Consider the following 144,179-nt stretch of genomic DNA (forward strand, 5'->3'; position numbering starts at 1 on the left):
GTGCCTCTCCTCTCCTCGCCGGCTGCTTCTCTTTAATCCGTGGTGGTTCAGGGCTGCCTTGACAGTGTCTGTGACCACGTGAGCATGTGAGCGTAACACCACCCCTCTGAGAATCCTTGTCCCTTTTCTGGAGGCTGAGGACAGGGTGGAGCTCGGGCCTGTTTGGTAGGGCTCCTACTCTTAGCCCTGTAATCCCATTGTGTGACTATGGGGGTCCTTGTGTGCTGGCCAGTAAAAGCCTTCCAGACAAATCTCACTCTGTCCCAGGCACACACTCAGCACTAGTTCCTGAATCTATGTCCCACTGGCTCCGTCCTCTGCCCTCCGTCCTCTGCCCAGCCAGATGCCGCTCCTGGAGCTCAGCTTCCAGGCCTTTAGCTTTGGGAATAGTCACCTGCATATAGAGGCTACAAGAAGGACCCTAACGTGTGGATTTGCTTTAGGGATCACAAGTCATTGCCTTCCGATATTTCCATCTGTGGGTCTTGTAGGTCCCCCCCCCTGCTTTCCCTAGGAGCCCTCCCAGCCTGGCCTTCTGAGCATCCGGCAGACCTCGCCTTCTAACTCACACAGGCCATGCCTTGTAGAGGGATGCTCATCGGTGCACCGGGAAGCCTAGGTGTGTTTGCATCCAGCAGCATGTTCTTGCTGGCTCTGAGAAGTTGCTGGTTCCCCATCTGGGTTGTGGTTCCAGCATCTTCGTGGCCCTCCCAACAGCTAGCAGTTTTTATATCTGTGATTCATAAATGTACAAATGTCTTCTACTTTCCATGTTTCCCTATGTCTATTTCTTTCTCTTAGCTGGGTCCTTGACATGCTGCTTTCTGCTGCCTCCTCTCACCCCCTTGGACCTCACCATGCCATTGGCCATAGCCCTTCAGCTAGGTCCTTGCTTTAATGCATCTAAACTGGGCAGTGCATCCATGCTGTCTTAGTTAGGGGCTCTATTGCTGTGAACAGACACCATGACCAAAGCAACTCATACAAAGGATAACATCATTCATTAAGCTAATTCTTAAGGGCACTTCCTGTTGATCTCTCCTGTTCAGTCCAGTGCTAGCCACATGCTTCTCCTGGACTCATCTGGTTTCTCTCACACACATGAAGACCCTTCCCTAGTGTCCCTTGCTGGTCCCTCCTTCTGCCCTCTCGGAACCAGTTCCATCAAAAGCCTTCTCCCCGTGGACTGTACTTGTTCTGTCCCAAATACTTGCTACTACCTGTTCCTCAGAGAGCAGAGAAAGGACCCTGGATCACGGAGGAGCCTGCAGTTTGCAAGCCACAGACAGCCCAGTGGAAACCAGCTTAGAGAGAGGAGTCATAACCAGTGTGGAAATGGGGCTGCAAGCTCTACTGGTCACTGAGGGAATGAGTCACACAGACTCACAGCTCAGCCCAACCCACTTTCAGCTGCATCTATTGTAGATCTACCTAATGACTCCCACAGAAATGGGGGAAGAGGAGGAGGAGGAGGTGAAGGATTTAGGTGAGGGGCACTCAATGACAAGATTCTGAATTTTACAGCTGAAGTTCATTCTGATGTGAACCAAGCTGGCTCCCTAGGGCCCAGTGCATCCACGCTAACTGTCTTAGTTAGGGCTGCACTGCTGTGAACAGACACCATGACCAAGTCAACTCTTATAAAGGATGACATTTAATTGGGTTTGATGATTGCTTGTGGATCTTCTCTTTTTTTTGTTGTTGTTGTTTTGTTTTTGTTTTGTTTTGTTTTTTGGTTTTTTGGATTTGGTTTTTTCGAGACAGGGTTTCTCTGCATAGCCCTGGCTGTCCTGGAACTCACTCTGTAGACCAGGCTGGCCTCAAATTCAGAAATCCGCCTGCCTCTGCCTCCCAGAGTGCTGGGATTACAGACGTGCGCCACCACCACCCGGCTGTAGGTAAATTACTTTGTCATTACAGCAGTGAATAACTATGGATGGTTGTGAGCCACCATGTGATTGCTGGGACTTGAACTCAGAACGTTCAGAAGAACAGTCAGTGCTCTTAACCACTGAGCCATCTCTCCAGCCCAGGATCTTCTGACTCTTGAATCTATTCTTCCTATCCCCTTGGTACCTTAGAGACATTTCCACGGGCTCCTGCTGGCCGGTGAGTTAGTAATAGCCTTGTAAGAGCCTGAGGCAGTATCCTGCATATTGCTGTTTGTTGGAATAAATGGGATTCCATGCTAGACCCACACTGCTTCTACAAGACCTCTCTTTGGGTCATAAACCAAGGGAGTGGATAGAAAGTCAGCTCTGGAACAGCTACAGACTCCCCACCTCCCCCCACCCATAGGCTCTGCTTGGCAAATGTAGCTGCCTATTTGGGGGAAGTTAAAAGTGGCTAAGAGCCTCCAGATTTTGGTACAGTCCAAATGTGATTTGTGTCATCTATATTGATTGGGTCCTTGTAACCGACCCAGTAGCAAGTGACTTCTTCCCTCTTCTGGTGTGAAGAACAAGATCCTGAACATGCTTAGCACACAGTAAGAGCGTACTATGTGCAATAAGAAATGGACCCCACTTTCCTTTTCCTGGGAGGATCCCGAGTCTCAAGCTGGGCCCTGGTCCAGCCATTCCAGATCTATAAAGGCAAGCATCCAGCCCTGCTCAGCTCCAAGTGCTGAGACCAATGCACGACCCCAGGGTCTATGTTTTCCTTCCTTTTTAAGAGGTCAAATCATATGAACCATTACTTGATTCAGCCACAAAATTTTAAGGAGCTGCTTTTAGGGCTGTTGAGATGACTTGGACAGGCAAAAGGTCTCGCTGCCAAGCCTGGCGACCTGAGAAATAAGTTCCAGTCCCACACAGCAGGAGAACCCACCCCGCAGTTGTGACCACCACATGTAGGACTGGCACGTGCTCTACCTCAAATTAAGTGTTATTTATTTTTTAATAAAAAAGAATTAGTTGTTATAATCTGGCTTTAGAACACAATTCCAAATGCCTATCTGCAGCACGTATGGTCTGAAGGAGTGGCGTGTGACAGCGTGTGACAGCGGCTGATGGTGGGGCTGCCACAGCGCCTGCCTCAGCAAGGGTGGGGGGCTGTGGTGACTGAGGTCAGGCCTGGTCCGAGGGAACAACAGTACTCCTGACTTGGCAGGGGCTGGGGACTGTCAGAGGGAATTAGACTCAAGGGAATTCATCAAGACAGGATGAAGGCCACAAATTCACGTTCATAAAAGCATGTCTGAAAGGCAGATCTGGCCACCGGTCTTGAGATGACCCAAGGATCCACAGGAGAGCTGATTGCAGTGTTTCGAAAACTGAGTCACACATTATGACTTTAGCCAGCCAAATTCTCACTGCATAATATTTTTCTAAACTATTAGAAAAACAATTCATCCCCACCACATAGGGAGGCAAGTATTTTGATAACCATGCCAAAGATTACTCTTCCCATGTGTTATTTTTGTTTCTTCTAAGTCAAACTCAAGATTCACTTAAGGGTCAGGCACATAGCTCAGGGGGTAAAGGACTTGCCCGGCACACAAGGAGCCCTGGGATTGATCCTCAGCACTGCATAAACTGGGTGTGGTGGCTGCTGCCCACAATCTCAGCTCTCAGGCAGCAGAGACAGAACGGTAAAAAGTTCAAGGTCATCTTTATCTACTTAGTCTGAGGCCAGTCTGAGTCCATGGACCCTGACTGTTTGTCTGTATGTCTGTCTGTCTGTCTTTTATACACACACACACACACACACACACACACACATACACACACACACTTTTATGGTATGAGTTAAGAGGTAAAGTACCTACTTGCAAGCATGAGGACCTGAGTTCAGAGCCCAAGCATTTTTGTAACCTTAGGGCTTCAGAAGAGGAGACTGACCAATCCCAGGAGCTTGCCAGCCAGAGATCTTTTGTACAAAATAAGGTAGGGAGAGAAAGAGAAAAGCAGTATGGAACCTCTGGCTTCCACATGTACACACACGTATATGCATACACACATGGACACACACACACATACACACACACACATACACACACACGTGCACATATACAAACATGCAAATGTATGTTTTCAAATGTATTCATCTTTTTCTGCTATCTGGCTCTGACATGCTCAATTTATACCAAACAATCTATTAATTCACAATATTTCTTTGGAATTATCTCACATATTCCATGTTTATATACTAGTTAACAGACTAAAAAATATAAGTCTAAATTAAAACTAGAAATGTGTTTCTTGCTCTTTTAAGACCGTGAGTAGTGCCAGGCAGTGGTGGCACATGCCTTTAATCCCAGCACTTGGGAGGCAGAGGCAGGAGGATTTCTAAGTTTGAGGTCAGTCTGGTCTACAGAGAGAGTTCTAGGACACCCAGGGCTACACGGAGAAACCCTGTCTCGAAACAAACAAACAAACAAAAGACAGTGAGTAGCTTCAGTTGAGGGTAAGGGTGAAGGACTATGTTCCACGCATTCATTCAGGGCCCCAGGTTAACGAGACTAACCATCCTTCAGCTGGCTTGACTGGAGGGTAAGGACATCAAGGGCTGTCCATGGGAAGGTCCTGTGAACCACACCTGGGAATGACAAGTCAGTGCTTCTTCTCCACTGATATTCACAGTGGTGGCTCTGGGCCCATGGTCGGCAAAGACACTCTTACAGGAAACGAGGGAACCAACTGGTGGGCCCCAGTCATCGGCAACCGTGAAGCCTTGAAGGGTAGGCTTTGAAAAGAGCTCTCTGTCCTGGCAGCAGGGATATGCTCCGTCTGTTACCTATTGACACTGTAACATGACATTGTCATCTACAAAGTTCATGCCAGAGAATGATATAATTGAGATTAAAAATAACACACACACACACACACACACACACACACACGCACACACACAGTTTTATAGTTTTAAGTAAGTTTACAATATTGGGTTGGGCCAATTCATAGCAGTCCTTTGGTCCCAGGTTAAACATGTCTGACAGGCTGGTTCTTCTCTATGGAAAGACATTGCTGGCACTTTGTTTTCTCAAGTTCCAGGACTCTATCACTGGAGTTTTCTTGCCCAGGTTCTCCAGATGTAGAATGGTATTTAGGAGAACATGCTTCTTGGGACCTAAACAGCTGTTCAGACAGACCTTAACACACTCCCAGCTCCCGCAGAGTGCAGAGGCCTGAGGGTTGCTGAAAGGTTTTGCTGTGACAACATTTAAGTCTGGACTGCCCTGTCTTCCTTGATAATGAAACTCCCTGGAAGAACTAGCAGGCATCTCCTTCATCCCGTTACAGTCAACTCACTGGGTCAGCAAGGGTCTTCTACACACGTCCAGTTTTCATTTCGATTCTTCCTCTTCCCTCCCATCAGGAGAACAGGGACCATCTGAAGAACATCATCTGAAGCAGTGGTTCTCAGCCTTCCTAATGGCCTGACACTTGAACACAGTTCCTCGTGTTGTGGTGGCCCAGAACCATAAAATTATTTAGTTACTACTTCATAATCATAATTTTGCTACTGTTATGAATCATAATGTAAAGGTCTGATATGCAGGGTATCTGATATACAACCCGTGAGGATCTTGAGAATCGCTACCCACAGGTTGAGAACCACTGATCTAAAACAAAGACACATCAGGAATCAAGCCCTTCATCTGAATCTGGCCTTTGCTGAAGGGAGAAATGAACTTGGCCCTCATGACACTGGGTAATACTTTAGTATTTACTGCCCTCAGGGTGGTACCCAGAAACAATGGACTGGTCCAACACTGGGCAGCCTCAAGGTTTTGTACCATTTATTATTCCCTCTTCTTTCACCTTACAAAACAACATATCCTGCTCAATCAGAAGACCCTGGCAGAATATCAAGCCCTGAAACAGGAGGTGTAACATAGTGGTCTACTTTCTAACAATGAGGGACCTCTCAGTGGTACATGCTTTCAAAGCGAGTGGTACACGATTTCAAAGCACCCGGTTGACCGTCTCCATCACCACAGACCAGAGATCTACTGAACAGTTTGCCACTTTGTAGCACGGATCTCAGGCCCCCAACAGCTGCACCACCCCTGATGGCCACCCACTAGCAGTACAACATAAGAGTGTTTGTCAGAAGCCATGGACTTCGGGATTCTCATTTCCTGCCTAGCTACCCAGGCAAAAGAGTCTAAAATGCTCTGTGGCAATCCATGCTTGCTTCTAGGACTGTGCTTCCTGATTCAGGACAGCAGGGAAGAGCATTCTGCTTTGGTCATTCTGTCACCCAGGATGGCAAGGGCCTCACCTCCATGGTCGCTAGATCTTTTATTTGCAGATGGGTGGAAACCCAGAGGATCATTGCAAATGATTTTCTTCTGGGCCAGTTTGGCAGAATTCAAATCCTTCAGTGCTCACTTACCTGTGGAAACCCAAGTCTCAAAGTGACACCTCCAAGGCAGGCACAAGGAAGGAGAAAACAATGGGACTGAAGACAACCATCATGTCCCAGTTTGTACTGGGCGCTCCAGTGTTTAGAACTGAGTGGTTCTGGGAAGACCCCAGCCTACCAGTGTGGGCTGTTTGACACGACACGTTGCCACAGCAGTCCTGTGTCTTGAGAGACACTGGGCACTTATGAAGCAATGGAGACCATTTTCATTGAAATATGTGTTGTCCCTGGAAACTCAGAGAATTCGTGACACAATTTTATAGCACACATATCCACAATCACAATCTCAGTCCCTGGGTTGGCAAGAGAAGGTGGGGGTGGGAGGATCCTATCAAGAGACATGGCTTCTCATTTAGCAATAACTTTTTTCTTTTTGAGAAATATCTTACATAGCACAGATGACCTTGAACTCAAGATCTTGCTTCAGCTGGAACTACAGGCGTTTATCTCCACAGCCATTAACTAGAGCTCTTAAAGACGTCTGTCTGAGTATTATGGACAAGAAGTACATACCGAAAGGAGCCTGTTATGGTTGTCTCTGGAGGGTCCCTGCCAGAGCCTTACACATACAGAAGCAGATGCTAGCAGCCAACCATTGGACTGGGCGTGGGATCCCCAATGGAGAGGTTGGAGGGCGGACTGGAGGAGCTGAAGGGGCTTACAGCCCCATGGGAAGAACAGTGATTTCGGCCACCCAGACACCCCAGCACTCCCAGGGACTAAACCATCAACCAAGGGGTACACATGGTTCCAGTCAAAAATGTGGCAGAGGAATGCCTTGTGGGGCATCAGTGGGAGGAGAGGTCCTTGGTCCTGTGAAAGCTCAATAGAGGCCCCAACAAAGGGAAATCTAGGGGGGAGGTAGGTGGGAGTGGGTCGGGTGGAGGGGCATATACTTGGAGGCAGGGGGTGGGAGGAGGGGTTGGAGATAATCAGGGAGGGGGGAAACTGGGAAATTTATTGGATATAATCTTTATTTACATTTCAAATGTTTTAGCATTTGAAATGTAAATAAAGATTATATCCAATAAAAAAAAGACGTCTGTCTACCCATCATCCCCCTTCACCCATGGGTTCATATATATATATATATATATATATATATATGCAGAAATGGCTACTATAGCCTCTTTGGCTGGTTGAAGACACTCATTGACATTCTCTGAAGAAACTAATACAGCGTTACAGGCCCTATGCTCAGTATCCACTGGAAAGGCTCTTCTAAGCTGAAGTTTCAGCAGGCTAAGGGTCTTGAAAGCTCGCACCCAGTGCTTTCATGAATGGGAAGCTGGGTCTGTGGAGTTCCTGTCCCCTCCAAAGATCAAGTAGCCGGTTTCCACAGCACTCAGGCACGATCAGCTATTGTCTTTCTCCCCCACACCAGAGCAGGAGCCTCACCATGCAATCTGCTCCCCAGTTCTGTTGGTACGCAGCTAGCTCTCCATTTTCAGTCTCTTTCATCTGGGAGGAAATTTCATTTTCTGCTCGTTTCTGATCCTACTGCTGTTCTTACTGTCCGAATGGATGGGAAATGGACATCTAAAGGCCAGCACCACACAAGACTTCATCTTGTGTTTCACACAGCCTGAGGGACAGTAGTGCCTGCATTGAAACTCATTTTCATTTCTAATGATGGTTATAATGAACTTGAATATGTTTCTTGAGTAAATATAAACCTGATTTCTGGCATGCTGTATTCATCACAATTATTTTTAAAGTATGCAAAAACCCCAAAAGCACAGCTCCTGAATTCTGAACATTGTTAATTTGAAACAGAAAGCAGGCATTCATTGGAATCACGTGATCCCTTCACCTCCCAGACTCTGTGCGGAGGGTCTGTCCTGCTGGTGATGTCACAAACACCCAGTGCTCACACCACATCTCCTTCCGCTTTAGAAGTCACTCCTGCTCCACGGCAGGTGAAGTGTGACTCCATCAACCCTATAGTGACCCACGGGCCAAGGAGGCCTACTTAGGTTTGGAAGCCAGCCGTAAGATGTGCTTAAAAATCAACGTAGGGTAAGATGTGCTTAAAAATCAACGTAGGTATGTTTAAATAGCAGTCAGTAAAACTGTTCTGAATTTACAAAGGAGAGGCTATAAAAACACTGTCTTTTGATTTTAATAATTCATTCCTATTTCACAAATCAAGACACTTCAATCTCGTGGGACTTTCGTATTAGTTGAAATAAGTAATGTCTATTTAATGAAACAAGGATGGAGACTCCAAATTTTCCACAATTACTAGGAAAATGTAAGAGATGAATGGGCCACGCTCTAGCTTTCTTAATTACCATCTAAGTACCCCTTCAGGTCGGTCCAGCAGCTCCGAGCTTGCCAGAGACATTGTCAAACCCTTGCTTTCCCTTCCCACCCAATAAACTCCGCCCACGGGCCAGCCACTCTCCAGTCAGCCCTGTCCCCTGCCCCACCTCCCCCAGCTCTGCATTAGAGAACAGAGGGACCCAGGACTTAGGTAAGCCTCAGAGGATACACAGGGCGAACACAGCTCCCATTGGGTCCGAGTTGTTGCTGAGGTCCTGGGGCTGATTACAAAGCTAAGCCCATTCTGTCACCCCCCTGCTTCCTCCTCCTTATGCCCCACTGTGTTTAGACATCACGCAGAAGGGAGTGAAGTCCCAAGTCCTTCTCAGCTCAAGCCCAATACATTCTTTTCAACTCCAGAAGAGTGTCTAAAATCACAACTACTCTCCCAGGGGCCACCATAAGAAGGATGACCTGTCCATGGCCAACAAGACTGTCAATGTGGAAACGAAACTGTCACTTCTTCCTTTGATCTGAACACTCATTCCCTCATTGAGAACCAGGCTCATTCCCTCAGCTCAGCAACTACACATCAATGAGCTCCACAAAAAACCTTCAAATTTTAAATAGGGGAAGTGAAGATACTCTCTATCTCTCTCAGTCCAGAGGGAGGGATGAGGTGACTTAGTCACAAGAGAGCTTCTACCCCCCTCCCCCAAGCAAAGCAATGTCTCCTCTCCCTTCTGGAGTCAAACCACTGGTGTCCACTCCCTGAGACTACACTAGGCAAACAGCTGCTGCCTTCATGAGGAGCAGCTGTGGAAATGACGAGAGTGTATTAACGGCGTCATGTGGAAACACGTGTGTATCAACATTTGATATGCTTTATTGAAAGGTGACAAGTAGAACAGGTAAATACAGTGGGGACTGTGTGGGGAGCATGCACAGAATGACTATACAGGTGAGGTGCAGAAACCCCTACTGGGAAATCCACTTCCTTAACAACTGACCACCCGGTAGTCACCAGCTCAACTGACATCGCTAGCTCAACAGGGAGTTTACTTTGCAAGACTCAGCAGCTAGATTCCGGATTACACAAAGTGACTAACTGTGCCAAATTCTTAAAATTTCTTCAGGTGTGGTTTTTTTTTTTGTCACGAAGCAGTTTTTAAAGTAGATCTTTCTAGGAAGGACAATCCACACCTTTTCAGACAGCCAATAGAACATCTAAATTTCAATCTGTACAACCTAAACAGTAGTTACGGACCTCTATTGTACAAGTTCTTCGTTACACTACATACACAAATATACAACAAGCAAAACAACCTTCATAATAAGATAGCCTAGGTCCCGGCCACTTGTCACCGTCGTGTCGCTAAGAGTTTGGTGTCTTCTGATGTTTCAGAAAAGAGGGACAGTACTATCGTGTTTTATAAGCTTTGGTGACAGTTGTCGGTTTTGTATAAGGACTGCATCCCCCTGTTGCAGTCTTGTTTCTGGCCTCTCAAGTTCTTTGAGGGGAAGGAGAGAGCAGCCCACCTTCCGAGCCCCATGCAGGCGAGCCCCAGAGCTCTTGGAAGCAGGGTGGGCGGCTGGGGAGGGTTGAAAAGGCACAGGCTCCTCAGCGCCAATTAAACCATTCCTCAGACATCTGCCACGTTGCACAGGGTACATCCATGCTCACTCTGATTAACCTTTAATTCACTCAACTAGTACATTTCTTCAAGCCAAAAGCATACGAGTGCTTAATACTGGGAGGGGAAAGCGAGAACAGCGTGAGTCTCACGGCTCTTTCGTAGACAGCAATGAAATGGGCGACTGTGTGGAGGCGGCTTCTCGCTAGCACATCTCTTCGGTCTGTTCAGTTCAGACAGCAGCAGCCAGTTCTTCTGTTGGGGCAGAGCAGGCTATGCGGTTGATCCTGAGCCCTGGGATGCTGGCTGTGCAGGGGGCTGTGTGGTCCCCTGTGGCTGCGTGGTGGCCGGAGGGGAGCCAGTCTGCAGCTGGGCCTGAAACTGGGCGAGCTGCTCCGGGCTGGCCAGTGTCTTCAACAGATTGTTCTCCTGCTCCAGCTGGGAGTTTTTCTCTATTAGTTCTTTGATCTGCTCCTTCAGAACCTCCACTTCCTCTCTAACTGCATACATCAAATGGCTTTTCACCAGATCCTGCAAACAAGAGGGAAAGAACGGCTTTAGCTTACTAGGTCCTGGTCTCTGGCTTTTCTGACCGCCTTTCTGAGCTCTCCCTAACCCATTATGCATTCTACCTCGAAAGAGCCTTAAAGCACACGCGTGGAAATCTGCGCACAATCACAACCGCGAAATACTTCAGCTTAATGTATACGCGATCAAGCTTTTCAAAGGTCTCCAGACTTTTTCTGCAGACATGAACCAACGACGTACACAGTCCAGTTTCCAATTCAAGACGTTAAACTGCAGCGGGGCTCCGTTCAGGCCCTGGGTTCTCATCCAGGCCCGAGGCCCAGGGGCCGACTCCCCGCCCCTAGGCCCTCCCAGCACAGGGAGCACCTCCTCCCTCCCGCGCTTGCTCAGCTCGCTCCCTCCCTCCCTCCCTCGGCACCGGCTGGAGCCAGTTCCTACAGAGCGTGTTGCCGCATTTTCTTCCCTCCACCTCTACTCCCCCCCACTCCCCCCCCCCATTAAGCTGACATCACAGAAACCTGGGCAGACGTCGTAGCCAATGGGAGCCCGAGTTATTTATAGCTCTGAATTAAAGGTTCAGAGTTTGCCTAGCAACAGTGGGCAGAGAATCCCGTGAGAAGAGCCACAGGCGCTGCTCCAATAACAAAGGACGACCAAGGCGGAAATAAAAAATAGGAGCGATCCAGGCGCAGGCCGAGAAAGACAAAACTTTTCTCCCATTCCCCTCCTTTGTGCAGCCGCTGCAGCACGGGAGAGGTGCCGGTGAGGTCTAGGGACCCCTTCCCCAGCTGCCCTCGCTGGGGACACCCTCCCTCCCAGCTCCCCAGTGAAACCTCAGGGTTCCCAGGAAAGCCACACTGCTGAAGGGGCTCCCAAGACGGGCATCGGGGAAGCTGGCCCACTGCCTTCCTATCCTGACTGTGAGTGAATGGGTTCAGGGCAGGGCCGGCTCCGAACCTGGGGCCCTTCTTCTCCTGCCGAGGCAGTGCGGGGGTAAGCGGGTTCTCTCCAGGCTAGCAGGAGAGAGGGAGCTAGCGCTGGCATCTCTGACTGTGTGAAGCGCAACCAGAACCGTCTGGATTTAGCTAAGGGATGCACTAGTCCCTTCCAAGACATCTCGGGCTTTTTGTGCTGTGCCCACACTGAGTACAAGTAATTTTAAATCAGTACATACCATAGCTTGCTCTATTTTGTTGTCGATAGCTACCACACTTGCACCAGAGCTGGAAGAGAGAATAAAAAAGAGAGGGATCATCAATAAACGGAAATGATTTTTAACATCCAGGATAAGGACTGATCTCTGAATTCGAATGACGTTACTAGCATCATATTTTGAATATTCTTTAACGCTACAAAATGCATCATACTCCAGAAAATACCAGCCACACACGATTTATCCAGGCATTTCCCCGTTTTAGGAATCCACAAAGGACTAAATTACATAATGGAAGAAAGCCTGCTCTCCAGCCAGATCTACGAAAATAAGGATCTTCTGGCCATGTAAAAAAGCAACATCTATGTCACAGTAACCCTAGGCATGGACAAAGGAATTCGCACGGCTATCTTGTTCCTGCATTACCGCAAGTCAATTTACTCCGAGTCAATTTAAACCAACTATCCCAGCTGACATTTACCTATTGTCAAGTCTCACGGAAGCGTTTTCAGTTCCCAGCAAAGACGACAAGAAAGAAATTGAAAAATGTCTCAGTTGGTAAACTCCTAGATCCATCGCCACTGGTCTACACCATTGGGATTTCATGCAATTGCAGCCAAAAAAAAAAAAAAAAAAAAGACAAGCCTCGTGGAAAAGAGAGGGAGGGAACTCCAGCAGCCTGGTTGAAACTAGATAAAGCCTGCTAGCTGTCTGCAGCTCGGGGCGTGAGAACGGCTGGGCTGGCTCGAGTGACCCGGCGTCTGCAGCAGCTCAGTCTGTCCCTGGCTGCCGGCTCCGCTCTAAAGAAGGCCGCCCGGCCCCGGCGCCACTTATAGGCGGGGAGGCGCCGCACCGATTGGCCGCGCCATAGGCCCGCCCCGCGCCCCCGCGCTCCGCGCTCCCGGCTGCGGTCCCTCCCGGTGCCCGAGGCGGCAGGGAGGGGAGGGCAGGGGAGAGGGGGGGAGGGGGTTGGGCGCCACCTCCTCCGAGGCTCGCGTCAGGATCCCTGAAAGCACCCGGTGCCCCGCACGCTTACATCTAAGGGAGTCAGACCCCGTCTCCAGAGCGGCCAGTCCCTGCGGCGGCGCTGAACCCTGCAAGCTTGCTCTTTGCAACCAGACCCTGCCGAGCTACTGGGCATGCCCAGTCCCACCACTAAGACTCGGGAACGCCAGCGTCTCGATTTCAATTATTGGGTTCTTAAAAGAAGCACTAACAGGAGGCTAGAGGCTGTGTTCTGTGCAAGGATTATAATCCTGCTGTAGGAATTCCTTTTTCATGCTAATGATATTCATAGGAATATTACTTTTGCTTTTTTGGTGGGAGATAGCTCCACATATCAGTTATATGTGGATAAATGGAGACAGCTCAGTTTATCGGTTATATGCAGAAAACAATTTTCTGTTTACAGAAATACAAAGAAAAATGTATTTTTCTTTGCTAGGCAAATAAAAGAGTTGAAGGAATCTACAAGATGAAACACAGGAAGCCTTCCCCAAATGGCCCCAGAGGTGTAAGCCTTAAAATCTCATTACCCTAACTGCACCAGTAATTATGTCTTCTTCCATTTATAGCTAGAAAAGTCAATCTACAGGTCTAATCCCAAACAGATCTATTTTCAGCTAGTTCCTAAGGCCAAGGGTTCTTGGTTCACAATTCCACCAAGATGCAATTCTTGGGTCTTCTTAAATCGGAGAGATTGAAATACTGACAAGGACGTTTTCCAAAAAACATACAATTCCTTCTATGTAGACTTTGCCCATTTGCAGTGTGGCCAGAACCACTAAAAAATGTGGAGAGAATCTGATGGTGGTTAAAACAAAACAAAACAGTTCACTGCAGTCAAGAGATGCTGCAGATCTAGAACTAGCTAGCCGCTACTTCACCTAACAGTCACAGGCAGCAGATTAATGCCATCAAATCATGGCCCTTAGTTAAGGATGTTAAAATAGCTTAACCGGGGGCAAAATTACCTCTAATAGCTTAAATATCTGTGAAGATGCCATCAATGAAGATTATACTTTAACATACTATAAAACTAAGGCCAGAAGTTTGATTATTACAGGTTATAAACAGCCTGCAGTATGGATGAGGAAAATTTAACCTCTACAATACCGCCCTCTAGTGGCAAAAGACTACAATAACAAAAGGAATACCACAGCTTGGGACCTCTCCATAAGCAAGCTGTACTCAAATAATTCCAAAATAAAATTTGACTATGATACATAAATCTGCACTCTACTACCCTCACATGAAGAGTGGTGCGACCCTTCTCTCTCAGCACGAGGCTTCTCCCTCAAGGAACATCCTTTCCTTTTTTGTTTTTTTCGAGACAGGGTTTCTCTTGTGTTTCTCTTGTGGCTGTTCTGGAGCTCACTCTGTAGACCAGGCTGGCCTCGAACTCAGAAATCCGCCTGCTTCTGCCTCCCAAGTGCTGGGATTAAAGGCGTGTGCCTTTAAAGGGGAACATCCTTTCCTAAACTGCCATCAGAGTGTCTCAGACAATCTTTGAAGGTGAAGGCTGGGGGGGGAGCATTTGGCTTCAGAAACTGTATTAATTCAGTTAAACACCAAATATATTGAATACAGCACTAGAAGAGGAGAGTAATTCTTCTCTTCTGTGTTAAAAATGGGTATTGCTACAAAACAACTCTTTTTATTGTGTTTGGTGTTAGGCTCTGCTTCTGAATACAAACGTTAGTATATTTGTACTTCATGAGGTGTGTCATTTGGAGGCGCCACTTTCAGTAATGGTAAACAGTAAGATTGAACAATCCAAATAACTCATCACACAGGATGGAGTTCCTATGTCCAAGAGTGCCAAGTGGAATTATTATTAGTTTTTGTAATTTTAGAGTTAAAATGATAACTATCTGTGTCTTTTTAAATATTTTAACTGAACAGCAATCCCAGGGGAAAGAATTTACAGAAAAGCACAGCGTAAATGTAAAAGAGCTAAACAGAAGCAAAACCCGCTGAGGCCACATGAAAAAGGACGTTAAGCTTCTGAGCTATGATTTAAAAGGATCACATGCTTTTAGTTATTCATGTTGTTCTTGAACATAAATAAAAGGGCTCAGTCGGTTCTGTTTTCTATCATTTTTAATTGAACTTCTATCCTTTTTTAATTGAACGACTACCTGCTTTATCAGCAACAGAAGCAAATACGAACAACCACCTGTCTGTCCAATCCACATCCCTCCTGGAGAACTGGCTGGGCCAAAGAACACAGGACAAAATGGAGGCTTTACATCTCTTTTACAAATGTGCTGGATTCCCTTAAAAACTGGCTTTTTATATGAAAGGAATAAATAATCTAAAACAAAGACAATGGAAAGAGGAAATCTTGAGCTATACCCATTGGGTCAGAACGTCTGAGCTTTTCCCTTAAAGGTTCTTCTGTTTACCAGACAAGTATCTGAGTATCTAGTGCCATGGCCGAGACCACAAGAGAGGTCAGCTGAGGCTGTAAAGAAATACCACAGCCCTTCCCGAGAGGCTCCCAATGGCGTGGGCCACACACGGTGGCTTCATCGGGCCTGAGCATACGAGAAAAGGCACAGACATTTGAAATCTGCTATTGTCGTCTGCATGAGTTTTTGAATGGATTCTACTTCAACCACCTCTGGCTCTTGGTATCAAATGTGGGGGAATGAAGAGGAGAAGAACAGGAAAGGTCTGTGAGGGACTACGGTGACTAGGGCCCAGGCAGGGGCTGTGAGGGACTACGGTGACTGGGGCCCAGGCAGGGGCTGTGAGGGACTACGGTGACTGGGGCCCAGGCAGGGGCTGTGAGGGTCCGCCTGAGGCAGAGACCCACATACCTAGAACAACCTTTTTCCCAGGCTAGACTCCTTGTGAACCTATAGAGACTGCCCAGGAAGCAGGTGAGGGATGCATCTTGTAAAACTGTCATGTCTAGGTCCCTCCCCCACTGCTGCCGCCCCAATCACCTCACCCTCCCACAGGTTCCTAAGAAACACAAGTAGAATACAAAGTTTTTATGGCCACAGATTCTATGGCCAAAGACAATGTGGTAAGCAGAGTCAGAACTGGAGATGGGACCAGAGACTAAAACACCACTGAAACATACAATCTTACATGGCTACAGCATGGATGGAGCCAGAGTCCAGAGAGGCAAAGACAAACCCCACATGGTCTCACTCTAAAGAAGTTGATCTCACTGAGGCAGAGGGCAGAACAGTGGTTACCAAGGTAACCGAGGGTGATGGATGAAGAAGGGGAGAATGAAGGGACGCCGCTCAAAGGGTATACAATCCCAGACAGGAAGTAAGTCAAGAGGCCGGCTGACTAGTGTAGCAGTCTCTGGGAGTGAGGATTACACCGCACCCTTTAAAGAGTGGATGCCGAGCGCTCTTCTGCCAACTCAGAGCGTGGCAAGCCCGGCATCTGTCAGCAAGCCGTATTAAACTAGCCCACAAGCCCACATACATTTCTGTGGACACGGGAATAAACAAAAGCAGTTCAAAATCACCATGGACGGTTTGACCTGTCAATTTAAAGCTGTATTTCAATATGTAGAAATATGTTAAAAATTCACAGATAAACAATGAATAATGGTTTAGTGCTATGATAGTTCCTTTGCACACCATCAGAAAAAGAAATTAATGCCATCCAGATGAACAAGCTGCCAATGCAGCCTCTGGGTAGAAGATAAAGTTAAAAAATCTTCCCACATGTAGAACAAAAGGAAGGGGGAGTGAGAAGAAAACAGACAGGAGAAAACAACTAGAAAGCCAAACAGGATTTGAAGGTGTAAACAAGATGCAACCCAAAGACAACAGCAGCGAGAAGGACGTTACCAGACAATCACCTAGAGCAGAGGTCTCCAGGCAAAACGAGGTGACTGAAGGCCTACAGCTGCAAAACCAACCTCAGTCATCAAAGCTCGTCATCACAAAATATTAGGTCTGCAAGAACACAGCGATGGAGCAGCATCTCCAAAGCGCACAGGTAGGAAAGGCAAGTTACAAACAGAACAGTAACAGCAGAGAAAACAGTTTGTCTACCGCTACCAGAAGACCACAGAGACAAAGTCTTTCAGGTCTGAGAGGAAAGGGCTGCACTGACTGGAGTTCTCACTTGGCCAAATACTCTCTTTAGTGCAAAGTTAGAGTAATAACATTTTAAAATATTTTGTACAACATGCTGGAGGCCGAAATCAAGAATAACAGTGGGCAGGGGACACCACAGCCAGAGCCAGAGGTCAGACCCTGGGGAAGAGGGCTGCACAGAAGACTGCGACCTCATCGGGCAGCAGCTGCTTGGTGCCTGGGTAGGGAGACTCCAGGAGCAAGAGAGCAGGGAGGATAAGGAGGCTTGCAGGGCCTGGGCAGCCGCTGGTATGGAGGTCTCAACAGTCCTCCAGGAATCAGTCTACGAACTCAAAGGCAGCACACACCTCCCCAATCTACATGGTCATCATTTTAGAGATGAAGAAACTAAAACCAAAACCATGAAATTTACTGAGAAGGTGGTAGGAAGAATATTTGCAGTGTGTGACAGCTTAAAGGAGTTAAAGCATCTATACTGTTTGCAACTTAATCACAATACTCAAATGTGAAAAAATTTAAAAAAAGGAAAAGAAAAAATTGTCAGAGAAAAACAAGAAAATAAACATTAAGAGTAGCTGTCCTTGAGAATCAGATAAGAGGTAGAAGGGGGGATGCTAATTGTTTTGCGTATGTATATGAAATGCCTGTATTTAAAATAAATCTTTAAGTAAAAGGGAAGAATGCAAACTCAGGTTCACCAAAGACCACCCACCAACAAGCTTCCATAAAAGACCAGGCCTGGAGGCAGCCATGGCCAAAGAGCAGACCAGCAGTCAGAAGTCAGAGAGGGTCTTGGCTGGTGAGGGCTACGGAGGCCGAGAGAAGAAAATCTAAGTCTGGAGCGGCAAATGCTCAGGACACTATGGCTACACAACTACAGGTGTGTGTGTGTGTGTGTGTGCGTGTGTGTGTGTACGCGTGTATGTATGCCTGCACGCGCATGCGTGCACGCGCGCCAAGGGGAGGCCGCTCCTGCATGAGTGAGTCTCTGTATATGTGTCTGTGTGCATGTGTGTGTAAATCAGGTCTCGTGTGTGCACATGTGTGTGCTTTGTTCCTGTGGAAGGCCATCTAAAAGCAAGCCTTGAAAAACTAACAAGTTACTTGCGGCAACGGTTAAAAAGAAGCAGATACACAAACAGGAAGACAGGACTCACAAGAAAAATCAATGAAAATGACCTGCATGTGACAAAGGCAATAGAACCCATCTTTTCATGAAGACAGCAGCGCCAACAGTTGGAGTGTGGGGACAACAGACCACTCATGCGATGGCAGTGGCCACGTACAACGGCACAACTGCTTCTGAATAGTTAGACACACACCTCGCATCAGGGTCAGTAATCCCTGCTCGAATTATGGATTCAAGCCTGTATCTGCATGTTCACAGAGGCTTTGCCATAAGCACCATCGTGTCACCCAACTGGCCGACAGCCAGCCACATCCCAGCAGCTAATCTAGTGGGGTCGACCACTCAGCAGTAAGGAGAAATGAACTACTAACAGCAAGAATGACTCTCAAGTCTAACGCAGCGAGGGCAGGAAGTCATCACATGCAAAAGGCTGCGGAACACACAGTCCCCCACGTCAGATATCCTAGGAAAAGCAAAACCGCAGGGATAGAGGCCAGCGCCACAGCTGCCTGAGCTCTGAGGAAGGAAGGAAGGTGGGAGAGGACCCTACTCAGGGACCCCTGCTGCGGGTGGGGGGGTTGTGGGGGTTGTGTGTCCCTTCAAAGCCGCCCGGCTATAGGATTCACGTGGTTAACTTTTTTTTTTTTTTTTTTTTTACATTTCCAAGAGAATAATCATTCTGAAGCCAAATTTCTTCATAAATACCACTTCTGCTAAATGGTGGTAGATTATGAAAATCAGGAGCCATAGACGAAAATGGCACCCCAGATTTAGAAGCTAAATGACATTCTGTAAGAAACATCTGAAGTGAAAAGTTGTGCTGATTACGGTTCTATTTCAAGGGCTCCACACACATCTCCTATCAAAAATGAACAGTATTTCTTCTTTACTTTTATGCAGCCATGGAAATAGATGATTTGAGCTCCTTACACCTTAAAAACAGTGACTTCAACCTAACATTTTATGAAAAATTCCTGAGGTAGCAGCGGGAAGCAGCAGAGATAAGGCGGGGGGGATCAGATCCGCCCATTTTTTTATGTACATAGAATCAGCAGGGGCCATGACCGTCAGTCAGTCTCTTCGTGACCTTAAAGTGGACAAACTTAGCTGAACAGCCTTATTTACGAAGGGGAGGATAAACTGGAGGGTGGTCTACAGCCACTGAGCGCGGCGGACTCAGGTGAGAGCACGCTCTGCAAAGGTAAGGCTGTGTGCCACCTGCGCATGCTCAGAGAGCTCTTCTGCTCTGACTCACCTCTCTGGTGAGTCTGTTTGCCTCTCTGGACAGGAGTTGTGGAGCTCCGCCCAGGGATTTCCTCTAACAACAAATTAGTCAGAATTTTAGAGAGGAAATAAGCTTTGGGGACCATTTTGTTTTGGTAGCCTTAAGATAAGATGTGTCCAGGATTTACCTACACAATTGGAAGACGGTCACAGACACAGCTTGTCAGTATATTATGTATTAGAGGTACAGAAAGAAATCCGAGCCGTGTACAGAGCTCTGAGGCAATGGATAGGAGACCTGGGATGGTGGGGGGAGGGGGGGAGAGAAGGGAGGAGGAGGTGCGGCTCAGCAGAACCTTGTTTTTTGTTTTGTTTGTTTGGTTGGTTTTTTGGTTTTTCCGAGACAGGGTTTCTCTGTGTAGCCCTGGCTGTCCTGGAACTCAATCTGTAGACCAGGCTGGCCTCGAACTCAGAAATCTGCCTGCCTCTGCCTCCCAAAGTGCTGAGATTACAGGTGTGCGCCACCACTGCCCGGCTCAGCAGAACCTTCCTAACCATGTAAACCCACCTGCTTTACAAGTGGAGAAAGACCTAGGAGACTGGAAAGCCACACCACAACCCAAAAGTGGCACAGCGCCTACGGTCTGGTGCAGGGTGTCGAGGTCTAGTCTGGAGCGGAGACTGACACCCCCCTCCCCGGCCCTCTGCTCAGATACAGGACAGACTGATGGGAGGTGTGAGTCGGTCTCTGGGGCAGCAGGCTCCGCAGTCTGTGCAGGTGCCCGCCCTTCAGGCTCTGGGGCAGCCTGGCCACTCAGGCTCCAGGATGGCAGGTTACAGTGCAGACATGGCCAAGATGTTCAAATGGTGACATCCTGGGCCTTCCTCCGGGAGCCCCCAGGAGCTGTGAGAGAGGCCCAGAGGGGAAGATACTTTGTAAACGTGGAAGGCGTGTGGTCAGGAAGGAACAAGGGAGGTGGTAGCAGCGTGTCCCTGTGACAAGCCTGTGGAATCCCAGGACTCCTGTGGACCCTGCCACGTGGCAGCAGCCCCTCTAATCGCCTTACACACCGTCGATATGTGAGTCTAACCTTGTTGTAGTCTCACTAGTGACAATTCAATAAGAGAAAGGGGACAAGAGGGGGGAAAATAATAATGGAGTGGGCCCTGGCCAATGGAGAGAGAGATGTGGGTCACTTTCAACACTTAGACTTGCTGCCAGTGCGGCAAGGTGACTTGCAGTAAAGGCACGTGCCACCACACCAGGCCAGCCCTGTCCATGTGAACGTTAAAGGAGAACAGAGTCCACATAGTTGTCTGACTTTCACACATGCACCCTCACTCACACACACACACACAAGATAATCTTAAAAATAAAAATTGCTGAACATTCTTTAAGGACTAATAGAATACATTTTGACCAGAAGGATACAAACTAAAATCTTTAAAAATTCTCTTTGGGCACTCACTCTTCCGTTCATTTATGCATCTTTATTCAACAAGAGCCGTGAAAGGCCAGGAACTAAAGTTACGAAGACAAATGAGCCAGGGTCCCTGCTTTCAGTGACTGGGGTGGGGGTGGGGTGGGGTGGGAGAAGGTATGCTATCTGATATAACAGGATACACGGGGTTCAGAGAAGACGCTAAAGCCCCTCTCTGGACCTCGAGAAACAAGGCATTTGCATGGTGCAAGGGGGGAGAGCATCTGTGAGAGGTTAAGGACCAAACGCCTGGGTTTGGCAGCCCTGCCAAGGCTCGATGTCATCCGGGAGCTGACTGGCGGCACGGTCTGAAGGTGGAGGTTGTGGAGGGTTGCAGAGGCGTAGCAAAGGGGGAATGGGTTGAAACAGGCTGGGGTCTGGCAGGCTACGGGGAGACTGGGGTTCCTGGGAGCTGGGGATCAAATGGGGTGTGTGTTTTATTTCGGGAGGTCAGTGATGATGTACAAGCTTCCAGGAGAGAAAGTAGGAATGACGAGGGAGACCATGCCGGAGGGAAATAGAGGTGATGGCCGGGGGCAAGGGCGGTGGGTAGGGCGACGCTCAGCTGCCCAGGTCTTGGCAATGTGTGGAAGGTGAAGTCCCACACAATTGGATGCTGCAGCTGGTAAGAGACCGTTGGTTTTGGGAAAGGATGGTGACTGGTCAGACCTTGCAGCCAGGGGGAAACATGGCCTGGAACACAGGAGAGTATGGGCCTAAGAAACATGTTTGATGAGACAGCAAAACTATCCACATGGATGGGTGAAATCACCTCAGGGCTGTGCATGGGAAAGAGACAGTGGAGAGGAGGCACAGGTTATCCAGGGCAGCCGCTAGGCAGACACCCGAGCTTTCTGTGGGGCTGGTGGATACAATGGAAGGTAGTGTGCTGTAAGCCATGTTTTCAAGATCCTAGCATAGGACATGCTTGAATGTGGAAACCAAAATGACAGAGATGACCTCACAGTGGAGGGCAAAGAAGAAAGAGAGAACTCAAATTAACAATGCCAAGTGTTCTTCAGGAAATCACCAAACGTGCAAGTAAATGTTAGCCCGTCAGCATCAGCAGGGCAGACACACAATGGCTGCAGAGCCTCTGGCCTCTGTTCTTGCCTCCTGCGGGGCGGGTAGGTGGGCGGGTGAGCTGGCACAACCTGCTGAGAAGACAAGGGAAGTGCTAGAGCCAAACAAAGCCCGGCTCAGGGGGCTCCAGATGGTTCTCCTCTGTGGGAAGAGTGGGTGAGACTCACTCTCAACTCAATAGGAACAAAACGGGTAGAACTCTGTGCTGACAGGACGCCCATTACACGGGGATGAAAAGTAGGCCTGGACCACAGATACAAATGTGTGTGTATGTGAGTGTATGTGTGCCAGTGTAAGCACAGAGGCAACAGCATGGAGCTGAGGTGAACAAGGTCAGAGAGAGAGGACACATGTTTAAGGAGCTGTTAAAAACTGCTGACCAAGTGAGGCAGACTGAACACATACATCTGTTTCCACCTACACACTACTAAAGACAAAAAGAAGGCAGTTTTAGCTACATAAAGACAGAAGAAATATGGTAAAGCTATCAATTCTGTTAATTTTCAAAGGTGTGTGTGTGTGTGTGTATGGGGGGGGGGTGTCATCAAATCAAAGACTAAACAAGCCATAAGGTGAACTGGATGACAGCTGAAAGCCATCGATGACCCCAATGTTTAGAACCCCTGTACTCTGAGAAGTTCAAGGAACAGGTGAGATGAGTCTGGAGCACAGCCGCCCACGAGCCTCCAGTATACTCGGTGGTCACTGACGGGACCCCAGGAAAAACAAGTACAGTGTGGGACGCTCACAAGGCTTCACGTCTCAAAAGTCTGCAGATTCAACATGGCGGGACAAGAGCGGTCAGCATGGAGGAGCTGGCCTTCAAAGTGACACGGTGAACACTGACAGAACTAAAGAGAAACCGAGGACACGTCTCAGACTAGAACAGAACGAGGGAAGGAGGAAGACCACGAGAGAGCAGCTACTTAGACGAGCTGACATTGTCATAGAGGCACCAGAGGAAGAGAGAACTGGGCAAAGGTTAAGTATCGTAAAATCATCTCTGCAAGTTTCTACAGCTACAGATGCAGACTCTGGCCATTGATACAGCATGGACAATGGAGGTTTCTCATCTGGTGTGGGTTTCAGTCTCAAGAAACCCAACAGTGCCAGCGGCACCAAGCCACCAGGAACTACCTCCATCCACAGCTGTGTCTCACAAGGACAGACATTTCACGATTCTCCAAGTCTTAGTGCTTCTATAGCACAAAAGTATGATTCAACGTCCTAAGGCTGGCTAGTCTCCCTGCTTTAGTATCATACCGTGATGCAAAGGAAAAAAGTATTGAGAAGCCAAGGTGAGATCAGACATCTCCCTTGGAAGAGGACCCATGCCTTGCCTTGTGTATCACCAGGGGTCTATACCCCCACCCCACCCCCCATGTGTGCACTAGCCTAAAACATAAGCGCTCTCTCTCTCTCTCTCTCTCTCTCTCTCTCTCTCACACACACACACACACACACACACACACACACACACACGGGGGAGAGGGAGACAGAGGGAAAGGGAGAGGGAGGGAGGAAGAGAAAGAGTCCGTTGTGAGCTGGTGCTGCAGCATCATTAGCGACAATGACTGAGAGACAGAGGCGCTGGAAAGGCCATTAAAGTGATTGACATGCGGATAGCAGTGACTAAGAAATCAATCAGGAATCGCCTCTTCCATAATCAGAGAAATAATTTTCTACATAAAGACCAGAAATTGCCAGATCACCATTCCTTTCATGCTAATGGTAGCTGAATAGTTTCAGACATCTCCAGTTTCCAAAGCCTTCCTTTAGCTACAGGTAAAACAGGTAAGAAAACAGCCAGAGAATTTGCCAGTGAAACTGAAGTTACCCGAAGACGGCAGCCACATGCTCCGCCAGGCCTTCAGTCTTAATGAAACAGACACCTAATGAAAATCCCATCTATCTTACCCAGACCCAAGAAACAAGCCTGTTGGCGCTTTTAGACTATTATATTACTGGACAGACTTTGAAAACTAACTTTCAATGTCTATTTATAGCAAACTAGAAAAAAATTCTAGGGTTTGTTTTTATTTCCCAAGCAAACCCGTGAAGTGTTCGGTTCCTTCTGAGTCACTGTACCCATCAAATCTGATCCTCTTGTTTCTCACTGGAAGGATGACAGAAGCTGTTACTCATGTTCTCCTCACAGCACAATTCTACAAAGTACTGTGTCTGAACTGTGACTTTGTTATTTTGGACCTTCAAGTCCAGATGAGATTACTGGTAGATTCTGTCTCTCTCTCTCTGTGTGTGTGCATGCACACTCACGCTTGTGTGTATCTCAAACGTTAAACATGTATGGAGGTCAAAGAACAATGTGTAAGCATGGGTCCTGCCTTCCATCCTATGGGCGCTCTCCATCAAGCTCCAGATGTGGCAACAAACCCTCTTCTTGCTGAGCCCACCTGCCTGGCTGGACAATACTGACTGCGTTTAAAACTGTCCAACAGCCTATGTACAGTTAGATTTGGGGGTCTGGAATTAGACCTTGATTGAAATTTCCCCAAATCATTTCTTCTTGTGTAAAACAGGAACATCCTATTTTATAATTTTGCTCTGACAATGAAAAGCAAGGACATAAGAATCTGGAGGTCCTATAGGAATTCCAGCTATGATCTTGGGCTCTACTTAGGAGACTACACAGTTCTCTACATAGTTTTGAAAGTAGAAAGTCTCTTGAGAGTGCTCAAAACAGATCTCTTGGCTTCTGTCAAGGCTACCGGACTCCATGCCCTCTCCTGAAGGGAGATGTCCTTCCAGGTTCTCCTCTAGTAATGTGAGTGGATGTTCTCTGGAAGGATAATAGGTTGTCTGCCCAGAATAAAAGATGGGGAGTCTGTCTTCTCTGTGCACTATTTATGTGCAAATATCTACACAAATACTAATTCCACAAACATTTGTGACTGGCACAGCATTAATCCCTGGTGCCTTTGAAGACTGAAATAGACTTAGCCTGAAAAGCTTTCAACCAGAAATCTTTAGTAGAAATTCAAAAAACGTTTTCACCTGTGTAACTGCAGAAGAACCATAGCGTCACATGGCGGATCTACGAGTACACCTGGAACATTCGTCTAGCTGCTTGTAAATACTTGCTATAGGTTCTATTTGCACATCAAAATGAGCACAGAAGAGGACCCTCAAAGAACATGCCGCAGGCAAGCAGGCAGGCAGACACACATACATACATACACACACACACACACACACACCATAAACACAACCCCAAAGACAGGAAAACAAGGGGGAAGAGACAATGGCAGTTGGTGAATATTCTTAGAAATTAAAAACACCTGTTTGTCGGAGAAAAGTAAAATGTTGCGCGTTAATGCATAATTTTAATCTACATTTTAGATGCACTTCATAAGAACATTTAAAAATTGCTATCAGAGATCACTTAGCCTGACACGGTGGTATGTGTCTTTTTCTCAGTACTCAGGAAGCCTGCTAACAGGAGGACTGACGCCAAGAGCTGAAGCCAGCCTGAGCTACACAGTGAGACGTGTGTGTGTGTGTGTGTGTGTGTGTGTGTGTGTGTGATGACGAGCACCACTTGGTTATGTTTTATTCCTCTTTCATCTAAGTTAATCTGAACTCTTAACTGTAAAACCTCCAGTTGAACATTTACTCTGCCACCAAAGCAGGTCTGCGGAAGAGCAGCCCAGCTGAGCTGCAGGTCTGTGGTTGGCTGTACCAGGCTCCGAGCTGGACGTGAATGAGGCCTTATAAGTGGAAGGGGCCGAGCTGTCCACTGAAGCCCGTCCACACTTGGTCAGTGTAAACCAACCAACTGCTGAATCCCATCCCCGGGAAATTGTCTCCTCTGCAGACGGCATCTAACAGCCATTCTGATGTGTGGCTTCTGATTCGAGGATTTCAGATATTTTATATGACTATACACCTAAGGCCACATAAACCTCTCTCCAGGGTCGGGGCTGAAGTTTTCGAAGCCCTGACACAGGCTTTCCCTCCCAGCCCAAGTCAGAGCAGTGAGCAGCAGTCACGTTTTCGTATTCAACCAAACTAAGCCGAGCTAGCCACCAGGAGTCCCTGCCAGGTTTCACGGCCACCTACTCAACCTCCCCTCAGCCTACTGGCCTGGAGCCCCGCTTCTCTCTGGACTACGTCAGGAGCACCTGCCACCTCTGCCCACAATGCCCCCCCAGCCCCCCCACCCCCGCCTGTCATCGTGCTTTTAGTGCAGTATTTATATTGATCACTGGAGCTTGCAGCCGAAGTGAGCTGGTACCAGCTTGTATCTGCCCAGTGCTCCGGTTATAAGGCAGCTCTGTCAGCAGTTGGTCTCTGTGCCATTTTGTGCCTCTGTTGCCTTATTTGTACAGTGTGAAAAGTACCCTGTAAAGACCTTCCCTCAAGGTGAGAACGGCACACGCAACAGACTACAGCAGGAAGACAGGGAAGGAGGGAGCATCTGAGCCAGGCAGGGTGACGCAATCTTACTCCTCACCTTAAAGCCTTGGTCATCAGCTTTCTCCTGACCCATGCAGAAGATCTTGGCATATTAGTCACTTAACAGAGACACAATCTCTGCCTAATAAAAGGCTATGGCAGGGATAAGCCGGAGTGATGGTTCCCCACCGTGGCTGAACTTTACAATCAAGCAGGAAGCATTTATAAAACACAAATACTCCAACCTGACCCTCAGATTCCAATTTCCTGGCATGGGGTTGGCTTCCCAGGTGATTTCCGGGTGTGAAGCCACGCTAAACGGCTAAACAGGCTTCTGCTGGAGCTCAGTGGCTGGGGATGGGAGGGAAGCTTTATCCGAGGTAAGCCAGCCAGTCCTAGTGAGGAGACAGCAGTCCTACCCACAGGGTGACACCAAGGCTCTGAAAAGCAGAAAGGCGGTATGGCCACAGCTCTCCAAAACCTCCCCTCCTGCGCAGGCGCTGATGAGACGGTATCTTCTCTGTCTGGCAAGTCAGCAGAGGATGGAACCCCACTCTGCCTTCTGTGATCAGAGGACTCTGGCAGGGCCCATCTTGAGAGGCAACATACAGAGACCCTCCCTGGTGCCCAAGAATAAGAACAGTCACAAGCCAGGGACCCTGAATTCCAGTTCCACAGTCCCAGCGGGGAGACAGGCAGGAGGCAGCTGTGGCAGGGAAGGCCTGGCAGTGCCATCCCACAGGCAGAGGCTGGGCACAGGCAGTGAAATGTCCAGGGAGAGGTAGCCTACCATTGTTGGGTAAGGGCAGATTTTATCAACTGGCCACAGCTCTGGAGCTGAACAGTCTTGGGCCTGAGGTTGTTGTCAAGAAGATCAAAGCTCTGAAGGCACCCATCTGCGTCCGGGCTCCCTGCTGGATGGCCTGAGAACTCCAGTGGAATACCTGACCGCCCCGCCCCGCCCCGCCCCGCCAGGTGATGAGGGTTAAACCCGCTTTGACTTTCAAGGCTTACAAAGGCAGGTCCATCTGTGTCCAGATCTCACTGCTACACTCGTCTCTCCTGCTCCCTTCAAGTTTGGGAGACACCTCAAAGCTACAACTTGCTCCAACAGCGGGTTAGACCCGGGGGGTGGGGTCCCACCTGGGGTCCCACCCAGTCCACATACAACACAGCTAAGGAGGACTAGCAGAAGCCCCTCACAGGCAAAGAAGGAACGCTTCAGAAGGGGAGACAGTTCTGGTGGCTATCACGCACCCACCACTGGCTCTGCACCAGCATGATTCAGGGGAAGAAAAAATCCTCTCGTTCACCTGAGCCTCTGCCCCACGGCATGCGCTGAGGACTCCGATTCCCAGCACCCCAGTCTCCACCGCACCCTGATCTTCGTCACGCTACCCAGTGCTCACTTTACTGATCTGGTACAACATCTTTACTGTCTGACTTTTTACCCCTTTGGGTGTTTACTTTTGCTTCTGCACTGTCTCACTATTAGGAAACCTTTTTGTAACCGTTTGTCTCGCCCCCTTCCCAGTATCCTCCTCTGCTCTCCTGTCTTTTGTAGAACTCACTTCTCTCCTTCCCAGTCTCTCTGTTGTCTTTCTTACTCAGCGCCATCACCTCTACACTCACCCTGTGGAATTTCTACCTCCACAGTCCCATCTACGTTGACTTTGTGATTCTGTTTCACAGTCACTGGTAATGATTCACGGCTTGAAATCAATCCTCGCTGGGTGGTACTGACGATTTACCCTCAAGAGTGAACTGATCCTAAAAAGAGCCCCAAATAGCACCGAGAGCTATCCTCACCAACAGATGTGCAAGCCCCACCTCAGGGTAAGCAGAGGAATGTGACGTCTCCAGCAGACCCAGCCACTGACCGCAAAGCTATGGGACTGGGTAAAACCGAGGGTGAAGACTTCAACACTATTTGTAAAAAATGTGAGAGGACACCCCCCTCCCACAGCAGACAAATGAAAGTAATAAATCATTTCAGGACCTGAAGAAGAAAGCCAGAAACACAGATAAGAAAGTGGCTAAGTGAATGAGGAAAACAGCAACTTAAGAACCGGAAACCAAAATCAGCATCATGTAACACAAATTCAGCCAAGAAACAAAAATTTTGAAGGATAAAAAAAGAAATGGGGGAACGAAAAAGTCAATGAATCAAATAAAAAGCCAACAGATGAACCAACAGACAAAGGTTACCAGTAAATACTTCATTCATACATCAATGAAGAGGAGGGGTACAGTCATGAGTTCCAAGAACTCCGATAAGATCAAGAGAACTCGTCTAGGAACTCATGGGATAGAAGAAGAAGCTGGGAGAAAAGCTAAAGGTACAGAAATCCACCCAATAAAATTCCAGGCATTTTTGAAATCTGCAAAAATGAACAGGAATCTAAGCCACAGAGGAATTCAAAATCCTAAACAGACATGACCAAAAATGAGGCCCCCATCACTCCCCAGCGAAGATGCCAAAAGCACAAAACTAAGAAACGGTATGGAAAACCAACAAATCAACTGACCAGATCATCTCACTTGGGAAATTAACAAACTTTTATCCTGCCTAACAAAGGGAAAGAAAAGACCGAAACTAACAGCAGGGATAAAAATTCTAAGAAATTCAAATGGAATGCAAATGAGCATTAGTATTTTGAAAATTAAAACAAACAAACCAGTCAAAAATCTATAGGAAAGAAATTGAGATCCTTAAGTATGGAGAGCCTTCCAGAAATCAAATCAAGACGACATCAACAAGTTAAACATGGTTCTGAGATAGTGATAGACAGTCCAGGGTTGGGTGTTCTCACTTGCTTTTACCAATTTTAATAAATTGGGAGCCAGCTGTGGGCCCTCACACGGTTCCATCACCAGGTGGAAGTCACTTGACTACATTACAAGGCAACACTACCAAGCTGGTTCTGAGAAGCCACTACTATTTTGCTACCAAAACCAGATAAGGATGAGGACACACAAGCTCTCATAAATACACACACACACACACACACACACACACACACCACAGTAGTCACACCACACACACTACTCATACACACACCAATAATCCAGATGAACAATGGTACACAAAAACATTTAGTAAAGTACCTGTAAACCAATTTCTAGAAAACAGTAAGACCATATATACCACAACCACAAAGGTTTCATTTTAGGGAATGCAGACATCAACATATGCAAATCAACGAAGGAACTAACCACTTCCTCCACGGAAAGGACAACACTTTGTCCTTTCTGGAGTAGATACTCTGGTTATGGGATTTGCCTTTCCTGCATGTAATGCTTCTGCCAAAACTACCATCCCAGGACTCACGGCATCCCTTCCCTATCCACCATCATGGTATGCTACACAGTATTGCTTCTGACCAAGGGACTCACTTCACAGCCAGAGAAGTGCCGCAGTGGGCTCACAGGTCTCCCCATGTTCCCACCACCCTGAAGCAGCTGGCCTGACAGAAAGATGGGATGGACTTTGGAAGACACAGTTACAGTGCCAATTAGGTGACAGCAGCTACAACCAACTAGTCTCGGCAAAGCCGGCAGAAGCACATACTGGAGAAAACGCAAAGGCTTTTAATAGAAGATTTTGGAAGAATTAGGATATCCACATGAAAAAGAATTAAATCAATCCCTAACTCCAGCCCTGTTCTCCCCACCGCTTCTTGTACACACATGTACACACACACACACACACACACACACACACACACACACCAATTCAGAAGTGGTAGATGACTTCAGTTGTATGACTTGAAACTCTGATTCTGTTACACAAAGCCACAGGGAACATAGCTGTAGATACGAGAATAGACAGGCAAGGACTTTCTGAAGAGAATTCAATTAGCGCAGAAAGCAATCCAGTTTGCTCAGTACATGTATGAAATTAAAAAATTTCTACACACTGAAGGATACAACCACAAAATTGGCTTTTGCTTAAAAAAGCCCCCCCCCCCCCCCCCCCCCCCCGGCAAATAACAACAAATTCTAGTTAACATTCTTTTTCTTAACCTCCCCTGGCAAGCCCTGTCACCACCCTGATGCATCCTTATACAGCAAGGCTTCTATATCAACATTATCCCGTGCTCACCAGGGGACGCAGGGGAGTGCCTGTGTATTCTTGCAGCCTGGTTTGCTATAGGCCCAACAGCAACTGTGGACAGCCTACAGGACAACACTGCAGCCTGAAGCCAGTGACACACAGTCTGCACCCAGCTCAACTTCCTTTTCAGACATTCAACAACAATTCATCCTAACAAAATCCACTCATAAAAACAAGAGGTAAGTGGATTTTAAGCTATATTTAAGATAACAAAAATTACTTAAGGTGTAGGCTAATTCATTGAGCCCTTAAAATAAGATACTAGGAAATTTAGAAGTAAATATTCAGATTCCCTACAATCTCAGATGAGCTACCTTGTTGGATAACATGTTCTAAACATAGCTATGCTCCCGGATCTGATTCCTTCTGGTTAGTTTCAGAGTGTAAAGTTAGTTATACAAAGCTCTGCCCTAAAGGCCCCAAGATTTTAGGCTAAGTCTAAAGTTAGTCTATGGATATATAGGGTTAGGGTTAGGGGTTAGGGTTAGGGTTAGGAACCCTAACCCCTAACCCCTAACCCTAACCCTAACCCTAACCCTAGAATATATATATATTCTACTATATCAGGAAAACTATATATAATCTACTAAGGCATTGGGCCAATTACTCAAAAGCACATAATACCTAGCTAAAAGGAAAATGTTTACATTTTATAGCTATGAGATAAAGCTATCCAGATATTTTAAGCACCTAAAATATTTACACACCTGCCCACCACAAGGTTAAGAGTCCTGCTACTGGGGAGAGCAGAGAAGAGAGACTCAAGCGTCCATGGTCAGGTGAAAGGTAGCTCACGCAAATGGCTGGTGGCTTCTCTACACAGTGTGTATGAAAAGTGCCTGTCACCCAAGGAGGGGACAGGGCAGCTAGGGGGAGACTCTTCCTGACTTGATAACTACTATAGCCACGTGTAAAAGTCATAGCAGAGCCAGTGTTGGGACATTACAGAGACCCAGAAAAGCACAGGATTGCCTTCAGTCAGTACCTTAGCCACTGATTATTTGGCACTATCCACAGATGAAACCATAGATAGGATCTTAAACTTGGGCCAGTCAATTCTATGCATTACATTTTTTTCTTTTAGAATTACTTATTTACTTTATTTATATGAGTACACTGTCTTCAGACACACCAGAAGAGGGCATTGGGTCCCATTACAGATGGTTGTGAGCCACCATGTGGTTGCTGGGAATTGAACTCAGGACCTCTGGAAGAGCAGTCAGCACTCTTAACTGCTGAGCCATCTCTCCAGCCCCTATATATTACATTTTTAAAAGACTGGAAAAACATGCAAACACCTGACGGAGGAAACAAAGTCAGTAGACAACATGGCTACCACAGACTCACAAAACCACCACAGACCCGGAAGCACATAAGAGAAAAGCCTTGGTGAACACTAATGTTCTGGTCCAGGTGATGGACGGCTTACCCAGTGCTGCATCACCAGAACCACAGCTGATGGCTGGACAGGCAGTCAATACGAGCCACACGCCTGTACTCAGTGTCATCTCCTCCACACCAATTGACTACAGAGGCTCAGGAACTGCAGGGAAAATCCCTGAACATGCTTCAGATTAGACCTTAAATCTCCAGGATGATTCTCCATGTACCGTGGTGTGCCACTTTGTCACAGTGGCCTGTGATAAATAAAACCCAAGTCTTCATAGTGCCTTCACCCCCTCAACCAAAGTTACAAAATTCCTGAGAGAAAGCAGGGATGGCCTGCCACTGTGTGCTATTTAATTTTGCAGAAAGCAGCCATGTTCTACCACAAGAGAGACCAGTACTTGGCATTATTCAGTTCATCATTAACAGGAAAACAAATGCAAATTAAAAATAAAAATTAAAAAAGCAAGGTGGTGTCAGGCAGCGTTTACACGCCCAGGTCCACGCCCTTACCAGGGCCTCCCCTCTATCCCTTCCCTCCCCTCTATCCCTTACTGACCCATGTTAGTCTGTAGTCTGTGCAGTCACTGCTATCTAGAAGGTTCCCTGATAACAACCAGGCTACATTTTACTGTTTAAGACACCAGGATGGCCTGGGATGAGGCTTAGAGAACACTCCATCATAAAAGTTAAAATGTAAAGCTCTGGTATATAAAATGTTTAACATTTAACCATATAGAAAAACTTAGATTTCTGCATAACCAAGAGCTTGCTCTGCACTGGGCCAAAGGAACCGACAAACATACAAGCCTGCCACCTTGTGGAACACATTCAGAATTGCAACCTCTGAGCTAAATGCACTAAACTATGCTAAATACATATAAAATATACTAAAAAACAGTAATCAGGATAACATATCTAACCCTTTGATGATGAGGGTTAGAGGAGGATCTTGTGAGAACGTGGGTTGTCAGGTTACAGAAACGCAGGAAGCCAACACATCAGACCTCGCTTCCGATGCTCTGGGCCAGGTCCTTTCCTGGTTCCCTAGAGCAGCCTGTGTGTCCGCCTTGGGGAGGAAGCAATCCTACGTCCTAATGGACTGACAAACTCTTAGGATAGTGCTAATGTACTTCCTGCTTCCAAGGACTTAAGTTATCAAACCTGGACAGGATGGACAAAAGCTACAGAGACAAAAATGGAGAATCTGTTAAAAAGGTTCTTGAAAAGCTCCTTCTTTTGGCAAATATTTTTTCCCTTTTCTGCTGATCATAATTTTCAAGTGTTTTTCTTTGCTCTGTTTTGTTCTTCACAAACAAACAACTTGTAAGGAGAGAAGCAAAAGAGATTAGTTTTTTTTTTCTGCTCTATAATACCATCTAAAGGAAGCTCAAACATTGGCTGTCTCCTTAGAGAGAAGCAAACAGAGATCATTACATCTTCTTCTGCTTTAGAATACCATCTGGAGGAAGCTCCTTTATCCCTCGTCTGAGAAAAGCTTTGCTTTCTGCTTGTGAGTCCAGCATTTCTCACCCTGAGCCAGCATTTCTCATGAGTCAGCATTTCTCACGATGAGTCAGCATTTCTCGAAATGAGTCAGTTATTTCTCACCCTGACTCAGCATCTCTCCCCACCTTCATGTCCAGACCCTCAGCACCTCAGTACCAATAGCATACAATGGTATCTCTGGTGTCTCTTTCCCATGCACACATGCAAACATCTAAGCACTAGGTCTCAAGCATGAAAACATAAGGAGCCACAGTTACCCTCCAAACTGGCTTTGCATGGAGCCAGGGGAGACTCTTGGTAATCTGAACAGGGCTGGAGAGATGGTTCAGTGGTTAAGACCACTGACTGCTCTTCCAAAGGTCGTGAGTTCAAATCCCAGCAACCACATGGTCACCCAGTCATCTGTGACAAGATCTGATGCCCTACTCCGGGGTGTCTGAAGACAGCTACAGTATGCTTACATATAATAAAGAAATAAATCTTTAAAAAAAAAAAAAGAACTTCAGAACAAGTTTGATCCACACTGAATCAGAGGCAGGAAACTGTTTTGAGCCTTGCACTTTTTGTCTCCTTATACCATTCCAAATCATTTCCCAAATAAGTTACATATTTAATTATACAACTTTGTGAAGAGTTTGTGTTTACAGTTCAAAGCCTGCAACTACAGAGAGAGTGCCTTCAAAAGTTAAAAAAGCAGGCCAGGTAGTGATGGCTCACGCCTGTAATCCCAGCACGCCTGTAATCCGAGCACGTCTGTAATCCCAGCACTTGGGAGGCAGAACAGGCCTGGTCTACAGAGTGAATTCCAGGACAGCCAGGGCTACACAGAGAAACACCAAAACAATTAAAAAAAAATGTTCAGAAAATTAAAAGATAAAAAAAGCACAGGACAAAATTTTATCAGGGATGGTGATTATGCATATGACTCCTTCTGGTGCTCCCTTTCTTTAAAGTAAACTGACCAGATTACCTAGCCAACAGGAGAACTCTGGATACAGTAAGCACAGCTATGTATAAAAACTGAAAGCAGAGAACTTCCTCAGCCAGCCGTGAGCGGCAGACCTCTAGCCCCACTGTGCCAACTGGGCGTCATGATTTAAACCCTCCCATCACCATCTAAAATGTCTGACCCAGCCTTCCAACTTTGATTAAAATAGGAGACCAAAAAAAAAAAACAAAGCACTGCTTTTCTTGAGTTTCCCCGCCTCTGAAACAAGATAGCACATTCTTCTGTAAACAATTTTACTCAGCAGTGCTCTGAGACTTAAAGTGTCCAAAGAAGAAAAGATTTCAGTTTAAAACTTAGACGTGTTCATCAACCATGACACCCCAGACCTTGGATGTATTGCTATAAAATGACATGAATTATATATACTATAATTGTCATTTTTTTATCCTTCATCCAATGTCTTGGGTAGACATTTACTACAGACTTAAATTTTCTTCTATATGCCAAATGTCCCATTAAATAAATTCTCATTAAATCTTTAATAAATGTTACTTCAAAAGGTTTGTTCTAGCCGGGCAGTGGTGGCGCACGCCTGTAATCCCAGCACTCTGGGAGGCAGAGGCAGGTGGATCTCTGAGTTCGAGGCCAGCCTGGTCTACAGAGTGAGTTCCAGGACAGCCAGGGCTATGCAGAGAAACCCTGTCTCAAAAAAACAAAAAACAAAACAACAACAACAAAAAAGAAGGTTTATTCTAGTTAATTCAGTAAATAGTTATTGATCATGCTTTATTTACGCTACAAAGCACAAAACGTTCACATTCTGTAATGAGAAACTAGGAACCTGTCTACGTAGCCCCCGTAAGCAAGTTTCTTGACTTCTATTTCTTCACTTCAAAATAAAGATAAAAATATTTGTCTTCTCTGCCTCATGAGTTATGAATGGCTCAGATGAGAAAACACTTGTAAAATGACTAGTACAATATTAATTTTCAATATCAATTGTCAGAGGTGTCATATTATAAAACAGGGAAGCACAAAGGCTAGTTAGAATGGAGATATTTGTGAATCATAAGCTCTAGTAGTGTCATTTTAGTATCACAGAGAGAGGGCTCAGTGGGTAAGGGCACTCGCCACCAGCCCTTATAACCTGAGTCCAAGTCCCCAAACCAACATGGTGGGAAGAGAGCCTTCCTTCATTCCCTAAGTTACCCTCTGACTTCCATATGTGAGCTATGCTCCTCCCCCTGCCCAGTAAGTAAACGGTAAAAACTGACTAGTTTTTTGTAAGTCTAAAATCCTAGCTGTATATTAAAAGTGACAACTAAAATGTAAATTAATGATATTTAACAAAACAGCCTTTTCATCTGTCTCCACAGCACCAAGCAGCAATTCTGGCATTGGCAACTCCAGACATAATGTAATAGGTATCGATATTCAATTTAATATGAATATCGATTTTGATCGATAATATGAATAATCTTTTACTCAAACTGATGCTATTCTGTGGCTGTTGTTTTTAAGACAATGCCTCATATAGTTCAGGCTTGAAATCCATATACAGCTGATCTTTCCTGAGCCTCCTGCTTCAACTTCCTGACAGCTGAGATGGCAGCTACCAGGCCTATCCTGAGGAGTTCTTAATCTGAAGGATTAAGATAAACTACTTTGGAGTGTTTTTAAACTTATTTAGAAGTATAGAGTTACGTATGTATGCCTACTGACATTAAACCCATGTAAGTGACTAGCACAGTACACTGTTTATTACCAGCCTTTGCCATCTTCGGGGGACTGGTTCAAGGATACGCCACTCTCTAGCAGATACCAAAAATCAGAGTACTCTAGCCCTTTAGATACATGCTCTGTGCATAACCTTCCGTACACTTTAACCAATTGTAGATTATATGAACATGAAACACATTGAAAATGATACATGAATAGCTGTGAACTATTTAGGGGACAGTGACAAGGAAAGAGTCTGGGCCTGCTTCCTTCAGTGACATTTTTGAGGGGAGATTGGATGAATCCAAAGAAGCCACAGACACAGAAGCTTAATCTACATAATCCTTAAGTTACTAATAAAGTCAGCTGCCTCTAAACAGCATCACAGAAAGCTTGAACATTCCCAAATAACTTTACAAGCATACTGAAGCATCTATTCCTAAACATTCCTAGCAAGAATGGCTAATATCATTTTCTAAATATGGATGTTAAGCTAATATTTTCTGACCAAAAAAAAAAAAAAAAAAACCAGGCTCAGTATAAGCCTCTTATGTAAATACAGTACTTGTGCATGAAATTCTCAAAAAATGTTAATAAAAGAAAAAACAAATGCTAAATCATTTATAGTATTAATGATTCAAAATGGTTTCGGCTCTGGTATCAAAGTTAAGAGCTAATCGTGTTATCTTACTCAGTTTCCCCCCTTATTTTATATATATTTTTTAAAGCTAGGGTCTCATTCTGGGTGTGGTGGCACACGCCTTTTAGTCAAAGTGCTAGGGATTTAGAGGCAGGTGGGTCTCTGTTAATCTGAGGCCAAGCTGGTTTACATAGCAGGGGGAGCTAGCCGGTAAGAGACCCTGTCTTTAACAAAACAAAACAAAACAAAATTTAAAAAAAAAAGGGATGGAAGGAGGGGAAGGAAGGAGGGAGGGTCTCACTGCAGGGCGCTTGCTGGTTGGGAACTCTGTAGAAAAAGCTGTCCACCACTCCCTATCCTTCCGCCCCTGCCTCCAAGCTGTTGGGCTCACTAGTACCATCAAGCTAGGCTTTAGAAAGAATCTCATAGAATTTATCTGTCAACTGAAGCAAAAGACTCCTCTTGTCACCATCGCCACCCAGTGCTCCAAGTATTTTTCCAGTTAGCTCTCAAGATTTCCTAAGAAAAAGAAAACAAAATGGCTGAACAGGACTTAATGCCAACCTCCAAGAGGGCAGAAGCCAACTGCCTTTCCAGGGAAAAATTAGTGTGTGTGTGTGTGTGGGGGGGGGGAGACAGTTCATCCCTTATTAGAGCCACAGCTGGTACTCACAGCGCTCTGATCTCTAGATCACAGTACAGGTTTCATGTGTAGACACAGTGGTGGCCGTCCTCCAAGCCTGCCTCTGCCCCCGCTCCCCCCACCAGGTCCAACTGACACTCCTGGGGGGACCAACAAGTGCTTCAGATGGAAGTTCTCAAGTTCCATCTGACCCTCGAGGCAGTTTCTACTTAAAGGGGAAGTGACCTAATTTGTGTATGATGGCACACTATTACAGAAAGAGCACAAAATGCTGGGATTCATGGTTAGAGGCATTTGGCCCATTTCACAGGGTAAAGGGGCACAGGAGATTGGCACGGGGCTTTCTGAAGTTAACAACCATTATGACCTCTGTGAACCATATCTACCCAACCCAAGACCTTGGAGAGATTCAGTGGGAGTTTCCGCAGGCTTTGAAACGTGATTGTATGGTGAGAGGAAAACTAGCAGTAAACAACAAAAGGATTTGGGGATGAAAAAAATATAACAGGGAAGGAGGGAGGAGAAAAGATGAGGAGGGAAGGAAGATGGGAAGGAAGGAAGAAGTGAAGAGGGAGGAGGATAGGAGGGAAGGAAGGGAGGGAGGATGGAGGATGGAGGAAGGAGGACAGAGGAGGGAGAAGGGGAGGAAGGAGGAGAGAGGGGAGGTGAGAAGGGGGTAAAGAAGGAAGGAGGGAAAAGGAGGGAAGAATGGAGACGGAAAGGAGGAAAGAGCTGACAGGAAGACGTAAAGGAGAAGTTGAGGGGAGGAGGGAGGGGAGGACGGAAGGGAGGCAGAAGAGGAAAGAATGGAGGAGAGAAGGAGAGAGGAGGGAAAAGGACCCAGTGTCCCGAATTAGCAGATGATGACAACTGCCACCAGAACACAGATCATACAGCCACTGGAAATTAATATTCTAATAAAACTTGAGGGCACAACAGATTTAGAGTTTTCAAAACTCAACCACAATGTGATCACTGGTGTAACTGGAAACAAGGCATCAAGGTCTACCCAGCTTCCCACTTCAGCACCTAGAGAAGCTATATGCAAACTGTGAAGCCACGGGTGCAACTTCTTTCCAAGAACCCAAGGACAAAAGCATCAGAATCGTGTCAGGAAATAGAAGTGTTAGTTCTGTGTCGACAAAGTATAAAATATAGTATACCTAGGTAACTACTAAAGTTGACTTTCTTTTGTTGATTACCTAAAAATTAGCAATACGCCAAAGGAATGATGGTGTGCCCTAGTTTTTTACTTTTATATTTTAATTGTGTGTTTGGTGTGTGTGTTTGTGGTATGTGTGTGCACAGTATAAGTGTGTGTGAGCACAGTATGTGGGGGGGCATATGTGTATGCGGTGTGCTCCCTGTGTGTGTCGTGGGGAGGACAGACATCGCCACTACCTGTTTTCCCACCACTCTCCGCCTTATTTTTTGAGACAGGGTCACTGAGCCTGGGGCTCCCTGTTTTGGATCTGGTCATCTCCACCCTCCCGTTCCCCCAGCTGAGCTCTGCCCCACTCATCTGCCCCCCCTTCACGTGGGTGCTGGGAAGCTCAACTCAGGTTCTAGTGTCTGTGTAACAAGCTCTGTGCTATCTCCTTGCTACTTATTACAAGAGTATCCATAACTTCATGACCTGACACATCGATTATTATGAATAAATGCTTTTGGTGGTACTGCATACCTATAGAACCAAACACTTGGGAGATTGGGATGGGGGGACCATAAGTTCTAGGCCGCCTAGGCTACAGTGAGACCCACTAAAGAAAACACACACATGAAAAAAAAGACGCCTACTCGGAGATAATCCTTCATTTTAAAAACACAGCCAATGAGAAAATATAATCATTTAATAGTTAATAATTAAGGCTAGCATAAAAATCAACATTTTTACATTTTCCTAAATGTATCTTACTAAGAAATTAATCGTCATTGGCTGATCAACGTTAAAAAGTTAAGATCATTCTATGTATTTTCCCTAGGTGGAGGATAAAAATATCGCTGCAAAATGTAAAAATCTATTGTTTTATTCTTAAAATACTAGACAGTCCCTCATGTATACTAATGGCTTCTGTGCACTTCTGGACAGCAAACATAACTGTGCTTGCAACCCGTGCCGTGCCTTGCTGACTTTTTCTAGTCAGCTGTTCAGCTCATGTTGGAATCACAACTGAGGTGTGTGGCTGAAGGGAGCCTTTCAGGGACGGGCTAGCCGAGTCTCCCTGCCAGAAGCCCCTATAGCCCCAAATGCCACTCCCAGTAAAACGGACCCTCCCGTCGAATCATGTCATGAGTCCTTCCTCTTCCCGACATCCCCCATACTTTACAAATGCTCCACAGGGAACGAGTGTGAGACTGTTTCACTTTGCACTTCCACTTCAAATGCTTTCTAAAGAAAAGAAGACACGTGACATATGAACACAACTGACCTTGTTTCAAACATCACCAAAGTACCTAACACATACGGTGTTTACGTCACAGACTAGGATCGTAAAGTTCAAAAGCACAAAGGAATAATTTTTGAGCCAGGCTTCAAAGCTGTTTTTTTTTTCCTGGCATTTTTAGCACATGCCAGTTCTTCATATAAGGAAAAGATTTAGATGCCCAGGGACAGACAGAAGCAGGGAAAGTACGGACATCACAGGAGGAGACCTTGGGAAGGAAGAGTCCAGGAAAGGCTGTCAAAGGAATATGAAGGAGGCCAGATGACTGAAGAAGCAATGGACATACACACAGACAGACAGACACACACAGGCACACAAATACATAGACATACAAACACAGACACACACAGGCACACAGACATACAAACACAGACATACACAGAGACACACACACAAAGACACACAAACACATAGACATACACAGACACACAGACACACACACAGATACATAAACACAGACATAGAAACAGATACACACACACACACACACACACACACACGGACACCCACACACAGACGCACACACAAAGACACACAAACACTGAGATACACACCACACAAACACACAGATACATGCACACACATACACATACACAGAAACACATGCATAGACACATACACACAAAAACAGAGATATACATACAGAGACACACAGACACAGAGACACACATACAAAGACACACACATAAACACACACAGACACATAGATACATACATATAAACATACAGACACACACACAGACACAAACATACACACACATACACACCCCTACTCACCCGATAAGGAGCCTGTGACAGACAAAAGTATGGAGACCATTAAAATCAAAGTTGGCGAGCCAATGAGTCTTACTGGGGTTATTAACAGGAATATGGGTGAGGGGTTACTTACTGGAGGAGAAATGACCCAGACACAGCACAAGAGACGAAGGCAGGCAAGAGGTGATACATTCTTAGTAAGTAAAGCCCCAGAGAGCACGAGGGAATTACCTGCTTATAACTCCACATACAAGCTCAGCTATTCAGTATGGCTGTGATCTGCTCCTTTGTTTGCTTTTCTGTCCATCCATCCAAACAGCCAAAGGCATCTACTCTGCCCAGGGACCACCCTGGGGCCCATCTTTTACTCTCCCACTCCCTGGCTCTTCCTCTCACAATGGAGACTGGAAACATTCACACCCTCAGTCTATGAGGCCTGCGAAAAATGTGTGTCTAATAATCTATGAGTAGGTTTATATTGTTTATATCCTCCTAGAAGGCCCAATGGGCTACACTATCAAAAATGTGCTAACTGTGGGAGTGGGGCACACAGTGTAAGAAGCAAGCTTTCCTGGACCCTCTCTAGACACTCTGGTACTAGTTACTTAGTGATCACATATGTGTGCTACTAGAGCTATCCAAACTGAAAAAGGAACAACCCTGTGCTGTTTAAACCCTGTATCTCATGCACACCCCGTGTCCATGTGAAACTTCTTTATACCTGTATCAAACTCTGGTCATCCCTCAAACATAAAATGAGGCTTAAAATCTCATGCTAATATAACCAACGAATAAAAACAAAATCACAGAAACATGTTAGAACATTTAAAGAATGCAATTAAAAGACAGACTGTTTCTACTGTTGGTAGATTTTCTCCTTAAAACGGCTCACAAAGTCAGGCTTCAGAGACCTGCAGTTCACTATTAGACAGAGCCCAGACAGATGTTCAGCCAGGATTCTCTACTCTGTCAAACCGTCTTTGAAAGGATGTGAAAAACCAGACGGCAAACATTCTGCATGTTTATAATCTTAAGGTGCACACTTTAGGACAAGCATTCTAGGTCTCACTGTAAGAGAGGGATCAGCGACTGTGATTAGGATAGATTTACTGAGATGTTGAGTTCAGTTTGGCATGAAAGAACTAATACAAACATAAATGATGACAGTAAGTTATAGCAGCTAACATCTATGGTGTGCCTAGAGAAACACCACACAGGCTGTGTACCGTAGCACAAGCCTACAATCCCAGGACTTGGGAGATGGAGGTAGGAGGAACAGGAGTTCAAGGCTTCCCTCTATCATGTAGCAAGTTTGTGGCCAGTCCTGAGACCCTATCTAAAACCACAAAAATGTGAAGTGCCAGACATTCAGCTAAATACTTTCGATACATTTTATTTATACTTCATAATGATCATAATAAACAGGTAATGTGAGAATGGATACAATATTAATAATGACAATAAACTACAGCAATTATTATTGCTGGTTTCCTTTTTTATTTCCCATTGAAAAACCAAGGCCCAGAGAAATGAAGGCACTTAAGTCTCAAGACCACAAACGGAACATTTGGGAAAGCCACAGTCTCTACTTGGCAGGGGGAGCTGACTCAGTGGGTCAAGACACACAGCCACACAAGCCTGAAGATCTGAACATTACCTGGAAGCCATGATGGAGAGGAAGAACAGACTCCCACAACCTAATAACTCCACACACCATGATAGTAAATAAAATCAAGAAACGCAGGGGTCCAACTTATTCTCTTACTTAATGTATGAAAATATTTTTATATATCCTTTATATTAAGAAATTAAATTCTGCTGGGCTGGAGAGATGGCTCAGTGATTAAGAGCACTGACTGCTCTTCCAAAGGTCCTGAGTTCAAGTCCCAAAGACCACATAGTAGCCACAACCATCTGTAATGAGATCCGATGCCCTCCTCTGGTATATCTGAGAACAGCAACAGTGTACGCACATAAAATAAAAAAGAAATTAAATTCCCAAACAATAAAATAGCAACTAAAATTTTAGATACAGCTTCCCCCATAATCCCTGTGCACTCAATACTGGGCAACCTGTATACCCAGTTAACAAACAACACAGAAACACACTCATAATGTTTTCATATAGGGTAAAATTACAAAACATGTTAAGAAACACAAGAAACAAAATGTAGCAAACCTTGAGGTTTAAAAAGGCTAGAACAGGCTAACAAAACTTTACATAAATCATACATTAATGTACTGAGGTTTGGTTAGCCTGAGAATTTGAGATTATTTCTCTAAACCAAAGTATATGGAAGGACCCAGAAATGGTTAATGAGAAGTAGGAAAGGACAGCAAATTAACTCAAGAAACTTAAAAATAACCTCGCTCAGCCCGTTTTAATCCAGCAGTCTTTGTCACAATGACTGATTAGTGTGTCTTAAACCAAGAATGCTATGTGAAAAGGTAGCATGATCTGTTAGTTAGAAAGCTATCAAGAATGTTCCTCTGACAACTCTGAAGCCAGACTTCAAACTCTGGCTAATCTGGAACAGACACTGTTGTTAGAGCAGCAGAACACCCAGATTCCACAGAGCAGAGCCTATGTGAAAATCCCCACAGCAATGCCCCAGCTTAGGGACAAGGCTTCAGAAAAAACCCAGATGTACAGCAAGAAGAAATGATGCCTACAGGACAGCAGATGGCGCCAACACCATGTCCTATTAGAATGGCTCCCACCTTCTACAACATATTTCTAGATGTAGAACCCAGGCTACCTAATGACTTTATTTATGTAATATTTCATAATTTTTATAACATCATTTTTATTACTCTAAATATACATTTTATACACTCACTGAAGCTATTTTTAAGATGCACTGCTTTAATATAAAATTAGGGAATGTCAAATCTAAGAACTAAGCTGCCACAAAGCTTGCTGTTTAAAAACGAAACGCCTAGAGTAGAAAGCCTTCACCTATGCGTGAAAAGGCCGTGAGACCACACTTTGTTCGCCTAAAATTTAGATTTGAAATACATAGAGTAAACTAGAATGAAAGAGAAGAGAGACTATAAGCAGGTTAAAGAAAATAAAAGCCTAAAGTATATGAATGCACTGAAGTTTGCTTAGCCTCGAAGTCTGAGGATATCCCCAGTCAATTACAGAAATGCTAAAATCTTCTAAACTCCAGTGCCTGCGGTAAGAATGTCATTTCTCTATGGGACTATGAGGAATACGATCATTTTCAAGGGGCAAAGTACCACACAGTCCTTTGTCGCCCCCCTCCCAACCCATCCTGAGGGTTTCCAACTTGGAAGCCAACAATGTCTCTGATGTAGAAGTGGTCAGAACTTTAATTGGTCTGTGGCAAGAAACTGGCAGGGCGGTGGTGGCACACACCTTCAATCCTAGCACTTGGGAGGCAGAGGCAGGTGGATTTCTGAGTTCAAGGCCAGCCTGGTCTACAGAGTGAGTTCCAGGACAGCCAGGGCTATACAGAGAAACCCTGTCTCAAAAAAACAGAGAGAGAGAGAGAGAGAGAGAGAGAGAGAGAGAGAGAGAGAGAGAGAAGAGAAATGTGCCTAAGTATTTATTTCTTGTTTTTCTAGGACGGAAAGGCAGCTAATGGCTAAGTCTGTAATAATCATAGCAGGCAGAATGGAATGTTAATAGCATAAGGTAACTACACACTATTCTAAAAGTTAATCCAATTGTAGGCTGTCGCTACACTACACTGACAGGACTGGGGCAGGGGCTGCCTGACCTGGAACAGTATGTCAACAGAGCTCTGCTCACCATGGGGTACCTGACTTGAAATTACAGAAAACACACGGAGCCCCACGAACATGGATGTCCGTGGCTTCCCAAGACGACAGACAGAAAATAAAATTTAAAAGAATGGGAGCTCTGCCTGTTTGCCATCAAGAAAAAGTAATATGGTATATGTTTGTTGAAAAAAAAAGTGGTAACATGAACAAAATACTAAACAAAAGTTAACCTGTCCCCCACACCCTCCCCCATCCCCATTCTTGCTTAAACTTTTAGTTCTCAATATTCTCATTTTCTTAGAAGCCATCTGAAACCCCACTAGTGGATAATTTGATTTAAAATATAATCTTTTCCAGGAAGTACCCTACATTAGTAATTGCTGCACCCAGAAGGACATGAGTTGCTGAATGAAATGTCAGTGCTAGGCAGGCATTTCCTCCCGGAGAGTTACTGACAGGTTTCAGAGGCACCCAAAGCAGCACAGGCCCCTGTCGCTGCTCCTAGCTACCCGCCACAGCTCTGCAGCGACAGCCTGATGCGGAAACTCCACAGCTCACAGGGAATCAATCTGGAACTGCCCGGGAAAGTCCCAGCTTTCACAGAGCTGAATGGGCGAGGCCGGCAGTGATGAAGACATCAGTGCCCTAAATTCAGTGCTGGACCCTCACTTGCTACAGTAGAGCTTGTCAGGGAAGATGGATCCGCTGGTGGAGTAGCAGCAAGACTGTACAAGGATACATGGAAGAGAGGGCGGAAAGGATGTAAGAACAGATCGCGCGGCAGTGTCAGGTCACAACATGGCTGCAGCACACTTGAACACCAGGAAGCACTGGTTACCAGCACAAGATCAAGCCAGTTCCGAAGGCCTGTGCGAGGTGGGAGGAGCTTCAGAGGCCCCGCCCCTAGGGGAGGAGCTACCGACAGGGATGGCTGCTGAGGGAGAGCCACTTTCTCTAGGAGGAGCCCACACCCATGCACACATGGATGGCGCTAGTTGGACTCGATGATTTTCAAAAACACATGTTAAATTATGAAAGGAAGGAAGGAATCAGAGAAGCGATGGAGGGATCCTGGGGAGACGAGGCGGGAGGCGGTGTGGGTGGACGTGATCTAGAGCCCTGGACACGACCTGGATACACTGACATACACATACTTGTAAGAAAGTTTCAAACAAAGCTCCATATGTAACAGGAGCGCCAGTCCTTAGGTTTGCAGACACTCTGTCCTGATAGGACAGCCACCACCCATGTGCATATGGAAAGTTTGGGTTATTTTGGTCTTTCATAGTGCAGCGATTCTGCCAGTAACCTACAAATGCCCCAGAGACTACAGAGTGGTCTTCTCAGTTAAAAAAACAAACAAAACCTCAAAGCTGTATGTAGTAAATATTAGATTTCTGATTAGTTTTCCAAGGAGACATTTCAAAACCATGCTGCTGGTTCAGAGAGACCAGCTAATGAGGGTAACTTTCAAAGTCAGTGTGTGTGGGGGTGGGGTGGGGTGGGGGAGATGAATATTTCAAGAGCTGGAGTGAAACAGAGAGGCACAAAATGAAATCTTCCTGCCATTTGTTGCTTCGGAAACATCTAAAACATCTCATTTAGAAAAGTAAGCAAACCCAATTAGAAAGCTATGAAACAGAAGGCACAGTTGACAAGTTGTTGGTATAAAGGAAAATCCAAATGCTTCGTGGGTAATGTCAGAGTTGTGGAATGACTAAATACAAATTTAAAATTACAGGAGGATAGTTCATGTACATTGTGAGGAGTGGAATAGATAGTAACTAGGGTTAATATCTAAGGGATTTGGTCTTGTTTTTCTTTGAAAGTTGGCCTGAGGATAATTTCAGATTTTTAAAGTTGATAATAAAAATGGCATGAATGAAAAGACCATCAATATAACACAGAACACCAAGCTAGTGAGGGGGTAAAACAGAACAGGTGAAAAAGCAAAAAACAAAACAGCAGAATCCTGAATCTACAACAAAAAAGAATTTGGAGGCGGCAATAACACAGAGTGGGACAAAGGGAGGCGGGCAGGTGGAAGTCACGGTGGGAAGTCACCAGGGAAGGGCCTTAAGCTACCAGTGCCTGCTACGCCCCTGCCCAGCATGTCTGGGGACAAAACAAACTCGGAAGTGGGGAACAGGATTAACCTGGAAAGATTATATGCTTTGCAGAGACAAAACAGACCCCAGAAAGGGGCTTTCCTGGGGAGAGACATGACCCAACAGTCTCAGCGCACTTGAGACCCCTGAACCTGCAGGCACTGGGCCTATATAATGTAGGAAGCAGAGAAGGAATGTGTTATACTGGTTCCACTATCGCTGTTAAGTCACTCGGGCCATATTGATTGTAATATTGAAGACTGAAGATAGCAACTTGAAGTTTGAGTATTAAATGTCAACCTCAAAATTTAAAGAATGCACACCCTTCATAAGCACCTGAAAACATCTGCATAAAGGCTTCCTGGGGTAAACCATAAAAGCTAAGCAAACTTCAAAGAATGAGTTAAAAAAAAAATTAAAATTGAGGGCTGGAGAGATGGTGCAGGCCTTAAAAGCATTTGCTGCTCTTGCAGAGGACCCGGGTTCGGTTCCCAGCACCTCCACGGCAACTCATGACTGCTCATAACTTCAGTCTGGGAAGATCCCAGCCTTCCCCGGGCACCAGCACATACATACAAACAAACAGGCGAAACGTGTATGCACACAAAATATAAACAAATATTAAAAAAAATAAAAGAAATACTTCAAAAAAATCAAGTTTGCAGCCGAGAGTGGTAGTACACGCCTTTAATCCCAGCTTTAGGGAGGCAGAGGCGGGTAGGTCTCTGTGACTTTAAGGTCAGTCTACATAGCAAGTTCCAGGCCAGCCAGGATTATGTCTCAAAAGAAAAATTTGTAGACTAACATAGTTAATGTCTAATTCATTAACAAAATGAGAGACATATTGAGAAAAGTACACATTTCTAATAAATACTTCTAAATATTTGTGGGTAAAACCAATTATGAATACACAAATTTAAAAGATTAAAAATAGACTTATATATCATCTTATTTGATGACTTTAAAAAAAAAAATCTATAGCCCTTAAACAGATCCTAGGAAAGAAAACTTCAAGCCTAATGGGCTAAATTTTCAACTTAATCCACTAGAAAAGGAACTCAGTGTGCACCTACCTGTGCCGAAGCATCATCTGGTACCACACAGACGTGTATAATTCTATGTGGCAATTTAAAATTTAGAGACTAGTAAAGAAAGAAAGGTAGATTTCCTGAAACATTTAAGAAACAAGCATAAATACCAGGGGAAACATTTCTATGGAAAGCAAAATACAGATGATTATTACTTCCAGGGCCTTCCGTCGGGAGGTTACATGCCCAGCCCTGTTAAACTGTCAAAGAAAAATGGCACTGTTTTTAAAATCTCACAGAGATTTTACACACAGATAAAAACTTGTTTTCACCTAAAATTTAAGAAGCTAGTAAAACCTTGAAAAAATACCCCCCCCCCAAAAAAAAGCAGAGTTTAAGAAAACCGTAAACTGGTTGGTTCCCTTTTATGAACAGTGTCAAAATCCCCTAAAAACCAAAACGAAACAATTTGGGTAGAGACTTGCCTCATGCCTCGGCTTTGATCCGCAGAACCCACATAAAGGTGAAAGGGGACCTGATTCCTGTATGTTGCCCTCTGACCTCCGAGTGATCACCAAGGCATGAGACCTGAGTCCCTAACCCTCACACACAAAGAGTCACGAGGAGGTTGGATTTATAGCAACATCACTAAGGCGGTTCTACATTATGAAACTCTATACATTTTTATCAGATCAACAAAAGAAACAGACATCAAGAGTAAATCATTTCAAGAAATAAAAACATAAGGCTGAGCATATGGTGCAGGCTTGTAATCCCAGAACTCAGGAAGCTGAGGAAGGATTACTGGGATTTTACACCACCTAGTGAGAAACCGTCTCAAGAAACCAAACCCAGGCTGGTGAGAAGGCTGGACGGGTAGAGGCACTTCCCACCGAGGCTGATGGCCTCCCTGAGTTTGATCCCGGGGACCCACATGATAGAAGGAGAGAGAGCTGACTTCCACCAGTTGTTTTCTGACCTCCATATGTGCCCCGTGGAAAACAGCGGCAAATAATAAATAATTTCAACTCCCCCAAAATAAATAATAATAATATTCAATATAATCTTATTGTCCTATTTTTGACATGTCTTTTTACTGGCGTGTTACACAGTTCAGGTTCACAGAGCAGAAAAAGAACCAAAAGAAAGAGTGCTGCCCAGGAGACAAAGCTTCCTCACAGACCTCTGACTGCACGCACCCAAAACAAAATGGTAAGCAACTATTTACTGTGATCAATGAGAAGGCGGCTGCCTGACCTGGCGATCCACCTGTGCTTAAACCTCATTGGTGGTGGGGAATCCAACTTAAACTCAAGCGAGGCACCACTGGATCACCCACCAACCAGCTAAGAGCACAACTACGATCTCGATCTACAGGGGTTAAGCTTTAATGACGACTGAAATATAGAGTCACCAGGCACCTACACACACCTAGTAGATGGAAACAGGCACAGCTACTTTAAAACCCAGCAATATCTAGCAAAGATGAACACACAAGGAACAACATAAACGACTTATTGAGAAAACAACAACAAAATCATAAAATATAAAGCATTCATACAACACAGTATATAGCTATGAAAATGAGCAAACTTCTGTAACGGGATCTAATTCACAAACACAGTATTCAGCAGGGAAAAGAGTGAGAAGGAGTCGCTACATAGTAGATAATTTCAAGTATGGTTTAAAGCAGACATCTGTAAGAAAGAAGAAGGAATTCCACAGAAGAAACTCAAAGGGTTTGTATGCATCCATAAGTCAGCGCTTGACCACAAAACCACAAAGGCCTAACGCCTACATGATCTACGCTGACAAAGTTGGACAGCTGGACAATGCCAAACGTTGGCAAAAGCAGCAGTCAGTGGGGCTGTTTAATGTGCTACTGGCGAGTGGCAAAGCGGGGTACTCCCTGGCAACCATCATCGGGCAAAGCTGAGAGTGCCTCTCCCCCATCATCCACTACTCCACCCCACTGCACACACCGCACACAGCCTCACGTCAGGGTGTTCACACGAGTACATCCAGGAAAGAGAAACACCTGGAAGTAAGTCCCTCTAAAAGGTCAGCAAGAGAAAAATGGACACCTGCATAATCACGCGTCTAAGTCTTTACATTCATAGATGGCCTCGGGCCCACAAAGATATGAGCGGAAAAACTGCACAAGACCCTGGACAGAATCCTGCACCCGGGAAGCTCAAACTCGGCCAATGTAAGCAGCACACTGTCCAGGGACAGGCACAGGGTGAGTTAGGCTGCTCTGGGGTCTCCTTTGCTATGAAACAGAGAGTAAGCTCCCCCCATCCAAACAAAATAGCATTTAGCAGATACTCCAGAGGGAAGGCTGTGTTACAGGAGTTGGTGAAGACACTATGCTGTTCTGGCTTTCTTATGCCAGGTCGTACATTTTTTCAGCAGTTTTCTTTGTATACAACTCAAGTATTATTTAGCATAAATCTCATAACAAATTAACAAAGCCTCTTTAAGACTGTATCTATACAAGGGCTCACACTTCCCCCTGGAAACTGCTCAGGTTTCAGGCTGTCCTGGTCGTCAAGTCCTGGGTGACTCAGCTGCCCATGCCACGCTTAATCTCGCCAATAAATTATTTCTAAGGGAGAAAGAGTCCTCTGAGGGAACAGCAGAGAAGGACGTACAATGCCTCTCTCACCAAAGAAATTGTTAGAGAAAAAAATAGCAAAAATTACATCATATGCACACACACACACACACACACACACACACACACACACACGGGGCTGGGTATCCCTCAAATAATGCCACCATTGGCATAAATCTTCCAAGTGAAGGAGAAGATGAGACATTCCCACAAAGTCGACAGCACACTCCTGCTCGAAGCCATGGGACTTTCTTCAGGGGTGATGAAAGTAGTTAAGCATGGTTAACAGTGGTAATCACAGTGCTATAATGTACCGAGGTGCCAGACTCTACAGGTTGAAACAGTTGATTTTTGTGTTGTTTAAGCTGAATTTACCTCAGTCAAAAAAAAAAAAAAACATAAAAATGAATTTATGGCCCGAATTTAAAAAACAAAACCAAAACCAAATTATCTTCAGGGTTTCCTGTTTTGTTTTGTTGTTTTGTTCTTTCCTCTACCGCTGTTCACAGCCTATCTGACGAGAAGCCAAGGTTGGTGTCATCTCTACTTAGACTGAGATTCCCCGTCGTTTCCTGTGGTTGCCCCACCGCCACCAGCCATAGGCGAACCACAACTTATAACTTAATAATTGGAAGTTTCCCCAGGAGTCTAACTACGAGGATACCACCATGTCCCACAGTTAACGCCTTTCCCAGGTTGCCGGCACATCCAGCCTTCTAAAGCATTAAGTCAAAACCTTCATGCTCCTGGTGTCTCAAGATACAAGGAAACCCTTTCTATTGGCACAGGAAGGTCTTTCCCTGCCCCAGCCCCTCCCTTCTTACGCCGCTAGCTGTACCTTTCTTCCTTCCCATCCCTCCACGACACACAGGATGCATTTACACCATCACACACAGGATGCATTTACACCACAACACACAGGATGCATTTACACCATCACACACAGGATGCATTTACACCATCACACACAGGATGCATTTACACCATCACACACAGGATGCATTTACACCATCACACACAGGATGCATTTACACCATCACACACAGGATGCATTTACACCATCACACACAGGATGCATTTACACCACTACACACAGGATGCATTTACACCACTACACACAGGATGCATTTACACCATTACACACAGGATGCATTTACACCATTACACACAGGATGCATTTACACCATTACACACAGGATGCATTTACACCATTACACACAGGATGCATTTATACCATTACACACAGGATGCATTTACACCATTACACACAGGATGCATTTACACCACTACACACAGGATGTATTTACACCACTACACACAGGATGCATTTACACCACTACACACAGGATGCATTTACACCATTACACACAGGATGCATTTACACCATTACACACAGGATGTATTTACACCACTACACACAGGATGCATTTACACCATTACACACAGGATGTATTTACACCACTACACACAGGATGCATTTACACCATTACACACAGGATGTATTTACACCATTACACACAGGATGTATTTATACCATTACACACAGGATGTATTTACACCACGACACACAGGATGCATTTACACCATTACACACAGGATGCATTTACACCATTACACACAGGATGCACTTACACCATTACACACAGGATGCATTTACACCATTACACACAGGATGCACTTACACCACTACACACAGGATGCATTTACACCATTACACACAGGATGTATTTACACCATTACACACAGGATGCATTTACACCACTACACACTGGATGTATTTACACCATTACACACAGGATGTATTTACACCACTACACACAGGATGTATTTACACCATTACACACAGGATGCATTTACACCATTACACACAGGATGTATTTACACGACGACACACAGGATGCATTTACACCATTACACACAGGATGCATTTACACCATTACACACAGGATGTATTTACACCATTTCAAAGACCTATGTACTGCTTCTTCCTAGGAGAGCCTTCTCGTAACACTTCCTAAATATTCACTGACATGCCTCATCGTTCACAATGGGTTATGCCTTAGCCTCAACTTATCTCTGTATTGCTTTAGACAGGGTCGTGTAGCCCAGGCTGACCTTGAACTCATTTCCCACCTCAGGATGACCCTGAACTTCTGATCCTCAGACCTTTCCCCGCCAAGGGCAGGGCCTACAGGTGGGCACCAAATGCCTGGCAGGTGCAGCACCGGGATCAAACCCAGAACTTCAAGCAGCTTCATCAATTCTGAGAACAGGAGACAGGACTGCCTGTTCACCCACTCAGCCACTCACTCGGTGAGCCTGGCAAAATCACCCAGAGACCTGTTTGCTCATCTTTGCTACCTAGCCAGTAGGCACACACGCCTGGTCCACGCCTGGGAGAATCATCAACAACTTGTTTATGAGAAGTTTCTTCCTAGGATCTGCCCTCAGATTAATTAAAACAAGAGCTTCGGACCTGACTGATCACTTCAGTTCATGAAGGAATAATTTCTAATCCTTCTTGTTAAACACAAAGGCTGTTCCAGGCCAGCAGAGGAAAGCATACAAACTATCTTACTGATTAAGGCTACAGTCAATAGACTTTAAGGGGAAAAGTCTAAATTTTAAAAATGTAGCATTTCTCTCACAGTAGATACACAATTCAACTTTCATTTTTAGATGCACAGAACACCCCGTCCCCCCTCCCCCCCAGGCCCAGATGAGGATGCTAACGTGACACACTCATGAACTCACTGAGGCCGTGGTTGCACTCACGGGACCTGCACAAGACTGGACCCCTCAATGCGTCCCCATGAATGAGGGACAGACCCACGGGGCCCCACCCCTCCTTGAAGAACTACAGGCCATCAGGGGTTGGAGGAGGGTGTGTCATTTTCTTCAGTGGCACACTGTCGAAGATGCTCTTGCTCCACAAACTCAACTCCCACACAGGCTCGAGCCAAAAACACTAATTAAACTCAGTGGGCCCCATGCACGAAGAAGCCACGAGAGTAGACGGGGCTTTGCTGGAAGAGAGAGTTTTAGCAGCAGTGAGACAGAGACGGCAGGGTAGGGAGGGGTGGCTACAATTTATTATAGAAACGTATGAAACTGCCAAACGGTGAGCAGAGAGACTGTAACCAAGGCAGACCAGCGAGGCAGATCCATGGGATGAACTGTGGGAAAGGGGGTCCTGAACCCAGGACGGGAGAGCCCACTGCAACACACATAAACACTGCAGTTAGCACACTACCTCACTATGGAGTAAGTCTATCAGAGACAGACACAAATGCCGTGCTAAAGCTGTGTGTGGGGGGATAGTAAGAAAAGGAGCGCCAGCGTGTGTGGCGTGGATGGTCCTCCAGGGAAATGCTCTTCCCCAAAGCACCACAGGAGGGGGCGTCTCCCCTCGACTTGCCTCTACCTGCCATGAAAGATCTGTGGGCTCACAGGCCTTTCCAGTGTCACGTTTAAGCTCTAGCTAGCGTCTCTTATTTAGAGGACGTTTCTGAAACCTCCCTTCCCCTACCCGCCCATCCTTGATAAAGCCCTTCGTGACTGGGAGGACTCTGATGCTGGCTACGTGCTATTGCCCGGCATGCTTCCTCAAGAGTGACCTTACACATGTTCGATGTCTTTCTGACTCTTGACGGGCCTGAGTGACAGGTTTTCCTAGCCCCGTTTAGCCCCGGGCGATGCATCCTTAACTGACACTAGAGATGGAAAACACTTCCCAGCAGTCTTCATCCTACAGCTCCTAGAGGAAGATGCCCTTTCCCCTGAACCAAATTCTCTTCTTTTTGTCAGAGTCCAGTAACAGTTTAAATGGTTAGCCCCGTACCTTCAATATGTTAACTTATTTACCTCTTACCTAAGGCTCGTCATCAGACCACAGCATGCATAAGACTCAGAGGTGGTTTTCCCACCTCTCAAGGACGGTCCTTAAGTACTGCCCTTCTAGAACAATGGGACAAAGGTCAACTCATTCACAGTGACGCCATCAAACTTCTCAAGAAAGCCCAACAAAAGAATCACAATCCAGCACTCAGGCTGAATCCTTCCCATTTGACAGCCGAGAAGACAGAGGCTGGAATCAAGTTACCTGACCAAGCTTACATTGCTAGCACACCATGGAACTGATATGCAGACTCAGCCCAACTCTAGAACCCCTGCTACTACAGCCAGGCCACTCTGCTACTAGGAACCCTTCCTCCATATGGGGATTTTTCTGGCCTATACCTTACAATCTGCCCCTTTCAAATTTTTATAAGTTAATTTCAGTAATTGGCAGTAAAAAACAAAACAAAATAAAACCCACCAGACATGTAAAATAAAGACCACAGAAAAACTTCCCCCGGATCCTTTAGTAAGCCCCGGCAATGCGCTTACTAAGGGTATTCAGGATTTGCCTGACTGATCATCGCAACTAACAGCAGTTATAAGACAGCGAGATGCAGAGGAAAGCGAGACCAGGCAGGCAGCACGGCTCACACAGCACGAGCACGCTTTGGAGGAAGTCAGCCTTGGGGGAAGTCAGTCAGCCGCGGGACCCGCTAGCGGGTTAGCTCAGTGAGCACTCTGGAACCTGAAGACGGAGCTCTGGACAGGCCTACAATGCAAATATGCATAACCAGTGCTTTTCAAGTTTTCTGACCAGAGGGTGAAGGTTGCTAGCTCTGCAGGATTACTTCTAATGCTCCCCGGGCAGGAAGTCCCAAGATACAGATTAAAGTAGAGGACATAAAGATGAAGCCCCTAGAAACCTGCTGGGAAGCCTCCATTTTGAGAAAAGAAGGGGTGAAGATATATAATCTACAACATAAAACAAACAAACAAAACTTTCAATATTTCTAACTCTAACGCAGAGAAAACCCAAGCGTTTGCTGTAGAGACATCTTAACTCCGAGACAAAGGCAGCACAGACAGATGAGACAGAGGAGAAGCTGTCCACTAATAAAGGGGTCGTAAGTATCCCACCGCGGTCACACGATCCTCCCTCTCTCCACTCCAACTCAGCTCTGCTCAAACCCAACCTCAGACTCCTGGATGTATCTGCCTTTTATTTCAATTAGAAACACTTGAGACACTTCACCATTAAAGATACGTTAATACCGTCCTGACAAAACAGAGCTTGTATTCGTATAAAGAGAGTGTTTCAAGTCAGCAAGTCCAGCGTGCCAGTTAACAGGCCAGAGCGTCCTGTAGCAATCCCAGCGAGGTAAAACAGAGCCCCCTGCTGGTGGTTCCTACCAGTGCTTCCAAACACACGGAAACCCTCCAGCCCGGGAGAGGGCATAGTCGCAACCTGATGTTGTCTAAGGGAATGAAACCCGCTCCCGACATTCAATCATACTTTTGCTTACTGGTGAAAATTCTTCTCCAGGAGAAACCAGCATTTTTTTTTTACCCGTTAGGTACTTTTAGAGCTTCCAGAAGTCCCCACTGACAGTCTTCAGTGAACCAACGAAAACTAATCTAAAATGAAATGGGGTATCATCTACCCCAATGATAAGGCTATCTATCGTTCCTTCAAGAGCATAGAAAATAAAACTGATACCCAAACTGACATCACGAGTTTAAACTGTCAGAGGCTGACCGTCAAGGCTGGCGGCAAACCTCCCTGAACACCCCTTCCTGAGCACCCTAGATGAAGTGGCTAGCTAAATGCATGTGCATGGGACGGAGCTGAGAGCCACTTACACACTGTGACCGGGCAGCTGCGCTCTGCACACATGCACACACAAGGCTGTCTCCGACACGGAGGCAGCTAAACGGTTGAGATGACATTCTCCAAGTATTAAAACTGTGTGTTGTTTTGGCATCCAAGGGCTCCACAGTTATCATCATCTTTGTATGGTTTCAGTTAAAATGTGTATTTTTGTTAAAACGACATTAGGCTTCTTTTATCCAAACCATATAATTAAACAAGGAAACCATATGCTCTTTGTTAAATTATCCCAGAAAACTTCAGTGACTTCACTTTGACTAATGAAATGGCTGTGTGCTGGCTTAAATGACCCCGTATTTCAAAATACCCTTCGTGGCTGTTATTGGATAACTAGACTTTTTGATAAACTTCAACTTGGTTCAAAAGGTACTACCATGCTACATTCTGTGGGACTAGTCACAGAACGATCAAGACATGCCCCGGCCTAGAGGTACTTCAGGGTGGATTTTTAATTTTAACATGTATTAATGGAGCTAGGAAGATATTTCAGTCAGTATAATGTGCCAGCAGGAAAGGACCTGAGTTCAGATCTCCTGCACCCACTAAAAAAACTGAGCACAGGGACAGATCCTTTGACCTTCAGCACCCAGGAAAACAGCCTGGGGTGGGGGTAGGTATCTGTGGTCCCCATGATGGAAAGCACAGACCTACCAGCAAGCCCCACATCTAGTGGGAGAGGCCATTAACACACTGAGTGGGGAGCTACTAAAAGAAGGCATATATGATTGCACACAGATGTGCAAGTGCATTTACCTAAACACACACATCTGCACATCAACACGTGGGCAGTAACAACAGCGACCACTTCCCTACCACTGCGTGGTGTCTTAAGTCTTTTAAACATATATTAGCTTACCTAGTCCTCACAATAGCCCAGAGATGAGTATTATTACTGCCCCCAACTTATAGACGAGGAAAGCAAAGTCCAGAGAGATCCGGAGAAGCAGCTGAAGGCCAGCGAGGGCAGGAAATGCGGAGAGGGTGGTAGGTGGGAACCTGTTAAAAGCACAACAAAACACACACAGGCTGCGGTGCTTTCAAAGGAAAATGACATCTATCTCACTGGATAGAACCTGTGAGATGGTCCCTAAATGGGGAAGAGCAAACAGGGTTCCTAAGAAGGAGCTGTGGGGAGGCGCTCTGTTAGATACGAGCAAGAGGGCCCCCTAGCGGCCACTAATGCTATCTACACTGCGTGCCTGAGGGCCGGACAGAGTTCTAGTAAGAAGAATGCCGCAGCTGGGAAGGAGGAAGGCGGGCTTGGAGCCTGGCTGATCTCCAGTCTCTCTCGCTAATAATCAAGTGTCTTAAGTGTCTGTGCTAAACAGGGGCAACGGGGAAGGAGCTGAGAAGACAAAAGCAAATCCACCAAAAGGCAGTTATGGAACCGCGGGGACTGTGCGCTGCCCACTGACTGTGTCCCAGTGCTGCCGGGCAGGAACAAGCAGGCTGGAGGTTAGAGGTGACCGAGTCTGAGGTGACCAGGCTGTTGAGCATAGGTGACTGGAAGACCAGGGCAAAATCCCACGCGGAGGAGGAGCTCACGGCAGGAGGCAGAGAGCATGCTCCCTCCCGAGCATTACAGCCAAGAAGAGCTGGTGTCATCGGTGCAGAGCAGAGGAAGAGAAGAAAAGGCACAGACCTTTCCATCCTACACAAGAGTGTGTCCGGTAAGGGAAATAGCCGGGAAGAAAAACGACAGGGGCTGCGTGCTGCCCAGAGGAGGGAGGAAAGGCCAAACACAGACAGAACTGTCCCGAATCAAACCTACACCATGACAAATGAATCAAGAACCGAATACCGAATCCTTTTACATTGACTTTAAATACCTTACAGGAAATTTTATATATATATTAATTTACAAAGCTCAGTAATTGGATGCCAACTTAAAAGTAAGCAAATGCTACTCAACTTTAAAACTCTCTTTATTCTGGGAGACAGGGACCCAAAAGATGTATTCACGATAGAAACAAAACCACAGTGCCCTGTAATATCAACTTCATTCAATACTAGGTGAGGTGTTTCCTATCAAACCTGCAACACGGAATGAAATAAGTAGCTTACAGACTTGGGAGGAGTCTCAGGCTGGCCCTCATCCTCCAGGGCAGATGCATCTCCCCAGTGTCCCTGTGTGCACGGGTTCTCCCAAACTCATCTCTGTCCTCAGAGTACCATGTAATTCAGCATAATGGATGCTTAGCACAGGGGAACACACTGGTCCTGTGACAACACAGGGAGTCAGATAAACACATGAAATTGTCAAAAGAACACAGAGCAAAACCTACGTCAAACACTTTGAGCCCAGGACAGGACTTGGAAAGATTCAACCTCTGATGCGGTTCACAGGATGCTTGAGGTTAGAAGAAGCTGACAAATACTTTCCTTTCTATTTCAGCACTGTAAACGACCCAACTTTCTGCTCTTTGGATATGAAACGGGACTATGGGCATCTTTCTAAATTCACCGTATCTTTTATAGCTAACTTCACAGGCATGTTCAAAGACAGTGGACAATAAGGCTCTGAGTCTTATGTGTAAACTGTTTTTGCCCAGGTTTAGCTGGTTAGGGTAGAGAGACAGGGACAATCTCATGGCTGCAGTGTTTCCATTTGGCAAGCTTTCTTTTTCCATGGGATAAACCTGGCAGTTATCTTGGCCTATGCTGTCGATGGTCACGATGTGAGTTTAGCCGAAAGTGCAGGAGAGGTGAATGAATCAGGATAACCTTGTCACCAGGGCAACAGAAGTCGCTTTCCAACATATCTCCCTGCTTCTATGATGACGTGTCTGTAATCCCCAACCCAGCAGCCAGAAGGATCTCATGAAACAAAACAAACCAAGGAACACGATAGACTGTGGCCTCTACTCCTAGGTCCACTGGAAAGTCCTCAGCGTGACTCCAGCAAGGCGCTGGCCCCTCCCTCCGTGTGCGCCCCTCCAGCCACTGGCCTCTGCAGTGTTGGTTCATCCGCTGGCCCTTTGCTCCAGACACCCAGGACTCTCTTCTGAGCCCTGGGCAAGCTCGCTTCCTACTACAAAGCCTTTGTCTCTCCTGGGCTTTATGCCAGCGGCAAGGCAGAGACAGACAAGCAGCCCCCATCCCTCTGAGAGACTCTGGGGAGTGTCTCCTCAAAAGCCAACAAGAAACCACACGGGACCCCATGTCCTAGGCATGACATGACAAACGAGCAATCTTGCCGAGACATGATAAAGAATGTCTTTAAAAAGAAATCGGTAAGCCCGGTTCACTGAACATGGGGGCTCTAGATGTTTGCAGCAACTGCCGACCCAACATAAATTAAGTCAATGGTACCTCCCCCCTCCCCATCAGCCAGCACTTTTATCAGAAACAAAATAGCAATAAAAAGAATGATGCTGACAATGAAAACCCATGGCAGGAGACCGAGTAAGGTCTGAGAGAAGCCTGTTCCGGATGCTGCTGGTCTTCAGCTAATGACCATGTCCGTAAGATACACTCGGACTCTTCTGCCCAGCAGATCCACTCCTGTGAATTTACCCAAGGACTCGGTCCTTCGGGCATGCGCAGACGACGGCACGAACCTGAGTGCTCATTACAGCACCGGGCACAGGCAAGGAGCGGAGAATGAAATCAACACTTGGCAACAGAGAAGCAACGCCGGGGCACACACATGTTTTTAAACAGCAAAGAACTTGTGATAAAACGGAGACATTTTTTAAGGCTAAAAACAAGAAGAAAAAAAAAAAACCCAAAAGTAATCTACAAAGTTGTATATACCAAGTGTACTTTCAAACATTTCCAAAGAACACGAACAAAATCCCTGCCCGGAGTTCTGCCTTTCTGCAGCGGAGCTCACGTCACTATCCTGGGGGGGGGGGGGGAGGCGCGTGGGCTAACAAAAGTGTTCAGCTTCTATGTGGGAGGAGAAAGGGAAGCGGTGAACTTCGTAAAATATCCACCAGCCCTTTATTTTTACCATTAAATTGTTGGTACACTAAGGTTAGGGTTAAATCTGATTTCGAACATCTAACACACAGTCGGCATGGTAGTTGTCCAACATGACTATATATGCAAACACTCACCCACTCACTGAGACAGCTAAGCAAAAAAAAATACACACAAATGCTTTTTTTAAACAGACAAGAAACAGCCTGCCAAGTCAAAAAAATCTTTTGTGTGGAGTACAGTCGATTATTATTAAGAACAAACGCTGACTCCTATAAGTGCCTTTTTAAAAAGCTGTTTGAAAAAAACAAAACAAAACAAAACAAGATTGCTTCCCAACTGACACAGGTTCTAATTTAAACACTGAGGACAGATGAGACGAGACTGGATTGGAGTGGAGTGGTCCTAGCCACAGCTCTCCTGAGCAGCCTCCATGCCTCAGCCTGCAGCTCCACCCCAGACTTCACACACTTCCACGCTGGGCAGTCACACTGCCTCTCACCACATTAATGATCACCATTAAGATGGCAGCTCCCAAACCAATGCCTCCATTTCAGATTCTTACCCCGAACATGGGGCTCAGATCTGAATCCCCACCAACCGTCTCTATTTGGATGTTTCCGATTCAGTGCACCCAAAGGTGACTTGGTGTTTCCTCTGGAAACAGAACTACTTCCCTTTACTTCATCTCCATCCGTAGGTAGTCTTAGAAATCCACAGTCACTGTCAACCACCTGTCCTGGTTCCGGCTGATATTAGCTCTTCCCGGAACCCTGAGCCTGCCTGCTAGTTTAGCCTGCTTTCAGTCCTAACCCTCAGAGGCCATCCTCAACAAACTGGCATCCATTTCTCAGAAAGGCCTTCCCAGTCTCCAGACAAGGCCAGTTTTAACAGCGATGGATCAAGCAGTATCTATCTCCACCACCCTTACAGTGACCTGGCATTCTCCCTTGTGAAGTGGGCTTCAGTCAGCGGGAAGCTCATTTACCTCCTCTTGGCTGGGTCACTGGGGGGCAGGGGGATCTAATGTGTGACTGGCACTTTGACAGGACCTGTCTCTCTGCAAACCTCAACCACAGGGATCTTTATTTCTAAAATCATGTGTATACACATGATTTTAGATCTGTCAACTAAAATCTCTCTGCTAGAAACCTTTGCCGTGTACCTTTTAGTCACTGTATGGAACCAGTGAACTGTTTTGATGGGATAAACAGGTCTCCACGGGTCAAAGCCTAGAAGTAATTCGTCAGGAACATATTGGCGAGAAGGCAGGCCGTCTCCTAAGCCTCGCTGCTTGTTTATTCTTTCTCATTTTGACCCCGAATGTGTACAAACCACTGGAAACAGCGACTAACAGAAGCTATAACCAGAGACTCAATTCCAGTCTCCACGAGTCAGCCAATGCCGTGAAGAAGCCCATGAAAGCCCTCCCACCTCCTCCACCTGCTCCTTTGCTCGGTGGTTTGCTAGAAAGGCCTTTGTGAGAGATCAAGACAACAGGTAGCTACAGCGCCCCCCGTAGGTACCTAGAGGAAGTCCCCAGCAATGTGGTGGGAAAGCCGGTGTAACTCAACCAGGGACCGGTGTGACTCAATAGGGCTACGGTTCTCACAGGGGGAGCTCTTGGGGGGGACATTCCGGTTACAATTCATCCTGTTGACCTGACAGGTTAGCACTCTGGACTCTGAACACGATCTGATCATCGATGGAAAAGTATAAATTATTCATTAAAGGCTGTTAGAACAACTGGGAGCCAGAAAGATAAATAGAGATAGAGTCAGACAAAGACACAGAAAAAGACAGACAGACAGGCAGACAGACAATGTAGCCCCCAAATGGGCCAAAAAGGAAAAAAAAGGAAAGGATAATTTCCTTATATCCTTACAGTAAGTCTTCTTGACTCTAAGCTCCACTCATAGAGGAAAACTGATAAATTTTACTATATAAAAAAAGACATAACCTCTACATGACCTAAACACAGTGCTCACCCAAAACAAACTTACAACAGTAAACTGTCAAGCAGGGAGAAATATTTACTACTTTTCTTATGATGTATAAAGGGCCAACACCAACAAAAAATCCTGGCAGCATACAAATAAAATATGCCTATAAAGAGAACTTCAGAAGGAACTTTAGTAAGGATCATGTAAGTCAGAACTGCTTTGCACACAGTCTTCAGGTCCAATAGCACAAAGACAAGGCTGTAAGAAAACAGATTCTCATGCACTGCTTCCGTTTGAGTAAACTACAACTCTCTGACTGGGTGGCGATGGTGGTGGTGGCGGCGGCGGCAGGGGAGGCACATACCTTTAATCCCAGCACACAGGAGTCTAAGGCAGGTAGATCTCAGTGTGTTCGAGGTCAACCTGGTCTACAGAGTGAGTTCCAAGACAGCCAGGGCGACACAGGGAACTCAGGGAGGGGCAATTCTACCACGAATTTAACTCACAAAAATGCATACTCAGGAAATGGCAGGTGCAAGGTCACTCATTACAGACCTATTTGTAGTAACAAAAGAAATGGCCCAAACGTGAGGGGGTATTTAGGAACAAAAGGACTGTTAAGACAGGAAGAACCAGCTGCTGGAGAGAGGAGGGAGGTACGGCACAGTACAGCGCAGGCAGGCACACCATTGCAACTTCCAGGACAGCCCGGCTGCGCTAGCTGCGCTGTAAAGGCCATAGTGGAGAACAGGACAGGCGAGATGACTCGCAGTCTGCTGGCTACCATTTGTATAAACTTTAGAAATGCAAAGCCAAGGATAGGAACTGCTAATTGCCTGACCGTGTACAGAAAGCATCCACAGAACACACAGCAGGCTAATGGTTTTTCAAGTGCTTGCTCTACAATAGCTTTTCAAATGAATGGCTGGAGCAGAAACTAAGGCTGATTCTAACAATGGGTGAGGGGGGCTGGGAAGGGCTCACTCCGTAAAAGCAGTTTGTTAAACACTTTAGCCAGAATGCAATGTCCCTGAAGAGGTATGTTACTTGGTCTACAGATTTGGGGCATTCATACTACTAAAAAAAAAAAAAAAAAACTAAATTAAAAACCAAGCCAGTCTCATGCTGCACATCATTAGTAAGCCTGAGGCCTTGGAGGGCACTCACTACCAGTTCTCTGCTACACAAGTTTTCTTCATTCTACTTGTCTGACTTTAAAAGGTCTCTTAACGTCCCGTTAAGGAAGTGCTCCTGAGGATATGACTTGAGGCTCACACGGCATGCAGCTGGGAGACAGGTACTATTTAGGTGGCAGCCAGACAGTGGTGACAAGTCAGAGTATCCCATCGCAAACACAGCCAGGCTACCTTCAAGGTACACTCAGTGGCTGCATTATACCAAATAAAAAGATCGTCTCACTTGTCATAAGAAGCAAACGTCACGAGTGAAATACTATTTGATTTCTATCTATGGAACATCTCAGTATGCCATCTTGGGAAAAACCCTGATCAAAAATCCACTAGGAAAAGACCTGGCCAAGGCACGGACAGCTTCCCCTCCCCACCCCCAAGCCAGGCTCTCCATTCCGCTTCTCTTTTTATGTCTCCGGACCCGGCAAGGCTACTCTCAACAGGAGCATCGCAAAGCAGAAAATAAAACACTTCAAGCCGGGCTGACCCATGGAGGATGAAGGGAGAAAAGGAAGGGAGCCTCCCCAGGGTTGGGTGGTGGTGGTGGGGTATTCACTGCGGGGAGTCACGTCCCCCACAGTCTGATCACTCAGCTCTACCATGTCAGTCATGCTATAAAAAGCAAGTGGCTATGGCCGCTGTCAGATTCAGCACAGCCTCTCCGACATAGGATGGGGTGTTTGTACATGCATATCCACATGTGAGTGCATACACAGCACATGGTTAAGATTGTCCGTCCGCCTAGGCATTCAGTCTGACTTATGACTCATCTTCACTGTTTACCTGTGCTCGATAAACCTAAAGTTCAGGAACGCGATGACAACCATGGTTCCTTTAAGACCCCCCCTTTTCATTAAACATTACTGTAAACATAAAACACTTTTTAAAAACTGGAAACGTAGTCAACACCATCCTTGATCTATGAAACCTGAGTTCCTTCCTTCCAGCCTAATGCCACAGATGGAGCATGTATCAATGACTCATGTTAAAAAAAAAAAAAGTTTAAAGTCCCTGCAAACCAAATGTGGTGGCACACACCTGTCACCCCAGCACCAGAGGGGTTAAGGCAAGGGAATCTTAAGTTCAGGGCCAGCCTAGGCTGTGAAGTGAGGCTAGGTCAAAACACAAAAGACAAAACGCAAAATTGACTATACATAATTATTGGCTCTGTCAAAATGGAAATAGCAGGGCTTTATGTTAATTCACAGATGGTTCTTCTCATTAGATTCCAGGAATCCCTACAAAAAAGGACAAAATTAGGAACATGTTGCCTTCTTTCGTTTTTATTTAGAGGCTTGACTGGAGACCACAGGGAAGGATGAGGGAGGGGCTTGCTTTAACCTAACACTGTAAATTTCAGAAAAAGCTATCTGACCTTTTTTAATCATGGCATTCAGAAGATAGTAAAAATTATGGGCTGGTAAGGCTAGAATTTATTTTTATGTGCAAATCACTTTGATTTCAAGGAGCCGTATGTACAAAACCCCCAAAGTTTTTTTTCTTTGTTTGTTTGGTTGGTTTTTTTTTTTTTTTTTTTTTTTGGTTTTTTAGATTTGTTTTTTTTTCGAGACAGGGTTTCTCGGTATAGCCCTGGCTGTCCTGGAACTCACTCTGTAGACCAGGCTGGCCTCAAACTAAGAAATCCCCCTGCCTCTGCCTCCCAGAGTGCTGGGATTACAGGCGTGCGCCACCACCGCCCGTCCCCCCAAAGTTTTAATTATACCATTACCCAGTTATCTGCAATAGAGTAACAATTTGGTACTTTAAGTTTGGAGAAACTGACAAATGGTTTCCTTTCTATTTCAGTACTGTAAATGACCCAACTTTCTGCTCTTCCGATAAAATAGGAATATGGACATCTTTTTAAATTCACCAAATCATTTTTTGGTTAATATTTAAAGTTCAGTTAACTGCACAGGAATGCTCAAAGATAGCTGACAATAAGTCTCTGAGATTAACATATAAACTGTGTTTGCCTAGATTTAGCTTGCTGGGTCATGAGGGACACTGATGGTTTCTATTTGGTAAGCTTTATTCCCCACCCCCACCCCCCCCAGGAAAAAAACAAAGATAAGTAACACTGTGCTATTCACACACAAACTGGCACTGCACGGTTGGCATCCTTCTCGGATCTCCTCACGCTGATACTGCACAAGTCCACACTGCAAATGCCCGAGCGGTTTCCCCAGGGGCCTCGCTTGCCAGGGTATAAGATGGATCTCCCTCCGGCCGCCATTACCTGGAATCTGTGATGCAGAACTTTAACCCCCACAGTTGGTGGGCACCTGAGTTAGACAGCTAGTAAAGAAAGCGGCAGCTTCCCAATGCTCTTGCAAAGAACACAGGGTCAGGATCACTTCATGCCAGGGCTCAAAATGGAAGAACAGCACATCAGACCCAAGTTCCATGCCAATCCCATCAGCTCACGGAGCATCAAGAAAGCCAAACCTTCAAGAATTCTACAGGAAACACACATCTTCCCGCTAAGGAAATGATCCGCAGTCCTAAACCCATTCCCCAGTCACTAAAAGCACCGCCATCAACCAGACCTAAAAATTAAAACGTCCAAGGATCCAAGCTTGTCTAAAGCCACACAATACTCAATGCAGTTCATTTAACCTTTTTAAACACTTGCTAAATACTACTAACTAATATTATTAACACTGTGGAAAGACTTGATGTTTAAATCTTTAAAAAAAAAAACATCCTACTGAAACTAAATTTCAATAGTGTATCAGTCTCGGGGGTGGGGGTGGGGAACCTGTAAACTGCAGACACAGAAGTTGGAATATTAATTAGAAATAAGAATCTGGATACGGCTGGGCAGCCTGTAGTGACCACTCAGGAGGCTAAGGCAGGCCCATGAGACAGGAGACTTAAGACCTAGTTCTTACACAGCTCGGCCTCTGGCATTTGCAACATTGTTTCCAACACAAAATAAACATAGAATGTATTTGATGATGGGTTGAAGGCAAGTTTTACTGAAGATATAAACTCAGTAACAAATTCCTCCTTTTTTTATATATATATACTGTATGCTTACAACTTCTCCTTCAACCAAAAGGCAATTCGTTGATAACCTAAAAGGCAATTCGCTGATAACCTTGGAGAACAACCGTAGAGATTCACCCTGACTCACTGAGCCACATGCAAGTTATTGAGAAGCTGAAGTGTGACCCGCACCACCGTCCAGGATCCCATCAGTGTGTTTAATATACACAGATCTGCGCATGTGCATATAGAAGACCTTTGTACAAAAGAATCCTTGGGACCTTTTAGTTAAAGGGTGGAGTTGAAAAGTCCCCTTCTCTCTCCTACTGTTCACCACCAGTCACTTACTGTCAATAACTTGAAAAGACTGTGTAAATTAAAAGACGACGGGGGTGGGGGTGTGGGGGGTGGGGGGTGGGGTGGAGAGATGGCTCAGCAGTTAAGAGCACTGGCTGCTTTTTCAGAGGACTCCGGTTTAATTCCCAGCAACCACATGACAGCTCACATCTGCCTATAACTACAATTCCAGAGGTACACGACTCACACAAACATACACGCAGGCAAGACATCAATGCACATAAAACAAGATAGAAATAAATGAGCTAATGGAGACGGGCCACAGGTCTTTCTCTCACATGGTACAAATCTTAACAGCACCTGAATGTACTCTCTTGTGTCAAGAAAATGTTTCAAGAGTTTATGAGGGTAACCGCTCCTCTAACACCTTATGGAAAAGGAGCTTTATGGATAGATGCTTGAAAGCATCTGCATCACCTAGTGATTTGCATTAACCACATGGAAGGGGTAATTTAAAAACACACTTGCTTACTCAAAAAGCTGAAATTAGAAATTTAATTCTTTTTTATAAACTCATTTATATTAGGCTTTTATTTCTTTTAAACAAACAAAAATGTTTTTAATCTTTATTCATGTGTGTGTTTATTTGAAGGTCAGAGAGCAGCTTCCCAGGAACTGCTTCCTCCTTCTACCAGGTGTGCTCCAGGGATTGAACCCTGGTCATCAGGCTTGCTGGCAGGCGTCTTAAGCCACTGTGCTCTCACAGGGCTAGGATTTTTTATTTCTTAAAATGACAGACACTTCTAATTTTCAAATTTGGAGCAAGAGAAAACTTAAGTCATAGCAGAGAAATTCACTCAATATGAATCCTGGAAAGCTGAGGCAGAAGCCAGTGGATATTAAACTCGGGGCTGGGGTGGGAGGTGGGGGGGGGGGGGCACGAAGCACTGTGCTACCTCCTCGGAACTGTTCAACTGTGAAGCGAGTTACAAAAGCCTGTTGCGAGTTGAATGCTATCAAACTCACCTCTGAATCATTCATAAAAACTTATAATTAAAGCATGTTATACACTAACAAGTGTTTAGAAAAATCACCCATGCTTTATGCTGAAATATCAGAGTGGCACGGGAAAGACCTCACATCTGCACATACAATGAGTGGTGAGCTTAAAGAAAATGGGCAAAACTCTTGACTCACAGAGAAGAGCAATAAAAATAAGTCTAGGGTACAAATCTGGTTCTCTTAAAAACATGAAGGTGATACCCAAAGTGTAGCCAATGAATAGTGTCTAGATTTCCGCTGGAATATTCAGTTTAAATGTATATAAACCCATTCATTTTTAGTAGTTCCCAAGTTACACAATTCAGTGTAGACAATCTTTGCAGTAACTTGACCTTTTCAGCGGAGTGGGTGGAGCCGACAATCTAAACAGGAAGCTGGCGTTACCACCCACCTAGTCCACCTAAAGACGGTGAGGAGCTTGGAGACATAGATGCTAATTAGAAAATGTGCATAAATTGTGTTTTGCTGGATACATAGCATCCAGGAAAGGATTGCTGGTTTGTTATTAGTTCCTAGGAGAAGTGGGAACCAAGCAGTGTTTAAAAACTACATTACCACCAGAGGGCTGTTATTATGATTGTTTAAAATACTGATGAAAAGTAAGTCTGATATTATTACAATCACATTTTCCATGGGGGAAATTAAGCCAGGTGTCAGGTCATTGACAGAACACTGAGATGGTGAACTCCATTATTTGGGGAAGTATCCACTTAGGATGTTTCCGTAACAAGTACTTAGGGAAAAGTTACTGCTTTTAGGATCAGACATTTTAGGAAACATCTAAGAAGCTATTTTGCACAGAAGTTTTCCTCAGTATAAAAATAAATGCATCTCTTTAACTTTAGCAAGAAAAAATAATACTTCAAAGTTGTCAAACAAGCTGAAGAGAATCAGGGTCCTATTAACCAATTCTACAGACTGTCTTTTTCCAAAATAAACTTGTCAGCGCCTGAGCACGGGAAAGGACTAAACTTCAGCCTATGCTGTGATCTGCAAGGGGGCGTCTCGCAGACACTGTTATTACTTGAATAGTTTGTGTTCTAGATATGCATTCTGGCATTTGTCAGTCGTGAGGTGTGGCGCACACATTAAAACTCACAACCTTCACAAAATGTCCCCACTCTGGTAAGACAATTCAAGCAAGAAAATCAACAAAGAGCTACAATGTAGATGATTTCAAAACCATGACTCACTCCTAATGAGTGTTTTAAAGAACTGCAAAAGGCTGAAATGATATATTTATTCCAAAGGCTAAATGTGAGACTACCAACAGTTTAGTTTACCACACAGTTTCCTAGCAATGAGGTCCTCCTATAGAGGCACCAAAGGGTTTTTAAGTTTAGGAACAATGTACCGGTAACAGCCAGTGACTCTTCCCTCTAATCTTCCCTCAGAAATAATCAGAAGGACTCTCTCAGCCCAGGGCAGAAGGGGAGTCCTGCAAATAGAAATGTTGCAGTAATAAGTATTTCTAAATCAAAAGCACTGGGAGAATGTGAGGCATGGACGGAATCTAGGCAAGTGTGTGGCACTCGTGGGCTTCCCCGAATGTACAAGGCCTTCGAGGAACAACCATCCCAGTATAGTGTTCACACCCTATAGCCAAACCCACCAAACCTACTCTGGACACCCCCCTTTCCCTGAGAAACAAGTCTACTTCTTTCAGTTTTCATACGCACAGAAAAATGGAAAATTGCCAATCCCTTTCTTGAAGTGCCACTAGGCTTGAAAAGGAAAACATTCAGATAACAAATAAACACACACAGGTATGCACACACTTAAAAAAAAAAAAGTCCACTGATACTTCTCTTATCACTAACTAGAGTCTTGAAGGAGCTTAGGGGAGTGACAGTTCTAGTTAACTCCATGGTAAAAGAAAATCCTTTCAAGCTGGAGAGATGGCCCAATGGTTAAGATCACTTCTTGGAGATAACCTAGTTCCCAGCACCCACATGGGGGCAGTTCACCTGTCACTCCAGGCCCTAGGGATCTGAAACCCTCTTCTGGACCCCAAAAGTAACTACATATACATGGTGTATATATTGACCAGCTAAGGAGAAGACCCGGATAGCATACATGATGACAGACCAAAGGCATTTCTAACGTGAGGAAATGTACCCGAGTTCTAAGAAGGGAAGCAGGGAACTTCCCAGTCACAGAAACCCCCTATGACAAGAAGGAGTAAGACATTTTGTCTTAAGCAAGCCTAAGGCAGTGGGAGGACATTTCGAGGGGCTTGTCACCGGTTGAACAAAAAGAAATACTTTTTCAAAATTGGGGTTAAGCAGGAGGTAGGCATGAACAGCAAAGGCTATGGTAGCAGCTGAGGCAGGGTTAGGGGAAGAGGCTGACGAGAACAGACATTGAGGGAAGCGGTACGATGACTGATCAAACTTGGAGGCCTCAGACAGAGGAGAAAGTCTCTCAACAATCAGTGCTGGAAAAAAAAAAAAAAACCAACCTGGTCACTGACCTCACTTTTCTTAAGTCAAAATAGATCACAGACTTCACTATAAATTCAACTGTTAAAATTTTATTGAAAGCCAACCAGGGGCCATGGAGACTAGTTTTGTTGTTATTACTGATTACAAAATTACTAATTTTGTTGTAATTACTGTTATTACCAAACTCATGGCATATTAAAGGAAAAGTTGATGAGGCACAGTTCATTAAAATTAAACATTTCTCCCAGGCACTGGTAGGTAAATGAAAGGCCAAGCCACAGACTGGGAGGGCAGATTGGCCACCTGGTAAAGAGCCAGCCTTGGGCTAGGACCTCAGAGCCACTAAGAAAATGACTTTTAGATGGGCAACAGTTACAGTCGGCTCCCCAGACAGACAGAGAACACAACTACATCAGAGCCCGACGTGGGCTGGGGACCGGTAGATTAAAACAATGAAGAGCCACTCCGAGACACTGTGAGCAGACAGATGCTGGGGATGACCATGCCAAGTGACAGAACCGGTGTCCACAGCTGGCAAGAATGCAGAAGGAAAACGGCCACTTTACAGGACAGTCCCAGCCTGTGCTACAGAGGAAGGCTGAGAACGGGCACTTTGCCAGAAGAATTCAAACTTGGGGCCACATTAAAAAAACAAAAAACCAAAAAAACAACAATGTAGGAATAGACTTGGGCGCGATTCCTCACAGGAGCCCGGAAGCGAATGAGATGCCATTCGATATGTAAATAAACAGTAGCAAATATGTATGCTTGAAAGGAGCTGATCTGCCGCCCAAAGAAGAAAGAGGAAAAAAAAACCCACATTCGGCTGCATAGTGCCAATGAAAGCAAGCCAGTCTGCCCCGGTCACACTTTAGACAGGCACAGCTCGCTGGTAAGGCGATCAGTGGGTGTGAGAGGTCACAGTGAGAAAAATGAATGTGCGAAGACCACGTTTCCAACTTTGTTACAAAACTAACTTATGCATCACGTAGTTCGTGTATAAAACTGCTTCTCCAGCTGCAGTGAAGACGTCGTTCATAGAACAGTAATGGAGCAGCATCAAGGGGGGGCTCAAGAGAAAAGCTAAGGCAGAGGAAGAGCAAGGGCCGCACGTCCCCTTTCTTTCCCTGAGTGAAGGATCTGAGAAGGGCAGACGATTAAAAACTGGTGGACAGGCAGCAAAAGAAAGCCTCTGGTTTGGCTAAGATCGTTTAAGCGCAGAGAGAACAAAGGAGAGAAGGAACGAAAGTACGGGGCGAGCTCTGAGGTACACTCATGGCTGGTAGGATAACAGTGACAACTAGAAAGACTCTAATGAGCGAGGGGAAAAATGAAGTTTCAGAAGCCAAGAGAGTGCATTTCAGGAAGTGCAAGTGCTCAAACCGAGGCTGTGCTGGCAACGGGGGGCTGTGCTGGCAACAGGGGGCTGTGCTGGCAACAGGGGGCTGTGCTGGCCACGGGGGTGGGGGGGTCCTTGATGACTCCGACCAGTCATCACGGTGGTGCAGGTGCAGGAAGCAACAGCCAGGAACTGAAGAGGAAACAGAAACTGAAAAGCTGTGACGCTACAAATAGACCATTCTGGGTATCCAAGGGGCAGTGGCTGGAGACGATGTGTAAGGAAAGGTCGGTCATGTGGATTTCCTAAGACAGCACGGCTTTCCACTTCAGGCCCACAGCGAGCTGAGCTGCTCTGCACCATCATTTGGTCCCACACATGATAGGGTCAGTCAACCCAGACTCAGACAATGCACACAGGTCAGGAGCCTTTGTGTGAGAAGTTGCTTTTCTCCAAGGAGCGCTTCTCAGAGCTGGCGCTGGGCAGTTTTCATTCATTTCTAAATCTGTTAAGACTACATAGCCGCCCTTACTAAAAACTGCTGTATGAAGGCATAGCAGATACTTACGGTGGGCCTGGGACAGGGGCTCAGCGAGAAAGAATACATACTGCTCTTGCTGAAGACCCAAGTTCAGTACTCAGCATCCACAGCGCATGGCTGATCACTGCCTACACACACACACACACATACACACACACACCTACATAAACAAATACACAGTTAAAAATGAAAAAAAATATTTTTAGAAGATACCCAGAGCAATGAAAAGAGAAGCCCGAAAGAGAAAGAGAAAATATCAAGGCCTAAAAAAAAAAAAAAAAATCCCTTAACAAGATTCAAGAGTCAGAAAAAGCTAAATAAATCCAGGTGACAATGATGGCTTGCAAAGTGCCCACTCTTCCTCCATGTGGGACTTGAATACAGTCAAGGCAAGTGCAAGCGGTACTCTGACTCCCAGTGTCAGCTCAACAAGGAGAAGCAGGCAAATGCAGAAGCAGGGAGCACTGCCTAGCTTCACAGCCGGAGCATAGACCAGGGACCGAGTGAGTGGCCAATCACTCAGGACAGAAAAGCTCCCGGCAAAGCACTATGGGGACCTCACTCCTACACGATCACTAACAGCAGACACATCTCCAGGTTCTTGTGGTAAAGAACAGAGAAAAATGCCGGGCTTCTGTGTCTCGCAAAACTATTCTTGGAAAGTTAAACAAGTCTTTGGCAGTCAAGAAGAGAGGGGGGAAATGGTCAGAGATATGTCTGGGAACATTAAACGTTCCTGTAGGAGGAAAACAAGGCGGGTCTACACAAAGGCATGCTTGGAGACAGTAAGAAAGCAGAAAAGCTACTTTTGCGATTCTCAATCGCTCTAAGCCTTTTCTAAATGGTGACTGCGCCAACACGGGCAGGCTAGGGAAGGGTAGAGGTCTGGGATTCTCCAGGACGAGGGAGCTGCAGGGCTCAGGAACCGAAATAGTGACCTGAAGGCAGATTTGCCATAAATGGGTACTGTAAAACAAACCTTCGTCATAAGGCTAAGAGAAGATTTCGTAGAATTCATTCATAGAATTTCATAGAATGCTTGCTTGCTACCAAGAGAAAAGGGGGGGGGACCAGAGTAATGATGGAAATACATAAAAGAAATGAAATTACACTCAAGGTAGCTAACACGCCAACTATCTCAGCCATCACTTCGAGTGCTAACAGTGCAAATAAACCCCTCAATCAAAGGGCAAACACCGTCAGGAAAACAAGTGTGAAGTCCAAACGTGTGCTGTCTATGAGAGCTCTGCTGAAGTTCAAATGCCCACCCAGATTAGGAAGAGTGCGAACGGATAGGCTGGGCGGTACATACTTGTAGTGTCAGCACTGAGGCAGAGGTGGGAGGATCTAGAGTTCAAGGCTAGTCTGGACTACGGAGTGAGATGTTAGACCAAAAGGAGGCAAGATACCTCGGAGGGTAGATATGGCGGTCCCCATCTGGAACTCAGGCGCTCCCACTGGGAGATGGCAGGTCAAACAGAATTGTCCAGGACATTAAGGGCCAGCTCGCTCGCCGGAAGCATGCAGCTGGGCAGAAGTAACAGGAGCGACTCATCTCGGCAACAGGAGAGAGCTAACCCCTGAATACTGTCCTGTCTTCCAAACATGCACCATGACATGCACCAAGACATGTGCCTACATTCATGAACACAACACACGTACAGCAGTAATTTTTTCTAAGTAGAGAAAAGGTAGTATGTATCGTGTTTACACTAATCAAAAGGAATTGCAAGGCTGGGGGTGTTGGTAGAGTTCTTGCTGATCAGACATGAAGCCCTTGAGTTTGTGTCCCAATACCAGGCATGAAAACACATGCTTATAATCCCATCACTTGGGAGAGGCAGGGCTACATACTGAGTTTGAGGTCAGAAAGTCGGCTCAGTGGTGAAGCTTGCAGAAGACCCTAGTTTGGCTCCTAACACTCATCTGGGGGCTCTTGACTGCCCTCAGATCCAACTCCAGGGCATCCCGTACCCACCATCAGCACTCGCATTCGCATACGCATAAATTTTAAAAAATCTGTTTTGAAAGAGAAAAATCTAAAAATGTGGAAGTACTTGTATTCATTTCAAAGTAGATTCGAAAACAAGAAAAACATTCAAGATATATAGATAAGTGTTTATATATATATATAAAATTATAATCATTATATATATATATATAATGATTAAAAAGAACAATATTGTAAGCTGTAAACATCTGTAGTATATATGTGCCTGCCTCCCCCCAAATGAGATGATGTGGCAAAACCTGACAGATTAGAAAAGCAGGCAAATCCTCTCAGAATATTAGAATATTAAATATAGTTAAGTAGTGAAAGAGTTAAATGACCCATATTAGGAAAGAAGGCACAACCTACCAGCATTGTCAATCGGCAGGACCTAAATGACAGCTCGGGGGTTACTACATCCAACAGAATAAAAATCCATGTTCTTCCAAAGCTCACATGGCACATTCACCAAGACAGTTCATGTTCTGAGCAACCAAACACCCAACAACAAATGCAGAAGAACTCAGATGTTTTCAGACAACAGTGGAATGAAAGCACAATGTAGTAACACTTACCAATCACTTCCAGTCGGCTGACACCCCTCAAATCCCTGGCAACCCAACATACTTTTAAAGTCAAGAAACGGTCTCAAGAGAAACTGTAAGTATTTCAAACTAGAGGCTGCCAGGATGACTCCCCATGTCAAAACACCTACTGGACAAGGTTGTGATCTAGGTTTAAGCCCCAGAATGCATACAAAGGTGGGTGAAGAACAGCAACTCAACAAAGCTGTTCTCTGAACACTCGCCAACATAAACAAAACTTTACAAAGATATTTCAAACTAAAGGAAAAAGGAAATTCATTAAGATCTGGGGATCAGCACAGCAAAAATACCACCTGGAGGGAAATATATATAGTGCTGAATACACATGCAAAAAGACTCAATAATCTCAACTACCATCTTAGGAAAACTAGACACAGAAAAGCAATGTAGACCTAAGGCAATAAGCAGGTAAAATTGTTTGGCCAGAAATCAAACAACCCAAAACCAAGAAAACAGTGGAGAAAACTAAATTCAACAAACCCCAACTCTAGTTCTTTGATCAATTCACTGACTACTAGCCACGGTGACAGCACACACTAATGACACACTTGAGAGAGAGAGAGAAACCATGAGATCCAGCAAACACTAAAAGGACAGTAAGCATCAAGAGAGCTGTCCCCAAACCTGGCAACTTAAATGAAATATACCAATTCCTTTTAAGACACAATTTACTTAAGAACAGGGGAGAAATGTTAAATGCACAGACCTTGACTTATGAAAATGAGGACAGTAATTAGTAACCCAAACAGAAGCACTAGATACTGCTAACTGCACTTCTGAACTCAACCAAATAGTTAATGAACAATATTCTCCACCAACACTTTGAGTCATGTTCCTGTGTGGTGTGCCTACATTCAAACATGCAGTCTATTCAGAAAGGTGAAACACTGGTAAGCACTACACAAATATCTAAAACATGATTACCACAAGAAAGGGAAATTATAGACTCATTCTCTTAGCAACAATGATGCAAAAGAAACCCCACCACACATTAAGTGCCACTCACTATAATTCATGACAAATGAGATTCATCCAAAATATGCAAGGTTGGCTCTACTCAGAAACCAATTAATAGAACTAATGGAATCAAGACGCAGCTGAAAAACCATTCAGTCATAAAAATAAATGTTCTTTAAAGGTTTGGTTTTTAAGGCTCTTATGTCTCTCTGTATGTGACAGGTGTGGGTGTGTGGGTGCCTTTGAAGATTGCATGTGGGCATCTGGCACCCTAGAGCTGGAGTCAGAGCAAGTGCTGTCAATCAGAGGCATCTCTGCAGCCCCTTCCAATAAATGAATGCTTATGCGTTTGTCAAGATTCAACATCAATTCAGGATTAAAAGACCTAAAGGCAACTGGAATAGGGAGGAACTTCAGTCTCATGAGAGTGCCTACAAGACTGTGCAGCTAACCTCGCAACACCTCCCCCTAATACTGACAACACAAGAACGTGTCCTCTCTCAGGTATCCAGTATCAGATGGGATAGTGCAATAAGCAAAGGAAATGGAAGACAGATGTGAGAAGAATAAATCACAAGTATCTCTGTCCGGAAACACCACTCCCCACCAACATCTCTGGGAATACCAGTGGGGAGGAGGGACCTCAACTCTGTAGGTCACTGCAGCAGGGCTGAAGAACATGAAGCCAATACAGGGCAAGAAAGCCAGCGGCTTCGAGCAAGAAGTCACTGTACATGAATTAAAAGACACTGCATTGCTTTTACAGGAAAACAAAACACAAATGGCTGGTATACAGCTATCAAGGCTGAAGCAACGGCCTGAGTTTGAGGCTAGCCTGGGCTACAAGAGCTTGTCACAAGTTTTTAAAATGAAGACTAAATCTTATCTCAGCTCGGCAGTAGTGGCAGATGCCTTTAATCCCAGCACTTGGGAGGCAGAGGCAGGCAGATTTCTGAGTTTGAGGCCAGCCTGGTCTACAGAGTTGAGTTCCCAGACAGCCAGGGTTATACACAGAAACCCCGTCTTGGAAAAAAAATATTATCTCATATAGTTTGTGTATATATTTAGGTAAAAGACTGAAGTGCTGATGAAAATGAGGACAGACAGGTCGCGTCTTCAGGAACGGGAAGACAAACTTTTCATGATGCAAGTTTATCCCAAACTGATAAACTTAAATTCAATGTAGCCAATCAAATGCTCAGCTGGTTTTGTGGATGGAGACAAAGATCTGAGACTTTAAGAGGCACAGAAAAGCAAAAGACGGAGAAGAGCACAACACTGAAGGCAAGTGTAGCTTCCGCCTAGCCACGGCTTCAGATCTCCAAAGCTCCAGGCTGACAGGAAAACGGTAGCATCGCAGCATCACGACAGAACATCATGCCAAGAGACAGAAACCAAGAACAGAGTAGTTATCTCTGAAAAGCAATGAGGGCAACTCAGCAAAGCCTTCGAATTTCTGCCCTCAGAGGGAAGCAGGCATGTATCCCTACAATTTTTGCAAAAAGTTAATTCAAAGTCAAAGAAATACTTGTAAAATACCAGATCTTGGGAGTGTGGCAGGGGGCATAAGAGGGGATAGGACAGGGCTAGATGACAACAAAGAGTGGGGGAAAATCTATGTGAATGGGTTTGGAATAAATGTTTATAAACAGCACCCAATCATGACTCATTAAAAGGAGAGTGTCAGGATTTACTATACTAAAGTGAGTAAAATAAAGACACTCCTCCAAAATAAAACATTGTCAAAGACACTAAGGCAAGCCAGAATGGTAGGTAAATTGGCCAAACATACATCTGACAAAGGACTGGTATCCAAAACACACCACAAACTTGTCAAAATCAATGAACTGATTTCCAAGCAGGCAAAATCCCTCAGGATACCTAATGTCAAAGAAGCTAACAGAAACCCACCATATACAAAGGACCTTTCAACAAGAATGGCCAGGGACCTGTGAATTCAAACAAGGAGCAACCACTGCACTTCTACTGGAACAGCCCAAACCAAACACTGCCAAATGCTGAGGAGATTTGGGTGCTAGAGGATTCAGTCACTGTTGGTAGGGATGCAAAACAGGACAGCCAAAGAATCTGCATTTCTAAGATGCACCACCCCCTCTGGTGTCCAGGGGCAGCTAGTCCCTAGTCTACAGAGAAAACTCAAACCCTTTCTGGGGTTAGGGGTGGGAGGTGACAGCTCTGCCAGTGAAGCACTTGCCTTAGAAGATTTGACAGTTTTGTGTATAAAGCATAGCTTACTATAAACCCAGCCACAAGGTGAGCAGAAGGCCCTAGGAGTGAATCTCTTCTGATGTCATGAATCGGTGACACTGTGTAATCTGGCATGGGACACAGCATAAACAGTAAAGTGCCACACTAAGTGAGAGGGAACTATAAGAAAGATGTCCACCTTATTGTCTAGTGCATTTTTCTAGAATTCCCAAACTTTTTAAAGTCTGTGAGTACACACTAGGTGAACAGACCTGACATTGCATTCTATGAAAATAACCTGCCTTCTTTTGGCAAAGATTTTGGTAAGACAATAGGATTTCTTTAGACTAACAGACTTTCAAATGCAGTCTCCTTTGCCCGCTGACAGTATATCTTGGGCAGGTTTTATAAGCTCTGACATAGAAAGCCTGGCACAGAGAATGGAAATATCCCCAACTTTCTCACAGGTTAGCTGAACCATTGGATAAGCATAGGCAAAGCACTCAAAGTGTGTCCACTGTAGCTATGTAAACGATATTGTTCTCTCTAAAATCCTAATTCTGCCGAAGTAGGATAGCCCTCCTCTATACCGATGGACACAACATTCAGAATGACAACACTAGGGGTAAAAACTGTCTCACTACACCAGGACAGGTCTTACTGCTGCTCTTAAGTACCAGTGTATCAGCTAATCTAGAGATGATCTTGGACACTTCGGAAGTTGTGGGTGGGAACACATATATCCTGCACCATTTTATAAAAAGGCACTTGAGCATCTGGATTTGAGTACATCCGTTCGCACTCCAGAGACCAGTAAGCTCCTCATGTCTTCCTGGAGGTCAGTTCTGTATTCCGGTGAAAAACTAAATATTCTAACTGGCAACTAAAAATAGTGCTAGGCTCTAACGATGCTGAGTGGCAGAGCATCTAGGCTCTCTCTTGATTCGCAGCACAGCACTGCATCTGCATTAGAACTTGGGCTTCTGTGACTACACTTCTTCACCGTCTTCTTCAGTGGTTTGGTGCATTTCCCAAACTGGTCCAATGAAGCACTGCTCCTCATTTCTTATTCTGTTACTAAATACACGTTCATTTCCTCAATGCCAGTCATGTAACAATAGTTTGGCTCCAAAAGGCCTGATTATCCTTAAATCTGCAAGGACATCCTGGAAAAGTAACATTTTATATTATACAGGTCATTTAACACACAATTCAGTTATTTGTGTCAGAACTAAGCAAGCAAACTGAAAATACCTTAAGTGAAGATTATACTTTTGTATCTGATTTTTCAAGGTCTTCCCTATACCTCAACTCTATTCTTTTATTAAACTATGCACCTTGTACAGTTTTGGACTACTGATCTGATTCTTACAAATACTTTGTGCATTACTACATAAATTACCTGCTTAGGACAACCTTGGCATAATAAATTTAAGTCCTTACTGGGTAAACACATAAGGACTTATAGAGGATACATATGAGTGAAATCAGATTCCGTGGACAAGCAAGCTGGGGTCTTAATAGCCAGACACATCTGTGCCGTGCTGGATCAATGTTACACATTAAGAAACAATGAAAATCCAAAACATGTTCAGAGACCTATAAGACTCTCAAAGACATGCTTTCTGAATAGGGGTATGACAGTGCCAGACCTAGGAGGAAGGGGGCTCAAAACCAACTGCTAGACATCATTAAGACTGCCACATATGAAAAGGAACAAACTTGTTTTGCCATCCAGGAGGGCCAGTTAAGACCTAGTAACATGATATTCTGTCCCAGCTGTGGCTGAGCCTTCCACACATTTATTATTTACGGGTAGTGTGGAACTAGAAACGCTACGGTTTCTATGTATCAACTGAGGTGTATGTACATGGGTGATAAGCTGGTTAAAGATCAAGTATACAAAGCACACAGGAACAAATGCTGGGTCAAGTTCTTTTCAGAACTATCCCAAACTCAGAACCATCCATCTCATCAAAGGGCAATTATTCCGTTTTACACTACACTAAGTAGAAGGAATTTTTAAAATCCTTCCAAGTAAAAGCAGAATGTTGACAAGCTGGAGTCCTTATGAAAACAGCTCAAATGTGATGTAATTCATGTTGCTTTCTGTTACGTCTAGTGAGTCAATGATATCTGTGACCTAAAAGAAAAAATTCTAACCTGCTTTCTACCATAGTCAAGACTGAATTTCTCTCAGATACACCAAGTATTATATATTAACACTCAAGTTTTCTAACCTACTGAACTGTCCTAAAGAAATAAAATAGCAGAACTTTCTCTTTTCAATTACTTTTATATACTAGGTAGTACTTCTTACTCTTAGAAATATGGGATTCCCAAGTGACTTTAAGTGAACTTTTATAAAAGTCCTTAATTTATTAAAACAAAATAAAGATTTAATATTTTCTAAATCTTAGGTGTAAAGCCATAAAAATGAGAAGACAGAGGCAAAGTGAAGCCGGGTGGTAACTGGGAACCCCCACGTTTCCACACCAAGTACAGCGCTGCCATGGTCCTCACAGGATGCAAGGCACCACACTGAAGGCCAGAAGTGATACACACCTGTGATATACTCAGGAGGCTGAGGCAGGAGGATCACAAGTTGAAGACAGCCTGTGCTATACAGGAAAACTGTCTCAAATAAATAAAACCCACTAAATTTAGTATGGGTCATAAACAGTAAGACCGGAAAGGCAGAAGTTACCTTGGCACCTTATAATATATTAAGAGATAACTTGTACATAAAGAAGAATACACCGTCTATGGCTATATTTCTAAATCAACCCCAAGCATGTAAAAACAAATCTGTGGCTTGTCTAATTTTTTTGGTCTGGAAAAGTTTCCGGGAAAACCACAGTCCTGCTCCTTTCTCTCTGCAGAGAAGTCAGCCCTGGTGGAGTTACGTCGTCAGGAGACACTGCTGGCCGCATTCTGAAGCTCCTCTGCCTGCACCGTGCCTTACCTCTTCTGTAGAGAATCCCTTTGACCAGAATTTCTGAAAACTCCGAGGCACACTTCAAAGTTCTGTAGAATTTTTACTATAATAATATAATTTTGCCTTAGATGTATAAACTAGTGGAAAAACCTCAAGGCACTTCCTGTGTGATTACTCTGATTTCTTTCACATTTCGAACCCAATTAATATGGAATTCTTTTTACAGGTAACAAAAATAACCAAATGAAAAACTAAAGGCCTTGCTAAGGAAACCCATTCTGCTCAATAGAGCAGAGAGAAATGAGCTGTGTGCACACTTGCAGGAAGTTCAAAGGTCAGTATTTCAGTCATTGGCTTGTGACTTTGTGTAGAGAGAAGCTATCCAAAGATCTATCCCCCTCAAAAAAACCCCAAAACCCAACTTTTATCACATACAAAAATCAAAATGCTCATACTACAGCTAAGCTATTCAGTGGTGGTGGAGCAGGCCAGAGGCCATGCCTGACTCTTGAGCATGTGGGAAAAAAAAAATTTCCACTCTGCAATGTTTTATTATGAGGGCTAATGGTAGCATGGGAAAGACTGCGAATGCAGCACGTGACCTCTATCTTTGCAATCGTTTTCAAATTCCCCATGCAGATCAAAAAGCTCGTGCAGAGACACACAGCCTTCCTCTGAAGCCCTTTCAACAACTCAGTTCTAGCATTAGGAACGCTCCCCTTTAACTGGATCTTTAACTCATCTTTTCCAAACTTACCCGATGAATAAGACCAAAGAATCCTGGCTTCATCCCCTGCCCCAGGGCAGCAGACATTTCAGATTAAACTTCCACTTACAATGCTCATTTTGCTCAGAATGGCGTTTCCTTGGGAAGCCAAATCACTAGGCTGTCAAGCCTCAAGCTTTATTTCTTGTGTGGGACTCCATCTTGTGTGACTTAAAGAGTCGGAGTCCACTTTTCTGAGCTTCAGGTTTTCCCAGAAGTCAACCTGGTTCCTCTAACAGACACAGCGTGAGAAGGTTAAGTACAGTGGCAGTGAAGGCCAGGAGGGGAATGTACAGCTATGACGCCAGAGTCACTGTGTCTGGAGACCCTAAAGGCAAGGGACTCTCAAGCCAAGGTCTATTATTTGTTCAAGCCCAATACTAAACAGAAAACACTTTTCTTGGTGACACCTCATGACTGGGTGGTTCTCTAGTCATTATTTCAAATAGTTTGCTTTAAGCAGAGGAATAATTTATGTACGCTATTTTGTAAGGGGCTACATTTTGATCAATCTAATCTCAAAAATTTGATCAAATTACTCCTAATTTTTACTATACTGACTCTAGAATGTTAACAATTAGAGGATTTTTTTCTAAAATAAAAAAAAATAGGAAATAATATATTCAGAAACACTTAGCAAAAGACACATAAATACACTTAAAAATACGGTTGCAATTTTCACTTTCTACTCCTGAAACAAAAATAAGCCATTTATCAGTAAGTGCATTTTTTCCATGGAGAAAATATTTATTAGTTTTCAAATGATCACATAATACAATTATTACACAATAAATCATTCTAGGAAAAAAGTAACTTATATTAATATTCATAAACACGGAAAAGATATCGGATTGCATATTGTGACACGAAATTGTTCTTTAAAATTCTAAAATGAAAATGCATCAAAATTAAAATTCAAACAAAACAGTTCACAGTGATACACGGAAAGTTCGACTTTGCAGTGCTCGTGGTGCGTGAGGTGAGGGAAATGCACTTAGACTTCCTTCACATACTTAAGGAACAGAGCAGAAACTCAGTAACGCTTGGGATTCCCAGGTTAAATCACGTTGTCTTCAGTACTGAGACAAAGGCTAGTGGACTCAGGCCATAAAGTGATTTGTACTGTGGTTTTAAAGAACGCAACGGGATTTCTAGGTAAATCTCACTTTTGGTTCTGAATCCCTTCTAAAGTATTAGATAATTTGCTTTTTGTTTCTTATATGTACTTGGGAACTACCTTATTAAGTCAGGACAACAAAGCCGTATCATTCTACAGGAATTCAGTGTTCTGTGGGGTACTTTTCAGTTTAAAATTATCTTTTGTATTTACTTTTAAACATTAAACTTTTGAAAAACAATTTATAATAGTTCTTATAGCCAAGAAAGACTAAAAGTAGGTTATCTCTTAGCTGATAGTCTTAAATGTTGATAGGCTAACATTTTAGTTCTTCTATTATTAATTTTATGATTTCTCTTCTTAAAACTTAGTTCAGCTTAAAAGGAACTGGCAGCATCAGGTGACTGTGACAGTTTTCCTTAAGAGCCTTCACTGGCCAGTTACCAGAAAACCAAAGAAAGAAAGATCATTGTGACAGCTATTGCCAATTGGTAATTTGGACAATTACTTTAAACCTATTCACACCTACAGGCTCATCCTGACTGTTCACTACCTCTGCTCTGCGTCACTTGAGGGGCAGAAGGCCTTCCGTGCAGAGTAAACCCTGACAGGCATTTATTGCTTATGAACAGACTGGCCCGCACTGGGTCTCCAGGATAGCTCTACAGCTGTCATCATTTCATGAATTACAGTAAGAATCAGGCTCAGAACCAGCAAGAGATGGGCCAGGAGTCCGTCCTAACTCTTCCAGACCTAGGCTCCCCCTTCATTTAGTGCTTTAGCACTGGGTGACAGAGCACGGGGTGCTGCAAGGCCTCCTCAGTCTGGCTGTAATGCTTTTGAAGGCTACTTTGTAAAGTGGGGGTTGCCTACATGATTAAAATGATTTCCAGTCCCACAGATCTCTGAAGTGAGACAGATACAGAGCTGCTTTGAAAGGCGACTCTCAAGCTTCCTCTATCTCAGTCTTCAGAATAAGAAATATTTTCATGGCCATGTAAAACTCCAATATGAAAAGATTACTTCATTATTTGAGCCTTTCCATTTTCAGACCAAAAATCAACCCAAGTAATTCTTAGAAGTTTGTAAGTAACAAGATCAGCTGGCTGGCTCATCCTTGTGTCTTCTAGACATAGTGCATGGATCCGTTCACACTGCCTTCCACACTGCGGGGCTGCCACGTGGGACAGACATCATCCATGAGGCTCTGCTAGAGGACTTCCTTTTGCTGAAGAGGTATGATGTTTTACCAGTTGAAAGAAATCTGGGCAATTAGAGAACAAATAAACCGGTCTCCCATTATCAAGATACCTGGAGTCACAGAAGAAGCCACCAAGGAAACAATGAAAACTTGCCAAAGCACCAACTTCACACTCTACCCACTGTAGATGGTTAAGAAATGCCTGGACTCACACCCTACCCTCGGCATCAAAGAAACTAAGGAAGAACCATCTTAGTGCCCTAGGAAAAACCTAGTGTTGGCATAAATTACATTCCTAGGGACTAGAAAACTACTTTTGAGTATACAGCTTTCAGGGACATTAAATCCTGAAACTTACATTCATTCATATTTATTTTATTAAAGAATGATGCCTACATTTGACAGTAAAGCCACAACAGTACTATCATTCCATCTCCTAGGAGACTGAGTGTGAAGGCCTAACATTTAAGGTAGAAAAAGACCAAAAAGTCCTAACAGGGCAGGTGACACCTGAACATTCAACTGTATAAATTTAGGGATTTCAGGTGTCCAGTTCAAAGATGAAGCACAGAAACTTCAATTTCTGGACTCTACAAGAACTCTATCAAGTCGACTGTTACAATAAAGGCCAAAGCAGGAAATGACTGCCTTAATTCCTGTGAGCTACACAGGCATGGAGCAAATTATGTGTATGTGCCCCAGATTAGCCACTGCATTAATTATCTGGAGAGAAAATTAAACTTCAGGTTTGTTTTGTGAATGGGCACTAGACAGTCCTCTCAGAAAACACAGAATGCAGTCCCTCTTGGCTACTCCAAGCCGCCAAGGGGATTACCAACAGAATAACGGTAATGGAAGGACACTCCACTCTATAGATAACCCAAGCAAACAATGGAAAGCACCCACTTGTTTATTATCCTTTCCCACTCTCTCCAGAAGCTGGGTATTCTGTCTCCAAGGATTCAGTGGAGAAAGTGGAGCCCTGACGTCAAAAGCTCTCCGTGGTCGTGGCTGTGTCTGTGGCTCTAGGGTCACTCCTTGCACCTCTGGTAGGAGAGAAGCACTGGAATAGAGCTGAATATAGATTTAAGAAAAAAATTCTTATTAAAAAGATTACATACTCTGGTCATTTGAGTTTGTAATGGCTTATCCTCAGGACAAAAAGGAGCCATCTTGGTGCAAACTTTCTTAAGTACCATCTTAATTTCAATTTTAGAAGTCTGTTACCACAAATGATTGATTTCCTTGGTAGCTACTAAGAAGGGCCTGTACTGGTCTAAGCCATAACATACTCTGTGATAAACCACTCAACTTCAAACAGAAGACTGGAGCAAAAGAAAAAAAATCATAAATCAGCATGGGAAACAAGATCATAGTTGTTTTAAAGGGACAGGGAGAAGGCCTGATACAGCAACAGATCCCCAGTTAATTCTTCTATCGAAGACAAGAGGATGGATTGGGAAGTAGAAACAGAATAAATCATAGTAAAGACTACCACTAATCAGGAATGTCTACAGAGCTCAATTTAATAGTTTAAATTCCAGTAACTTAGACAGACCGATCAACACAATAGGCCAATATTATAGCTAAAAAAAAAAAAAGAAAGAAAAAAAAGAAAAAAAGAGAAGGTTAAACTGGAGTTTTATCAAAGCTCTGACTAATGTCAACAAAAAAGATTTCTTTTTCAAGCGGTCAGTCATCCTTGAAACTGGAGGGCAGGATAACAGTCATAGGTAATAGATACTTAAAACTTTTTTAAATGCATGATCTTTTCATTTGGAGTCAAGAGGGACCAGGAATAATCATTAGTGGCCAGAATGTAGAAATTAGAACATTGAAGTATACCAAACAATAGATGATGGTGAAGATGCTGGAGAACAGCTTTACTATAGGACAGAGGTTCGAAAGCACATAGTGGCTGACGAGGGAAAGCTCAAAGGGGAAGCGGAGAGGCAGGTGTGGATTTAACATTACGGGACTAACAGCGCTGCCTCAGGGACAGGATCAGCTATCTGTATACAGAGTGGTGAGTGAGGAGTTCCAGCTGAGCCTGAAGCTCTTCCTCTATCTGTGAGGGCACTGTGCATCCCTGCTACAAGTATCAATCAGCTGTGGTGTCCTATTTCTGGGACCTGTCATATTCTGGGTGGACAAAGGATGGGAAATGCAGCCAAGTTATTTTCCCCTCACACCAACTGGTGATCACAAGTTTCCTTACCTGTTAGTGGACCGAGGGTTGTGCTGTCCTGTTCTCTACCACACAACCAACAAAGGTTATATCTCAGCATTAAGGAGGCAGTGCCTACTGCCTTCACTTCCTCCTGGCCCTGGCAGCCAGTGTGGAAACATACCAAAGCTGAAAAGGAATGGTTACTCCATTATCTAACAACATTGAGACTCAACGTTTTTAAAGCCTGAAGATGAAACAAAAGCTGAAGCCTGCTATTTAGGGACATACCCAACTCTGTACAGATGAGGAATAAACAATGTGGCCCAAGGAAAGGAAACCCGTGACAACTATAATTTCCAAAAATTAAAAGAAATGAAAAAATAAAGTAGCAGAGGAGGTGGAATTGGTACCCAGGAAAGACAGGACTCCACAGCCAGAGCACTTCGTGGGCAGGGGCGGGCGGCGGCAGCATGGGCCCAACAGACTGCAAGAGGTGGTGTGGTTTCTAAAGCGCCACCCAGTGTTACCTCATTGAGGAGGGAGACCAGGAACGACAAGGGGAGAGAAGCACACATTAGCACCAAGACCTGAATACGGACTGCCTAGAGAAAGGCTGGGCCATTGCTAACTCTGCGGCCAGCACAGCATGGACCCAGGGAATTGGAGCTGCCTCAGACACTTCGCCCCTTACACTTCTGCAAGTGAGCACCGCAGAACCGCTGCGGGTATTACCCACAATAACGCTCCAATTCTAATTAATTCTGTTGGCAAACCCTTCCTTTTGTGATAATATTTCAATATAAACCATTGAAGATTACTTAAAAAATCTACATTAATGAAATCTAAGTAAAATTTAACTGTAATAATCAAGGTAGTGTTTTAAAATTCTATTCAGAAATTATAAACTAAGGTTGAGTTTTTTTTCCAAATTTCCCAGTTCCCAATTATCAAATAACATTAGAGCTGGATGAAAACTGGAGAAAGGGGAAGGGCCATTTTGAACATTAGGTTAAGTTCACAACTTCAGCAGGAACTCTAAGGCAATCACTTCAAAACCTTTATTTTTCACACCTTCAAGAATACATGTTAAAAACACAGCCATCTTAGCTTCAAAACAACAAAAACCAAAGAAAGGAAACCTTAAAAATCTTTACGTTCAGTTGTAGAGCAAGTTCAAGGCGAGCTTCCCGAAGTCCCATTTCTTTCAGTTATTTATTCCCTTCCCTGCCTTTATCACCAGGCCTTCGGCATGTTCTCACTCAAGAACAAATAAACACACAGATTTCGCCAAGTAAAATTACTTTGATATCATTCAAGGGAGCTGGTATTCTTTTTACTGTAAGTGAAAATTATGGTTGGATTTGATGATTTTATACAGAATTTTATACAGAAACACGTACAATTTCAAGATGAGGCCATGGCTGAACTGCACCAAAGGCATATCTCATCAGCACGCAGGGGACGACTGCACCCCACCTCCCCAAAGCATGCCTCTGTGTGATGTAACTGAGCTTTCTGCAAGACTAAGAGGGAATTACCAGAGAATAAATTTCAAACGAAAGGTAACAAAACTCTGTTGGGCTGTGATGTCATAGCAAGGATGTAGCCGGCCTCTGTACCCACGGGTTAACAAAGACATCAATGTTCTCTGGAATTTTCTCCATTTCTCAAGATTCTTACAGAAAATCCAGCTACGTTCAAATAAAAAAGAAGTGCTAAGTATTATATATATTTATAATTATATACACTTACACATCCTACTGAGAAAGACACACTCCTTGGACATGTCTATCAAACCAGGCTTTTTGTGAAATTTGCCCTTAGTACTATATTTAAAAATAAATGTTAAAACAAAGAATTGTGGCTTATTGGTTTTTCCTATCATCAAAGAAAAAGAGAAAGCCAAGCCTAATTTTAAACAATGCACTAGAATAACCTTGTTCCGCTGCTGCTTTGGAGGCAGGGCCTCGCATAGCCCCGATGGCCTGGACCTTCCATCTCTGCCTCCCTAGTGCTAGACCCACACAACAGTCCGAACCAGCCAGCAATGCGTTTCTCCCTTCTGCTTCCCAGTGTACAGATTTATAAAGCAGAGAGCATAAATGACTTGGTCACCTGTCATAGCATCTTTTTCTTACCTACCTCTAAGCACTGATTCTTATTGGTTCAAAAGAACTTCCATTTAAAAAATGAACTTCCCATAGATTCCTCTGTCCATAACTGTTCCAGTTGGTCATTAGAAGGAAACTTTTTTCTTAAATAAATGCAGATTCTTTGCTCTTCAGGCCCTAGAAGCGTTTGTAGTACTCTGAATAAATAATTCAGTAAATGTTTTTCAAATGAAGTACACTAGAGAAGAAAACCGTCAGAGTGAACTGTGTTTCCTGGCTAATATACAGATAGACACCACACGGTTCAACGTTAATTCTTAAGGAAACAACTTTATCCACGGTATCAAAGTTCAGCTGGGAGAGGAGACCAAACCAGACTACCAGCCAAGGGCCAAGCCAGTGTGGCCGCACAGTCAGACCCCATCTCAACCCGACAGACAATAAAGCCCCCTTAACAGGCAGCAAAATTTCATCCTTTTGAAAAGGGTAATGTTCAAAATGTTACCAGTACTGAAGCCATACCACTAGATGTAAATGTCAAGTTTTGTTAAAAGGTAACTAACCAAATGTGCCTTCACATGAACTAAGGCATAGGATCAGTAAAAGAGATGAAAACGAGACAATCCTTAACACATGATATATTTCAAGTGGTCAACTTCCTCAGACCGAAGGGCAAAGGGAACTCAGAAAACAGACCTGGTAAGTTCTGCCAGCTAGCTAGCTGTGACAAACTGCTAAGGGTAACCTCAAAGAGAAGACAAAACACAATCATCCCTAAATCTGACTCACAAAAAATAAAAAAGAACTGTCTATTTGACCTGCCCACAGCATTGAGAGTAATTTTAAGTCTCAAGTTACTGAACTGTGATTTTTATAGTTAGCCTACCTTTTCCCTCTCCAAAAGCTCCTTATGCCAGATTGTTTTCATAGTATAATTTATTGGCTTTGTTCTTAGGACAGTCGATGAGACTCTGAAATGTATGTTACTTTCAGACAAAATACCTCTTCCATTGTATTTTCTTTTTTTATCCTAGGACCCCGAGTTGTACACTGTATGAACACGCTCAGAGTGAGAAAAGACAACAGGTAATATTCACGTTTCATTGATTACATCGATTCCTTTAGGATCTTTATCCATTATGGCAAACACTGCCATTGAACAACAACAACAACATGAAGAATACAGCTGAAAGGGCCCTGGTGCAGCAAGGATGTCAGACACTAAATCAAGACACGAAGTACAAGAAACAGAATACATACTGCTGCCCCAGGCCATCACCTCCACAAAGCGAGGGGAAAACCAAAAACCCTCTTGATCAATGAGTGAGACAACTCCAGCAACAGGGCACGCAGAGCAGGCACCTCCCGATCGGGCACCGGGCACCGGGCAGGGCACCGGGCAGGGCACCACGCAGGGCACCATGCAGCAGCACTCAACCCCCGTCCCCTCAGGAGAAAACAGAAACAGGGTGAACAGAAAGCAAAGACATGGAGAACGGACACAGGATGAAGGCACCGGGGAGACACGACCACCAAGAACAACATGGGAATCTAGACAGGATCCTAGAAAGGTCAGAGGAAACATTCTGCCAAAGCACTGACTTCTTCGATTTGAGGGAGGAATGACAAGGACAGCGGGATGGCAATATCTAAAAAATGGACCTCAGACTCACGCCTCCTGTTCCAATACGAAAGGCTCAAATTAAAAAACCCAAAGTCCTGAATCAGTTGCTGTAACCATGTAATACTCACTGAAAAGAAATATAAAACATTTTTTTCAGATTTAGAATAATTTAGTCCATTGTTTCTTCAATAATTAATCTGAATGGAAACAACAACAGTATGTCATTGTGAACCTGAAAGTTCATAGTAGCAAACTAAAAGAAACTAAGAAAGCCTGTGTTGTCTACTGCTCACCAAAAAAGATTCCTACACAACACTCAAAGACTATACTGCCCCCACAAGCTAAAACTGTCCAACCTGATTTTCTGTATTTAAAATCCTAGTGTCTAATTATTCAAAGCTTTCATAGTTGTTCCGACTTTTCAAACATTTTGAGAACAAAAATATGATGGTAACGATGTCTAAAAAGAAAAATTCTGCCAAAGAGAATATGGTGAAAAGATCATTATCACCATCAAATCAACAACTCTAGAAATACTACTCAGGCCAGATTCGGTGGAGGACATCTTTAATTCCAGCACTCGGGAGGCATAGAAAGACTGACCTCTGTGAGTTCAAGGCCAGCTAGGGTAACACAGTGAAAGGCTGTATCAAAGAAAAGAGAGAAAAGAAAAAGGAGAAGAGGGGGTGGGTTGTTTTGTTGTTGTTGTTGTTTTGTCTTGTTTTTTTTACATTAATCTTAGCACTGAGACGTTAGGGGAGATTAGGTGGTTCAAGACCAGCCTTGGCTGTATGAAAACCCTGTCTGAAAAACAAAGTAAAGTCAAAGACAGACTGACTGCTTTGAGTTCACAGTGCATTTGGTTTTAATCCTTGACAGTGCCACCACTACAAGAACTCATTGTCTTTATATTTGTCAAACCAGAGATCCAAACCTCCACTAAGAAGTAAAGCAAGGTGCTAGAAGGATGGCTCAGCAGTTAAGAACACTGCTCTTCCAAGGACGGTGGTTCAGTTCCCAACACCGCGCTGTGGTTCACAACTAACTCTTGTCCAAAAGACCCAACAATGTCTCTCAGCATCCCACAGAACTAGGCATAAACATTGTGTAGGCAAAACAACCACAAACATAAAATAAAATTAAAAAGAAAGGAAGGAAGGAATGAAGGTGGGACAGAGAGGTGGGGACTGGAGGGATGGCTCTGTGTGACTTTCTTGCAGGAGGATCTGAATCCAGCTCCCAGCACCTATACCAAGAGCTTTGTAATCCGTGTAACTCCAGCTCCTGGGAGCTCAAAGTCTCTCCTGGCCTCTTCAGGTACTTGTACCCAAATACAAATGTGTATATACATATACATACACACTAAAATAATATTTTTTTTAATGAAATGAAACTCTAGTATCCTTCACACATTTTAGAAGTTACTGACTGCTTATTTATTATTCGGAAGTAATGCCAGATTGTGGTATTTCTAAAAACTAAAAGAAAAATTCATTCTGTCCTCAAATTTAGAGTTCAGCAAATACTTTAAAGCCTGAGTGCCTTCACAATTTTATGGCTGTCCAGAAGAGTTGAGAGCTCTCCATATTAAGTAGCATTATCTTCACAAACATCTTCTATGGCAAAATTTTCACCTTTAAAAAAAGAATGCCACTGGGCTGTGGTGGCACACGCCTGTAATCCCAGCACTCTGGGAGGCAGAGGCAGGCAGATTTCTGAGTTCAAGGCCAGCCTGGCCTACAGAATGAGTTCCAGGACAGCCAGGGCTACACAGAGAAACCCTGTCTCGAAAAAACAAAAACAAAAAACAAACAAACAAAAAAAGTCTTGGGCTACAAAGAACTTCAAATTTTACCTCAATTTTTGAGATTTTTAAACTACATTTGTTAGGTAGCTCAATCTATAATCCCCCCACTCTGAGGCTGCCTCAGGAGGAGAGCCTGTGCTACACAATAAATACTAGTTATAGTCTGAGCTACGTAAGTACGGTGGCCAGGTTACACAGCATGGACCTGTCTCAAAACAAAATCGAACAACAAAATTGCAGCGTGTTTATCAGCTAGCTCCCTGTAAGCTAATTTAGATTTCCTAAAGAACACAGTACCACACACAGACTCCATCCCTAATAACTCAACTGTTTACAAAGGCAGGGGCAGCCTGCAGAGGGGAGGGGGGTAAGGGGGCAGGCAGCAGAGGGGAGGGGTGCAGGGGCAGCAGGATAAGGGGAGGGCAGCCTGCAGAGGGGAGGGTGTGTCAGCACTCTTCCAAGCTTGTCCCCAAGCATCGGGCCGACTCTCCTGTGGCAATAATCACACTTCATTCTAATATGAATGTATACTTGCAAAAAAGCAAGAGAGAACATCGCCAACTGGTATGACAGGATAATAAATGTAAGAGAAATGGCCTCAAGGAGAAACAAAAGCATTTAGCAAAAGCCCTGGGCTCTAAAACTTTCCTTTTCCCATGTGTCAAATTAGTATTTAAAAAAACAAAAACAAAAACAAACAAACAAAAAAAACCAAAAAACCCAAAACCTCAATTTGAAAGTTTATAGAAAACATCCAAATCCAGCTCAATGAATCTGTGAACCTTAAGAATCCTGATTCTGAGTCATTGCCTTATTGATCAGTCTCATTCACTCGGAGATGTTTCCCATCCCATATGGTGCTGAGAACGGAACAGATAGATGGTCTTAGGGCACTGCGTCCAACTCAAACAATTTTTACAGAGTTTCAGATCCCTTCATCTGGAAATTAATTCTTCTTTGGAGTGTTAAACTGCCACATGACACTATTTCCCTAAGTCCCCTTCACTCCCATTAGAAACAGAAAATGGAAGGCGTGCTTTGTAACTACTTTTGCATTTCTGTACTTAACCTCAGACATAGAGCAGTTCTCACAGAATGGAACTCAGAAAAATGATCAACTCCTGGTGTCTCCACTGAATGGAATACGTTTTTTGTTTTTGTTTTTAACAGAATGAAGGCACTCTATTTATACCATGCTTGGTAGAAATGAGAAAGAAGCCACTCTGAAGACAAGTTCTTTCATATAACCCCTGGTGATCCAAACTCTACCAAATATCGCCAAGACCCAGAACGACTTGTTTAGAAGACCGTAGTATGTAGAAAGCTGGTAGGCAAGCTTTCTCCTTTAATTTACAATGCTATAAAGGAACTTTCTTACGTGGCGCAATATGAACACCAACCATGTCACAGTCACAAGGAACCGAGCTGGATGCATTACACAGCTCTCCTTTGATCTCCCCAAACAGTACCAGGGTTATTATGTTCTAGCCCCCAGAGAACAGGTAAGAAAACTGGACTAACAAAGTTTAACTCACTTCTAAAAGTCATACAATTAAGAGGTAGAAAAAACAAGGCTAGACCAGGTCTGATGCTAAAATTGATGTCCCAATAAAATCTACCTCATTATATGCTGAAAGCACTAATAGCTTTGTTGATCAATTATTTGAATGCAAAAGCTGTCATGTGTGCTATATATGTAACAACAACTGAGCATATACTTAATCTGGAAGACATCATGATCTACGATGCTTAAAACATAGGAAGATCTTATGGGCTTTCCCCTCCTTTGTACCTTTAGTCCTTCTGATCAACAGTAGGCATTTCTGAAGCACTCAGTATTCTATGGAGAGGCCTGTAAAGAGCTTTTAAGACTGACAGATAACTCCTTAAACTAGCTGGTGGCATTTGCATTTCCCATGGGCAGACCTACAAATGCAGGCAACGGGGGACAGTATCCCCGGAGAGTGGACCATACCAAGTTGCTCCACAAAGACTGTCCCAGCTGCGTCTTCCTTCCTGCCCTCTCTCATGGCTTCCCACCGTCCAGGTTTTGTTTGTCCACCTCCTAGTGATGTGTCCAACCCCTAACTCAGACCTCAGTTATTCACTACTCAGGGTATCCGGACTCAGATGCTATCATGGGATTGAAGTTCCATATTCAAAAGCTCAAATATAGCACAGCTTGGCTCTGTTAGAGTAGACTCTAGTCTTAAAAGCTTTTGGTTTTTATATATTAGATCTATTTATAATAAGCCATTGTAAGTCCTCATAGGCTCAGACTCTGAGTACAACTAGAAAAATAATTGAAACTAAGAAAAATTCCAAAGTGAGCCTTACCTTTCCACAAACTTAACTCATTACAACGTTCTCCTGCGACTGCGGGCCTGGCCCAGGGGAGACAGCAGGTCTGGGAGCAGTCCACGTGCGGATGTCAACGGAGGCGCTTTGAACAGCAGCTGCTTCCTCCACTAGTGACAGTGGGAATCGGGGAGCAGATAGTGCCCAGTGGTGACCTAAGCCAACACCTCATTGCAGAGCTCTACCATCACGTCCCCAAACCCCAGCTGCCCTTCCAACAGCTCCAATGCTCACTCATGAAAATGAACAAATGTGACTACTACCTTCTGCAACAGCTCCTAAGAAAGACACCTACGGCAATTTCCAACAACAAATGAAATTTACCTTCCCACAGAAAGGAGCAGAATGATAAATTTGGTTTTTTTAAACTGCATTATTAATCACTCATATAAATTAGCACTTTTGTAGTTTATTAACAAACATAAGCCGCAACAACTCAAAATTAAAGACCTGAGTCATAAATACAACTCAATTAATTAGAACGAGGTTTCTGCTTCTCAACTATTTTAATGCAAGTTATGCTGAGCTTCAGGCAAACACGGTAGGTAAGCCCAGCACTGAGAACAGACGGTTCCTTTCACTGATCTTTCATGGCATAAAACTGTCTCACTGAATGTGGTGGCATCTGCCTTTAATCCTGGCCCTTGGGAGGCAAGAGGCAGACAGAGCTCTGTGACATTAAGGACAGCCTGGGCTACAAATTAGGTTCCAAGACAAGTAAGGGTTACATAGTGAGAGCCTGTCTTTAGGGGGAAAAAAAATGAGCCAAGAGTGTCTCCACTCTTCTTCTGATTTGTGACTAGATTCCAACAATCCCAAGTTAAATACGAGGCGATACACCTGGGAATGTTAGCTGCCACGAAGGAGCGCTATCACCATCTCCTCTCAGGGGTCCACCGGCCCTTATGACTTTATCACCTAGGTATAAATCTGCCAAAAGAACCTATAAGGCCTGGGATGTGGAGTCGTCTTTAATCCAACAGGACACGAGGGTCTAAGAGTCCTGGTTCTCAATCCACCCTTCTTTCTTGAACTTTAAAACTGGAAGAAGTTCAAGAATCAAATGTTAGCCATTTCAGCAGTTGAACAAATGTGTACACCCAACTTTGGACAGTAACCGTGAGCATCCGTGAAGGAAGAGAACAGGAAAGATAGCAATGGGGTGTGTGCAGGAGAGAAAGGGGAGACAGGGCTGATGAAAACACTTGACCATTACACGGAGATTCTATAGTTAGCTACAACTTAAGACACGCCCCATGCTGGACTCTAAAAGAAATGCAGGTGTGTGTGGTAGGAACACCTACTGAACATGCTGGAGGAAAGCTCTGATCACTGGCTTGTCACACCTAGGCTGGGCACATCACCTCACACAAAGCAGGTGCTGGGTCCACTCAGGAGGCTCGTTGTCTTTGTGCTCAAAGGATACTTGAAGAAACGCCCAACGACAGAAACGCTCAGGGCAAAGTGCTCACTTAGCAGCATATTGTTAAAACTGTATTTACTAGGCAAAATCAAACACCATCTTTAAAAAGTACATTTTAAAAGAGGACTATATTCAACAAAAAGAAACTATGTATAACTGTCACAAATACAACAAAGTTATCTATAGAGACCGATCAAGAAAATGAGCCTGAAGTTAAACATAAAACTTCCTTATAAAACAAGTTAACTGGAGTTTTCATTTCTTTAAAACATGACAAAACCTGAAATAGCCACCCTTTCCAACACAGAAAATCAAAACACGAAACAAAAACAAAAACTAAGGGGCCCGCTATTAGATCAAAGTATCTTTAGTAGTCAGTAATTCTACTGTGGAAACAGAAAATGCGCTATGCCCCAGTGCCTCCCAACATACTTGAACTTGAGAAAGCAGAATATTCTGGTTCTCATCGCATGTTATAAAAGCATGATGGTTCAACTTGAGATATAGGACCACAAAATTTAAATCTTTTAGGCATGAAGGAGTATCTAGAATGAACTAAATGTGGGGGGTCCTGGTGACTAGGAACAAGACAGTGAGTTGAGCACCCCCAACCCCACTGCTTCCTGTCAGTTATTTTGCTGCAGCCATGAGAGGAAAGTCAAAGTCCAAACCCTGAAACAAAAATTCCACATACAAATCCCAGACCCACCACACAGACAGGTGACCCTGAATCCACAAGAGGCTTCTCTCTTTCCTCAGTATCCTCACCTATAAAATGGGGAGATATATGAAGCCAAAAAAAGATGTTCTGAGGTTTAAGTAACACCTCTGGGCTCAGACACCTGGGAACAGTAGCGCTGGTTCTCCACTACTCTACACCACCGCCACCACTGATGTTCCTGGAGTCTGAACAGCCCACAACACGTGGCAGAAACTACCAACTCCAAGACAGGGCGGAGCCAAGAGGGCACAATATAACTCCAAGTGCTTAATTTAAAACAAATTAAAAGCCACATGAAAGTAACCTTATCATTATTGCTACTGAGATACACCATAATCATGTGGCAATTTTAATGGTGAGTAGTACCATTTTGGATGTATGTGTATCCTTTCAAAAGCACTCCTAACTATTCGGAAATATTATTTGTTAGTATGCACATGCAAACTAAGAAAGTCTGAGGGGGGAAAAAAGGTAAAGGTAATAACTAAATAACCTGAATAAGATATGAGAGAATTAAATCTTTATTATCAAACAATTTTGAATTTGTAAGTCAAAAGAATACTACATGGGGTATCAAGAATGTACATGGGGTATCAAGAATTCCCCAAACCGGGCAGTCAGGTGTTACAGCAAAACTTCGAGGGCCCTGGAAGAGTAAGCCATGTTTCATTTGTCATACCCACAGAAAGCTCTGGGTGACTCTGCTCCGTGGGTGAGCAAATCCACACCGTGCACCTGACCTAACACTGATCCTTCAGGAAAGAAACCAAGTTACAGGAAGTCTCCCCAGTCAACACGAAAAGGTTCTATGACAGGCAACCAGGCTGAACACTGACAGGTTCAGAGATGAAGGGAAACTCTGACTAGATTTCAAACTGGCCTCTGGTGATCACTGCATTACATCATTTCCCCTCCTGGTGGTGGGGGTACTGCTGCTGTCACTATCACCACCATCAGTACCCTACCCTTAAAAGGGGGGGGCCTTATCTGTCTCCCGTTCTTCCTGATACACACAGATTAGCGCTTGCTGTGAATTCAGACCAGCCAGCCCTTTCATGGTGGTTCTTTTCCCTCTGAAGAATCCCTCCTCTCCTCTCCTGAACAACAGACAACTAGTAATGATCACAGTAAAAGAGATCACAGAAACTGCAAATAAATGTTTACTAAACTGGTTAGAGGAAACAAACAAACCAACCCCCTCAACAGAAGCGAGTGGCATTCTACAAGCTTAAAGCCTGTTTCTGAACAGCTGACTGCAAAGGATTTCCAAGATAATACCTAGGTATTTTAGGACCATTTTATGGAAAATAGCTATGCCAGTCAAAAGTGGGAAAAATACTGATTATTTTGATTACAAAATAAATGGAGGGTTTTTTGTTGTTGTTTCATTCAAGTTAAAGAATTTTTAACAGCTTAAGAGAATACAAAATAAACAAAAGACCGTGCTTGTTTAGAAAAAGAACCAGCCAACTCACAAGCAGCAAAAAGTAAAGCAACCTCAATCATATCTATCAAAGAAAGAAACTAATGGTGTCACATGACAACCTCTAAGGAATTCAACTCTATTTTCTAAAAAGATTCATTTGATTTCCCTGTCCTTATGCCATGATTAAGAGTAGATTTTCTTCATTAAACAGACTTTCTCCATCTCTGTAAACACTGAAAAATAGGTTTTGGATACTAGTAGATGCCAAACATCCCTGTTCACGGAGGTTAAAATTTCATCAGATAATCACATAAAGTAATAAATTAGAACAAGTATTACAAACAAAAATAACAAGGTGCTTTTAAATAGTTTTAACAAACAACCTAGATTTAAATTGGTATGTCAGAGGCCCTCCAGAAGGTTCCCAGTTTAGCCGGTGTAGTGGTACGTACCTGTAATCCTGGGACTCTGGAGGCTGAAGCAGGAAGATCACAAATTCAAGGCCAGCTGGAGTTACACAGCAAGTTCAAGGCTGGCCTAGGCTACACAGCAATATCTTGTATCAAAACAAGGGGAAAAAAGGACAATTAAACTTTAAGGAAGAGTTGGGAAGGTGACCTTGGGCATGTTTATCTTCAAAGAACTGCACGTGCAGAGATGCCCAGGGAAGGACGGGTGGCGGGAAGAAAGTTCCTGAAAGGTCATCAAGTGTCATTTGGAATGAAGCTGGGGAAGCTGGGGAAGCTGGGGTGGAGCACAGCGGTGGAGCACTTGCCTGGCATGCATACAGCCCTAGGCTCCACGCCCAGCCCTGAGAGAAGGGAATGCTTATTTTTCCCTTTTATCTGCTTATTGTCTGCCAAGAACAGCCAGCCCTTGCCATGGGCTCCCAGCACCAGGTGCATGGGGCCAAGCATCCAAGGACAGAACCTTCTAAAACCATGAGCCAAAATAAACCTTTCCTAGGGAAATGGAGCCTGACAGGAGGGGGGCAGAGGAAAGACAAGGGAATCACCTTACACCAGAGGGAGAGACTCTCAGGGGATCTGGGCAACTGAGTCACATACAAGAAGACTACCACACTAAGAGCATCACTCAGACTTCAGCGCAGTCCCAGAAAAAGGCAGGATGTGTGTGAGAAAGCTACCACAGGCAGTACTTCTGTAAGTGAAGGCGGTTTTCTCTTAGAGTGGAACTGCGCCAGTAGAGGAGAGACGGGAGACAGAATGAAGCTGGGCTTTTACGTTCAGGACGGAGCCAGTGAGGAAAAAGACGAGGAAGGAGGTCTTAGTGTCTAAAGTAAAATAATGAGTCTCCAAAATGAGGACAATTAGGGGTCGTGAGGAGTACTGGGAAGACTGAGGAGCTCTGAGGGGCTGAAGCAGGATGGCTGCCTCAACTCTAGTCTGGGGCCAGCCAGACTAAAACACCGGCAGCCTGTGAGGATCAGACAGGCCGGGAAGGCAGACACTGATAGTGCAGCACAGAATAATCTCAGAGACCAACACAGAAAGGCAAGAAAAGTGGGAAACATAAAACAAAACAAAAAACAAAAAAGGGTGTTGCAGTCAGCTGGAGTACTGTAGGAAGAAGCTCAGTCAGCCATTAGAAGGCGGCAGAGAGGATGGCGGGGAGGAAATAGCAGAAGGAAAAAGGCATTTCTGTCCCTGAGATCACAACCCGCTGTTTACAATATAGGTAAAGAAGGGTCATTTTTTCTTCTCCTGTACTTTCCTTTGAATGAGCCATTAAAGGATGTTTTGAAGCCATGTGTGTGGTAGGCCTGCACCTGGAAGGCTGAGGCAGGAGAATAGCTGTGAGAAGATTAGTAAGGGAGGAGACTGCCAAGTAAGGAGAATGTTACCTCAAAAAGCAAGAACAAGAAACAAGGAGGCACATCTTCTGCCCTGCCCTCCATCCAACCTCGACAGTGGCAATCCAACCCAAGGAACGAGCCTCTGACTGTGACTCCAGACCAGGTCCTTTTCAGTTTCAAATTTAAATTTCTAGACAAGAAGTCATGTCTGTATTAAAGTGGATTTTTGAGGCCCTATCTCAAGTAAACAAAAGGAAAGGTATAAAGCTATTATAGGCCTACTTAAAAAAAAAAAAAGGCCATGAAAAGACAAAAGGAATACAAATCTCGAAGCTAGAAAGTAGATGGTTGAGTGACTTCGCAAACAGTAAAAACAATCAGATTCGGCAAACAGTAGAGAAAGCCAAAAACAAACCCGACTTAAACTTTGCAAAGGCCCAGGAACTGGCAGCCACAGCCACAGCCACTGTGGGGATGGGATGGAGGCTCTGAGGAAGGCAGGTATAACCAGCTCTCAGGCCCGCTCCTTCCAGAGGACCAAGTCTGCAGTCTGATGGGCTTGCGCAGCCCAAGACTGAGGGAGCACAGCACAGCGGAAGGGGGCTGGGGGGAGAGTGGACTATGGCTGAAGGAAGACGCTGGCTAGGGACCCAAGCCTCCCAAGACCTCTCACTCCTCCACTCCCCGTCCCTGCCTCCCTCCCTCCTTGCGGCCTTGTGGACACCTTTCTGCCTAGGCACAAATCAGAAAAGCCTTCTTACCAGGAGCTAATCAACTAAGGTGGAGTACACAGACATCAGGACCCCTGGTCAACCGGCCCAGTCAGGTGAGCAGCCGGTGGGGCCGCAGGCTGGCGAGCTTTGCTGAGAATCTGTACGGACCATTTCCACGGCTTCCTCTGACTCCCAAGTGCCCACTACTTAAAGGAAGGGGAGAGCATGAAAGATACAAACCACGGCAAGAAGGGACAGGAACCTGGGGAAAGCAGGCTGCAGAGAGAGAAAACTTTTAAAGAGCTAAGCATGACACACTGCAACATCTCCACTGGAGATGAGGGGCTGGAGAACGGCCAGTTCAAGGCCAGCCTGGACTACACAGAGAAACCCTGTGTCATAAAACAAATCTACCACGTGTTCGCAGTGTGCAGCTTAAAAAAAAAAAGGCAAAGATCAACAACAGAAAAAACTCTTGGAAATTAAACTTAAGAAACATTCACTAGAAACAAGAGCAGAGATAGAAACCAAGGACATCAGAAGACCAGCCAGGAAGGCCCATTGTGCAAATAAATTTGAGGAGAAAATTTTGGGATGTAGTTCACCTGGCAGATCCTTGGCCAAGTCTATGAGGCCCTGTGTTCAAACTCCGTACCCCAATGTTTCCAGGATGAAATAGCACACAGCAAAGATTCATGAATAAAAGCAGAATCGCCCTCCCCAACCATGCACGCATGCCATCAGTGGAAAAATCAGAACAAACTGGAAGCAAACTTTAAAAGCCTTTATAGATTTTTTTTAAAAATGAGGAGAGAGGAAGGGAGGAGAATGAGAGAGAGGAAAGACAGAAAGGCAGGCCACTTATGGCCTAAGAAACCAAAATGGCTGTAGAATTCTCAAAAGCAATGTAGAAGCTAGGAAGCGGTAAGAGAACACAGCTTTTGCAATCTGGTATTGTCAACCTAAACAAAGAAATCACCTGAGTGTAAAGGTAAGCTGACACCATTTAAAAACAGCAAGCAAATCAAGAATGAAGTCAATAGTGGCTGTGGAAAGTGAAGACGGACCACTGGAGAAATGAGAACCCAAGAGCAACCGCTAAGTAGCGAGCCTAGGTCAGAGGCCAGCGCGACACTGGGCTGCCTAGAGAGAGGCCGAGGGGTGGGTGACAGGGACCTCAGTTACGGCAAGTGGAGCTAACTGCAGGGTGTGATGGGGACTGCACACCCCAGCCCACCCCAAGCCAAGTTCCACACTAAGACAACTCCAGGGGAATGTTCTAAGTAGCTCTCCGGTCCTCTGTCCAGGTGGAGACCAAAGCACACAGTTTCCAGACTAGAAAACAGTACACTGATGAAGGAATCCTGAGAGGGGACCCACTCCTTCCAATACCCCAGGTGTCTGGAGACAAAGGGAGCAGGGCAGCCACAGGACACTGTACTGTGGACAGAAGAAAAAGGAAGGCTCTTTTACGAGGCTTACGAACATTCAGGAGTGGCACAGCTGTTGGGAGAAACTCCTGGAACGAGGGCAACCAACAGGCAGGTCCGTTTTATCCGAGAAATTTGAAAATTCAAAGTAAGGATGGGTCTTATTTGATAAACTCTTAGGAGCACAGTGAGTTAAGTTCTGAGAGTCTTGTAAATTCATTTAATTTACCTGAGGATTATGTGAGAAATACTATTGCCTTCATTGTTTTCAAATGAGGAAACTGAGGCACAAGCAAACGCCTGAAGTCGTATGAAAGGAGCAGAGGACAGAGAAGACGAGGCTGGGTGGCCTGCCTTCTGAGCTGCTCCGAGCTACGGTCGTCCAGTAGCAGGACAAGCTGGTCAAAGAAGAACCAACTGCACAAAATTAAAGGGATTCTAGAAAGGAAATCTAGGAAGGAAGGAGGTGGGAGCCCTGACAATTTAAAGAATTGTAAAGACTTTGATTCTTTAAATTGTACAAGTAAAAAAATAAATACTTCAGGTCAGGTGTGATGGTGCACACACCCCTCTAACCCCGAAGCACTGGGGAGGCAGATGCAGGCTAATCTCTGTGAGTTCAAGGCCAGCCGGGGCTACAGGGTCAAAACAAAAACCATTCAAAGGTATTTGGTGTCTTACATTATTTTAACTGATCCATCCTACCATTCCCAGTAGATAAGTAAAACAAGTATGGCTCCTTTTCTGTAAGAAAACCCTGATTTCCAGCCTGGAGAGGCTATTCTCCCATCTTACAAGATGGGAGGTGCTTACTACACAGTGAACCTGAGTTCGGTACATGTGAACTTGAGTTTGGACCCCAGAACCCACAGAAAAGCCTGATGCAGAGGCAGAGGCTTCTAACCTCAGCACTGAGGAAGTACAGACAGGTATACCCCTGAAGCTCACTGGCAAGCCGGCCCAGCCAACACAGTGAACTCCAATTTAATGAGAGACCGGATCTCAAAAACATAAAGTGGACACAGTTGAGGAAGATAATTGAAGTTCACCTCTGACTTCATAATCACATATACCCATGCAACACTAAAGTAAACATGAAAAAAAAACAACACCCCACTCATTCCTGTATAATACTTGAGGACTTACTATACAACAGACACAATTTAGAAGGCTGAAATCATGTCACCTTAAGGAGCAAGAAGATAGCAAAGTCATACTGCTCATTTCAATTTATTACATAAATTATAGCACCGCATTTCTAGTATGTAGTTAAGATGACAGACAATAGAACTGTGCCTTTATAGGAAAAACAGAAAATGATCTGCTAAGTTTATTTTAAAAATTTTTTTTTTGTTCTGCTCTTGTGGGAAAGACTGGTAAACATAATTATCACCAAATATACAGTACTTAAATAGAGACAGTAAAATGTGCTAAGGAACGCCCCCTGGGGAAGAACAATCTTTCAGAGGGAACATTTGAAGCTTTGCTTATAAACAAGAATTTCACATAACAGTGTGCTAACAGGCACAGAACATTATAGTAAAAGAACTGTATCCTCCTGTTCCTGCGAACGTTACGTTCACATTAAAGGCTAAGACATTAAGATCTTTATAACAAAATGGCCTTTAAAAAAATAAGTCACATGATCTTCCATCCGTAATGTTCAGAGTCTCCTCTGAATAGTACAGTTGGTAAGTGGACAACTAAAAACACTTTCCATGTGTCTTGAGCATTTAAACTGAAAGAGCTAGAGTATACCGCAATATATACTCAAGAACAATCTCTTCTGCCACCAAACATTTTCACTTTAACATTACTTCCTGGGTCATAAAGTGAAATGAGGGCACAGCCCTTTCTTCCAAAGGAGATCAATGGTGTCAGAGCCTGCTGGATGCAGGTGACACAGGCTGACATGGAGGAAAGGCAGTGGCTCTAAGGCTGATTTGCTTTTGCCTCTCCTAGGTATTTCCCAATTATCTCCCAAGGGCAAATTTAAATGATTAAAAAAAAAAAAAAAAAAAAAAAACAACAACCAAACTACAGTGAGATAAAAAACAATCTGAAATAAAACACAATTAAAAATAGCCCTGGTGGTTGGTCCTGCGAGCTCCTTGGCTGGGGGACTCGGATCTTAGAGAACCTGAAGGAGACTTGGCACACAAGGCGTCCAGTCTCAATGACTCAACTTTGATGTCAACTAACCCAAGTTTGTAATAAAGTTCAAAGACAGTCTGAGGACTGCTTATGTTAGTTCCTCCTGACAAATACTTCCCACTGCTTCTTGGGCTCCTCTGGAACGTAACTCTACCCCGACTCCTGGCCCACCTTGCTTTTTAGCCAGTGCCCATCTATTCCGGAACTGGCTCTGCACTCTGACACAGGGCTTCACCCTACAGATAAAAGTCAGTGTGCAGTGTCCTTAACCGAGGACAGCAGGTCTTCCCAAGGCCTGCCAGCTCCCGACCAAGAGGAGGGAAACAAAGGAAGCCTCCCAGGAGCCCACAAACAGTAATTAAGACAACCTTCCCAGGTTTGTAAGCAGTGTGTGGCTCCATTTCTCTGTCACCTGTCTTTCACATCTTGGGTTAGCATCTGTAGTATATAGTAATTTTAACAAGGAACTTCACTCAGTTCACACCCTTTTGATTTAGGAAACAAAAAAATTAGAGTAAATAATTCCTTAAACTAAAATTACAGGTGAGGACCAGAATGATAAAGATAAAATTAAAGGTTGAACAATAGTTATAATTGGACTATTTACAGATACTACCTCTTAGAAGTCTATCTTGTAAAGAAGTACTTTTGTAGGAGGATAAGGACTACATTTAGTAACAAAATTTAAGTATATGACTATTTGAAAAACAAAAAACTGAAGAAGTATTTTCACCTGTTTCAATTATCATAACCTTTTTATCTTTTAAACTTGGGGAAAAAAATAATGAAAACTTCATTAAAACACATGGCCTTATAAAGTTTTCTCTTTATAAAATTCTTTTGCAACATTTTCAGTTTTTCAAAGTAAACCCACAAATATACAAATAGAATATAAATGCTTAAACTGGAATGGTCGAAAGTTTAATGTCAAAAATCTCCAGCAGATTCTAAAATAAATATCTTAAATTTTTTTTCAAAACTTTAGTGAAAAAGAAGTCTTTTTACAACTACTATACTTCTGTTCACTATATACACTGGCAAACTTGCAAAAAGAACTTTTTTTAAAAAAAGAAAAAGAAAAAATCTTAAAGCAATGTAGAAACAGTTGGCAGCTTCTTGGCAGTCTGATTCACAAAGTGTGATCAGCACATTATTTCCAATATAATTGAAAAAATGCTCGCCTAATACTGACTTTTTTAGCCTCTTTTGTCTTTTGGCGAGAGAAGAAACAGGTGGGACAGATTAGCCTGTATAAACTCAGTCCTTTAAGACTGACTTCACCCTTTTAAAATGGCTACCACTTTCATCTCCCAAAAGAAAAAAATGTACAGCATTACTTTCTACCCTGGGTAAAGCTAGGTATTTTGCCCTTGGAAAATATGCTTTAAGACTCATATTCCTCTTCTGTGTGGATAAAGTTTACAAAAGCTGGTTGTTGAACAGTATAAGGGCAGCCTACATCACCAGATTAGGTCATCGTTCCCACAGTGCCTTAGGAGGGCAAGCAGGTAACAGTATCTTTCACAGCAGGAGGAGAGAGAGCCAAGATCAAACGTACTGGGAAAGAAAGGGGCTGCATAGCAAGGACAAACGTGGGAACCATAACCCCAACAAGAAATGATCAGCGAGATTTGAGTAGCTCAGAAGAACAGCTTTAACTGTTTCGTGGGTTAACAAAATGTAAGCTGCTTTTCATAATCTTCTCAAAAGCACTTTATAAATAATAAAATCTATCTGGTAGCCCCCCAAGCCTATTTGTAATATACACTTACACTTTATAACTATCATGAACATTATTTTCATAACCTAGTCTACCCCCCACCCAGCCACTCTGAAACCACTGTGACATTCTTCCTTTGGAAAAACTTACCACGAATATGCACTTCTCTCACATGCAAAGGAAAAGGTGTAAATATTTGTGTATATATATACATATGTATATATGTATACATATATATATATATATATTGCTTCAGACTAGCTGCACCCACATGTATTGCTACGAGAGATTAACTTTGAACTGCCCGATGTCTGCAGAAGCACATGATCTTACCTCTCGTCCTCGCCATCCACCAGGGGTGTTGTCAGCGGTAGCACCTTCAACGGGAAGAGAGAAGCAGAGGCTGCTAGGCTGCTGCTACTCCCATCTGAGACAGCTGACATTCCCCCACTGTCACCACTGATAGTCTGAGGTAAGCCGCCTAAGGAGGCCTCCGCTGCGCGCCTGGCATCTTCCATTTGGCTTCCAATGGCCTGAGCTAAGGATTGTGTAGAGAACTGAGTAGAACTTAGTGGTATCTGTTGTGCCAAAGGCAAATTTATGTTAGTGGCTATCAGGGGAGACTGACTAACACTTTGAACCAAACTGCCATTTTGGGTGGCTGGGGGTTGTGCTATATTCTGTGGTGGAACTAAGTTTGTTGGGACAGAAGGCATTCCAGGAGGACCAGCTGAACTAACCTGATTTGTAACAGAAATAGTGCTAGCAGAGGGCAGAGGACTACCTGTGGGTAACTGCTGGGGAACAACCCCTTGAGCCACAGCTTCTACTCCCTGTGGCTGAGGAGGCACAGTTACCAAGGTACTCTGGGGTGTAATGACCAACTGTTGAGGAAGGCTTGAAGCACTGGTTTGGACTCCCTGATGAATTATCCCGGTCGGAGCAGGTAGGACTACTTGTGAAGATGGAGGAGCACCTTGCTGAGTAACCGAAGGTGTAACTTGGGGAGAAGGCTGCTGTACTGCAGTGGCGATGTTCGCCTGTTGACCGATATTTGCAATCTGACCGCCAGTTGGTACAGTGGACACTGCTGTTTGAGCCTGGCCAATGGGCTGCCCGGACGTCCCTGCAGGTTGTGCTTGTACTGCTGTGGGCTGCACTGGCAGCTGGATCCCTTGTGGCTGAGCCACAGGAATCACTGATGGTCCTGCCCCCGTGCCTGCAGAACTGGCCTGTCCAGAGGACATTGCTGCTTGAAATATTGGCGGCGGCTGCTGCTGCTGCTGCTGTTGTAAGTACTCTGAAGTAGGATTTTGAGTCACGGGCTGGCCATGGCCTGGGGCTATCTGCATAGGAACCATTGGTTGCTGCTGCCCATACGGTAACTGATGGGGTGGGGCCCCTGGAAGAGGAGCTTGTACGGGAGGAGCTGTCTGAGGATATGGCAGCTGGGGCTGAGCCAGACTGGAAAGGGAAGGCTGCTGACCCACAGCCGTGACACCGACCACGCTGACAGGCGAAGGCTGGATACCGGTTGCTGCGCTCATCGTGGCTGGCAGCGGGACAGGCTGGAGACCCTGCTTCGGCTGAAAGCTCAATTCTTGAGGCTGTAATGGTACTTGTGACATCTGTGACTGAGAAATACTCTGTGGTATACTAACTGCCGCAATACTCTGTGGAGCAGGGCTACTGAACTCCGGCTGCTGGAGGGCCACACCTTGAAGACCTGGAGGTGCAGTTGGTAGTGGCGGCTGTGGTTGCTGTTGCTGCTGCTGCTGCTGTTGCTGCACCACCACAGCAGGGGCTCCCATCTCTCCACTTCCCACACTCTCCGTGTAGTGACTCAGTGTGCTCACACTACTGCTCACGGAGCTCCCACTTGTGCTCTCCCTCTCCGAGGACGACACTTCCGCGGGGGTTTGCTTCACAGTCTCTACCACTTTGTTGATGGCCACGCCTTCTGTAGCCGGCGCAGCGTTTTCTTTCTCATAGAATTCAGTGCAAGTCCATCTACCCTTTTTAAAGGGTTCAGAAGTAGAGTCTAACTTCACGACTCTGAACCTTGATGTGTTAACTGTTGGTTGCTGCTGCTGCTGCTGCTGCTGCTGTGGTTGCTGCGGCTGCTGACTGGAAACCACTCCCACAGTGATACCTGCAGCTGCATTAAGGACACTGTTAGCAACAGGAGAGGAAGAAACGGTACCATTGCCCATGCCACTCAAGACATTCACATTAACACCAGTGGTCACTCCAGGCCCGCCACTTAAGCTAGCAGCATTAGGGATACTGCTTGTACTCATATTAGCATTACCATGCACGCTGTTCGTCACGCTGGGACTGAAACTACCCGAGGTAGCAACGTTAACATTATTCACTGCGTTCGTGCCAGTCACTGAATTTATACCTAGGCTGCCTGGAGTACGGATGTTCGTCATCACTGATGCAGGTAAGCCACTCGACGGTACAGCAGCACAAGGAGGCGCGACTGGCGTGCCGCCTTCAGAACTTCCAGTTGTAGAGAGTTTCCTGGACACTGGGCTGGAGGGTGGCCCTCCAGGAATGGCTGTACCCGCCACAGCAGCATGTGATGAATGGTGGTGTCCATGGTGAAGGTGGTGCCCGTGATGAATGTGATGGTGGTGATGGAGGTGGTGTGGATGAGCACTCCCATTGATCACAACATTCTGTTGTGGAAGGTGAGGCAAATGAGGCTGAGGAAGGTGGGGCTGGTTAGGAGAGACTGCCCCAGGTGTCTCAGCTTCCTGGAAGTTATTCAGAGTCTCCTCTGAGGAACTGCGTTCAGGCTCACCTAAGTCAGTAGCCCTGGAAAGGGAGACATCAAGGATCTCGGAAGAAGAGAGATCTTCCGTGTGCGACTCATCCAGATCGTCGTAGCTCTCGGTGTCCTCTGCTATGCTGTTGTTAGAGCTGATGCTGGCAGAGATCTGAGCCGGAGTAACGCTGGTTATCTGGAAGCCACTTTTCTTTTTCATCTGAGTTCCGCCTGGCACAAGAGGCTGTCCCTGCAGCTGAGCCTGCGAGAGGAGGTTCAGGCTTTGTGGAGGCGGAGGCTGTGGTCCCTGCGTGGAAGATGCAGCAGGAGGCGGCGGCTGGAGCAGCGAAGGAGGAGGAAAATCTTCAGAAGATGGAGCAGCACCACTGACGCCGGTACCTGCTGCATTGAGAGCAGAGGCGCTGCTACCACCGCTGCCCCTTCGAGGGAACATTGCCGGGTGCGCCATCTTCCTAGCACTAATGTCCGCAGCAGCGGCCGCCGCGGCGGTGGACTCCGGCGGCTGGTGCATTGTGCTGGGTACCGGGGGGCGGAGGAGGCAAGTGCAATTTCCTTCTGCACCGTAATCTTTGTATGGAGAAGCCGGAGAGGCGAACAGGACCTGAAGCTCCGCCCGACGCTATCCCTCCTCCTCCTCCTCCTCCTCCTCCTCTGCCGAAGGCGCCGGCTGCTCGTGCCTTCGAGGGCTAGCTTCGGGAAGGGAGGATGAACTGGGTGAACCAGGTGGCTGGAGAACCGAAGGGGGACCCCTTCAGTCCTTCGCCATTCACTTTCCCCTCCAGTCACACACACCCCCCTTTATATTCCGCTTCACGTGGGGTGCGGGGCGGGAGGGAGGGGAGCCCAGGAGGGGGCGGGGGAGGCGAGGAGAAGCGAGAAATGCCCACCTTCTTTGGCCAACTCCGGAGCCAGCTCAACCCCCTCCTCCCGCGGCGGCGGCCGCTGCAAAGCCCCTCCGCTCGCCCTGCACCGAGGCAGCGCGGAGCGAGCGGTCGCCCGGCCCTCGCCACCCCCGGCGCCGCGGCCGCCGGCGAGCCCTGAGCTCAGCGTCGCTCCAACCTCCCCTGCCGGCGCGGCCGGCCCCGCTCGGGCCTCCCCCCGCGGCCCGCGGCCCCTCTCAAACCCCCTGGGCTCGCGACGGCTGCTCCGGGAGGAAAGGCTGGCCGCGGCTGGGGCCCGGGCGGCGCGGCTGCGAGCGGGGCGGCGGCGGCGGGGCGCCCGGTACGGTGAGCCCAGCAACGAGGCGCGGGCGGGCGCACAGAGACGCCGGGTCCTCGCGGAGCGCGGCCGGGGTGCGGCGGCGGCGGCGGTGGCGGCAGCAGCGGGAGCCCAGGGACCGCTCCATCACTGGCAGCCATGGAGCCCGAGCATTTTCCTCCCTCGGGGCAGGCGCTCGGCTCGGCACACGTCCTCGGAGAGGAAGGGCGCCGGCGCCCGGGCTGCTCCGGCGGGCGGCGGGACGTGCGCGGGAGCGGAGGGGCGAGCTCGCGTCCTCTTCTCAGCCCGCCGGCTGGCTCGACACCGAGCTGCTCCCGCGCCCGGGGAGGGAGGGAGGGGGCCGCGGGCGGCGGTGGCTCCTTTACGCAGCGGCCAGACGGGGCTGGTGCAGCGGCTGCAGCCGACGCCGTTCAAAGAAATGAGAGGTGGGGTTGGTCGGTGGCGGCGCGGGGCGGGGGAGTGGGAGGGCGTCGAGCGAGGAGGGGGCTGTGATGGTTGTTACTAGTGCTCTTCTCGGGCTGCTCCGTATCCCCTGGTCTCTCGCGGCATCGAGAGAGGACAGACCAGCGCCCCAGCGCGAGAGGAGGGTCGAGCTCTGACCGACGAGAAGGAGGAGGAGGAGGAGGAGGAGGCGGGGGGAGGGGTCGCGGAGGAGAGGAGGGAAGATGGCGTCTGCGCCTGCGCGCCGGCGCCGCAGACATAAAGCCGGGTCTGGCTCGGGGAGGTGGCCAGTCTTCGGTCCGGGCCGAGCTCTCGGCTCTGTCTCTACGGAAATTGCCGAAGGCCGGCGGAGCCGCCAATGCCTGAGGGCGGTGGGGGGTGGGGCACTTGGGCGCGCCAGCGAATCCGGGTCGCGTGGAGAGGCTGGGGTGGGGCATGGGGGGGGGGCGCCACGCCGCGCGCGTGCGCGCAGGTTAGGCGTGTCCGCTGCTGTCTCCCACGCGGACCCCGGCGAGTCGGGTGAGGAGCAGGTCTCGGGTGTGCGCGCCCTGGGGCGGTGTCCCCCCACCCCCACCCTGGCCTGCGGAACGGGTAATGAGGCTTCTCTCCTCAGCAACAGCATCACGAGTTGCAGCTCCCAGGAGCCCTCCGCTGCTGCCACGACATGAGTCAGGCTTTCTTCCTTGGCGCGTGGCGGAGCCCTCCTCCTCCTCCTTTCTTCCCCTCCTCCTCCTTCTCCAAGCAGCTCTAGGGTTCCCCCTCGACCCGCACCGCCCTCGCCCCTTCCGGGGATGCCCCGATGGAGTGGGGTGTCTCCCCCGCTGCAGGGGTACCTTTTGTGCGGAGCGGTGGTTAGATGCCACGCGGTCCCTCGCCCTTCGACGGGCAGGGGCGAGATTGCTGGCATATGGCACCGAGGTTTGCAGTGAATCTCCCAAGCCCCTCCAGGGGAAGGCTCTTACGAAAGGGAGTGGTCCTTGCTGTCCCTCCTTATCTGCTGGGAAGGAGCTAGCCGGCCCAGCCTGCTAACCCTCCAACAGGTGGGGCTTCCCTCCAGCCATTCATTGTCTTTGTGTCCTTGCTGTGGCCCTATAAAGGTAAAAGGTTAGGGCTTGGTTTTAGTGGAAATTAAAGGAAATTTGTGAAGAATGCCTTTTGGGGCTAGAAAAGCGAAAGGACCAGCTAGCCCCGCCCCACCTCACCACCCTTTTTTTAAAAACTAAAACTAGATTTCAAGGATTTAGATAGCTTTGCTTGGAGGCAATTTTATGTTAGCTGCCTCCGAAGTATTACATGTCAAAACCACTCTAAGCAGTTTTACATTCTTCTGAAAGAATGTAAATCTCGCCCAGAACATTTTTTTAAAAGCAAAGGTGAAAAGGGTTGTTTAAAGAGTGGTTTGTTTCTGTTCTAACTTAGGTTTCGGGAATACAAATAATTAGAAGATAGACCTCTGACTCAGGAAATCACCGAGTTCGTTTCTGATGGTTGACACCCAACAAGCAAAAAACCAAAACTGTTACCATCAGCTTAGCACCCTCCATTCTGTGCATTAAAGGTTTGAATGTCACCTATATATTGTTGGGTAGAAATGACACCTTGACATCCTTTTTGGTCTGTACCAAACTCTCACACATGCCACCTCATACATAGAGGTCTCCCCCACAAAACAGGTGCAATTCACATGTTTTTAGAGTGAGATGGGGGTCTCAATATAGATGGAAGGGTAACCTTCAATTCACCGTACCCCCTGCCTTTAGTTCCCAAAGTGTTGTAATTACAAGCCTTCACCAGCACACCCACTCCCTAATATAAAGAGTTCCTTGCTAGGTACAAATACGTGCTCCCAAATTCTGGAAGTAATAGACGATAAGTCATTTTGAAAATCATAAAACCACGTTGTGTCTCAGTATGTGAATGCCTGTACTTTCAGACAGCTGAAGCTATTTGAGTATTTTACAAGTTTAATCATTTCACTGGGTATGGTGGCATAACTTGTAACCCCAACTCTGAGGAGGCAGAGGTAGGGGGACCTTAAGTTCCAGGTCAGCGGGGCTACATAGGGACACTTTTTTTTTTTATTTCAAAAATAAAATAAATAAAATAAAATAATCTCTTGTATTGCACTGTCTGGAAGTGACCTGCATCCGTGGACATAACCCCAGCAGCTTCTGTTGCAAGTGACTCGCCACTTTCTGAAATGCATATTGGACATGCTTTTTCAGCAGTTTTTCTAATAGAAAATAGCAGCTGCCCTAATGGACTGAAACTGCAGGAGGATGTAGACAGACAGAAAGACATTTCTTTGGACTGTGGCAAGAAAGAGTATGTCCCTTAGATCTCAAAAAAACGTTGCCTTAAGTCAAAGTTTTAAATGGCAAATGGCAGTTTGTTGCCCCTTGGCCAAGGCAAAGCCTACAATTATGTTGATGATACAGCTAAAAAGTAAAGGACAGGAAAGTCTTATGCAAAACTGGAAAATGAAAGTCGTGAAGAAAGGGCCTCATCAGATGCAGGTGTTCCTTCTGATAATCCAGCATCCCACAGGGTTTTGATTGGGAGAGGGAATTCCTTTCAAAAGGAAGGTTTCAGACAAATTAAAGACAGCTGGTTATAGTGGCGCACTCCTTTAGCCCTAGCACTGGGGAGGCAGAGGCAGTCAGATCTCTGAGTTCAAGACCAACCTGGTCTATATAATGCGTTCCATGCCAGGCAAAGCTATATAGTAAGACCTTGTTATTCTAATTTCTGTTATACACCAATAACTTGGAGGAAAAAAAGCTCTTTCTAAGTCAAGCGCTGAGATATCTCATGCATATAATTCCAATACTCAGGAGACCAAGTCAGAAGTGCCCAAGTTTGTGGGTAACCTGGGCTACATAGTGAATTCCAGGACTACCTGGGCTCTGGTGTAAAACATCCCAAAAAATATTCATTTAGGTTTTTTTTTTTTTTTGAGGCTTTCATCATAGGATGGGAATGTAGCTCCGTGGTAGAGCACTTCTGTAACATACAGAAAGCCTGGGATTCAGTCCCCATATCTCCTTCCAGATCTCACCAATAATAACAGCTCATGCTTAATGCTCTCTATAACTATACCATTGTTCTATGTGCTAAGAGTTTCAGCTCAGTTAATCCCCACAGCTGTGTAAAGTAGGCGCTATAATTGTCCCCATCTGACAAATGAGGAAAGGGAAGTTCAGAGACATTGTGGTCTTATGGCTTGGCTAGTAGCCAGGCCAAGATGCAAACCCTGGCAGTCTACTGCCCTGTCATACATACCAACACATAGTTCAAGATCCTGTCAACCCAAACACTCAACTCAAGTTCTACTGAAGACACAAGTTTGAATTTTGCTAGCTAGACAACTCCAAAGACTTTATAAGTACTGTTTTCTTCTAGTACAGAGACATTCCAGGAAAAGACATAACTGCAGGGACCTACTATGGCCACCTAGGAATTGGGCATACATAAGCAGAACAATACTTTGATTAAATTGGATGATCCTTTACTGAAGAAAGAGATGTCACATGCTTGGGAGAAGGGTGTTAATCATATGTAAGTGAGATATATTTTTTGTATAGGACACGATAAATGTTTCCTTATCTGAGCAGTTAGCATTCCGATGCTCACAAGAGCCTGTAGATGAGCTTCTCTTCCGAACATGTTCTTTTTAAAGGACCGTTAACATCTGTGCATCTTTTTGACTATAGGAAGAAAATCATGTATCGCACTTGCTTGTATCATGATGCTAATATGACTCAAGCCACTATGAACTATGTGGTCCAAGCACCAGAAATAATCCAAAGCAACCATTGTAGTAATTATCTTCCCAAACACTGAAGTTCATTATCAGTCTTAACTCTGAGGAATATGGATGTCTTATTTCTGGCATACACAGCTAGCTTATAGCATATATGTGTAAGGTATATCATTTTAATAGACAGGAAGAGAAAACACATGATTGTATCAACTCATAAACATCAAGTCATCTGGCATTATTCAACATCTTAATAGAAACTGTTGACATTTTAATTATATAAGGAAAATTATCCAAGGCCATTGGTGGAAAATCTGTAACTAGTGTTCTAATGAATGGGAAGACACTGGTAGTCTTTCCTGTAAGATATGGTACAAGGTGTGGATGCCCAGGCTGGTAACTTCAAATTATGAAATACTGGAAGCACTATAAGAGACAAGAAAATGAAACAAAACTTATCTGAATCAGAAATAAACAAGTAATATTATCTAATAAGGTTTCTGTAATGGCTATTCCTGGTTGTCAACTTGACTACATCTGGAATGCACTACAATCCAGAACTTGAGGGCTCACCTGTGATCCAGATCTTAAGACTAGAAGATACAAGTTTCTGACCCGAATCTTGGCATGGAGAGCTTGAGGCATAGTGGCTATGAAAAGTTTAGGCCCTGGCAAGGTGGTACACACCTTTAATCCCAAGTGATTGAGGCAAGGAGATCATTGAGGCAAGTCCCAGATCTAGGCGTGGTGGTAAACACCTTTAATCTGGGCCACATCTTCTGCTGGAGACCTACATAAGGACATTGGAAGAAGGAAGATTCACTCTTCTTCACCACTTGCATTTACTTGCTATCTCTTCTACAGAAGACCAACTGAAACAACTAGCCTGGTGTGCTGACCAACTACTAGATTCTTGGACTTCCAATTCATAGCTAGCCATTGTTGTGGAGTGGGACTGTTAAGTCATCATAATAAAGTCCCTCAATACAGAAAGACATTCCATACATTCTGTAGCTCTAGAGAACCCTAATGCAGTTTCCAAAAATGAAGTTATAAACTTATACCTAAAGAACGAGAGAAGTTTTATCGAGGAAGAGTAAAAGTTTTGTGAAGAAGAGTAGAAAACAGAATTCTGTTATTGTTGTGGTTAGTAGGTTAGTTGCTCTTATGTTGAAAACATACACTTGGTTTACTTTAGCTTCATGTGTGTTGAGCACAGGGACTCATGCATGCCAAGCCTACATTCCACCCATGAACTACATTCCTAGTTTTTATCTAGCTTAAATTTAAAAGAAAAAGTATAGATGTTGCCAGGCATAGTGGTGCACGCCTTTAATCCCAACACTTGGAAGGCAGGTGGCCTGGTCTACATACTGAGTTCCAGGACAGCTAGAGCTACACAGTGAGACCCTATCTCTAAAATGGGGGTTGAAGGGAGGAAGAAGAGGAGGGGGAGAAGGAAGGAAAGGTTATATTCCTTAGGAATCACATTTTGCTCACTCATTTTCTCCTCTCTAACAACCTTCTGGAAAAAAATGATGGTTTTCAGTAACGTGTTCAAATTACTGCTTCCATTTAATATTGTTGTGGAAGAGAAACAGAAAATGAGTATCTTAGGGTCCAGAATAGTTTGTGGGGCTTTTTTGTTGTTTTGTTTTTAGTATCTATTTAAATGCCATTAAAAATAAAATCTTCAAACATAGGAGCTCACATCTGTAACCCTAGTGTTCTGGAGACTCAGGCAGTAGTATCACTAAGTGTTTGAGACCAGGTACGAAATTCCACGTGATAGGAAGAGGGAACCAATTCCTGCAAGTTTTCCTCTGACTTACACACATGCACAAATGTGTACACCACACACACACACACACACACACACACACACACTATGCTGCTCCCCACACAAAGAAATGGTTTTAAAATATCTTAAATATATGCAAGCTAAATTTCCGTCAGAAACACACAATAAAATTCTGTTAACATCACAAACATTTAGAGGTCACTTCTATTTCACATCCAGGTGACTTATAGTGTTGTTCTACATGAATGATAAATTGGAATGCTTAAGCAGAAAATACTCAAATATCTGAAGAAATTGCAAGATTTAGGAGGAAATGCTCAACAAAGTTACATGCAACACAAAGATACCTGCCACATGCAAGAAAATTAAATGTAAACCTGAATCATCCTCTTCACCGGGTTAAATATAAAGTTAATTGCAAAGATGCCAGCAAAGCCTTCCATAAAAAATGGGAGGGGAGGACCCAGGTGCCTGTGGGCCCGTTAGGAACAGACAAGTCTGATATCATGTGATTAATTCCAAAGCGGCTGTGTAATACTGATGTCTTCAGAAGGCCTGCCTGACTGTAACTGAGATACAAAGGCTAGGTTACAGTGATCTCAGTGTTTATTTCGGGTGAAGACTGAGCGACACTCAACACTGCCCAGTGTTGATCCTAACTGGTTGGTAAATTAAAACAGAGTTTTGAAATACTGCTAATGCAAGATATCTTGAGAAAGGGACTGAATGCGCTTTATTCCTTCAGGAATAGGATAGACTTAATATACACTTGCAGAGAAGTTTTTGAGTCCCACGTTATATAGCGACTGTGTCAATATAATTTATCGTCTGACCTTTACAGCTAGGCTTTTGGAATGTCTCTGAAAGAGACTGGGATTGGAAACTCTAGCATCTGAAAGCAAGCTCATTATTAAAATTTTTATCGGGGTATCCAATACTGTTGTATTGACTTGATCTCTAAAATTCATTATGCCAACAGCTTGCTGATTACTCTTTTTTATATAACACCACCCAAAAAGCATTTTTTTTAAGAGGCAGAGTTCAGTGGGAATGACACATATGTGGGAGTCCAGTGTATGTCAGCTGATCACTGTGTGCCTGCTTAAGTGTAGCATTTGCTGTGTGGCATCCACATCCACCTTCTGGTCAGATGAGCTTGAGGGCATTTTCTAAGGCGCTTCCTTGGTGATCTTTGTTTTGTGACTGGTCACACTGCTCACAAGATGCCCATAGAGTAATTACAAAGTAGCTCATTGGACAAATTTGACTTTCTATGTCTAAAACATTTACAACTGGTTTGCTGGTCAGAAGTCTCATTACCTAATGAAATTTCTGTTAGTTTTAATTTCTTCAAGTAAACTCTTTTGTTCTTCATTTATGATCAAATCAATTAAAAAAAAAAAAAACCCAACAATCCACATTGGGCCATCAGGGCAGCTTAGCAGGTAAAGGCACTTGCCACCAAGGTGATGATCTGAGTTCAGTCCCTAAAACCTGTATGATGGAATTAGAATTAGACTACTGACTTCTATAAGTTAGCCTCTGACCTCCATACTGCTGTGGAGGTATGTGGGCATGGCATACATGTGACAACACACACACACACACACACACATACACACACATAAAATAAATTTTAAAAGAAATATTTTAAATCACTATTATATAACTAAAGTTAGAGGAACAAAACTAAATTTCTGATTATAATAGATGGGTTTTCAAAATTAAGTAGCCGTGGTAGCACATCCAACACTCAGGAGGCTGAGGCAGGAGGATTTCCATGGAGGGGAGTAGCCAGCTTAGTCTATATAGTAGGTTCCAAGCCATAGGAAAACACTGTCTTAAACACACTGCATATTGCAAACATGTGCAAGTGCATGATGTTTTAATATTCATTCTCCCTTTTGTAGTAGGTTCGTGCTATGTAGTTCAGGCTGGCCGGGACATCCTCATCCCCTGCTTTAGCCTCCAGAGTTGGGGGATTACAGGAGTATCTCTGCCATGCTCAGTTACAATTTTTTTTTTTTAATGATAATGATTCTGTAGCCAAATGTATTTTTAGTGAATATATGCTAATTGATTGAAATATGACTTTCTTGCTTCCTGTTCCCTTATTATATATAAAATACAAAATATGTGTGAAATTCAAGAAAAATCTAACAAGAAGATTCTGGCCCTGTAGCTTTTTGAATCTGTAGATTATCCAGAGGAAGCAAATCACTATTTCCGCCCAGCTCTCCCTGTGGCTCTGTTATCAGGACTCTGTTCTAATGACACATTAATTCAGCACTCACCTTATGAACAGTATCAGGATCAGTAGCTCATCTAACACATAACCACTAATATGCTCTCAAATAGCTTGGAATTCAGTGGTTCTCAACCTGTGGGTACAGATAGCCTAAATATAGATATTTACATTATGATTCATAACAGTAGCAAAATTACAGTTGTGAAGTAGCAAAGAAATCATTTGTTGTTTTTAAGGGGCCATAGTATTAGGAAAGTCAAGAACTCTGACTTAGACACATCTTCTGCATGTGAGGTTGTTTTGATTTTTGAAGACACAACACTTTAATCCCTCCTTTCCTTCCCATCCACTGCTGTGCCCACCACCCCCTCACTCTACCTCCAAATTATAAATTACAGCCATTTCCATGTTAACAGAACCCCTGAACAGTAACATTCTATTATCTGCCTTGTGCTAATTATGCCACAGGAGTGAACTGCTAATGCCCTTTGCCAGGCTGCTCCTCTAGGTGCCTGATAAGCTGTGTTCCGTTAGTGGTACTTTTGTTGTCATGATGGCACTGCTGAAGAAACATGGAGCTAAGAAATAAATGGACAGAAGAACATTAAATTTTCTGTAAAATACATGTTGACATCAGTGGTGATTCCATCTGAACCAGACTGTAGGAACTTTTTACTTTATTAGGTTAAGAAATGTTACCTCTGCAACAAGTAAGTTGAATTAGCCAAAAAATACATAACAATTCCTGTGCCGCCACATCGGTAAGGACTGGAAACAGGAAAATAAGAACTTAATTAGACACTTAGGAATAGAACGGATACAATGGATCTAAATTTTAGGTCATTAATTCAGGGTCTGCTGGCTGGTTTGAAGTGTGCGTATATTCTTTGCTTGTTGGTTCCTTGGGAATTGGTTGGTTGGCTGGTTTAGTTGGTTTTCAGGTTCAAGCTCTCCCTGTGCAGTCCATGAAACCCTTGAAATCACTGTGTAACCCAGGCTGGCCTCAAACCAAAGGCAATTCTTGTGCTCCAGGCGTCTGAGTGGCAGGTACATGGACGTATGCCAACAAGCCTGACGTTGGTTCTTTAGGGAACAGAATAGAATGTGACATGGTTGGTTTTCATATATATTGGGCAGTGGAGGTACGAGAGAGGGAGCCTCCCTGATCCACCCCCAAAGTCTGAGCAAACTTACTGAAAACAGGAATACAATTTGGTTCGAGTTACATCAAAGATACTTTTTTCTCTTAAAGGTGATCAGAGTCATCCTAGTTATGGCAAATCCTCTGGAGTTACTAATTGCTTACAAGTACAATAACAGATCTTTGGAAATTAGAAAGATTAGTTTTACTGTGAAATAATAGCAATACTGTTCAAGGCTCATGATGCTGAGACCTCACTGGCGCATAGGTCCACTAGGGAACCGGCATCCGGTGAGGGTCTGACACAAGTGACAGTGCCATCATAGCACCTCGTAAGACAGGATTCTGAGCAAGTGCATGTGTCGCTTAGCTGTCTAAGTGTGCTGTTTTACTTTTACTCTTTGCTTATTTGTTGATAACAGGAACTTGGGCGGAGACAGCTCAAAAGGAAGAATATGTCTGTGATATACCTAAATTTACCTATTATAAACCAGGAAAGTATACACCACTTGCTAGGAAGCTGGAACACTGACAACACACCAAAGAACACACACACACACACACACACACACACAGCGCCAAGGCTGTTAAATGTCACAATAGCACACAGCTGTGCAGAGAATAAAATAGTATCCTTTTTATATTGGCAATCACCAACTTTATTCCATGACAAAGCATTATTTATGTGATGAGAGAATGGTTCAAAAGGAGAAAGTGTGCTATGTTTACAAGTTACCCTACGTTATCAGCTGCACTTTTAAAGGACTGGGCTGAAGTTGTCCTCCATTCTCAGCAGGCACAGGAGCCACCTGAGACGTTCAGACCTGCTTGCCCTGTGACATTGACTGGGTTATCCATGGCAGCCCAGAGCTCAGAGCATGTGAATGAACTGAACTGTACTTTGACCAGTATTTTTGGACACAACCATGTCCTATTTTGCTTTCTACTGCTGTGAGAAAACTCTGACCAAAGCCAACTTTGGGGGCAGAGAGGGATTTGTTTAGCTTATATTTCCTGATCATAATCCAGCCATGCTGGACTGTAGGACAGGAATTCAAGCAGAAACCTGCAGATAAGAACTGAAGCAGAGGCCACGGAGGAGTGCTGCTTACTGGCTTGCTCTCCATGGCTTGCTCGGCCTGCTTTCTTATATCACCCAGGGTCACCAGGGCATGATGGCACCACTCTGAGTGGGACAAACACATTAGATACTAATCCAGAAAAATCCCAGACTTGCCCACAAAATAATTTCATAGAGGCAATTCCTCAGCTGAGATTTCTTCTTCCTAGATACATGTAGGTTTGTGTCAGCTTGCAAACTAACCAACAGACTACCACCCTACTCTCTGAATGTGACTTCCCCGTGGACCATTCATACCAACCACAATGAAACTCTTATTCAATACCAGTGGAGTCCACCATCCCCACATCACATGCCGCATGTGCACAAAAGATTTGGAATCGCTCCAAGTTTGTCTAGACCAAAAGAAAAGAGTTTAGGCAAGCAAACCCATTGAGCGAGGATACAGTCATTAAATTTAATTCAAATTCTATTATAGCTTAGCCCCATTTTAGGAAAATTCTATGAATTTTTTTTTCTAATAGTAAAGCTAACAAAATTGAATTCTGTTGTCCTGAGGCTTCTTCACCATCAAACTTTTATTAAGGAACTGACTAAATGTAGCTCCTTTTTTATGTGGAACAGAACACGCTACCTTCTCCTGCATACTTCATTAGCGATCATTATGGAATGGCTAGAGCTGTCCACTTCGTTGATCGTTATGGAATGGGTAGATCCGGACACTTGATTAGGCTGTGCTACACTTGTGCAACCAGCAGAACCTAGAGTAGCGGTTATCAGCTTTAAGCTGATAGGGTCCCTTGTGGAACAAGTACTACCTTCTGGAAAGGGGAATGACCAGAAGTCTTCAGTGCTGCCTTGTGAGTGGCTCTTCAGATTGTAGCAACTCTCACATACTCTTCTGCAGATGGGTGGAGACTGGCTTGAGGTCAGGGTGAGAGGAAGACACCTCCCCCTGGCCAGACAAACCTTTAAAGGTTAAAGTTCCCTGGCTTGACTAGTTGCTGTTGTTTTAATTTGGGGAACACAGCCATGCCTTCATAAACTAAAACTAAAGCCTAGGCTTGCTTGGACTCCTGAACTCAATCTGACGTCGCCATTGTCTTTCATGGAGGCCCAAGCTGTTTCCCTGATAACTGTGACCTAAAGTCCTACAATTTGGTGATTTGAATGACAGAACTACATGATATTTTTAGTACTTAAATTTAAAATTGTACATTAAAATTCATAAGCGACATTAGCTCCTAATCTTCTTTCTAGAGTTTTCCACACCAGGATTGTTCTCATATGTGTTGATTGTCCATGTTTCTATTATTTTTCCATTTCCTTAGTTCTGCCCAATATTTCCATAATTTCTCCTTTTCTACCAACTTGTTGTGGGGTTTGCATAGTTTTGTTCTGTTATTGAGACAGGGTCCTGAATAGCCTGGGATTCACTGTGTAGCCCAGGCTGTCCTCCAGCATTATGATGACTGCTTCTGCCTCCTCAGTGCAGGGTTTCTGGGAGTGTATCACCATGCTCAGTGCCTGCTAGTTATTTTTTTATGAAACTTTTGTCATTTTCTGAAATAGTCTCATTCTGAAGCCCATGCTGGCCTGGAACTTGCTATGTAGCCTAGGCTAACCTTAAAGTCATGACAGTCCTCCTGCCTCAGCATCTCCAGAAGTTTGAGTATAGACACAAGCCACCACAGCCACTGGGACTTTCTGAATCACTTATGTAGTTCATTATTTTAAATTCATTGTATGTTTAAAATGAGTTGATTTGTACTTATGCATTTCATTTTAATCACCAATAATTATCATTATCTTCCTAACCCACAAGTTTTTATATAATACACAAGGAAGGGAAGTTTGTAATTTCTGTTATAATTTTTCTCTGGGAATTCTGTATGAGACTTTTTGTCTGTTTGTTTGAGCCCCCAGAGTTCTAGTGTACAGATAAGGAATTTAAAGTTGAGAGGAACCAAATGACTTGCTCAACCTTTTGTATTTAACATGTGACTTGAAAGTGACAAACAATTCAAACCACTATTCCACTTCTGACTTTCTGCTTTCTTAACTTCCATCCTTTCTCAGTCTGGAAGCTTTCTGAAGTCAAACTGCCTTTGTCTTTAACTCATGTCGAACCTACAGTTCTGTTTTTTTATTAACACTCTGTTGACCTTTTCGTTGGTGCCTATGCCTTTCTCAGAGTGTCCTGAGACAACTCCCTTTGACTTTCTTGTGCATCAGGACCTATTAATTTCTAAATGTATCACTTCCCATACTTACCATCTATGGTGATAGCTAGAGAAACTCCATTTTATCCTAGGCATTCAGCCTCATACCCACTAGCCATTTGTCTCTGACTCCAGTCCCTAGAAGATAAGTTCCTAGTAGTGCTGGCTCACTGACCCCCACCCAAAAGCATACAGCCATGACCATCTGCTTTGTTACAATGAGACTGACTGCCTCTTTGGCTTCGATGAACTCTTTATGCTAGCATTCAAGGACTGTATTGAAGTCACCTTGAGTACCTAATCTTGGCAAAGCACAATACGTCTTGGCTCACTTATGTAGATGCTTAAGATCTTTTTTTGGTTTTCACCTTTACCAATCCTTCCCTCACCCCACTTCTCTTCTCTCAGCAGTCTCAAATTTGGCTCAGAGAGTGTTCTGTTAGTAGTATGGATAAAGTTGATGCATTATAATCCCAGCTGAGTCTACAGCCTTCTGCAGATCATGAACTCCATAACACTACTACCACGCCGTTTGGGTGTAAAACAATTACAGCCATTGTAGAACATGCCTGCAATCCAGCACTCGGGAAGTAAGGGCATTGCTAGGAGGTAGAGGTGCCTGTGCTACATTGTGAATACCAAACCAGCCAAGGCTAGATGGCACAACACCGTCTCAAAAGCCATAACTAAATAATTGGAGGAATTGTTGTTTCACAAATGTTTGCAGAGTGTGATTGGTGTCACCTCTGAAATTGATTCACCACCAAACAGCAAAGTCCTGTGGTGGAAGAATGGTTGCTAAGCACAAACAGATCAGAGATAATGACGGAATGAGCAGAGACCAGAAACTGAAAGGATCTACATTTCCAGGATTAAACCAAGAAAGAAGACAGAAATATTTTGTATGATTTTTGCATCACTGAAAATGGTGATGCTACAAGAAAGTGTGAAATCATGAAAAAATAATAATAACCCAACTTCGTAAGCACTTGTTTGAGAAGTAGGTTTTACTGTTCTCAGTGTATCAATGGAAGGAGAAGTCCTAGAGTTGAGGGGCTTGACCTGTGAGAAGAGTGACTGCCTGCAGATTGGACTTCAGCTTCAGCCTGACTCCATAGCCCAGCGCTGCAAACGCCCACAGGCTTCTCTCTTCCACCCCAGCTGTAGCCTGGAGCTACTGCCCATGCCCCACCGCACTCATCCAGGGTGTACCTGGGAAATAGGAGATAGCTCTGACAAGACTGGGAGGGGGTGGTCAGCTTCCTGTAGACTCAAAGTACATTACTAGAGATTCATTTTACCAGTCCGTCTTTGAGAAGAACCTGTTGGTTATGGGGACTTCAATTGTCTAAGCTTTGGATATGGGCTGTGTGGTACTACTTAACCTCTGTGTGAGTCTTCACTGAAGGTGGTATAGGGGCTCTCTAATGTCAGAAACTACACTATGTATTAAAAAATACTGTGCTAATTCGATGTCCGAGCATCTTTGTATATGTTTTCTCTAGGCACCACTGAGAAAGCTGGGGATTTCTATGTTTTATCTTTTTTTATTTTTTTTATTTTTTTTGGTTTTTTGAGACAGGGTTTCTCTTTCTCTGTGTAGCCCTGGCTGTCCTGGAACTCACTCTGTAATCCAGGCTGGCCTCGAACTCAGAAATCTGCCTGCCTCTGCCTCCCAAGTGCTGGGATTAAAGGTGTATGCCACCACTGCCCGGCTGATTTCTATGTTTTAACAAAGCTATGCGAATCTTTCCAATATGATGTGATGCTGTATAATGACAATTAATATCTTTAAGTTTTATATTACACCCCTCCTGACAGCCAGTTTTCATCATTTCACAGATGTACCAAAGTAACAGTGGTACATGTTTCTTTGGCTTTGTGCTAGCAAACTGGGCATAAAAGGAATACAGCCTATAGTGTAGTTCATAATGTTTCATTTGCACTTTCCTCCCCATGATCATGAGAATTTGAAAACTGGTGACTGGGATCATATTTAAGGTTTAGATTAGTGTTCCTCCCATTTTTGACTTCCTGTTTGATCTCTACAATTATCATTTTATAACAAGTATGTATAATGATTACAAAGACTACTTTAAGAACATAAACCTTCACAATTTAACGTCAAAGGATATATAAACATTTACATATATAGCGAGCCCATCTAAATGAGCATTTTTATTTAGATAAAATGTTGTGCTAAGCCAAAATTTTGGCAAGCATCACTGTAAGTGGTAAGTTTGTACGTTATTAAACATGTATCTAAGTATTTTTCATGTTTTCTACAATGGGTTACATATGATTTCTTGGCACAAATCATCAGAGCCAAAAGCCAGAAGAGAGGCCAAGGGGCAGTTTTGCTGACCAGCTCTTTCTGCTGCCAAGGGCTCTCTTGCTGTGGCAAGGCCTGCCCGATCTGGAGGGAGTTAGATTACTAGCAGCTGCTGGGATTGTGAGGGCCTGAAGTTTGAGTTTGTATGGTAAGGTGAGGAGTCTAATGGCCTCCTTTCTCTGGGGCAAGGTTTGTGCTGTCTGAGGTGATGGTAAGATGTAGCCATCCCATTGTGGGTTGCCTAGAAACCACATCTGCACCCAGCCAGCTACTGAATGTATCCTGTCTGTGTTACCCACTTCATTCTTCATCTTGAAGTTCAGTTCTCTGAGTTAGGACAGTTGAGCACGTTCAGATAGTTTTGTTTTGTTTTTGTAAAAGCTTCTTTTAAAATTTATCTTTTTGCCCATTGCTGTTTTATCTACATGAATAACTATTTGATGATGCCAAATGCCTTGGACCTGGAATTATAGACAGTTGTGAGTACTGGGAATTGAACCCAGGTCCCCTGGAAGAGCAGCCAGTACTCTTAACCTCTGAGCTATCTCTCCAGCCTCTGTTTTGTTTTTGAGACAGGGTCTCTCCATGTAGCCCTGGCAGTCCTGGAACTCACTCTATAGATCAGGTTAGCCTCAAGCTCAGAGATCTACCCACTTGCCTCAGCCTCCTGAAAGCTGAGATTAAAGGTGTGTGCCACCAACACTCAGCTCATTCAGATCTTTTAACTTAGACTAATGCCATAAAATTTCCCAGCATCCCTCCCTTCACTCACTATTCCAAAGTACTAAGGATCTAATGATAGTAGTCTCTCATGGGCTCAAGAAAATATCATGAGGACCTAGAATATGTGTCTCCTGTTCATTTTGTCACTGAAATGTGACTTTTTGCCATTAAATTATGTCACCTTTCAAGAAAGATATAGACACACACATCCCTGTGTATGTGCGTATGCATGTGTGTGTGTATTGCTTGGCCTCTTTATCTTAACGTTTCCTCTGAACTCAGTTATCCATTGCTCTGCTTTCTGGGAAATGAGACAGAAGTGAACTTCTGTCATCTTTCAAGGTTTGTTTCGTGTGTACCCTATGTGAACACAGGCAGGTATGGCTGAGAAACATGATGGATGTGACCATATTGGTCCATAAGATGGAGTCATTCATCAAATATTAATGAGTCATTTCATAAACTGATGTCTATAATTGCTTTTCTAGAATGGAGGCCCAAGCAATTGTTAGAGCAGTAAAGGAACCTCAGATTTTCCCACTAAGGGATCTCTGTCACAATAACCTAAGTGATTTTCCCTCAAGCCACATTTCCTCACATAGAAAATGTTGATGTCATTTCACGTGGCAAATGAATATACATAAAGGATATTTGTAAGGAGCTGCTTTATATAAGAGCTAACTGCTACGGTTAATTCCTGTCCATCAAACCGTGTTCTGCCCTACATCATGTGTTCAGCCTCTGGCTTACCGTGAGCTTTTGGACCAATAGACCAAACAGCTGACTAAAGTTAAGTTGATACAATTTCATCACTCTGGTATGACCTTCCTTGTCATGAAGTCTAAACAGGCCATCAGTTTCCTTTGGTACAACTTAGGACTTCACACACCAAATGTGAATAAATAAAATTTGAAACAGCCGTATACTGTGGACTGATCCGCTTTAAACTCAGCACATCTCCTATTTGCTCCTGTGTGGTTTGAGGAGAGAAGATGGAGTCACCTCTCACCACCCAAACAGGACTCAGTAAAATCAGAATCACAAGCAGAATTAAGATTGAGTTCTAACTCAGCATTCCTCCTGAAATCACTTATTCAGCATTCACTGTCAAACTAACTAGCAGCATGTAGAGATGGGCCATTCTCTACAGACTGCTTCTTGCTCAGGCTGGGGATAGCAGACCTAACTGCACAGACCTTCACTGTGCAGTGAGTGTAAGAACCAACAGCCACCCCATTCCACATTTTAAGTTGTTGAAATCATAGGTACTTTGCCTTTTAAAACATTTAGACAACTGATTAAATCATGTTTATTGCTCCGATATATGGAGAGTCTGGCATGCTTGGTTGAGCCTTGGATATGACATCATTTAGGATTCCTGGACATACCAGATGTTGGCAGCAAGCCATTCACTATGGAGATGTTTGTTTGGTACTTAGATATGCCAAACTTTGGCATCTTCTTTCAAAGGAAGAGTAACAGTTTCTTGTTAAGGCATAAATGATGATTCTTTTTATGACCAAAAAAGTCAATAAGAAACTCAGTTTGAAAGCAGACTTTTACCCAGTGTGAATGTGAGTCCAATTATTTTCTCATGTAAGCCTTGACATTGCTTTTCTCTTGTTGGACAGTCTTGTATCTCATTTTCTGGACAGAGGTCTATTGCCTTCAAGGCTTTCACAGAGAATTGAATCCTTGGCAGTGAAAAGAGAGAACCCCAAAGTGTCAAATCAGTAGGGAAGGGAGAGACTAGACAAGTTGAGGGATTTGATTCAAACTGAAAATCTTTTAGCCATGCCAAAGATGTATAATTATCAAAGAAACATAGCATTTATGTTGTAAAAGAGAAGCAAAAGCTCTGCTTTGCAGGAAACAGATTTTCTCCTCAGAACCTGAAAATGTGATGTAAATCCTGAAGCAAGTTCTTTGGTTTGGTTTGGTTTGGTTTGGTTTGGTTTGGTTTGGTTTGGTTTGGTTTGGTTTGGTTTGGTTTGTGACTGCATCTTGCTCTTTAGCCCAACCTGGAACACGTAGCAATCTTGCTGCGGCAGACTCCCCAAGGTTTGAACTGCCACTTACAGCAAGTTCTTCTTGAAAAAGAATATTACTCTTACCTTACCATCGCTGTCTTATGGCATGAATATTTTACCCTTGGAGATGTGCTGAGATGATTGAATACTAACTTGCATTTTGATTCAGGGTCAAACTAGAATTGTTTGTTCTCAGTGGCTGTCTTTGGAACTGAAAATACATTCTCAGTGGATCTCATCCCAAGCCTTGTTTTGCAATTATCCCCAGTTACCAGTTAGTTTTGGTTTGCCAGCCTGGTAGACTTAAGCTAAGACAATTATTGGACAAATTGTAAGGAGTGCAAAAGATCGAGAAGAGAAGGGCTTGCATTGGGAAAGTAGATGAGGAAGTTCACTTAGGTCTCCATACCATGAACACCATGGTCCTTGTAAGTGACTCCAGAAGACAGATCTTGAGTGGGATAACTAAAGTCAATTCCTCTCTCCTTGACTAGAGGGAGGAGAGCCACCTGAACAGCAGGCCATCAGATGACAGCCAAATGAGGGTGGCACTGAAGGAAGGTGGGCTGGGTGCTGGGCAGCTATGGCAAATAAAGAAGGAGTGAGAGTCAATGGAACAGCTCAGGAGGTAAAAGTAGTTGTCTCAAAGTCTTGGGGACCCAAGTTTGCCTCCCCAAAGTGATGTGAAGGTGGGAGGAGAGAGCCATCTTTACAGAGATCTTCTGACCTCACTTGTATACCTAGGCGCTCATGCCCACAAATGCACCCCCCAACACACACACACACACACACACACACACACACACACACACACACATCTATTGATGACTATAACACAGAATCATACCTTTCTCCATTGTTGGCTGACCCAGGCAGACCTTGAACTGTGATACTCCTTGTATTAGTCTCCCAGGTAGCTGACATCATATCCTGCCCCACCAGGCCTGGCTAAAGTCCTTCTTTTAACAAATATTGAATGGAATACCTACTATGCCCACCCATGCTAAACTCCCCGGAGACTTACAATGCGAGAGAACAGGGTTACACCCATCAAAATCTAATATTCACTACAGTCCTATGAATAATGGCACTCATACAACATAAATACAGATATGAATTAATTAAGGAAAGTATTCACAGTCAAGTTGAATTCACTGGAGATATGTGGGTTGATAAGTCTGGGATTCAGAGCAAACTAACACAAAGCCAAAGAGGATTTTGTTAAAGAGGCCATAGTTCTATACTTGTATAAGAAAAAGAAGAAACATGGTTTAGCTTGGTGACTGTGTGTCTGTGTGTGTCTGTGTGTGTGTGTGTGAGAGAGAGAGAGAGGGAGAGAGAGACAGACAGACAGACAGACAGAGAAATGTATGTGTGTAGGCCTGCTTGTTACCACACACGTGTGGAATTCAGAGGACAGCTCTGCGTTCTCCACATTTTCCTGAGTTCTGAGGATTGTACTCAAATTGCCAGGTTGCACTGCAAGCACCTTAACCCACTGACAAATCTGGTGGAAAGATTTAATTGTATATAGCTTCACATGAAGGACTTTTGGAATATGTGACTGATTTAGCCACTATATGAATTAGTCTGTCAGTAGTATTTGAGATTCAGATTGTACTAAGTTGTAACCCTTGGGCTGATAATGTTCTCTCAGGAGCCATAGACCAGCAAAACTTCTAGTACCAGGCGTGAGAAACCTCCTTTCAAATTGTGGTCTTGGTAATCCAAATGACTCCCCCAAAATATAGGCTATTTCTGTTTCCCATGGTTACCTTTCAGAGGTTAAAGGTAAGTCCCTATTGCTGATGACATCACACACTTAGGACACAGGATTTGGATGAGCTCCTTTCTGCAGTCTAACTGTTATATATGTGAGATATATAAGATTTCTTTCTTTTATGTATGTGAGCACACTATAGCTGTCTTCAGACACACCAGAAGAGGGTATCAGATCCCATTACAGATGGCTGTGAGCCACCATGTGGTGGTTGGGAATTGAACTCAGGACCCCTAAGCAGTCAGTGCTCTTAACTGCTGAGCCATCTCTCCAGCCTGCAGTCTAACTTTCATTGTACCAGACGTTACTGTGCAAACTGCTAAGGGAGGCAGGCAATCAATACTGCTATCCAGCTGTGAGCCCTGTGGACCACAGCAAGGACCAACTTAGCAAGATATTGTATTAGTAGTACTTGTATTTTGGCAGTATCAAATGCTGTCTAATTGGATTTAAGGCCCATTCAAGAGCAAGGAAACTATGCCTGGTATCAGAAACCTACCCATGTACCTGGGGCTACTGAGGTCATGGGTCTTAAAAGACCCTAACACCTCTATCTTACTAAACCAGCATAATTCCTAACTGTACTCGAGAACTCATCCCTCACGCTCTCCGCCCTCATCAGAGAAGCTTACCTTACAGAAAATGGAGACCAGTGCAGAAAATCACGACTGGACACAGTACAGAGATGAGCAGCGGCTCATGGGAGCACAGCCCCAAACAGATACACACCTATAACACAACTCCTGTCTGTGAAACTCGGGGACATCACCGAAGAGGAGGGAGAAACTTGTGATGAGCAAGTGTGGGGAACTAGGGCATCTGCTGTGAGACTGTTTTCTAGAAATGGTTGCCTAACAAGACCTGAACAATGACAGTATCAATAGACATGGTAATGCAGGAGAGGGAAACTCTCATGTCCCATCCCTAGACAAGGGATGACATTAAGCAACTAGTGGCTGCTGAGTGATGGGGAAGTAACTGTACCAGGAACGAGGCCCTAGTTGGTTATTCAATATAAATGGGTCAGCCCTGAAATTATATACACACAACCCCAGACATGGGCTTGACAGCTTGTATTTATAGATTTGTACCTCTCGCTCTTTCTCCCTTCCTCACTTCCCTCCATCTCTTCTTCTTCTTCTTCTCTCTCTCTCTCTCTCTCTCTCTCTCTCTCTCTCTCTCTCTCTCTCTCTCTCTGTGTGTGTGTAAAACAACATGATAAAAGAATAAGATCATAAATAAAAGAGAGAGTGGGAGATGCATAGGAAGGGTTAAAGAACAGCAGGCAGGCACATAATGAGTATACATGCTTGCAGACAGAGCATTCATCCGCAGAAAAGAAAGTCAGTCTTTTCTGAAAATTTGTAGTATGGATATAAAACTGAATTATATAGTTCTTACAATGGACAAAATGTCCAGATAGCAAAAAGGTCAAGACTAACAAGACAGAAAGCAACTATCACACAAATCTTAAAGGAATGATTCTAAGGATAAAAGTTGTAACTGGCTAACAAAGGCAAAATGGACACAAACACACAATTTCCAGCGGAAGTACTCAAAAGTTAAGTGAAGCCTGGGGGTCACAAGTTCAAGGACAGCCCGGTCTACAAAGCAAAACCCTGCTCCAAATAGCAACCCAGAAACTGCATTAAAGTAAGATTCTCTTTGCCTTGTTGTGAATTTGGAAGGAAGGATGAAGGCTGCCTCAAGAACCAGCTTTATTAGCTCATTGAAAAATACGTTTTGTGGCTCCTCTGTGTTATCACCGTGAGTCAATGCAGGCTTTGGCCTCTATTGATGGGCTAGTGTTGTCCAGAGGGTGCACCACCGCGGTGTCGTCATCTGATTCATGTCCACTCACATGTGGGCTTTAACGACCAAGTAATTATATTTTATATTGCCCCAAATTACTATTCTTTGATCTTAATATTATGTGACTTGAAAACAAAGCAGCCAGATTATAATTACTTTTATTATGAGTGAATTTTGTTGAAAATTTGAAAAGAAAGTATTTAATAAAAATTATTTTTTGAACAAATCAGCCGAAAGTAAAATATTTCCGTGTTGGTTTTTACTCTCTATACCATGCTGTACCTACACGGAATTCATCCATTTGTTTTCTAGCATTTTTGTGATGGAGTATGACTTCCGTTCTCTTCCTTAAGGTTACAGAGCTGCCTGTAAGGCTCGGGAGCACGAATTCAGGTCCAAGGGAGGCAGACACCTTCCAAACTGAGCTTGTCGCGGAGTGAGCTTTTTATTGTCTCTTCCACTTTCGCTGTCTGTATTCATTATTCCGCATTCATCTCTCCCTTCCTGAAAGCCGAGAAAGGTCTTCCCTGTTCACCTTCAGGGACGCTGGGTTTGAAGTCCGAAAGCACATTGAAAATGAGTGATAAGCCAGAAATCGTTTCAGAAGAAACAGTTCACTAAACTATTAAAAGTGGCAGTTCCATGAGAAAAACAAAGGTAGACAAGGGAAAATAGAGAAATATTAAAGCTAGCGGCCTGGTACAGACTGCCATCCAGAATGGCTTCCCCGGATTCCTCTCAAATGGTGCCTCCACTGTGGTCCTGGGACATCCAAATGAAAGGGTCCCATAGGCTCTGCCTTGGTGGGGGCATGGAGGAGTGGCCATCATCTCATCACATTCACACTGAAAGCAGCGAGGCCATTGTGAACAAGGCTTGTCACTGCCGCTGTGTCATCGTCGAGTACACAACTGCTCTGTACCACCCAGACGCTTGAGGTGAAATGATGAGGTGGTGGTCTGTCTCCACCCAGATCCGTTTCCTTCCTCTGTGTAGAAAGAAGTCCACAGGCTGCTTATGGGAGAAGGTGGATCTTGTTCTGATGCCTTTAATTTTTATTTATCCATTTTTACCACGTTTCTAGTTGTGTCCCACACTGCATAGAACTTAAGAGCCTCGTATTAATGTAGCACACATAATGTCCTTTGCACAGACTGCCGCTTGAGAGCTGCACAGCTTTTCAGTATGTCACCAAACACTCTGTTAACCGAAGGGTTGGTGGCTGCCATGCTTGAAGTCTCTGGGCACTGAACCCACAGAAAGTACTACCTACCATCAGGCGGAGTTTTTGAACTCTAAAGATTCAGACCCAGTATTATGTTTGTCCTCTGAGGTTTTCATATGTTTATTACTTAACCAACCCAGGATTACAGATCATAGATAAGAAAAATCAGATTCCCAGTTCAACACATCCAACTGTCCAGAGGTGGCATGTTCAGCTTTATGTGGTAAGGTGACAATGATCTCAATGTGGTATAAATATGGGTGTCTTTCATTCAATCGCTTTTAAAGCCAATTTGTCTCTCATCCACTTATTGGAATTCTGACTGTTGTTTGCTTGTTTGTTTGTTTGTTTGTTTTTTAAATAGGACACATGATATAGCCCATGATATATAATCACCTTAAATCCCAGATTCTTCCTTAGTCTCATCAGTGCCAGGATACTGGTTTATACCACCATGGCTTGCTAGACCTTGTTATTATAGTCTGTTTGAAAAGTGGAATGGTTTTGCTTTTGTTTCTTTGCCAAAAGGTTCTTGGTCCTGACAGAGCAAGGAGAGGTGGCCAACACAGCCGCCATGCTGCAGAGAGAGGACGAGACATACTTTTATTTTCACTCACTGCTATTCAACGAATACCAGGGGAGCCTGGGAACTTGGTCTATTGGTTGTGTTTGGATTTGACCCTTCTAATTTTAAGAACAGTCCCAACCTGTAGTTGGCAACATTTCGTTAGCAACATGTCCTTGTCTACTATCCAAGACATTTTTACCATGAGATTTGAGAAGTCAAATTGGTTTAAATTAACGAAGAGAATGATAAACAATAAAGTAGCTAAAAATAAAGGACTGTCATGGGTTAATATAGTTTATAAGAAATTATGTAAAATAGGGAATGAGCTGTGCTCTTGGATCTACTGAAGGTGTATCCAAGCAATAGTATTTGATTTGGTAAGGAGAACACAGGAGCAAGACCTAGCAACTGAAACTAAAGCATTAGTTTTAGAGACTCTTTATCCACTTAAACATCTTTTGCTTTAACAATCTTTAAAGCCAAGGGAAAGTGGGAAAGCCCAAAGTATGCCTATGAGGTTCATGTCACTCTCACTCAGGCATAACAGGGGTCAAATGAATTTCCTGTCATTGGAGGGGGTGCCAAGTTTTCTATTTTAAATTAAAATGTTCTCATCTCTCATTTTATTGTTATCTATAAAAAAAAAAAAACCAAACAATTCAGCTCAAATGGTACAACTCATCATCAGTTATTTACCCTGTGAAGAAAGTTTTCAAACTTATAAATGTCTACCTTACAACAATGACTAAGAATGTGCAAAGTATCAACAAAAACCAGTCAATACTGCTGGCAGAGATTATGAACGAGGCCACACTGGTTAATTTGCACAAGAACCTGGAGAGTACCTAAATTTGAGTACAGATGACAGGAGAAAGAAAGTGGGATCTTCTTTAAATCTGAAAACAAATCAAACTATTAAATTCATAAAATTATGGAATCTCGTGATTACTTAAAATAATGATGAGTAATTAACACTGTTCCTATATTACTTTGTCCTTGCTCTATTACACAAGAGAGAATTTTTTTGTTTTTTTGTTTTGGATCTCTCAAGACGGGGTATGTGTAACCCTGGTTGTGCTGGAACTAGGTCTATAGATCATGCAGGCCTTGAACTCTGAGATCTGCCAGCCTCTACTTCCCAAGTGCATATGCTACCACTGCCTGGCTGAAACCAAACATTTTAAAGAATGAGACAAAAAGCAGACAAGTGAGTATATCTCCTAAGAGTATGTCTATAGAAGGCTATGAAATTAAAGTGATTATGAAACTGACAGAATATAAATTGTGAAAAATTAGCATAGTTTTATTAGTGTAACCTTTATATTTTATTTTATTTAAAAACCATTTTATCTTTGAGAATTTCATGGAATAGATTTGGATTATATTCACAGAAACACACACAATTCCTCCCAGAACCATTCTCTCCTCTCTTACCACTCTACCCACATAACTGTGAGTCTTATTCTTCCTTCCCTTCCCATCCAGTCTAGTTTGTTTTACCCAACTACTCTTGGGAGTATGGCTGACCAATCATTTCTCTGGTTTACAAAACAAATTGCTCCCCAATCGTCAAGAGTAGTGGTGATCAGGGATGTGATGTGATTTATGTAGGTTGGCAAGGAGTAGTTTGTGCCTACATTGCAAAATTGTTGGCTGATCTTTTAGTGCCAGCACAATCTACCTTTTAAGAATCCTACCCTTCCTGCTTCCCTGTCTTCCTTTGCTCAGATGTGAAGGTGAAAAGCTCATGTCCCAGAAGCAACAACAAAACATTTCAAACCCAAACCAAACTGTCTTAACTACTTCTCTATACCTGTGACAAATACCACGGCTAGGGCAACTTATAGAAGAAAGTGTTTATTGGAGCTTACAGTTTTAGAGTGTTAGAGTCCATGACCATCATGGGAGGAAGAATGACAGCAGGCAGGTAGGTATGATGCCTAAGCAGTAGCTGAGGAAGGAGGGAAGGAAGGATGGAGGGACAGACAGACAGACAGACAGATAGACAGACAGAGATTGGGCATGACCCACATCTTTTGAAACTTTAGAGCCTAACCCCAGTGACACACTTCATCCAACAAGACCATACCTTCTAGTCCTTCCCAAACAGTTCCACCAAGTAGGGACCAAGTATTCAAATATATGAGCCTTTGGGAGCCATTCTCATTCAAACCACACACAGAGAAAATTCAGGCAATGATAAGACTGACATGTCTTGAATAAAAATCGGACTCTGACGAAGTTTTAACCTGTGGAAGAAATACCTACATCTTGAGCTTCAATCCTGTAGATACAAGTACTTAATACAGCCTGTTTCACTTTCATTGCCATTTCAACCAAAACAGTTTTGTCAGAAAGCCAACAATTGAGCAAGCAATCCTAGAGACACAGTTACAGTTCAGAAAGTTTCAGGCTTGCCTGGACCAAGCTTGGAGTTGGACTATTAGAATTATAAGATGTGAGGTCAGAACAGACTGGAGAGAGATTACCAAGGCCTCATCATCAGTCAGGCTGATAACCACAGGGACTCTGGTGAAAGCTGCAGCTACGTGTGCGACAGGCACCATGCTTGGGCTTCCCTTGCTTTATTTCTTCATTCTTCATAAGCAGGGCCATGAAAATCATCATCACTTCTGCCTTAGTCAGGTCTCATTGCTGTGAAGGGACACCACAACCAAGGTAACTCTTATAAAGAAAACATTTCATTGAGACTGGCTTACAGTTTCAGAGGTTCAGTCCATTATCATCCTGGTGGGAAGCATGGCAGTGTCCAGGCAGACATGGTGCTGGAAGAGAGAGAGAGAGAGTTTCACATCTTGTTCCAAAGGCAGCCAGGAAGAGGCTGTCTTCCACACTGGGCAGAGTTTGAGCACTAGTAGACCTCAAAGCATACCTACACAATTATACACTTTCTCCAACAAGGCCACACCTATTCCAACCAGGCCACACCTCCTAATCATGCTACTTCCCAAGGGCCAATTATATTCAAGCCACCACAGTCCCCTATTCAGAGAGCTAGAGCAACCCGTCCAATGCTACAGCTTATAAATTGCAAAGCTAGAATTAGAATAAAGTCAGTACAACTCAATGAACTGAGTTCCTAGTCAGTTAGGAAGCTTGGGTTTTATCCTACTAGTTTGGGAAATTACATTTGGCTTTTCTTTGTTTTGTTTTGTCAAAATTGAGTAAGTTTTGCATTGTATTTGTTTTGTCAAACGATTACGTAAATCATAGTCCTCTCCCTATCTTTCTTCTTTTAGCCCAAAGTCAAACATGTTTACCTTTTAAATTATCATTATTGTCACCATCTCCAAGTCTTGATTTCTTGATCACCGTTCCTGATTTTACAATAGTGTACATGATCTGTGCTGCTTCTGTTGTTTTGTTTTGTTTTTCTCAAATTGACACGAGTTCAGGTCATCTGAAACAATGGAACATCAGCTGAGAAAACACGTCTATCAGATTTGCCTGTAGCAAATGGATAGGGTGGGTTCTTGATTAATGGTTGATGCCTCCCCTTGGGCATGGGTCCTGTGCTGCATCAGAAAGCCAACTGAGCAAGCCATGGAGAGAAGCCAATAAAAAAGCTTTCCTCTATGGTCTCAGCTTTAGTTCCTGCCTTCATCTCCCACCTTGGCTTCTCTGACCATGGACTATAACTTGTAAACTGAAGTAAACCCCTTCCTCTCCAAGTTGCTTCCAACCACTGTTTGACTGTAACAATAGAAAACAAACCAGGACATTATCAATTTGCATAACCAATGATAACGATTTAGGTTTCATTTTCTATTTTCACCACAAGCAACATCTTTCACATAAATATTAATTCCATTAAATAAGATTTGTATTATCTTGGCAGTACATATCCATTACTGAGCTTGGCATACTAATCAATACTATTACTTTTCCCTTTCTTGAATAGCCTTTTACTTTCCTTGGATTTAATTATTTTCTTGCTTTTTAAAACATTGGCGTCAGTTTTCTATCCCCAAATCATGCCCAAGAGATAGCACATCTCCTACTATGTATCTTAGTGTTCTATTACTTATGAAGAGACACCAGGGCCATAGTAACTCTTATAAAGAAAAACATTTAACTGGGGGCTTGCTTACAATTTCAAAAGCTTGGTCCATTATCATCATGGGGCAGGGGGGAAGGAGAGTTGAGAAGCATGGACTTTTGAAACCTCAAAGTTTACCCCTAGACACACCTCTTCCTGGCAAAGCCACGCCTCCTAATCCTTCCAAATAGTGCCACTCCTCAGTGACTAAGCTTTCAAATCTATGTGCACACAGAGGCCATTCTTATTCAAACCACCACACCACCTTTGGACTTAATCTGCGGAGATCTCTCCTTTGAGGCCTCTCTTCCAGAATCTCCAAGCTCATGCAGTTTGGACCAACAGTTTCTGTCTAATGCAGGTATAGTCTGGAATCCCCTGTAGCATCCTGCTGAGTGTCCTGGGACTTTTGTTCCCTGCATCTGTCAATCACTGGTGTCCAGCCCTCCTCTTTCTTCACTACTTCTTCTTGAAGAACCTCACTATTTTCTTTATTTACTGAGGAAAGAGACATGGGAAAAGGTTTGGAGTGAACTTCATTTATGAAAAGGCCATCTTCTACCCTTAAATTTAGTAGGTTTGGTTGAGAATTGAATTTCAGATGAAAATGCTTTTCTCAGAAGACATTGTTGTCCTCTACGGATGAGGAAGTCAATCATTTGTCTTGATTATTTATAGACATAGTCAGTCCTCCACATCCAAGGTTTCATGTCTGTTAAGTCAATCATTCTTAGATTGAAAATACTCAGAAAAGCTATTTGTGGTGGCACAAGGCTTTAATCCCAGCACTGGGAAGGCAGAGCAGGCGGATCTCTGTGATTCTGAGACCAGCCTGGTCTATGTAGTAAGTTCTGGACAGTTAGGGCTATGTAAACTCTTGTTCCACTCACCACCATCCAAATAGAAAAAGAAAATATGGATAAAATTATCTGTGCCTCTAGTCCTTAAACAATACCCATTTACATCACACTGTATTGGGTAGTCTATGCATATAGAAATGAGTTAAAGTATGCGAGAGATGATGTGTACATGACAAGAAAGCACTGTCATTTCTGTAAGGAATTTAGGCATCCTTGCAGATCCTGAGCCCATTTCTCAAAGGTACTAAGAGACAAGTATAATCTACCCTCCTTGCACACTCAAAACTTTTTTTATTTTACCTTCAGTTTCTTAAATGATGAAATGGCATGGTTCCGATACATATCTTCTGGGCTTGGAACTTTATAAATCTTGAATTGGGAATCGTGTGATGTTTGAAGTCTTTATTATTTTTGATAATTTTCTCTTCTCCATGTCTTCCATTTTTTCTGTTCTCTTTCTGGAAATCACTCTCTCCCCTTCTCTCCCCCCTGCTCCATCTCCCTTTATCTCCCTTCCTCTCTCTTCCCTCCCTCTCTCCTTCCCTTCCTTTCTTTCCTCCTTCCCTCCCTTTTCCCCTCATTCTCTCCCTCCTTCCCTCCCTTTTTCCCTCATTCTCTCCCTCTCTCCCTCCCTCCCTCCCTCCCTCCCTCCCTCCCTCCCTCCCTCCCTCCCTCCCTCCCTCCCTCCTGTCTTCCCCTCAGCCTCTTGCTTTGTAACCTAGGCTGGCCTTGAACTCACTTGAACTAGCTGGGATGCTGGGATTCTAGTGTGCTCTTCTATACCATGTCGGAGGGGATCTTATTCAGATAGTGGCCTTCCTAAACCAGCTCTAAACAGGAGGATCTGTTTTCCATCTATAGCTCCTGTCTTTTCTTGGGAGTCTTTCCCTCTTTAATTGGGGTGTCATTCATGTTTTCGTATATGTAATGCCCAGTGTGTAGTTCCCAAGAGCTCCTTCTCACTCTCGGACCAGTTTGCCTTCTAGTTTCATGACCGATGTATTTTCTCTGATCTCCATGAGGAAACTCACTTCACTTTATTAGCCATTTGCTTCTGCATGGCTTGGTCTTTATTCATCCATGTATCTTTCCTCTAAGGCCTTTGTGCTTTAGCATGGGATGTTTGAAAGGCTGGCCAGGAGGTCAAGGGGTGGCTGGACCTTTGCTGATTGATGTCAGCTTTGGTGTTGGGAGGACTTTGCTGCCCATTTTCATAGGAGAGCGTGAAACCTACTTCTATGTGCTGTGGAGTTCATTTGTTTGCTTTTACACCAGACCAGACATTGTGGGAATGTATATTTTATACATGCAGTTGTCATGTACAATATATGCAAAATATATCAATTATATTAAATTATATTATAATAAAAATTTATGTTAAGTAATAATTTTATTAAATAAATTATATTAAATAATAAATTATATTAAAATATAATAAAATATATGAAAAATACACACACACATATATCTATAAGCAAACAAGTAAGTAAGGTTTCTAGAGAAAAGGAATTCTGCCTCTATATAACAAGGAAATACTGTCTCAGGTTCCAGCCTGTTGGCTTGCCCTACAAATTGCAGACATCCTCTCTTGCCCCATCCCTATCTCTAGCTTCCTCATCAACCATATAGTTGATACACTCTGTGTGTGTGTACACACACACACACACACACATCTGTGGAGAGCCCTGTCAGGCACAGGGAGCCTCTCCTTTCTCTGTATTTAGGCCTTGCCTCTTCTGCTGGGCAGATCTCTCTACAAAGATTCTCTTGGTCTCTTCACTGAAGGTGCTGAAGGAGTTTTCCTAGGCTCCCGATTTTGTTGAGGTACCCTTCTGATTCACTCTGGGAAGAGAATAAGAAACCTTTTTCTAAAAAGTTAGAAGCATGATTCTGAAAAAGAAAAATTAGCCCCTGAATTTCAGTTCATTGGCTTCTAATGTGACACTTAAAACTTCTTGGATAAATATTTTAAGGTTTTTTGTTTGTTTGTTTTAGCAATTTTTAAGTTGGTGCACACAAAGCAATGTGCTTTGTTGCAGCATTTTCATACAGATATTGTTCTTTCTGATCTTCCTCCCGTGCTCCTCTCCTAGTCCTTGTGCTCACGACTGGGTGCTCCCCCTTCTGCTTTCACATATTTCTCACTGTCTGTTTTGTTCTCCACTGTAAGATCTTTGCCTCCCATGCACTTGTGTGTGTGTGTGTGTGTGTGTGTGTGTGTGTGTGTGTAATTTAAAAGGTAGGCTCTGTGTATGAGACGATTTGTGACATTTGTCTTTCTGAATCTTAGCCATTTTATTTAACACAGTGATTTTCCATTCATTTGCCTTCAAATGTCATAATTCCAGTTTCCTTTATAGAGAAATAAAATTATACTGTGCACTTGGACTACAGTTTCTTTATTCATCAGTTGGGGGCATAATCAAGGCTGGTTTCATTACTTTCTTTCCTTTTTTTTTCAACAATCAGAAAGTTTACTTAAAAATATGAAAAGAAGAACATCCTTTATCTGTTACATGTTTTTTTCTTAAACATTTCTAATGTGTGTGCTCACCTACATGCATGCATACAAACACGAAGGTTACAGGGCAAATCTCAGTCCTCAGTTCACTCCCTTTGCCATGCAGGTCCCAGGGTACGGAAGCTTCTCAGTCACGGCAGCAAGTGCTCTTCCTACTGAGCCATCTTGCTGGTGCCAACCGTGTTCCTTGGTTATCATGTTTTTTGTCTTGTTTCCTTTGAAAAAGGAAGTAGAAACATTTTATGATAGAATTGAAGATTTATGTGGATAATATTTCTTATAAAATTGTAGAAAAATATAGAATAACATTATTATACAGATAAAATCAAAACAACCCTGTGATTTCACCAGTCAGAATGGCTAAGGTCAAAAACTCAGGAGACAGCAGGTGTTAGCGAGGATGTGGAGAAAGAGGAACACTCCTCCACTGCTGGTGGGGCTGTAAGATGGTACAACCACTTTGGAAATCAGTCTGGCGGTTCCTCAGAAAACTGGACATGACACTTCCGGAGGACCCTGCTATACCTCTCCTGGGCATATACCCAAAGGATTCCCCGGCATGCAATAAAGACACATGCTCCATTATGTTCATAGCAGCCTTATTTATAATAGCCAGAAGCTGGAAAGAACCCAGATGCCCCTCAAAGGAGGAATGGATACAGAAAATGTGGTATATTTACACAATGGAATACTACTCAGCAATTAGAAACAATGAATTCTCAAAATTTTTAGGCAAATGGTTTGATCTGGAAAATATCATCCTAAGTGAGGTAACCCAGTCACAAAAGAATACACATGGAATGCAATCTCTGATAAGTGGATATTAATTAGCCCAGAAGCCCTGAATACCCAAGGCACAAATTGCATAACACATGACTCTCACGAAGAAGTATGGAGAGGGTCCTGATCCTGGAAAGGATTGATCTAGCATTGGAGGGGAATATAAGGACAGAGCAAAAAAGGAGGGAGGTGATTGGAGAATGGATGGAGAGAAGAAGGTTTATGGGACATATGGGGAGGGGGGATCCGGGAAAGGGGACATCATTTGGAATGTAAACAAAGAATATAGAAAATAAAAATATTAAAAGAAAGAAAGAAAGAAAGAAAGAAAGAAAGAAAGAAAGAAAGAAAGAAAGAAAGAAAGAAAGAAAGAAGGAAGAAAGCAAGAAAGCTGGCAAAGCAAACTATGGGGAAGAAGCCAGTGAGCAGTACCTCTCAGTGGCCTCTGCATCAACTCCTGGCTCCAGGTTCCTGCTTTGCTTGACTTCCTTTGATGATGAACTGTGATGGGGAAGAGTAAGCTGAATAAACCCTTTCCTCCCGGAAAAAAAAAATGATAGGCATAAAAATATTTTTCAGTTGATTTAAAGTGGAATTATAAACATTTTCTGATAAAATTAAAGATTTACATGGAAAATATTTCTGATAAAATTCAAGAAATATATAGAAAAACATGTTAAAATTGAAGATTATCATGAAAAATTATACAGATAAATTGGTAGGCTTAAAAATATTTCTAAGTTGATTGAAAGTGGAATTATACACATTTTCAGAAAAAAATAAAGATTTACATGGAAAATATTTCTGACAAAAATGAAGAAATATATAGAAAAACACATTAAAATTGACTATTTCATGGATAATTATACAGATAAAATGATAGGGCATAAATATATTTCTAAGTTGACTGAAAGTAGAATTATAAACATTTTCTGATAAAATTGAAGATTTACATGGAAAATATTTTTGTTAGTCTATATCTTTTTATTGGAGAATTGAATCCATTGATGAATATCAAGGAATATCAGAGATATCAAGGAATAGTGATTGCTGCTTTTTGTTAATTTTGATGCTATTTTTATGTTTGTGTAGTTAATCTTCATTTGGGTTTGTTGTAAGAAGATTACTTACTTGCTTTTTCTAGGCTGTAGTTTCCCTCCTTGTGTTGGCACTTTCTATCAATTATCCTTTGTGGGGCTGGATTTGTGGACAGATACTGTGTAAATTTGGTTTTATCATAGAATATCTTGGTTTCTCCATCTATGATGATTGAGAGTTTTGCTGGGTATAGTAGCCTGGGCTGGTATTTGTGTTCTCTTAGGGTCCGTATGAGGTCTGCTCAGATCTTCTAGCTTTCATCATCTCTGGTGAGAAGTCTGGTGTAATTCTGATAGGTTTGCCTTTATAAGTTACTTGCCCTTTTCCCCTTACTGCTTTTAATAATCTTTCTTTCTCTGGTGCATTTGGTGTTTTGATTATTATGTGACTGGAGGACTTTCTGTTCTGGTCCAGTCTGTTTGGAGTTCTGAAGGCTTCTTGTATGTTCATGAGCATCTCTTTCTTTAGGTTAGGAAAGTTTTCTTCTATAATTTTGTTGAAGATATTTACTGGCCCTTTAAATTGTAAATCTTTGTTCTCTTCTATACCTATAATCCTTAGGTTTGGTCTTCTCATTGTGTCCTGGATTTCCTGGATGTTTTGGGATACAAGCTTTTTGCATTTTGCATTTTGCATCTTCTTTGACTGTTGAGTCAATGTTTTCTATGGTATCTTCAGCACCTGAGATTTTTTTTTCTTCTATCTCTTGTATTCTGTTGTTGATGACTCCTGATTTCTTTCCAAGGTTTTCTATCTCCAGAGTTGTCTCCCTTTGTGATTTCTTCATTGTTTCTACTTCCATTTTTGTTCAGTTTCTTTACTTGTTTGTTTGTATTTTCCTGTAATTTTTAAAGAGATTTTTGTGTTTCCTCTTTAAGGGCTTCTACCTGTTAACCCATGTTCTCCTGTAATTCTTTAAGGGAGTTATTTATGTCCTTCTGGAAGTCCTCTATCAGCATCATGAGGACTTTTAAATCCAACTCTTGCGTTTCCAGTGTGTTGGGGTATCGGGACTTGTTGTGGTGAGAGAACTGGGTTCTGATGTTGCCATGTGGCCTTGGTTTCTGTTGGTAGGGTTCTTGTGCTTGCTTTTCACCATCTGGTTATCTCTGGTGTTAGTTGGTCTTGCTGTCTCTGGTTGGAGCATGTCCCTCCTGTGGGCCTGTAAGCCTGTGTCCTTACTCCTAGGAGACCAACTCTCTTCTGTCAAGGTCTGTGCACAGAATGCTGTGGAGCCGCCTGGCTCCCTGGTGTAAATGGCGCCTGGAAGGCTCCTGTCCCGGCTGCTCTACTGATAGGATTCCCTGTGCTCTTAGCTGTTACCCTCCAGAGAGAAGGTGGAGATCTCACCTCTGCACTCAGAAGTGAAGGCACTGCTGAAAGATCACTCTCTCCAGGCGGGTTATGCACAGAACGCTGTGGCTGGCTCCCTGGTGCAAAATCACTGGTTCCATTTCTTATCCCTTGTGAATAGTGCAATAACACACATGGGTGTGCAAGCATCTTTGTGCTAGGACTTAGAGTCCTTTGGGTCTCTGCCTGGGAGTGGTATCACCAGGTGGGATGGTAGTCCTATTTTTAGCCATTTGAAAAACCTCCGTGTTGATTTCCATACCAGCTGTTTACATCCACCAGCACTAGATAAGAGCTCATCTTTCTGCACATGTGTGCCAGCATTTTCTCCACATCTGTGACAGCATTTGTTGTTGCTTGTGTTCTTGATGTTAGTCCTTTTGACTGGAGTGAGATGGCATTCCAAGTTAGTTTTGGTTTGCATTTCCCTGATGGCTAAAGATGTTGCACACTCTCAAATATTTATTGGCCATTTATATTTTTACTTTTGAGAACTATCCCATCCATTATTCCATTTATTGATTAGCAGATTTGAACGTTTTGACTTAGAGTGGGTTAATTCTTTGTATATTGTAAATATTAACCTCTCCATCCGAAGCAAAATTTTAAAAGTATTTTCCTCATTATGTAGGCCAACTCTTTACTCTTGTGATTGTTTCCTTCCTAGACAAAAGCCTTTTAATTTCAGTGTTTGCCTGGGATTATGCATATACCCCAAAGTGCTTTCTCTGTGTTTTTCTCCTGTGGTTTCAGTGCTTCAAGGTATTGCTTAAGGTCTTAGAAACATTGTAAATTGTTTTTTGTGCAGGGTGAGAGATGTGGTTCTAATTTCATTCCCATGTGTGTGAATAGCTAGTTTCCCTGGCAACCAATTTTGCTCTGTTGGTTTTGTATTCTGATACTTTGCTGATCGTATTTATCAGGTATAGGAGGTTTTGGCGTCTTTTAAGTACAAAGCATGTCATTTGCAAATAAGGGTACTTTGACCCCATCCTTCCTAACCGAATCTCCTTTATGTCTTCTCTTGTCTTATTGCTCTAGCTAAGATTCTGGAGCCTATACTGAGTGGAGAGTGAGAGCCCTCATCTCAGATCTCAGGGGAGCACTCTCCATTACCCCATCAGTACAATGCTGGCTCTAAGTCTGTCATACGTAGCCTCATTATGTTCCTAGTTTCTTCCTTTTTATTGTGAAATGATGTTTAACTTTTCCAAGTAACTTTCACATCTATCAAAATGATGTGTGATTTCTGTCCTAAACCCTATTTATCTGTTGTATTACAGATGTATGATAGTTTTTGTATGTTGAACCAGCTTTGTGTAGGTTGATAAGCTTACCTCAGTCATCAGGTATGACCTGCTAAATGTGTCTTACAAGTATCTTGTTGAATATTTTTGTGTCTATGCTCACCGGGGAAGTTGGTGTGTGGTTTTCTTTCTTGCTGTTGCCTATGTTTTAATCTGGTTTTCACTACAATTATCTTTTAAAAAAATGAATCTTTCCAGGTGGCTCCCAACTTATGATTCAACTGGGGACCTTACTTTTCTTATTTTACAATAGTTACATTCACCAGAAATCATACTTTAGATTG

General features: G+C 44.1%; 1 protein-coding gene across 7 annotated transcripts; it reads right to left on the bottom strand.

Annotated features, from left to right (window-relative positions):
- Positions 1-9,501: 9,501 nt before the first annotated feature.
- Positions 9,502-109,396, bottom strand: Tsc22d1 (TSC22 domain family member 1). Of its 7 annotated transcripts, none has more exons than XR_007979230.1 (4): positions 105,074-109,396; positions 85,486-85,623; positions 84,174-84,341; positions 81,726-83,330 (listed from the first exon to the last, which is right to left on the bottom strand). XR_007979230.1 is itself a non-coding variant. In XM_052190911.1 (3 exons), exons 1-3 carry the CDS (start codon positions 108,043-108,045, stop codon positions 10,545-10,547), a joined length of 3,279 nt encoding a protein of 1,092 aa, XP_052046871.1. In that variant the 5' UTR covers positions 108,046-109,372; the 3' UTR covers positions 9,502-10,544. The 7 variants fall into 7 exon arrangements, 4 of the variants coding, with proteins under 4 accessions (XP_052046871.1, XP_052046875.1, XP_052046874.1 ...); XR_007979231.1 differs by having other exon boundaries at positions 81,726-83,377; XM_052190911.1 differs by lacking the exons at positions 81,726-83,330; positions 84,174-84,341; positions 85,486-85,623 and adding exons at positions 9,502-10,802; positions 11,974-12,022 and having other exon boundaries at positions 105,074-109,372.
- Between the last annotated feature and the right edge of the window lie 34,783 nt (positions 109,397-144,179).

This window comes from Apodemus sylvaticus, chromosome 8 (assembly GCF_947179515.1).
Source record: "Apodemus sylvaticus chromosome 8, mApoSyl1.1, whole genome shotgun sequence".
Lineage (NCBI taxonomy): Eukaryota > Metazoa > Chordata > Mammalia > Rodentia > Muridae > Apodemus > Apodemus sylvaticus.

What these genes read in the sequence shown, in the direction of transcription:
- Tsc22d1 (XM_052190911.1), bottom strand. Translation starts at nt 108,045, where the DNA reads ATGCACCAGCCGCCGGAGTCCACCGCCGCGGCGGCCGCTGCTGCGGAC. An exon ending in GTGGATGGCGAGGACGAGAG is followed by an intron (nt 12,023 to 105,073) that starts GTAAGATCATGT and finishes TCTCTCTTCCAG; the next exon opens with CTCTGGTGCAAGTGTGGTAG. An exon ending in ACAAAATAGAGCAAGCTATG is followed by an intron (nt 10,803 to 11,973) that starts GTATGTACTGAT and finishes TCTTGTTTGCAG; the next exon opens with GATCTGGTGAAAAGCCATTT.